At 42.0% G+C, this 144,179-nt stretch overlaps 1 protein-coding gene across 1 annotated transcript; it reads left to right on the top strand.

Annotated features, from left to right (window-relative positions):
• The first annotated feature begins 42,729 nt into the window (after positions 1–42,729).
• LOC146782774 (vomeronasal type-2 receptor 26-like) lies at positions 42,730–138,374 on the top strand. Its single transcript, XM_085637245.1, has 5 exons — positions 42,730–42,968; positions 50,162–50,453; positions 136,238–136,462; positions 137,229–137,352; positions 137,446–138,374. The coding sequence occupies exons 1-5, from the start codon at positions 42,730–42,732 to the stop codon at positions 138,372–138,374; spliced, it is 1,809 nt and encodes a 602-aa protein (XP_085493371.1).
• Positions 138,375–144,179: the final 5,805 nt, after the last annotated feature.

Raw genomic sequence — 144,179 nt, 5'->3', positions numbered from 1 at the left:
TAGGTTTGCTTGTCCGGTGGGGGCCGAGGGGGCGAGATTTTTAGTATTGAGGCATCGGGGGAGAGGAAAGAGTATTTCCTCTCCCCTGATGTCTCAATACAGGGCATTCCTGCTCCAAGATCGCGCACAGCGTCGCGATCGTGGAGCAGGGTTGCCCCACTAGACACCAGGGATGTGTTTTTTTTTATTTAGGAAGCGACCCCTTAGGCAAGGGTCGCTTCCTAGGGGTGCCAAATTGTTGGAAGTCTTTTCTGCCCCCCCCGGGGGCAGATCGGTCGTCTTTCTGCCCGTTTCTGCCCCCAGGGGGGGCAGAAAAGCCCACTAGACACCAGGATGTCTGTTATGTTATGTAGGAAGCGACCCCTTGGGCAAGGGTCACTTCCTTCGGGGGCAAAATAATTGGAAGACTTTTCTGCCCCCCCTGGGGGCCGATCGGTCTTCTTTCTGCCCGTCGGCAGAGAAGCCCACTAGACACCAGGGATGTCTTTTATGTTATGTAGGAAGTGACCCCTTGGGCAAGGGTCGCTTCCTAGGGTGGCAAAATATTTCGAAGACTTTTCTGCACCCCCTGGGGGCAGATCGGTCGTCTTTCTGCCCGTTTCTGCCCAGGGGGAACAGAAAAGCCCACTAGACACCAGGGATGTCTTCTTCGTTATGTAGGAAGCGGCCCCTTGGGCAAGGGTCGCTTCCTTGGGAGGCAAAATAATTAGAAGACTTTTCTGCCCCCCCCGGGAGCAGATCGGTCGTCTTTCTGCCCGTTTCTGCTCCCGGGGGGGGGGGGGCAGAAAAGCCCATTAGACACCAGGGATTTCTTTTTCTTTATGTAGGAAGCGACCCCTTGGGCAAGGGTCGCTTCCTTTGCGGCCTAATTATTTAGAAGACTTTTCTGCCCCCCCCCGGGGGCAGATCGGTCGTCTTTCTGTCCGTTTCTGCTCCCAGGGGAGGGGGCAGAAAAGCCCACTAGACACCAGGGATGTCTTCTTTTTTATTTAGGAAGCGACCCCTTGGCAAAAACTGTTTGCATTTGTGCTCGATGTGTATTTTGTTGTCTTGTGAGTAATTTGTTTTTTTTTTCTTCTTTCTAGTTGGATATCGTTGGTTTTTGCTGTGTCACTGCAAAGTAGGTTCTGGTGAGTGTAGCTGTCTCTTGTAATTGAATTCTATAGTTTTTGAGTACATTGATCATTGTGATAAAGGTACACATTTCTTTACTTACTTGGTTTGCACATTGTTGGTTGTTGTTGACTTGTTTGTGCAGTCTTCAATCTTAGTAAGTATAATGGCTAGCCGCAGGATTACTGCTCAGCAGGTTGTTGGTTTGCTGTTTGAGTCTTCCTCTGATATTGGTTCAGATACTGACTCTGCATCTGAGGGAGAGGAGGCAGGGGACGATTCTGGCAGTGAGTTGTCTCTCCGTATGGAGTCATCGGATGATGAAGATACTCTTAGTGCAGATGAAGTGCCTGTGTTAGAGGAGGAGACTGATGTGCCGATAGTGCAGCAAGAGGCTTCTGGGCTGCAGCCTGCGGCTGCAAGGCTTCCCGTTGGTATAGTGCGGCAAGAGGCATCTGGGCTGCAGGCTGGGGCTGCAAGGCTTCCCTTTGAAAGTGATGACCTCTGGGTTGCCCCTGGCATGGTGCAGCCGGCATTGCCAGAGTTTACTGGTGTTCCAGGGTCTAGAGTGAATACTGAGAACTTTTTGCCGGTCAATTTTTTTCAGTTGTTTATGGACGATGTGTTTTTTGCAGAGATTGTTGAGCAGACTAATTTGTATGCCGAACAGGTTTTGAGGGACAACAGTGCCAGTCTTAAGCCACACTCTAGAGCTACCCGGTGGACTCCCTCAAATGTTGAAGAGATGAAGAAGTTCTTGGGTTTAACTTTTTTGATGGGCTTGCTAAGGAAGCCATCAATGTCTTCATATTGGTCTAGCAGTCCCTTGATGGCAACGTCTATTTTTCCGGCAGTCATGAGTCGTGACAAGTATTTGCTTCTGCTTCGGATGATGCATTTTGTTGATAATGGTTTAGCGTTGCCACGAGATCACTCTGACTGTGACCGTCTTTTTAAGATTAGGCCTGTCCTTGATCACTTTGTTGATCGATTTTCTGAGATTTATGCCCCTGGGAAAGAAATTGCAGTGGATGAGTCTTTGGTGTTGTTCAAGGGCCTCTTGGTTTTTAGGCAATACATTCCTAGTAAGAGGGCACGCTATGGAATAAAGCTGTATATGCTGTGTGACAGTAGGACTGGATATGTCTCTAATTTCAGGGTGTACACCGGTAAGGAATCTAGGTTTAACCTCCCTGGTTGTCCGTCCACTTTTGGAGTGACTGAGAAAATTGTTTGGGAACTTGGAAGAGGATTTTTTAACAAAGGCCACTATTTATATGTAGATAACTTCTACACTGGTGTGCGGTTGTTCAGGGAATTGGCCAAAGTGGACACTCTTGCTTGTGGCACAATCCGCTCTAACCGTAAAGGTTTCCCGAAAGAACTTGTTTGTCAAAAGCTTGTGCGGGGACAGTGCAGTGCGTTGCGTTGCCAGGAGCTTCTTGCTGTGAAGTTTACAGACAGGAGAGATGTCTACATGCTGACTACCATCCATGATGAAAGCACTGCACCTGTGACTGTTTGGGGTCAGGTCGCTGAAGCGCGCAAACCTGTGTGCATTTAGACTATAATAGGCACATGGGTGGTGTTGACAGAGTAGATCAGAGGTTGGAACCTTACACTGCTCTTCGTAAGGCTTACATTTGGTACAAGAAGTTGGCTATCCATCTTTTCCACTTGGCAATGTTTAATGCTTTTGTTGTGTTCCAGGATTCTTGCCCTGAGTCAAAGATGACTTTTGCTAAGTTTCAGGAGTCTATAATAGGCAGCCTTGTTGTAGTGGAACAGGCAAGTGTTCCTAGAGTTGGAGTGGTGGAGGATGTTGCTAGATTGAAAGAACGCCACTTTCCAGATCACATTCCTCCCACACCCGCAAAAGATTTTCCCAGTAGGAGATGTAGAGTCTGTTGGCGAAGAGGTTCGCGGAAGGAGAGTCGTATGTACTGCCCCGACTGTCCTTCTCATCCTGCACTGTGTCTCCCTGCTTGTTTCAGAGCGTACCACACGCGAAAGAATTTTTGGGAGCATTCATGAGTGGTAAAGTGAACTGCCTGGTCTGTATTCTTTGGATAATTTGATTCTGTTTCAAGGTTGGTGTTAGTGCAATGTATTTAGTTGCTGATTTTCTGTTAGAAGATTTGTATCTGTTTGCAATTTGTTTGTGTTTTTATTTTTTTCTAAAAAAATCCTAAATGTGATGGCGGTGTGTGTAGGCTTGCGCTTGGCTGTTGGTGTGTGTGGACTGGCACTTGGTTGGTGGTGTGCGTGGAATGGTGCTTGGCTGGCGGTGTGCGTGGACTGGCGGTGTGCATGGACTGGCGGTGTGCGTGGACTGGTGCGTGGCTGGTGGTGTGCGTGGACTGGAGCTTGGCTGGCGGTGTGCGTGAAATGGTGCTTGGCTGGCGGTGTGCGTGGACTGGTACTTGGCTGGCGGTGTGCGTGGACTGGTGGTGTGTGCGGACTGGTGTTTGGCTGGTGGTGTCCGTGGACTGGAGCTTGGCTGGTGGTGTGCGTGGACTGGAGCTTGGCTGGCGGTGTGCATGGAATGGTGCTTGGCTGGTGGTGTCCGTGGACTGGAGCTTGGCTGGCGGTGTGGGTGGATTGGCGATTGGCTGCCGGTGTGCCTGGACTGGCGATTGGCTGGCGGTGTGCCTGGACTGGCGATTGGCTGGCGGTGTGCCTGGACTGGCGCTTGGCTAGCGGTGTGCGTGGACTGGCGCTTGGCTAGCGGTGTGTGTGGACTGGTGCTCGGCTGGCTGTGTGTGAGTACTGACTTTCTGCTGGTCACTACACACACTGCTAGCTGAGTGCCACTCCACGCAATCCATCAGCCTGTGTAGTTGCTGTGTCTGGATTGTGGGCGTGTGAAAGTGATGGGCCCTTGAATGGCGCTGTGTGCTGGTGTGAGTTTTGTTATGTGATGGGCCCGCGGCTGGCGGTGGGAATGGTTTTGTATGTCTCACACGTATGAAAGGTGTAAAGAGGTTGGTGCCTTGTCGTGGCTTTACAGCTCACGAGCTGTGAGTCAATGGTTCAGTTTCTCGCCCTTTCAATTGTTGCCAGTGCATTTCATTTCTGTGAAATCACTTGCTAATACAATTGTATCTACTGAACCATCACTCACCCTCGTGCCAAATCCAACCAGTATGTGTGTGTGCTTGCGGATTAGATGGCTGTGCAGTAATATTTGTCTTTCTGAAGCAGGGTGTACCTTGTCCCTTTTTGGTGAATTATGAAATGTGTTGCTTTTGTGCCTGGTGGTGCGAATGGTCTTGTTTGTATCACGTATGAAAGGTGTGTGAATGGCCTGTAAAGTGGTTGGTGCCTTGACGTGGCTTTACAGCTCACGAGCTGCGAGTCATTGGTTTGGTTTTTTGTGAATTTAATTATTGACAGTGCATTTCATTTTTGTTAAATCTCTTGTTAATAAAATTTAATACACTGAACCATGACTCTCCCTCGTGCCAAATCCAACCAGTATGTGTGTGTGTTTGAGGAATAGATGGTTGTGCAGGAATCTTTGTCTTTAGTTTCTCTGCCAAGGTACCCTTTCCATGCAAGAATAACCCACCAACTGTAGATATTGTCGAAAACCCATGGGAGTTTATGGTGATGTCTCTCTTGTGAATTCAAAATGTTTTTTTAACCCCAATGTCCTGTAAACCTCAAAATGTCTGCCACATATTCTTTGCAATATTATTCCAAAATTCTCACGCTGTAGGAACAATAGTTTATCTGGTTTTGCAAGGGGGGTCACTTTGGTTTTTGGCCTGGTGCTCGGCGGCCATCTAGGGAAACCTACCAAACCCATACATTTCTGAAAACTAGACACCCGGCGGCTTCCAGGGAGGTATGGCTTGCGTGGATCCCCCAACGTTTCCTTACCCATAATCCCCTGCAAACCTCAATTTTTGTTGAAAAATTCACTTTTTTCACACATTTTGGGGTGGGAAAGTTGTGGCATCACCGGGCTCACACAAATTTACCCCCACCCAGCGTTCCCCCAGGTCTCCCGGTAAAAATGGTGCCTCACTTGTGTGGGAGGCCCAAGTACCCGCGGCAGGCAAGGGCCCAAAACGTAGTGAGGCGACATCAAAATGGCCTATTGCAAAACCACCTGGTTTTGCAAGGGGGGTCTCTTTGGTTTTTGACCCGGTGCTCGGCGGCCATCTAGGGAAACCTACCAAACCCATGCATTTCTTAAAACTAGACACCCGGCAGCTTCCAGGGAGGTATGGCTTGCGTGGATCCCCCAACGTTTCCTTACCCAGAATCCCCTGCAAACCTCCATTTTTGCTGAAAAAATCACTTTTTTCACACATTTTGGGGTGGGAAAGTTGTGGCATCACCGGGCTCACACAAATTTACCACCACCCAGCGTTCCCCCAGGTCTCCCGGTAAAAATGGTGCCTCACTTGTGTGGGAGGCCCAAGTACCCGCGGCAGGCAATGTTGTAAATTGAAACCACGATGTGATTAAGCATTTACTAAAGACATGAATTCTCCTCCCTTACACATGTCTCTTTCGTTATGTTGACTGAAGTTTGGACTCCATTTTGTATTGTCATGTCTCCACATGCCCAACACGAGAAGAGTCCTATCTTCGTGTTAGTTGCTCTTGTAATCTGCCTAGTAACAGTCTATAAATAGTTCCTTTGTCCGCCTGGCGCATGCCCAGGCTTGACCACATCTGTTATCAGTTAGTCCTTGCTTGACCATGTTTTCGCGGGCTCAAGGAGTATGTCAGCTCCGCCCACATATTGATCTTGTATCGAAAATGTCCATAAAAGGTAACATTCCTTGCCTCATGTTGTATCCTCCCACTTATGAGCCCCTCTGTTGTGTATAAAAGGGGACCGTGTACGCAAGTTCTTTGTGCTACTCTATGCAATACTGAAGGGTATTGTATGGATTGTAGGACCACCCTTAAGGGTTAATAAATCTTGTCTTTGTACTTTGCAGTTTCCGTGCCAACTTCCTTATAGATTCCATTGCAGGAGAGCGAACCCTTGTGTCCTGCGGGCCTAGCTGGGGCCTGTATTCATCAATTGGCGCCCGTCACGTGGGGCTCATCGGCGACTCGGATGCTCGAAGGATTGGTTGCGACGAAGGTGAGGAATTTGGCCGGGGATGTGATCACTGCCAGAGGCACTTTAGTCCTGGCATCCCGAGGTTTTCCTTCCTTCCCTTCCGACCTGACCATCTGGGTGGCGCCGGTCCTCGACTGAGACCTCTTCTGTCGGTCCTGCCGTGACAGCCGTTTGGGCGAATTTTGGAGCTTGGCAGTTGGAATCTGGACTCTTGATTGGTAAGAACCGTTGTACGGTACTTGCTCCGAGTTTTTTAAGCCTGGTTTGGCTATTTGAGTTTGATTTGTGATGACCGGTCATATCTTGTATTGATTATTGTGAGAATATATGCGTTGCAACACATATAGGCAGGTAATGTGGAGATATTTCTCCGGAACTGTGTAACTTTGAACGGCACAGCGTTTAAGTGCCATTTTTTTGATAATACTGCATATTCTGCATTAATTTTGAGCATGCCTGCTTTTAGCGCACTCCGTAAGTGGTGCTGCTGCTTTGGAAACCGGTTAAACCTCGAGGAATCTGCTCCAGCTCCCCCAGAGGGGACTCCTAATAGGGATATGTATGTGAAGCATGGTCTTTCTTCCATAATGTACAGCACAGTATGGAGGAAATATACCAGAAAGGATCCTGAGTTACGGTGGCCGTTGTATGGGTCGTTTGATATGCGTAAGATTGAGTATGTGGAACAGTGTATGTGTAAGCGGCGTGCTCGTCAAGACATGTTTGAATGTGTGCGATTATGGGTGAAGGAAGTGCGTGAGCGAGAGAAACGTGAGAAAGCGCTGTTTGATAAAGAGCAACGAAAGAATGATCATGTGAGAGCGCAGGAAGCAAAGCGTCGGGAGGAAAGAGAACAGACGGAGAGGCAAGAGAAAGAGCGTAGGTTACAAGTCTCGGGTCAATATGCTGTTCGTCAGTCACTCTATCCTGTCCTTAATAATCATGACGATGATTTTTATTTATTAGATCGTTCTCCGCCTCCTTATGTCGGCGCGTCTGCCCCGAGGCCACAAGATTCTGGATCGGGTTCGGGTAAGGTAGACACGCGGTCCATGTTATCGGCTGACCGAATGGGTGAGCTTCGGCAAGTTTCCTATCGTGCACTTAAGGGCAAGTTATCCCTTGCTGAGTTGTTGGATTCTTGGGAGTTGTGGCAGGATAGAGAAAGGTTGTATTTTTTGGGCCACTTTTCTGAGGAAGTGATTGCTGCTTTCCGGAAATATTCCAGTGTCTTTGAACCTGACGATGTGGTATTAGATGCTAAAGCATTGCGTAATGGTGTTTTCTCTCCCTCTAAGGCGCCTGATGCGGTTCGGCAACTGTTTGCGTTGCGGGATGCGGCGAGGGACCTTAAAGAGAAAGCACGCCAACAAGCTGAGGAGGAGAAGCGGTCGGATTCGCGTACCGGAGATGGCCATTCATCCACCTCTCAGTCAGATAAGAGCGACCTAGTGCATGCTAAACCAATGCGAAAGGCGGCGCCTTTGTATGTTCCTCCTAAAGGAGCGGGGACTAGCTCGGATACTACCTCCGCCGATGCTAAGGGATATTTTGTGTATAATTGGGTTTATACTCCCTGGCACAGGGCTGACGTCATGGCGTTAAAGAATGCGTTGCCTGATCCCCGCAAGAATCCAGCGGCCTTTTACGAAGAAGTCGAGGGGGCCTTGAATTCTTGTACTATGACCTTAGCAGATATAGATTTGTTCTTTGGGCTTATTTTACCACCAGATATGTGGCGATCTGTGCGGAAGGTGGACGATGTTGCCGCTTTTAAGGCTCGGTGGTCTGAGCTTGAGGATGAGGATAGGGAGAGAAAGCCCGCGCAGAAACCACCTCAGATTATCTTAGATCTCCCTGCTGCTATTCTGGCTAAGTTGAAGACAATCATTCCCCCTAAAAAGATTGACTGGAATATGCTAGCCTCGTGCAAGCAGAAAGTCGATGAATCAGTTGCAGATTTCTTTACGCGTTTTGAGGAGACGTTTCATGATTTTAGTGGTCAGTCACTTACGGATGATACGGGTCGACACCTCTTTGCTGATAAATATGTGGCGAATTTATTACCGGCGATCGCAGCCCGCCTAAAAGCGAGTGAAAGTTCTTGGTCCACTGCGACCCCGACAGCCCTCCTGACTATAGCTCAGTACTATAAGCGCCAGGAGCAAGAAGCGAAGGGGCAGGAGGAGAAGAAATCGAAGGATTTGAAAACGAAGGTGATGTTAGCACAAGTATATGGTCCGCCCCGACGGGGTGTAAATAGAGGTAGGGGAGGATTTTATGGCCCTCCCTCGGGCCGATCTGATTTGAACAGGAATCAATGTGCGTATTGAAAGCAATCGGGACACTGGGCCAGAGATTGCCCGGCGTTGCATGCTTCGCGTCAGGGACACAATCAGGGTGGCCCGAGAGGTAGAGGGGGTTTCTCGAATTTTAGAGGGAATTCTAACGATCACGCTCGTTTTGACCCTGCCGGGCAGCAACGAGATAGGCCTAATGTTTTCGATCGACAAAACCAGTATCAAGTGTCGGGGATTGACCGTTCTGGGTACCATGATTCTCAGCATGCATAGGAATGCGTTGGATGGGGGTTAGAATCAGTTGAGGTGCCGGTTGATCAGAAGGGTCCTTACGTATCAGCTGAGGTTTTGGGTTCTACTGATCAGTTCCTAGTGGATACAGGAGCGACTCGTAGTGCGCTGTCTAAACAATTGGTTCCGAGGGCTCCCCCATCTGGCTTAATGGTTACATCGGTAGGGTTTGATGGTACACTCTCCCGAAGCCCTCTTTCGCGGCCCCTCACATTTCAGGTTGATTCTTTTTCTGCACCCTGTCCGTTTCTGCTTGCCCCGAACACGCCGGACAATATTATGGGCCTTGATATGTTGAAGCACTTCAGAGCTACGATCCGCTGCTCCCCTGCTGGAGTGCGGGTGATATTAAACGACAATTACCCCCTGTCTGAACGGATGTGTGTGGTTGCAGAAGATGCTGTGTTAGCTACCCTCCCTTGTGCTCTGTGGGCAACCTCGGATACTGATGTGGGACAGATGGTGATTCCGCCTGTTCACATTAGTGTCCAGGAGGTGGCGGTGCTACCACGCCTCCCACAGTATCGTATTTCGCAGGAGGGGGAAGAGGCTCTTATACAGATAGTGCAGGATTTGATTAAGGTGGGAGTGGTGGAAGAAGTTCCCTATAACGTCTGTAATAGCCCGATTTTACCCATTTTGAAAAAGGATACGGATGCCAAAGTCTATCGGTTTATAATTGACTTGAGAGAAGTGAACAAGATCGTGATACCTCAGTACCCAGTGGTTTCTGATATCACGACGTTGCTTACTTTGGTCCCGCCTACGGCGACCACGTTTTCAGTTATTGATTTGAAAAATGCCTTCTTTTCAATTCCTATTCATCCCGATAGTCGATACCTCTTTGGTTTCACTCTAAATAATAGGTCTTATCGATTTTGTAGAATCCCTCAGGGTTACACGGAAAGCCCTAGCATTTACAGTCAAGCTTTGAAAAGACAATTGGACTCCTTTGTTCTGCCTGAGGGCGTCGCCCTCATTCAATATGTCGATGACATCTTGCTGGCGGCCGACACTCCGGAGTTGTGTGAAACGAGTACAATCACAAAGTATCTCGGAAAAAGTTACAGTTCTGTAGACCAAAGGTGACTTATCTGGGTCACCTTTTGTCTAAGGAGGGGCGTGCAATCACACCAGATCGTGTCCAAGTAATTCTGGACACGCCGACGCCGTCCACGCAGAAGGACGTGCGTGCATTTTTGGGTCTCGTTTCGTTTTGTAGGCAATGGATACTAGGGTTTTCACACATAGCTAAGCCATTGTTAGCCCTTTTGACAAAAGTCACACCTATTCCGCTTCCTTGGACGAATGAGTGTGACACTGCCTTTCAGAAATTGCGACAGGCTCTCTGTTCAGCACCAGTGTTAGGGACTCCTGATTATACCAAACCTTTTTCGCTGTATGTGCATGAGAAAGATGGATGTGCATTATCAGTTTTAGTGCAGATGCACGGCGACAAGCAGCGCCCTTGTGCATATTTTTCGGCTGTACTTGATCCTGTTGCCCGAGCATTGCCTGGTTGTTTTCGCTCGGTTGCGGCGACAGCTGTGTCAATACGCCAAAGCGAGGGAATTGTGTTATCTAATAAGCTGTTGGTATTAGTCCCCCATGCTGTTGATGCCCTGCTTAATCAGACAAAGACGCAGCATTTGACCAGTGCCCGTTTAACGGGATATGAGCTGACGCTTTTGGCTCCTCATATTACGTTAAAGAGGTGCGTGACGTTAAATCCGGCCACATTGTTGCCATACCTTGAGACTCAGTCTGAAGCACGGAAAGCACATGATTGTATTCTTGTGACTGAGGAACAAACAAAGGGTCGTATTGATCTCCAGGATACGCCCTTTCCAGATGTAGATGGAGAACTGTGGGTGGACGGGTCCTGCCTGAAGCTACCAGATGGTACGACTTCAGCAGCGTATGCAATTACCACATTGCAAACAATAGTGGAGGCAGCACGCATACCACAGAAATCAGCTCAAGCAGCGGAACTGATAGCATTAACACGAGCATGTGAGCTCAGTACAGGATTGTGTGTGAATGTTTATACAGATAGCCGGTATGCCTTCGGAGTAGCGCACGATTTCGGCCTGCTCTGGAAGGAGAGAGGGTTTTTAACGTCACATGGAGTACAAATAATGCATGGGGAGTTAGTTCATAATCTTTTAACTGCATTGACATATCCGAAGAAAATTGCCATCATTAAATGTAGCGCCCATAGGAAAGTAGTCGATAAAGTTGGAGAAGGGAATGCGTTAGCAGACCGGGTGGCACGGGAGACTGCGATGCAGCCCGGTGCTACTGCCATGTATGTAGTGAAGTCGCAAGTAGAGAGATGGCATGATGCGAAGGAAGAAGTGAGAGAAATACAGAGGACCGCTTCTGATAAAGAACGGGAGCAATGGTCCAGTGAGGGAGAATTGGATGATGAGGGTTGCTGGAGAAATAAGCAGATGGATAGATGGAAATTACCCACGGCTTTTGTACAACCTATGGTTCAGATGGCACATGGGCTAGCACAAGTTGGAGCTTCCGCAATTGTAAAATTGCTTACCCAAGTCTGGGAGCATCCAGAGATTGCTAGCACGGCAAAGAGGGTGGTGCAGACCTGTATGATCTGCCTGAGGTACAACCCAGGAAAGGGTACTCGAACCCCAGCAGGAGGATTTGTAATACCTACTGCACCCTTTGAGGTTCTGCAGATGGATTACATCCAGCTTGAGCGCTGTAACAATTTGAAGTATGTTCTAGTAGTGGTTTGTGCCTTTAGCAAATGGGTTGAGGCATACCCTACGAAAGACAATACTGCAATGACTACCGCCAAGATGCTGTTGAAGGAGTACTTCCCTCGATATGGCGTTTGTAGACTTCTGTGGAGTGATAACGGACCCCACTTTATAGCGGATGTTATAAAGTATGTTTTGAAGGGTCTGGGCATCACCCAGAAGTTCCACGCAGTATTTCACCCTCAATCTGCAGGACTGGTCGAGAAGTATAATGGTACACTGAAGCTCAAGATCGCTAAAATCCAAGCTTCGACGTCTTTGACTTGGCCAGATGCTTTACCGCTGGCGTTATTGTCAATTAGGTCGGTACCGCACTCTCGAACCGTACGAGATTGTCTTTGGACGTCCAATGAATATTTGGGGTCCACCAAAACCTAAGACTGTGTATGATGTACCTTGTGTAATGATGAATGATTATCTGGCACAGTTAACGGATAACTTGGTTTCTATTCATCAACAGGTCCGGGAGGCGCTCCCTGATCGGTCCACCGGTGAAGGACATAGTCTCCGGCCTGGCGACTATGTCATGATAAAAATCTTTGACAGGACGAACAGCCTGGAGCCGAGATGGGTTGGTCCTGAGCAAGTCCTACTTGCAACGAGGACGGCTGTGCGAGTTTCCAACAGAAAGAATTGGATCCATTCCCTGCACTGCCGCAAAGTACCGCCCGGATTGGTGGAGCCTGCTGTATTGACCGATCAACGAGAGATTCTGACCACAGAGAAAGGCCGTGCTGTGGAATCGAACGACGCTGAGGAGCTCTTTCCGGACCACGCGACTCCTGGAGGAAAGCGATATCATCTGAGGCCAAGAAAGTGAATCCTTCAGTATCGGGACATGTTGTCAGAACGGCCCTTGGGTTAGTGAAACGGAGAGCCAATGAGGCAAGGGGGTGGATCAGCCCTGCATTAGTGTAGTGACACCCGTCTTGGCCCGTTGGTGAAGAAATCGACCGCTGCCTAAGGGGAAGAGTTCTGACAAACCTTTTAGTTTCAGGAAGATATTGATTCTTTATCTTGACATGGAGAAAAAGAAGATCCTTTGTGCAACAGGTTTTATGCTCACAGTAGCTATTGTTGGGATAACCACATGGTTTGTGGAGGATGTAACTCCTGCTCGAGAGTTACTTGTGTTGACCACTCCAGTGCCTGAGGAGCACTACTTCTATACCGTTCCGTATCAAGAATTGAAGCATCGTCAGTCTTATTTGAATAACACTTTCATCCAGATGTTGCATCATACCCACGTTGCCACGAATGCTACGAACTGTTGGATATGTGGTATGATGCCAGCTCATCAGAAGAAAGGAGGAACGCCATTCATACCTCTTCCTTTCTCTCATAATGGCTCTTGTAGAGCATGGTACACTTTGCTTTTTGCCACCCGGAAACCCACAGTGGGACGATTACTCTTCAGACTCAATAAAGAATGTCATCAGGATAAAGATGGATATCCGCAAGCGAATGGGACAATTTGGGAATGGGAAGAGTATCGACCAGACAATGAATCGATTCCTTATGTTTTCACGAACACCAGAGACACTGTGGGAAAAGACAGATTTGTGATTCAAGTGGCACAAGCTCAAGCGGACCTGTGTGTCCAGAGTGTGGGTTATATTCCTGTTGGTGTTAGTGATTGTATTACCATATTAAACATCGACGGGTTGAATAACAGTACCTTCTTAGCATCCCATAATACATACTTCGTATGCGGAAATAAAGGTTATTACCGTTTGCCAGCCGGTTGGTCCGGAGTATGTTATGTAGCATTTCTATTGCCTCCTGTATTTTTGGCACCTGCATCCTATCATAAGGATTTGAAGTTGTTAAATAATGTGACTGTAAATAGGTATAAACATACTCTATCAATTGATGACGTGGATCAGACTGACACCAGTCTGCAGCAGTACATTGATTTTAATTTAGGATTGTTTTTCTTCGTTGGAGCTGCCCTAAATAGTAGGAAAGTTCGAAGATTAACAAGAGTGGTAGAGGCTGTGACAAACCAAACCGCTGCTGCTCTTGGGAATCTTACGGAAGAATTGCAGATTACCAGAATTGTTGCATTCTGGGTAAGGAAACGTTGGGGGATCCACGCAAGCCATACCTCCCTGGAAGCCGCCGGGTGTCTAGTTTTCAGAAATGCATGGGTTTGGTAGGTTTCCCTAGATGGCCGCCGAGCACCGGGTCAAAAACCAAAGTGACCCCCCTTGCAAAACCAGGTGGTTTTGCGATAGGCCATTTTGATGTCGCCTCACTACGTTTTGGGCCCTTGCCTGCCGCGGGTACTTGGGCCTCCCACACAAGTGAGGCACCATTTTTACCGGGAGACCTGGGGGAACGCTGGGTGGTGGTAAATTTGTGTGAGCCCGGTGATGCCACAACTTTCCCACCCCAAAATGTGTGAAAAAAGTGATTTTTTCAGCAAAAATGTAGGTTTGCAGGGGATTCTGGGTAAGGAAACGTTGGGGGGTCCACGCAAGTCATACCTCCCTGCAAGCCACCGGGTGTCTAGTTTTCAGAAATGCGTGGGTTTGGTAGGTTTCCCTAGATGGCCGCCGAGCACCGGGTCAAAAACCAAAGTGACCCCCTTGCAAAACCAGGTGGTTTTGTGATAGGCCATTTTGATGTCGCCTCACTACGTTTTGGACCCTTGCCTGCCGCGGGTACTTGGGCCTCCCACACAAGTGAGGCACCATTTTTACCGGGAGACCTGGGGGAACGCTGGGTGGTGGTAAATTTGTGTGAGCCCGGTGATGCCACAACTTTCCCACCCCAAAATGTGTGAAAAAAGTGATTTTTTCAGCAAAAATTGAGGTTTGCAGGGGATTCTGGGTAAGGAAATGTTGGGGGATCCATGCAAGCCATACCTCCCTGGAAGCTAGTCTAGTTTTCAGAAATGCGTGGGTTTGGTATGTTTCCCTAGATGCCGGCAGAACTAGGGTTCAAAAACTACAGCTAGTCACTTTGCCAAAAAAGGGTCATTTTTCACTGCAAAATTGAGGTGTGACCACATTGCGTTTTGCGCCGTTTCCTGTCGCGGGCACTAGGCCAACCCGCACAAGTGAGGTACCATTTTTCGCGTAGGACTTTGGGGAACGCGGGGTGGGTGGAAATTTGTGGATCCACGCAGATTCCGGAACTTTCCAACCCAGAAATGTGGGGAAAATGTGTTTTTTTTGTCATTTTTTTACGTTTGCAAGGGATTCTGGGTAACAGACCATGGTGGGAGGCAGTCAAGTCACCCCATCCTGCATTCCCCTGGGTGTCTAGTTTTAAAAAATGTATAGGTTTGCTAGGTTTCCCCAGGTGCCGGCAGGGCTAGGGTTCAAAAACTACAGCTAGTCACTTTGCCAAAAAAGGATCATTTTTCACTGCAAAATTGAGGTGTGACCACGTTGCGTTTTGCGCCGTTTCCTGTCGCGGGCACTAGGCCGAACCGCACAAGTGAGATACCATTTTTCTCGTAGGAATTTGGGGAACGCGGGGTGGGTGGAAATTTGTGGATCCACGCAGATTCCAGAACTTTCCATCCCAGAAATGTGGGGAAAATGTGTTTTTTGTCATTTTGTTACATTTGCAAGGGATTCTGGGTAACAGACCATGGTGGGAGGCAGTCACGTCACCCCATCCTGGATTCCCCTGGGTGTCTAGTTTTCAAAAATGTATAGGTTTGCTAGGTTTCCCTAGGTGCCGGCAGGGCTAGGGTTCAAAAACTACAGCTAGTCACTTTGCCAAAAAAGGGTCATTTTTCACTGCAAAATTGAGGTGTGACCACGTTGCGTTTTGCGCCGTTTCCTGTCGCGGGCACTAGGCCGACCCGCACAAGTGAGGTACCATTTTTCTCGTAGGACTTTTGGGAACGCGGGGTGGGTGGAAATTTGTGGATCCACGCAGATTCCAGAACTTTCCAACCCAGAAATGTGGGGAAAATGTGTTTTTTTTGTCATTTTTTTACGTTTGCAAGGGATTCTGGGTAACAGACCTTCGTGGGAGGCAGTCAAGTCACCCCATCCTGGATTCCCCTGGGTGTCTAGTTTTCAAAAATGTATAGGTTTGCTAGGTTTCCCTAGGTGCCGGCAGGGCTAGGGTTCAAAAACTACAGCTAGTCACTTTGCCAAAAAAGAGTCATTTTTCACTGCAAAATTGAGGTGTGACCACGTTGCGTTTTGCGCCGTTTCCTGTCGCGGGCACTAGGCCGAACCGCACAAGTGAGGTACCATTTTTCTCGTAGGACTTTGGGGAACGTGGGGTGGGTGGAAATTTGTGGATCCACGCAGATTCCAGAACTTTCCATCCCAGAAATGTGGGGAAAATGTGTTTTTTGTCATTTTTTTACGTTTGCAAGGGATTCTGGGTAACAGACCATGGTGGGAGGCAGTCACGTCACCCCATCCTGGATTCCCCTGGGTGTCTAGTTTTCAAAAATGTATAGGTTTGCTAGGTTTCCCTAGGTGCCGGCAGGGCTAGGGTTCAAAAACTACAGCTAGTCACTTTGCCAAAAAAGAGTCATTTTTCACTGCAAAATTGAGGTGTGACCACGTTGCGTTTTGCGCCGTTTCCTGTCGCGGGCACTAGGCCGACCCGCACAAGTGAGGTACCATTTTTCTTGTAGGACTTTGGGGAACGCGGGGTGGGTGGGAATTTGTGGATCCACGCAGATTCCAGAACTTTCCATCACAGAAATGTGGGGAAAATGTGGTTTTTTTGTCATGTTTTTTACGTTTGCAAGGGATTCTGGGTAACAGACCATGGTGGGAGGCAGTCAAGTCACTCCATCCTGGATTCCCCTGGTTGCCTAGTTTTCAAAAATGTATAGGTTTGCTAGGTTTCCCTAGGTGCCGGCACGGCTAGGGTTAAAAAACTACAGCTAGTCACTTTGCCAAAAAAGGGTCATTTTTCACTGCAAAATTGAGGTGTGACCACGTTGCGTTTTGCGCCGTTTCCTGTCGCGGGCACTAGGCCGACCCGCACAAGTGAGGTACCATTTTTCTCGTAGTACTTTGGGGAACGCGGGGTGGGTGGAAATTTGTGGATCCACGCAGATTCCAGAACTTTCCATCCCAGAAATGTGGGGAAAATGTGTTTTTTTTGTAATTTTTTTACGTTTGCAAGGGATTCTGGGTAACAGACCATGGTGGGAGGCAGTCAAGTCACCCCATCCTGGATTCCCCTGCGTGTCTAGTTTTCAAAAATGTATAGGTTTGCTAGGTTTCCCTAGGTGCCGGCAGGGCTAGGGTTCAAAAACTACAGCTAGTCACTTTGCCAAAAAAGGGTCATTTTTCACTGCAAAATTGAGGTGTGACCACGTTGCGTTTTGCGCCGTTTCCTGTCCCGGGCACTAGGCCGACCCGCACAAGTGAGGTACCATTTTTCTCGTAGGACTTTGGGGAACGCGGGGTGAGTGGAAATTTGTGGATCCACGCAGATTCCAGAACTTTCCATCCCAGAAATGGGGGGAAAATGTGTTTTTTTTGTCATTTTTTTACGTTTGCAAGGGATTCTGGGTAACAGACCATGGTGGGAGGCAGTTAAGTCACCCCATCCTGGATTCCCCTGGGTGTCTAGTTTTCAAAAATGTATAGGTTTGCTGGGTTTCCCTAGGTGCCGGCAGGCCTAGGGTTCAAAAACTACAGCTAGTCACTTTGCCAAAAAAGGGTCATTTTTCACTGCAAAATTGAGGTGTGACCACGTTGCGTTTTGCGCCGTTTCTTGTCGCGGGCACTAGGCCGACCCGCACAAGTGAGGTACCATTTTTCTCGTAGGACTTTGGGGAATGCGGGGTGGGTGGAAATTTGTGGATCCACGCAGATTCCAGAACTTTCCAACCCTGAAATGTGGGGAAAATGTGTTTTTTTTGCCATTTTTTTACGTTTGCAAGGGATTCTGGGTAACAGACCATGGTGGGAGGCAGTCAAGTCACCCCATCCTAGATTCCCCTGGGTGTCTAGTTTTCAAAAATGTATAGGTTTGCTAGGTTACCGTGGGTGCCGGCAGGGCTAGGGTTAAAAAACGACAGCTAGTCACTTTGCCAAAAAAGGGTCATTTTTCACTGCAAAATTGAGGTGTGACCACGTTGCGTTTTGCGCCGTTTCCTGTCGCGGGCACTAGGCCGACCCGCACAAGTGAGGTACCATTTTTCTCGTAGGACTTTGGGGAACGCGGGGTGGGTGGAAATTTGTGGATCCACGCAGATTCCAGAACTTTCCATCCCAGAAATGTGGGGAAAATGTGTTTTTTTTTGTCATTTTTTTACGTTTGCAAGGGATTCTGGGTAACAGACCATGGTGGGAGGCAGTCAAGTCACCCCATCCTGGATTCCCCTGGGTGTCTCGTTTTCAAAAATGTATAGGTTTGCTAGGTTTCCCTAGGTGCCGGCAGGGCTAGGGTTCAAAAACTACAGCTAGTCACTTTGCCAAAAAAGGGTCATTTTTCACTGCAAAATTGAGGTGTGACCACGTTGTGTTTTGCGCCGTTTCCTGTCGCGGGCACTAGGCCGACCCGCACAAGTGAGGTACCATTTTTCTCGTAGGACTTTGGGGAACACGGGGTGGGTGGAAATTTGTGGATCCACGCAGATTCCAGAACTTTCCATCCCAGAAATGTGGGGAAAATGTGTTTTTTTGTCATTTTTTTACATTTGCAAGGGATTCTGGGTAACAGACCATGGTGGGAGGCAGTCAAGTCACCCCATCCTGGATTCCCCTGGGTGTCTAGTTTACAAAAATGTATAGGTTTGCTAGGTTTCCCTAGGTGCCGGCAGGGCTAGGGTTCAAAAACTACAGCTAGACTCTTCGCAAAAAAAGTGTACATTTTCAGTGTGAAAATGTGGTGCGTTCACCTTAGGTTTTGAGCCACTTCCTGTCGTGGGCACTATGCCTACCCACACAAGTGAGGTACCATTTTTATCGGGAGACTTAGGGTAGTTCAGATTTGTAAAGCAACTGTTATTACCTATTGATTTTTGATGCATTTCTCCCTTCCAAATGAAAGACATTGTGTAAAAAAAAAAGTCATTTTGAAAAATGACCAATAATTGTCATGCAAGTATGAGTATTCCCAATTTCGAAAATGTGCAAATATGCACTGTTTCTAAACTCTGTAATTTGTTCCCATTTCAGAAATACATAGGTGTCTTTCATACCGATTTTTCCATGTATACATTTTCCCACAATAATTGCTATATACCCGGAACAAAAAAAAAAAACATTACAAAATGCTGCTCAATTTTTTACTCTGGGTTCGTTGGGCTCTTGGTGAACCTACAAGTCCTATATATCCCCACAACCAGGAAGGTCCACCGGATGTAATGGTACATTGCTTTCAAAGAGATGTCATAATTCGAAGAAGTTACAGGTGAAAACGTTGACTCAAAAGGCTGCTTTTTTCAACAAATTTTTAATTTTTCCTATATTTACCTGTAAGTTTCTATAAAGAAACCTTGATGGATCTACACAAATGAACCCTTGCTGAATTCAGAATTTGGTCTACTTTTCAAAAATGTATAGCTTTCCAGGATCCATTATTGCTTTTCTACCCATTTCTACCATTATCTGGAAGGAGGTTCAAAGCACAAAAAATAGCAAAAATAGGGTATGTCCCAGAAAAATGTCAAAACTGTGTCAAAAATGTTGGATTTCTGACAAAAAACTGTCATTCCCTAAAAGCTGGAGAAATTGTGATTTCAGCCCCACAAACCCTTTTTTGATATCATTTGCAGAGAAAAACCCAGACGCTTTCATTTGCAGCCACTTTTCCCCATTTTTCACAAAAAAAACAAAATTCTGCTGTATTTTGGCTAATTTCTGGGAACCCTCTAGGAGAATCCACAAACCCTGGGTACCTTTAGAATCCCCATGATGTTGGAAGAAAAGGACGCAAATTTGGCGTGGATACCTAATGTGGTCAAAAAGTTACAGGGGCCTAAGCGCGCACTACCCCAAATAGCCCAAAAAAGGCTTAGCACAGGAGGGGAAAAGGCCTAGCAGCGAAGGGGTTAAAGACGCAAGGTCCAACCAGTCACTTTTGCTGGTAAATTCTTACAATAGGTTTTCCTCTCAACACCAGGACTCACCAACCATCGCACTGTTGGATCAATAACTTAATATAGAGAAGGCTTATCATTACCTAGTTGTAGCCGGGATTTTAACGTAACATTTGAGCCCCTTGAAGTTATTAAAAGCATCACAAATGAAGAAGACTCTGCATTGGGCATTCCATCGCTTAGTTATGGAAAACCAGCAATGCATGTCAAGGTAGGTCTTCAAGTAGCATCCTTTACTTACAAATATGGGCTGAGGGCCGTGAATTGTCGTTCTACCTCTGATCTTAATTTACATCATACATATAAGAGGGCAAATAGTAAAACTAAAATAGACCACAATGCACTCTCTTTGGAATTAAAAGATGTACCTTGTCTAGTCCAAAAATGTATGGGATGCAATTCCCTTAATTGTATCACCACTAGTAATAACAGGAAGAAGATTAAATGGCCACAAATTGTGGATAGCGAAGAGACTCTGGCACAAATATATACTATAGTTAGCAACACCTCGAAGACCCTAGATACTGCCCATATGGAGGAGCAAGCAAGGGTAGACATATTCAAATCCTTAGTCAGCAATATAAATAAGTTCTTCTACAAAGCACATACTGGGAAGGTGAAGACCATGAAAAAAACAAAAGGGTGGTTTAACGGTAATTGCAAATTAGCGTGACAAGCGTTGATGAGAGCAATTAAGAACGGACATGCCGACATTTTAGCTATGGAAAGGAAGGCCTGCAAAAATTTACAAAGCGAAGCACATTAGACCTGGCACACAGAGGTTTGGCAAGCTCTATTAGCTGCAGCACATACTGAAAAAGTAAGGAATTTTGGCATTTAATAGCGAAAGGGATGAAACACTAGGTGCTGGAATAAGACTTTCATAGTCTCCCACAGACTTGGGAAGACCACTTCTCTAATTTATATGTAGGGGTAGTTGATAATGGCATTATAACTATAGAGCCCTTAAAATTGGGAGAGGATAATGGTTGCTTATCCTTCACTATAGACAAAACATTGGAAGCAATCATGACTATACAGAGGGAGAAGGTTCCAGGTTTAGATCTAGTACCAGGTGACCTTTATTTATCAGAACCCCAAATATGGAGTGTTATTCTTAACTGTACATATAATGCAATGTTAAAACAGGCAGAGATACCAGACTCCTGGCTGGGTGCCGAGGTCGTCCCTATTCTTAAAAAGGGAGATAAAAGCGACCCGGCAAATTATAGGCCCATAAGCCTAATTGACATTGCACAAAAAATATTCGGTCACCATTTGTTAGTGAGAATAAATGACTGGATAAGAGAGTCACCACTGCAAGCAGGATTCAGAAGGAAGACAAGCACAGTAGATCAACTGCTTCTCTTCCTTCTGATACTTTGGAAATACGTAAAAATTGGGAGAGGCACCTTGTATGTGGTATTTGTTGATCTCCGTGCTGCCTTCGACATAGTACTCCAGTAAAAACTTTGGTCAGTACTGAACGAATTAGGAATTCCCATGAATCTCCTACAAATCCTCATAAGACTTCATACAAACAACTATGCCCACATCAGATGGGGGAAGGAAGGTGGCTTAACAAATCAGATTGGGGTGAAGCGGGGTGTGAGTCAAGGGTGTGTCTTAGAACCAACACTATTTAGTCTTTATATAAATGAATTGATCTCCACATTATCAGGCTGCAGGGGTGACCCTCCCAAGCTTGCAGGATAAGAGGTGCCTGCATTACTCTTTGCAGATGATACCCTGCTAATTTCGCACTCACCGATGCGACTCCAAAACTTAGTGGACAAGTTTGAGAATGCTTGCATAGACCTTGGATTGAAATGAATACCCCAAAAACTAAATTCATGGTTTTTAATCATCACTAGTCTTTTACTCGTAATAATAAATAGGGTCAAATGATACTTGAAGAGGTGAAGCTATTTGATTACTTAGGATTGCGACTTTCGAACACACTTTCATGGTCACCACAATTACTAACAAGCATTCACATAGCCAATAGGTCTCGCCTTTGGGACCTGCTGCATAAATAAATACTTATAAGTCCCAAAGGCGAGACCTATTGGCTATGCCAATGCTTGTTTATATTATATGAGTTCCGCTGGTCACTTCCCCTCTAGCTAATGTGGTTCTTGTATCTTTCGCTGCCATTGTAGCAACTTTGCCCCATGAAGAATTTGCATTGCAAATCTTACATACGGATGGGTCTTCTGGTAGCCGAGTCTTGGGGTTAATTAGCAACATTTTTGTAATTTAGCATTACTACATACCTGCGCCTGGTACACCACAGCTGCCCTTAATGATTTGAAGCAATCATAAATGAGGAAACTGAGCAATCATAAATGAGGAAATTGAGACTGTGATAGTAGGAATTCGAAAAGTCCCCTCACATGCTCTATTGCTCCAAGGTTGAGCAAGACTGTATGTCTGGCAATCTGGCAATATGTCCTCAGGAAGTGCACTGCACTGGGGCTACCACCCAAGGAACCAAGGGGATGCTTATTAACACATTAATGCCCAGGACATTATAGGGAGCCCCTCCTGGTGCCAAACCAAACCTCCCATCAAGAGGCCCACTGGTCACCTGAAGAATCCTGTGTGTGAGATGTTGGAGAGAGCAGTGCAGTTTCACCCGCCAGGGGATTCAATAAAATACCTGGAGGGTGAGTGCTGAGGGTGGGCCAGTCCTAGAGAAGCCTACGTACAGGGTGTGACTCTTTTAGAATCACTGATGGTGGGGCAAAATTAACAGATGTAAAACGTTCCCTCAGTCAGTCATGAATACCCATTTCCTAGAGAAACAGCAAGTACATGGAATTTATTCTGGTAATTCTAATATTTTTTCTTTATGCAGGTATTCTGCAGCAGACTGGACTATGGCAATGCCCTCTGCGCCGGAATCAACAGAACCCTGCTACACAAGCTCTAAACCATCCAGAACACCGCAGCCAGACTCATCCTTGGAACCCCACTACACGAGCACATAACCCAGCCTCTACAAGACCTCCACTGGCACCCAGTTGAGAAGAGAGTAACCTTCAAGCTACTCACCCATGCCTACAAATCCCTCCACAACATCGGACTCAAATACCTCAACAAGAGAGTCTCCTTCCACGTACCCAAAATGAACCTCTGCTCTGCCGACCTCGCCCTGGTAGAGACCCCCTGCATCTGCAGAACCAGAGCAGGGAGAAGAGCCATCTTGTACATTGCAGCAAAGACCTGGAACGAGCTCCCAGTCAACATCAGGTGCTCCCCCACTCTACACACCTTCAGGAAGAGCCTCATGACCTGGCTCTTCAACTGATTCGGAGCTGCAGCCCCCCAGCGGCTTGAGACCCTCACGGGTGTGTAGCGCACTTTATAAAACCCTGATTGATTGTTTGATTGATTGATGTGTATGGTTCTACACTTCAGAGCATATATACAAGAATCAGAATTACATGACAGGCCCGTATGGACATATGGTAGAAAGCCTGGTGTACATATATGGCCAATTGAGTCTTTGTATTTGGTAACCATGTTTCTGAAAAGTATGCCCTTTAAATTCCAATTTCTCCTGAAAAAGATATTTGGTTGTGTAAGCACACACTTTATTTCAGAATCTTAAGTATGGAGCACTTGCCAATGCTTGCTCAAAATGTCCCTTATGTTGTTAGCCTGTTTGCTGCAGGTTGTAATGATACAAACTTGTTCACCAGCATCAGATACCTCCCTCTTGATCTCATCTACATTGCTTACTGCTGTATTGAGTGTTTTGGCATCATATTGTAGCGGATGTTGACATGTCGTATAAGAGAATTTTCTAACAGGATGTAATTATGACTATATTTACAATTTTACCAACTACAGATGGATACGATGCGGATGTAGTTATTTTAATTTTTACATTAATTCTTATAGCGTTCTATTTTAAGTCCCACCTTCCATAATGTTCTATGCGATGGACTGGAAGTATTAGTGTTTGGTCATGTATGGTGCTGAACTTACTACTGTTCCTTTTTGGCAGTAGTAACTTACACAAAAAGTAAATGTGGTTGTAACCCCTGTTTCAGAGAGTGGAGGCATGTAAGTCTTCATGTTTGAATAGCATAACACTTGTAAGTGGTGAATATACAAAAGTAGTAAAGTTACTCTAAAGTGTAAGAGCAAACTTACAGATGTCATTTACTCACAATGGGAAGGTGACATTTTGAATAGCCCCAATAGTAGATAAAAGGATGTTGCAGGGCACAGTACAAGCTTTCCTGTCACTGTTGTATTTGTTGAAGAAGGAAGAAAAACTCTACTCCCAGATTGTTAGCGAATACTAAATGCACACCTATTAATCACATAATGCATATTCTTAACACACCTTTAAATGTATGTATATCATTTACTCTTGGTGTCTCATCATTGAATAGTTAATCAAAATATACAGTTGTAATTATTTCAGTGTACATTGTGTCACACTGTTATCTAAATCTATGGAAATAGGGTCCGTGGAGGGAAGTTGGATGTACTGTGGATTGGTACCTCTTGTGCAGTCTTACTTAAAGCCACTGACCTCCCAGGTCGGGTCTGACAAGGCATGCACTGGGGCAAACTATATAGAAACCATGCAGGCGGCTCTGGTGTAAAGTTCGAAACATAAATGATTTCACTTCAACTCATAACATGCAAGTAATGTTTTCACCACTTGTGAAAACTTGCATGTTGAAAGAATAATTGCCCTCACACTTCTAGGTACAATATGTATGCCTCCATGCAACTAAGAACATTATCAAGATGTTCAAATGTGCAAAGAGTGTAGTGAAATCAGCTTATATTCAACAGGTAAACATTGCCCCTGAAGCGTTAGGCAGGTAATGAAATTATAGGTGTGGAACAACATTACTTCTGGGCATTGCTATTATACTAAGATACTATTTGACTACATATGATCTGCAGAGGTGGTATCCTTACTCTAAATGGGATAAGCAATAGAAATTAGATCCAGATTGAATGCAAGGATTGTAATGCTTCTGTCATTACTAATAATCTGTAGCTGTTTCTGCTGACACATGTTTCGCTCAGGCTGTCCCAAGCTTTTTCAAGACTCCTCAAACTCAATGTACATTTGTGCTTCATTACATCAAAGTGACTGTGCCTAACTCAAAGAGCAAGTACTTTCCTTAATAATGGGGTAGTAACATAGTAGTATCCTTCACAGTATAACATCTTTGTGTAGGAGAAAAAGTAATATAAGCAGCATTTGGAATCCACTGGTTGTCTTTCACATTAATCTCATCTGTGCAGTAGTAGGGGTACATGAAGGCCTCCTGTGCATTGACCCATGCAATGGTATTTTCATTGTGATTGGACATGGCTTGCACTTGCACTCTGGCTGTGACAGCTGAATGACTTGGTTGCCCTGCTTCATAAGATACTTCCAGACCTAACTTTCAGCAAATGAAGAAGTTGCATCAGTAGAAGCCCTCCCACCCCCTTTGCTGGGCGTCTCTCTACAGTAATTCATTGTCATAATAACTCACATTTCTACTTTTTAACAGACTTCAATCTTATTCTCAGTCACACACATGCACACAGATGCAACAATAGACACACATATGGGCAATTAGTAACAGCTGCATACATTTCCATTTTAAAATGACAACTGTCTTAATTATGTTTATGACACACTTTGGACAGAATTAATGGACTGCCCTGTGAGCTCTTCCCACACACTGAGAGTGCCAAGTCCATCACCACTCATTTGAGGTTCTTGCCTTTGGGTAGCCTGTATTTACATACCATAAGTGGCATGCTTTCTATTGGCATCGTTGAATGTTAATAGTCATGTTTTATAAGGCAACACATATGTATTTGTCCAACATCTGTTACTTAAACGCCAGCATCTGTCTGGGTTTCATTTGCTGTTCTTGATTGTGATAAAGTATATTTGACAATCATGGACGACAAACGCCACAAACCACACACCACATATACTCAAGAAAGCAGGCAGCTCTGAGAATTACCCACACTATGTGATTCCCAGTAATCACCCTGTCTGGCATTAGTACGGTACCTGGTGGTGTGCCCAGGGTGATTTGTTGTTGCAGGGGAATGGTTATGCTGAGTCAGCCAAGCTTGCACAGGGCTAATCTTGTGCAGGGTCCACCTATGCACTGTCTGCACACTAGCTGTCCCCAGTGGCATAACGAAGGTTGAGGGGGCCTTCCTGCCATGTACACGAAGGGGCCCCCACTTCAGATTTAATCTGGACTTCTTGGACCCAAGCTTTGTGCTGAGTGGGCCCCCTATAGCTCGGGGGCACCCCCCGCGCCGCGGGGGCTGCGGGCTCCTGTGTTACGCCCCTGGCTGTCCCATTCCCTCCCACAGAATGAGCAAACACTCAAAGAACCGCTATTTAACATATGGTCAAGCATTGCTCATACTTTAATAAATACAAACTCTCAGCCTACCATCTTATTGCAACAATTCCTGACTGTTACAAGCAGTGCTCACCGTTTGTGGAACATCTTTAAAATATGAGAACACATCCACTGCAGGCAGCTGTAGTCTAGTCTCATTTAATAACGTTGCAATCTTCCACTTGCCTGTCCTTTCTACTGCTTTGAGGTCTCTATCTAAAATTGCTTGGTTAGGGGTTTGAAAGGCAGCAAAGAAGCCCTTTGCTTGTAGTTAGACAAATGAGGCTTGGAGTCCAGTGGCTAATGATCGTGTGCACCTGTGAAGTGTGTATCTGTGGAAGTGGAAGTACTTGATTGCCCTGCTTTGTCATCTGTTTTCTATTAGTCGCCATCCTAGGTGGCAGCCGTTATGCTTCAATGTATGATGCTAAGAAACACTTTATGTTGCCCTAGGATGGTGCTTGCTGTGCAATGAGGCATATCCTGGAATGCATGCACAGTATGCCTCCTACTGTCTATCTGAGAATGCATGCACAGTATGCCTCCTACTGTCTTGGAAATACAGGTATAGTATGCCTCCTACTATCTGGAAATACATGCACAGTATGCCTCCTACTATTTTTTTTTTTCATTTCAAAAGGATTTTATTATTTTAAAGAAGCAAATACGAAACATGAGACACAAGCAAAAGTGATACAATTGATATCAGACAGAGGCAATAGATACATTAAAATAAAATTAAATAATAGGAAATCAAATCATTGTCATTCATTAATCCGCAGATATCAGATAGATAAATTACTTAAGGAGGGACGAACCAAATTGATATCCGGCAAAGATACTTATCAAAAGTATCACCCTCAGATGGCAAAATAGGGATAAGAGGAAAGAAAAGAGAGGAAGAAAGAAAAGACGGAAAGAGAAGGAAAGAGATGAGGAAAGACAAAGAGAGACAGAGAGGAGAAAAGGAAGAGGAGAGGATTTCCAAAGGATTCACCCGACACACAAGACAACACTAACCAGACAAATCAAAGGGATATTGCTCCACCAGCCCCTCGGAGGCCAACTCCATGTACGAATCTAAGGCTTTCCAAACACCAGTAGATATAGAAGGGGATAGATGAGCATGGTCAACTGACGTATGAGCACTTCGTAGAAAGGAAACCCAAGCCCACCAAGTATGGTAAGAGACGGATGAAAAGGATTTCCACTCCATGAGAATTACTTTGACTGCAATAGTCAATAAGAGATCCAGCAACTGTAACTCCATGGGATCTAAAGGCAGAGGGACTGGGGCCGCCAACGGACCTAAAAGGATTAATGGAAAAGAAAGTTGGAATTTAATGTTAAAGATGAGCATGAGGTGTTTGTGAATTAAATCCCAAAAGGATTGCAGAAGGGAGCAATCAAGGAACATATGTTGAAAATCGCCTGGTAAAAGCCCACAACTCCAGCACAGATTGTCTTCTTTGAGATTTAGCGAGTACAAACGAGTGGGAGTCCAGTGAAGAAGATTAATAGAGAAAAACTTAGATTGCATTAAAGAGGGGGCGATTTTGTTACAAAGAGAAAATTTACCAATATCTTGCCAGGTATCAGAAGAGATATGATCGGTAACACTATGATCAAAATGATGTAACCATTTTTGCTGTGCGACAGATTGGGAAGGGAGTGTAGAGGACGATAAGAATTTGTAAATCCGAGACGCAACATGACCAGTCCTGATCCATAACTGAAAAAGCGTAATCATAGGGGAAGAAGGATGAAGGTGCATTTTAGCAAATGCAACCTTTATCTTAAGAAAAGTATAAAAGTCTAAATTAGATAAAGAAAATTGTTGAGCTAGGGATGAGAAAGGGGAAGGGTCATAGTTGGAATCATAGAGATGTTTAACAAGTGAGACACCTTTCCCAGCCCAGTAAGACATCAACTCTGGGTCAATATTCATTTTGATTTTAGAATTGCGCCAAATAGACGACCATCTAGTTTTATGCAGTGGAATTGCTACTCTCTTATCAACCTTGCGAACCGCAGCAATAGTATCTAAAATAATAGAACGAGAGAATGGAATAGAGAGGGTATTCGTGGTTAAAAAAGAGGCAGTCGGCAGTGGGGAGGCCAGTTCCTGTTCTATTGTCAACCATGCTGGGACATGAAGAGATGGAGAAGAAAACCAAAGGGCACCCTGGGACGCCAGAAAAGCCGTTTGATACTTCCCCCAATCAGGAAAATTACAGCCACCCATATCATAAGATTTCCGTAAAAATGTATAAGCAATCCTAGCCCTTCTGTCATTCCATAGAAATTTGGAAGTAATCAAGTCAAGTTCATGAAAGAAGGAATCAGAAAGCCTTACTGGAAGCATAGAGGAAGCAAAATTAATAATAGGAGTGATCATCATTTTAAGAGTCTGCAGTCGGCCCCACCAAGAAATATGCTTCGGAGACCAAGTTTCTAAAAGACGTCTCACCTTAAGAATAGTTTGGGATTCATTATAACGAGCCGTAGCATATAAGGTGGAACAAAAATAGATTCCCAGATATTTTAGCTGTTTAGATTGCCATTTGAATCCCGCCGAACCCATATGAGAAGAGAAACAGTAAGCATTTAAGGGAAACATCTCTGTCTTATCTTTGTTCAGAGTGTATCCTGAAACTTTTGAAAAAAGAGAAATCGTGTCCGAAATAGCAGGGATGGCCAGTGCAATATCATCAGAAAAAATGAGAACATCATCTGCATATGCAGCTGTTTTTATCTGATAAGACCCAAAAGAGAACCCCTTAATGTCTGGATGCGAGTCAAACATTCTGAGAAGAGGATCAATGGACAACAAAAATAAGAGAGGGGACAAAGGACACCCTTGTCTAGTGCCCTGACAAAGGATAAAAAAGGAAGACGTAGCACCATTCACCCGTATGTTAGCCCTAGGTCGGGAGTAAAGAGACATAACCATACGAATAAAGAAATCACCAAGGTTATGTGCACATAAAACAGCTCTTAAAAAAGGCCAAGAGACCTTATCAAAGGCCTTTTCAGCATCAAGGGCCAAGGCCGCCGCCGGAAGATTAGATCGCTTGGCGGCCCCAAGAATATGACAAAAAGTACGAATAGTATCACGTGCAAGACGCCCCTTTAGGAAACCTGTTTGGGAGGGATGAACCAATTGAGGAATAAAGGACTCTAAGCGTTTAGCTAAGATTTTAGCAAAGATCTTAGCTTCCATGTTAAGAAGGGAAATAGGACGAAAATTCTTGGGATCTGCATGATCTTTCCCTTCTTTGAGGATAACTACAATAGTAGCATCAGCCGCGGAACCAGACACAGAACCATCTTTAATAAAAGCATCAAAAACGGATTGAAGTTACGGGACAAGCACGGAAATAAAGGTTTTATAAAACGCAATAGGATATCCATCAGGACCAGGAGCTTTACTAGAACGAGTAGCTTTAATCGCGGAAATGATTTCGTCAGAAGTAATCGGACAATTCAATGAGTTATTATCTTACTCCGAAACAACTTTCAAAGGAACCGACTTCAAGAACTCCTGACATTGTTCAAAAGAAGCTTGAGCAGACGGGGTATATAAATTATTATAAAAATCGCGGAAGACCTCAAGAATTTCTACAGTTTGAAATTTTTTCATACCAAGCCGGTCAGTAATAGAAGAAATTTGGGAAGAATTACAAGAAGATTCCTGAAACTTTAAAGTGGCTGCAAGAATCTTGCCCGCACGATTTTTTAACAGCAATTTCTTAGATTTCTGAGCCTGAAGGCCAATATGAGCTCTCTTAGTGACTATAGTATTGTACGTATACTTTAAATTCTTAATAGATTGGAGGCAGGATTTATCCTTAGAATGTCGAAAAAGGGATTCCTGACGTTTAATCTCATCTGCTAAGTCCGTGAGTTCCTTTTTAATGGCTGCGTTTCTCCTTGACATACATTTAATGACCTGACCACGGAAAGTACATTTAAAAGAGTCCCAGAGAACAACAGGGGAACTGACTGACCCATCATTCTCAATAAAAAATGTCTCAATATCATTGGAAAACTCTCGCACCAAGGACTCATCATGTAAAATTTCTGTGTTTAGTCTCCACGAACGAGATCATGCCCTAGGGGCAAAGGACATAAGTGTAAAAGTCACTGCGGCATGGTCAGAAATTAAAATAGGGTGAATAAGCGGAGAAGAAGAAGATTGAACCAGAGAGGAGTGGACCAAAAGATAATCAATGCGTGAAAAGGACGAATGAGGGGAAGAAAAAAAGGAGAAGTCACTACCAGTGGGATTATGAAGACGCTAGACATCCTGAAGATGAATAAGAGAGCACATATTAATCATTTGATTATGTGCTTTAGGGGGACGAAAATTAAAGGCAGAATTCCTATCTAAGATGGGATCCATTGGCAAATTAAAGTCTCCACCTACAATAAGATTACCAGAGTGAGGTGTATCGTTTAGCTTTTCAGTGATCGCTTTCCAAAAGGCCGGGTCATCCTTGTTGGGGGCATAAATATTCATGACAAAGAGATCAGCATTACCATTGGACATCTTAGACAGCAACCACCGACCCTCTCTATCCTGCTCAGAGGAAACGATAGACAACCCAGAATGTTTAGAAACTAAGGTAATTACCCCATTTCTTTTACCACTAGCATCTGAACAAGCAACATCAAAGACCCACTCTTTCTTCAGAAACAACGCCTCCTTGGCAGAGATCTTTGTTTCCTGAAAAAGGACGAGATCCGAAGAAAGAGATTTACAGTAGTCCAAAATCTTTGACCTTTTAACTGGGTGATTTAACCCTTTAACATTAAGGGAAAGTATATTCAATCCAGACATAGAACCATTATCAGGAAAAAAAGACATTTCATATATGACAAATGAACTACAACATCCAGGAGAATCAACCAGCAGACATTAGAAACCAACACGAAACAAGATGAAACCAAAAAGGAAATCCGAAGAGAAAAAAGGAAAGAAGAGGAAAAAGAAAGCAAGAAAATACACAGAAAGAGAGAGAGAAGGGCCCATAAGGCAGGTCTGAAAAAGACCAAATTCATACAAGGGGGAACATGGGAAAAAGAGCAAGGGACCAACAAGAGGAATAAAAAACATCAGCATAAGTAACCCCAAAACAGTACATAGCTGATTATACGTGTTTAAAAGAAGAACTATCTAAAAAATAAGAACTGGAATTAATTATAGTATTTTGGAAACAGAGCGAAATGAAAGACTATAAAGGCAACACGTTTAACCAAGTTGATAAATAGGTACCAGCTAAAATGGATCATAGAAAACGGGAAGGGCAGGAAAAAGAGAAAAAAAAAACAAGTGCAAGCAATAAGAGCTGGTGGAAAGTGAGCTAAAAGTTAACATTACTATTAGGTAGAGCAAAACCAAAGCAGACATCATGAAGAGAAAAAGGAACAGAATGAAGAGAAAAGAAGAAATACATTCTAAAGCATACTATATGATACATTATGGGAAAAATAAGTGAAACATAATAGAAAACGGCATGTAGTAACTTCTCAAAATAACAATCAATGAAGCCCTATGGCAGATAAATAAGAGAACTAATACTATATATAAATATGTAAAATCTATAGATAAGCTTATATATAACTAACCATGAATAGATAAAACCAGATACACACAATTTGGCAAAAAGAGGTAAGCTTACCTAAGTAAGTGAACATGTAGGTAAAGAGGCATGAGACTATAAATTACAAAGCATCAATAAAACTCTGAACTATTCGAAAAAGATAATTAATCATACTAAATAAACAAACCACTCAGTGATAAATCAGTAAAATAGATATAACTAGTAACTATATAGACGAAACATATTGACTCTAATTATAGCCATAAATAAGCATCTGATAAACACCTATGATTCAAACATATTAACAATCCATACATCAACAGGTGAATAAAACAAAGGAAAAAACAATGGCCTACTCCATAAATACGAGACAACAAAAGACAACCATAAGGCAGAAAGACCAACCACAAAGAGATAGAAGAACCAAGTTTCACATCAAAATTCGGCGAAAATAAAGAAGTCATACAACGGGATAAGAAACGGACCAGGACCTAATACGTCGAGAGACAAACTGGGAAGGCAAGGAGTAAAAGGACGACACGCGAACAGGAGTGAAGTCAAACCATCAAGAGATGCTACCACAAAAAATTGGAAGGTTTATACAATAAAACTAGCAACAATAAAGACCATTACACCATAACGATAACAAGGGAGCACCAAAAGACGACAAAGAAACACCAAAACCAATGGACATAAAGACCACCGCGCAGATCTAAAAGCAATTAGACTTAATAGATCTGACAAAGAAGAAAACACATTGCAGTATGTATAACCGCATCAGGTGCCAGAAGAACCAGGAACATGTGAGGCCTCCGTTTGAAGTTCCATCTGATTATCCAAAAACGAGGCCAAATCAGCAGGTTCATCAAAGATTCTGACACGACCTTTGAAAGTAATGCGGAATTTTGAAGGTCCAGCAAAGGAGAAGGGGATATTCATCTCAGATAAACGCTTCCGAAGATTAAGAAAGCCCTTCCTCCTTATCACCGTGTCTCTGGCAAAGTCTTGAGAAATTGAAATACGATGGCCATTCCAAGAAACAGCTCTAACCTTCCGCATGTGAGCCAAAATCTGCTCAGTATGCTGATGACGCAGTGGCTTAAAAATTACCGCTCTTGGTTGCGTAGCAGACTTGGGGCGAAAGGTGGGAACAGGGTCTGCACGTTCCAGTTCAAAATCTCTTTGGAAAGAAATTTGTAGTGTAGAAGGAATCCATTGATAAAGGAACTCAATCATGGAAGATGAATCTTTCTCAACATCCTCCGGAAGACCAAAAATACGCAGATTAGATCTGCGATTACGATCCTCTTGTTCAGTGAGGTCTTTCCTCAATGCTGCCATGGAACGCTCCATCTGAGTGAGAGATCTAGAATGCTTTTGCATGGTATCCTCTGCGCCACTAATCCATGTTTCTGTACCTGAAACACGAAGGGAAAGGGCCTTGAAATCATTCCTGATGGCTAACACCTCCACCTGCAGTAAATCTGTGTTAGTCTTAGTAGACTGCGCAATTTCATAGACCTCATTAAGGCGCGTCAGTATGGACTCAAGAGTGGAATTAGTGTCTTTTGGAGCAGACTCAGGTGTAGGGGATACCTGTTTGGACCTCTTAAGGGATGCTTTAGAGTCCTTTACGTCTTTAGCAATCGGTGAAGGGCCCATAGTCGCAGCCATAGGGCACACCACCTCAACAGGAACAAAATACCCCCCTTCAGATAGAGTAAGGGCAGGAAATGCCAGGGGATGTAACACCCTTAATGTGCGATAAGAAAAACGAGCAGGAAGGGATAACGCACTTTCAGCAAAAAGAGCAGGACAATGATTATGGCAGGCGAACAAAGTCAGGAAAAAACCACCTCACAAAAAATATCATGTGCTGCAGGAACAAGTAGGCGCACACCGACCTCGAAAACAACCAAGAGCAAGCATAGAGCAAAGAAGCCTCACATAAGGAAGTGGCAGTGCGCCTGACGAGTGATATATTAGCAGAAACCTCAAAAAGTTCTCACAATGGGCAGCACTGCAATAGGCGGAAGGAAAAAATCAAAATAAGCACAGAAAAAGTGAAAAACGTCACCAGTTCTTGTATGACTCCATTCCTGACAGGATAGTCCCAGTAGCGTCGTCGTGATAGAGTAAAACTCCCTCAGTGAAGAAACAAAATGGCGGCCGCTCGTGAAACCATCGAGCGCCACCTCAAAATGCCGAAATATGGTCCCTGGCCGCTTCCCAACACCGGAAAACTCCCTCGTAGCACACACGGCAGTCTCACAGACAGGATATCATCCTCTGCGCTGAACGGGGCAGTCCGCAACGGCAGCAATATCTCCGTCGGCCCTCGCTCTTTACGGAGCTCAAGCGCGATCCGCCATTTCACAGCGGCGCGCAAGCCACGCCCCCCCTATGCCTCCTACTATTTGAGTACACATGCACAGTATGCCTCCTACTATCTGGGAATTCATGTGCAGTATGCCTCCTACTGTCTATCTGGAAATACAGGCACAATATACCTCCTACTATCTGGGAATACATGCACAGTATGCCTCCTACTTTCTGGGAATGCATGCACAGTATGCCTCCTACTATTTGGAAATGCATGCACAGTATGGTTTCTACTATCTGGGAATGCATGCACAATATGCTTTCCACTATCAGGGAATGCATGCACAGTATGCCTCCGACTATCTGGGTATGCATATACAGTACAGCTCTGTCTATCTGGGAATGCCTGCACAGTATTGGGCCTTCTATCTAGGTTTGCATGCACAGAACGCTTCTTACTATCTGGGGATGCATGCACAGTATGCCTCCGACTATCTGCATATGCATGCACAGTAATGCAAAAAGCCACATGTGCACTGTCTTTGAATCAAGCCATCCACGCGACCTTAATAATTATAGCAGCAACGTTATGACACAACAACAATGTTGTGGTCTCATACATTTGAAATATTATTTCATGTACCATACAAACACACAGAGAGTGACAATGGTGCTACATATAAGCTCTATACCTATAAAAGGAGAAACATGTAACTTAGAACATACGTGGCAAAGTTTGAAATTGCTCATATGCGGCAGCATCTAAAAGCCGTAAGAGAGTACGATCAATCAGCTACGAGCACTAAGCCCAGCTACCAACAACAACAAACAATACCACTAAACACTAGAAGATTATTCAACTACGAACGAACCGCTCATGAAACCTAGCAACCCCTTCATCTGGCAAAGACAAAGAAATTATCTTCTGATTTTCAGAACACATCAAACTCACACCAAAAATATCAGCCTTAACTAGCCTTCCTCTGACACACCTCATGCACAGACAGCAAACATGGAATTCCTTCTCCCACATCAGCAAAGGCAAATTGTCCATGGTTGTACACCACCTAAAACTCACCAACCACTACTTTGATATCCTATTCAACTCAAACATAAAAGTCAATTTTCACCTTCTTTACCATGCCTGGTGGGAGATAATCAACACTATCTTATCCAGGGAATGTTCCCAGATGTTTTAAAAATGTCAAGCTAACTCCCATTCCTAAAAGCTCAAAGATCGGTCAGAAACGACTTAAATCCTATCTCTAAAATGCCACGGCTTGCCACAGCAAGAAGATCTCCCAGCAGACCATCGCTCTGCCTTTCACACTGGCAGTGGTGTTGGAAGGACCACCCTATAAATGCTTCAGGATGTACACTACATTCGGCAACAGGACATTTCCTGCCCCCTTTTCCTTCTCAAACTCACAGTGGCTGGCTTTTGACTAATCAATCGCAACAGATTTATATCAACATTAAACCATGGGTTTTCGAGGGCAAGGGCTGTGCTGTTTTATATCCTTTATATCAAATTGTCAGGAGGTGCTAAAAATTGTGCAATTCATCCCTGAAATAGACTGGATACCATGCAGTGTTTACAGGGCTCAGTCCTATCACCCACACTTGTCAACACAAAGGGCTCTCTTCTACCAGGGAGCTGCTTCAATTCATCAACATGTGGATGACACAAACATCTACTTGACAACCTCTACCACAACATCACACTCATCCCTTGCTCGTGCTTGATACGCTTCAGACATGAATGTTGGACAACTTTATGATGTTAAGTTCACAAAAAAGTGGGTTCTGAATCACCACACCCTGACATAAAAAAACACTCTGTTATCACTCATTCATGAATGAACTAAAGGTAAATGGGTTTACCCTTACCATTGCTCCATCACTATGTTTTACTCCCAGATCAGGAACATAGCAGAAGCTGCCAATCAGCTCCTCACGTTCCTTAAAAAGGATCATGCATGTACTCATCCGTGACCACCTCTAAACTACAGCATACACACTTTTCATTTCTCACCTTGATTTTGGAGGCTGATAGCTTTGGTGTCCCAGTCAAATCCTAAAAAGGGCTTGAAATTGACCTAAATCTATCAACAAATGCAAGTGAGTCGATGTCTTTCCAAAAGACAGTTACTACACAAAAATAAGCATTGGCAAAGCTAAGAAGGCTTATAAATGAACTATTGACTTTGCAATGTGTTTTTGCCATGTTGTATTCCAGTGTGTCTACTGTTGAGCATGGCTAAACGTTAGTGGCGTGGAGTCTCCTAGAGTGGAGTGGGAGGAGTAGAGTGTCGTAGACTGGATTTGTTGGAGTAGAGTGTCGTAGAGTGGAATTAGGGGGGTAAGAGTGTTGTAGAGTTGAGTAGAGTTAAAGAAAATATGAGTGCAAAGTTAGAAAAGAGAGCTTGGCAAAATAAAAGAAAGTTAACTATAGAAAATAAATCTTTATTTTTCCTGCTGGGCACGATTTTGCAAGTCACACGCCGTCTGTTTGCAGGGTACTAAAAGCTAAAAAGAACAAAATAATACCTCATTCACGTCAAGAGCTGCGGACGGGCACTGATTACGCTGAATCAATCAGTGCGTGCGGAATGATGTTAGGCATGCCTTGACAAATTACGAGGCTGTAAAGAAGAGTGCCACGCAAGCCAACAAATGGTAAGCAACGGGCAGGCTCCAAGCCTTTATTGTTGGCATCATTGTCTCACAAGTGAGGTGCATGCTCCTGCGCATGCTCTTGCAGGCTCGACTCTAAAAAGTAGTAAGCCCAGAAATGTACATGACCGAACACTAATACATTAAAACCCTCCAATATGAAATACTGATAAATTAAATTATTTAAAATAGTTAGAAATATGAATAGATGCAAATATTATTAAAAATATAAATTTTATATATATGTAGTACGTTTATTATTTAGTTAAGTTATATTTTAATAACCTATTTTGGGTTAAAAAATTATGTGACAATACATTTTATTAAAAATAAATAAATTATAATCAATTTTATATATATATATATATATCAACAAAATCCTCAGTGTGTGTGCGCTCTCAGTAATCACGAACTCCGACACCATAAAATATCCACAAGATGTTTTATTCCACCAGACGCGTTTCGGCTTACTGCCAAGCCTTGATCACGTGGAAAAAGTGCACAAGTTGTCAGGCACAACATAAAGCATACAGAGTGTAGCGGAGCATATTTCAAAATACGTGGATAATTTTCTTAGGGAATATGTGACCAAGTTACCTAGCTACATCAGGGACACCAAAGACTTTCTGATTAAACTACAGGATGTTGATTTGGTGGAAGATTCACTACTTATCACGCTTGATGTACATTCCCTGTATACGATTATTGACCATGCACAGGGACTGAATGCTTGCAGCTACTATCTTGAGAACAGACAGGTCAGAAATCGGGAGCATAGTCAGATGATACTTGACATGATAACATTCTGTCTGACCAATAACATCTTTCTGTTCAATGGGGCTGTGTACAGACAGGTCACGTGTACAGCAATGGGTTCTTGCTTCGCTCCCAGTTTTGCGAATCTCTTTATGGGACACTGGGAGCAGGAGCTATTCGCTAATCCCGATCATATCAGATGTTTTGAGCATGTCACAACTTGGATGAGATTTATAGATGATCTGTTCATTATCTGGAAGGGCACTGAACAGGAAGCCAGAGATTTTATTGATTTTCTCAATATAAATGAATATAACATCATTCTCTCTGCAAGTATTAGCAGTACCTAGATGTAGGCCCCAGCATCAATAACAGAGTGATTCAAACTACTCTTTTCAGAAAAAGTACTGCTGGAAACAGCATTTTGCATGCCCTCAGCAGTCACCCAGAGGCCCTTAAATGGAGTATTCCTTATGGGGAACTGCTGAGGGCTAAGAGAAATTGTAATTCTGAAGAATCATTCCAAGCAGAAAGCAAGACCATGATGGAACGCTTTAAGATCAGGGGTTATCCCGATTGGGTATTGCGCAGGGCTAAAGAAAGAGCTGATGGTGTCACAAGAATTCAAACCATCTCTGACACCATCACTGAATGGGACATCAGCGCTGAGAATGAGACCAGAATCATTATGACGTACAATTCAGATTCTGCCAATATCAAACATATTTTGACTAAAAAATTGGATATTCTCAAAAGTGACAATATCATAGGTTCCACCCTTCCTGAGAGGCCGAGGATCACTTACAGACGGGGTAGAAACATCAGAGACCTTTTGGTCCATAGTGACATTACTGTACAGCCTGACAGATATGAACATGGGTTAAGTGGTTTCTTCCCCTGTGGCCATTGTAAGGCCTGCAGAAATAGCAAATTCTATAAAAAGGTAACATACAATAGTCAGTAGGGAGATTGCTCAGTTCCTTACATGTAGCTCTACATTTGTGATCTATGCTATTGTTTGTCCCTGTCGGCTTGGGTATATTGGCAGTACCACATGCATGGCCAAAAAACGTATCCTTGAACATAGCAGAGCGATTACCAACAATGATGAAAAATACCCTGTGGCACGTCATTTCTACAATGAACATTTTTCTAATGGTGCCTTACTAAGCTTTTTGGTCTTAGAACAAGTGGTCAGGAATCCTAGGGGAGGGAATAGGAATCTGAAACTCAGACAGAGAGAATCCAAACTGATTGTGGATTTCCAAACTAAATATCCGGGGGGTTTGAATTCGGATGAGGAACTGGCAGTTAATCTTAAAGAGGAGTAATAATACTATTATGCATGTTCCTCTTTTGTTTCCCTTTTTCCAAATCCCTATCATTTTCCACCCCTTCCCTCTCCCCCCCTTTTCCCCCCTCCCTTACCCCACAAACAAGGTGAATATGACCTTTTGAAGAAGCTGTAGTAACTAACTATGCTTTGCATAACCTTGTTTTATTATGTCGCCCTTACTGTATCTTTTTCCTTTTCTTTCGGTGGACTTGTAAGGACACACTGTATGCTTTATGTTGTGCCTGAAAACTTGTACACTTTTTCCACGTGATCAAGGCTTGGCAGTAAGCCGAAACGTGTCTGGTGGAATAAAACATCTTGTGGATATTTTATGGTGTCGGAGTTCGTGATTACTGAGAGCGCACACATGCTGAGGATTTTGTTGATTAAAGTGCCGGCGCGCCCCGCCGGTGCGTGCGCCACTACCTCACGGGTCCCGGGCAGTCGGAAGGAGCAACGAGTTGGAAGGATATATATATATATATATATATATATATATATATATATATATATATTCACTGAAAAAACCATAGGTTTCACACACGTTATAGTTACGAATTAGCATTTAAAAAACCTTGCAAATTCACTTAAAAAACCATAGGTTTCACACATGTTATAGTTAGCTGGACATTTCACTCGTAAAAAACCAATGAAATTCCCCCGTTATAGTTAGTGCAGGCAACTATAACTCACGCGACCGCAATTCTCTGCTGATGACGTCAGATATTACATCACTGTATTTAGACACTTATTTACTCATGTCTGCTTCCATTAATCTTTAGCTATACATATATTACAAATATTTATTTTTCAGAAAGACACATATGTCATCAGTGATGTAATATCTGACGTCATCAGCAGAGGATTGCGGTCGCGTGAGTTATAGTTGCCTGCACTAACTATAACGGGGTAATTTCATTAGTTTTTTACAAGTGAAATATCCAGCTAACTATAACATGTGTGAAACCTATGGTTTTTTAAGTGAATTTGCAAGGTTTTTTAAATACTAATTCGTAACTATAACGTGTGTGAAACCTATGGTTTTTTCAGTGAATTTGTATGGTTTTTTAAATGCTAAGTTATGTATTTATTATTTTTTTTTTTTTACAGGTTTATCACCGTGCGCGCACCGAGCACCCACGGTGCGCAGTGCGTGCCATGCGCGCAAGGTGCGCGCACCCCGCGATTTAAAAAAAAAAAGAAATTTGTTTTTTTACTCCCTTGGGGGTCCTTCTGTGACCCCCTGACTAAGGCTAGGGGGTCAGGAACTGTCCACCCTGCCTCCTTTTCACGTTCTCCACCTTTGTTTTTCACCCCCTCAGACTGCGAGAGCCAAAATGGCGGCCGACACTTCCTGGTTTCGAATGATTCGAATGTTTACCGACATCTAACAACCAATCAGAATTGCGCTCACGCACGGCAGGGTGCGCGCACAGTGCGCGCACGGTGCGCGCGTATAGATATGGATATGGTTTTAAATGCTATTTTCTCAGGAAATACTGAACAGATTTACACGAGACCTTCAAAAGGCACTTCCTTGACCTTATGGCTACCTCTTTGCCAAATTTCACGTAATTCTGTTCAGCCGTTCGGGCTGTACCTTCGACTAAAGGTCCTATGGAAAATGCATGGGGAAAATGCGTTTTGGGACCCCCCTTTTTCTCGGCCCCCGCTTGACGAATCACCCCGAGACTTTCAGGGTAGGAGCTGAACGGAGCGCCCCATTTGTTTTGAAAATTTCACGAGGATTCGTCAACCGGCGCCAAAGTTATTGAAAATAGAATTTTGAGATTTCCTATGGAAACTAGGTTGTAACTATAACTATCTACTGCCGACCGCCAGTAGATAATATATATCACGTTTACTAATTATGTATACACACAATACAGCATTTCTTTCTTTAGGTGGGAATTTATTTTTTGAATTTAAAATTCAGAAAAATAATTTTAATTTAATTTATTTTAATTAGTTAACATTTTATTTCAAAATTAATTTAATAGTGCTGTAGCGTTTTGTGTTTCACATTTAAAGTAAACATAAATTGACTTTATATTAACAAAAATAGGTTGAATATTTATTTTCGAATGAAAAACATTTTCAAAATGTTCCCATTGCTTTACTATAGGGAGACTCCACAGTCAGAGAGGAGATCTTTGACAGAAACATGGCTGACTACGACAACTCTGTCAACCCTGGTATTTTCTCTACATTCAGAGGCCGATTACGATGCGTCATGGAAATGCTCCGACCATTAGTTGGAGCCTTTTCGGTCCACATCTTGGTTTAATTTCTGACAGCTGCATTACAATGCTGGCGGTTGGAAATTAAATCGACCTGTCATTCCAGCTGGCTTCCAATGGGCTCAAGGAGCCCGTTGGCCAGTCAGAGGCCAGCCTGTAATCCCAAAGAGCAGCCTTTTCGCCCTGGGGATTATATTACTTGGTCTCCAGCAGCCTTACAATGTTCCGCTTTACGAGATCGAAAGCCTGTCGCAAAGCGAGTATGGGGGCCCCTAGCAGAGCCCCCTTGCCTCTGCGCTCTCCGGTTGGGGGCTCCTATGGTGCCCTGCTGTTCATCCCTGCACCCTGTGGCAGGCACCCTGAGGTTAACAACAAGAAATTTAAGATTGGGGGTCCAAGGGAAACATATTTAAAGACCCACAGGTTTTTAATCCCTTAATATCCACTTAGAAGTAACAACACAAAATAAACCTTGGGTCTATACGAAAAGAGCACTGTAAAGAATAATAAAGCAAGTTATAATCTCAAAAATTAAAGACAAATCCCATCAGACGCCGAAGTAGCATATATCATCATTTGGGATTCATTAACAGTTGCAATGACCTCCAACAAGTCAGGGCTGCACAATACTCACCAGTCTATCAAAGATGAAGTCTATGCTAGAGTATTTCTTTCATAACATGAATCCTTGTGATATAACAATGCAAATGTAATTGGTGGTGATGGATACAGTGCAGGTGAAAAAAGTGCAATTGTTAAAATTATCTACCGGGACAGAAACACCCTGAGGTACCTGTCACACGGTGCAGGGATGAGCACAGACTCCCATTCCTCTATGGGAGCTTGTTTTATGGCTTGTTTTATGGCCCTGACACGAGCTCCCATGAAGGAATCAGAGTATATGACCGAAAAGTGTTCGGTCACATCATGACCGGAGGTCGGTCGGTCCTATTTCTGAGACTGTGTCCGTCATCGTAAGAGGCCCCTCAGTCTCAAAATCGGTTGACTAAATGATCACAGGTCAAAGAAATTATGTGTGTGCAATAGTGACAGAACAGATTACAGACTCTGGGGGCTAATGCTGATTATCTGCTTGTCACCTCCCAGGCCACCAGTTCATGTCACGACTCCAGTTTGCTCAGTGAACACCTCTTCACAAACATCCAAGATTTCATGCTATTAAACACAATTACCACCATCCTCTGTGGACCCTCCAGTCTCTCTTGGAAGCACTGGAGGGTATAAAAGAGCGCAAGGCACCTTATAGAGAAACACAGTACCACAGTGAGGCAGAGCAGCTACACAGGATTAGGAAAATACCTTCTAGACTGTAGACATTTTAAGGGTGTGACAGCTCTGTATTGATAGCATGCAGCTTCCATATGACAGCCCCCCCACTGAAGAAAATATTATTTCTGCTACTAATCGATAAATACACATAAACTTACATATAAATACACTCATCCTAATACTAACCTATACACAGACAAAGGCATCCACTCACATACTTTTTATACTACCATACATTTGTGTTCATTTGTATGGTATAATTGCCTCTCGTTTGGTAATAAAATGGTATGAGAACTGCCAGGAGTTGGATGTGATGATGCAGTAACGTGAAATGAGCAGACAAACTGACATAGCAAGATGCAGAACTAGTACCCTCACCTTTAATGCCACAAACACACTTTAACGCAGCAGTGTTTTTTCATAAAAAAGCAATTAACGCAAAAGACAAGACACCTCTTCCCACAGGCAGAGATATGACATCGATGGCCTTCACCAACAGTCTTCTGGGCATTCGCGCAGTCGTGTACCTCCTCTTGTGCTGCTTGATGCCAGTGTCTGCTGCCCACAGCACGGTGCCCGGGTGCCAGCTCAAGAGAGACAACGCGAGTGGATTTTCAAGAAGTGGAGACATCTTGATAGGTGGGATTTTGCGCCTCCACTTTTCTGTGGTGCAGAAAGAGATCACCTTCCAAGAAGAACCCGAGCCAGCCCAGTGCCAGAGGTAAGTCCATTACTACTCACTAGTGAAGGAACTGTTTACATACTTGTTACAACTTAACACCGGAAGCCCTAGAGCCCTCAGTGTTCTGATGAATAGCAAGAGTGACAGCAGCAATGTAAGTTGGTGGTGCATGGACCTAGTACTGTGTATGGTCAGCTGTAGTGAATGTAAAACAGCACTGTGGACGACTGGCTCGAGAACTCAGCCACAATAGCCCTTAGTTATAAAGGCTGCTGATGTAAAAGTCACTTAGGACAGCATGTATGTTAAATCTGCAATTAAATATGCATATGTATTCCTTGGTATTTTTCCTCTGTTATTATTTTTTGATGTCGAGGTGTGATACTCTATCATGTTGTATTTTATTACTATTTAAATATTCCTAGTGTTTCACATTATAAAATGTAATATTTCTGCTTCTCTAATACAATTGAAATAAAGCTAAGAAGACACCCACGCCTCAAGATGGTTCCGTCCAGTTGTACTGTAAGGCTGTATAGTCCATAACTAGTCAGTGCCATTACAACTCATAGCATTACTTCTTTGTTCATAAACCCATTTTATTGGCACTATTTAGTCTGCGAGAATGTGTGTTGCTCGAACACTGCGCTTGCGCAAGAATGCGTCATCTGGTTTGGTCGGTTTGTTTATGTGAAAACATCATCACTTTTCGTGCAGGCAGCCAGTGCACACCTGTGAGGATGTTTGTTAAAGGCAGTAGCACAGTGGCAGCGTTTCTTTCCTACACTGGCGCCTTATTCACGTCGTGTCCTGTATGCTGGGCCTGTATGCTTTCTGCAGGGAATCTATAGCGCAGTGTGAAATCCATAAACTCTGGGGGAACCAGGGGTTAGTGAGGTCTCTATACAGGGTACTCAAATTAGTATATCAGCAAAAATTAAAACATGATATTAATTTAAATAGACAACATTGCTATCACCGGTACGTGCAGAAAGCTGCCACAGGAAGCACGGCTCCAGCTATATGTATGGTTTGATTGCAGGTTATTACCTATTTAGAAGTGGACTCTTGTGTAAGAAAAGCAAGACAAAACAAGAAATGCCAGGCATAATTTTATCATGCAGTCACGTATGCAATATAGCGTGTTGCTGAGGTTTACTGGCTTGTGTTCGAAATAAAATATTTCCCTCCAATGCTTGAAGCTAGCCTTAATAGCAACATAGGGCTAGTTTAAGCACAAGAAATAGAAACAAGCATTGGCAGAGCGAATAGTTACACCTCTGAGAAATCTATAGGTTTTGCTGATGTATTTTTCAACATGTTGCACAGTAGCGTGTAACATGACTTAAAAGAAAAAGAACAAGCATTGGCATAGCCAATAGGTCTCGCTTTTGGGTCCTTATAAGTATTTAGTTATGCAACTGTGGCATGGCTAAACACTTATAAGGTTCCAAAAGCGAGACCCATTGGCTATGCCAATGCTAGTTTTTTGTTTGTTGTGTCTCCATGGGGAGAACATTTTCCACCATGGAGAAACCCCCTCTCTTACAGCATCACAGTGTTGGGGTGTTCCATTCCTTCAACCACCCTGGAAGAAAAGTTACAACAGACCGTTGCTGACGTCAATCTCTACTCTTTAAGAGGGGGGAAGGGGCTGGAAAGGAGTTTGAATGTCAACAAACTCACATGTTATCGGCCGTTCCCGCACTTCAAGGCAAACACGTATAGAAGCGCACACTCCTCACCACCTGCGTGGGATTATCTACTGTGTAAATGTATGCATTCATTCCATACATTTATGCAGAAGTGAAAACATTTACACCTGGACAGCTCTCAGGCACATGTGAAGCCCGCTCTGGCCATGAAAGGCTGCAGATGGCTTTGTGAAGTGGGCTCTGTGTGTGCTGGCTGCAGTAAACATATTGAAACAAGAGTTTAATCTTTACTGAGTGTTTGCCGTGCACAAGGGAGGAAGGGTGCTATGTTTGAGATCCGGGTGTTTTCTGATAACAGCAAGGATGTGATAACAAGCAGGAAGTGGGATAAGGGAGGGGGTGGCAAATGGTGTGCACCTTCGCGGCCGCTTTGATGTTCTCAGTGGCCGCGCGGCTCACTGAGAACATCAAAGCGCCGCGAAATGATCACGCAGGCTGCCAAATGGTGCGCGCGCCCGGCGCACATGCACTGTAGTTGGCGGGCGCACATGCACTGTAGTTGGCGGCCTGAAAGCACTGGTTTGCACTTCCAAATCCCCCTTTTACAAAAGCTCTCGCGAGAGCAGCGCTAAAGCGCTGGCTCAGGCGAGACCTAAAAACCATGACGCTGTCAACACCGGTCGCGTCAAGCTTTTTTAGGTCTCGCATAGCAGGCGCTGCTTGGAAAAAGACCCTTAGCCGTCGATGCAGTTTTTGCCCTAAAACGTGCACACGTTGCATTGCCTTCAATGGCAACGCGTGCACGTCTGGCGATTGCCTTGCGGGAGGGAGCTTGACACCATATGTTTGTAATTAACTTACAAACACATGGTGCCCTTGGCTCGCTCCCGCAAGGGACACGCTATGTGTGCTCTGGCACTGCCCCCCCCCACACCTCCCACTTGTAGTGTGAGGCGCGCGCTTGTTTTTCTTTACTTTCGGTATATTATCGCGGCACCCGCGCTTTACTTTTAATGTTATAAGTAAAGCGCGGGTGCCGCAATTATACCAAAAGCAAAGAAATAAAAAAAACATCTATTTCTTTTCTTTTGGTATAATCGCGGCACCCGCGCTTTACTTATAACTTTAAAAGTAAAGCGCGGGTGCCGCGATTATACCAAAAGTAAAGAAATAGAAACAAACACATATTTCTTTACTTTTGCTATAATCGTGGCACCCGCGCTTTTCTTTGATCAAAAGTAAAGCGTGGGTGCCGCGATTATAGCAAAAGTAAAGAAATAGATGTTTGGTTCTATTTCTTTACTTTTTTTAAAAATGCACTGTAATTTTAAATGTAATCCTTGCTCTGAAGCGAAAGCCAACCCAGGGCAAGCAATCACTTAAAAAATGTACTCTTCGGGGATTGTTGTCAATGAGGCAGAAGAGAAAGTATATGAAGGGCATCTAGTCACCCCAAACATGTACCGTTCTGTGATGGTTATCGCTAAGGCAGAAGAGAAAGCCAACTCAAAACATGCAGTGATCGAAAGATGTATAACCTTTATGTATATACCAGGTCGACATGAAAGCCAATTCAGAACACACGCCAACCCTAAAATGCACGCTCATGTCGTGTTCACACATGGTGCAGAAACAAATAAATCTACCCTGAATATGCAATCATCCTAGAAATGCACTGCCAAGTCATTTTTACTGGGTGCAGAAGAGGGAGCATACCCAGGGCATGCAATCATCTCACCTATATGCTATTCTGTGATGTTTATAGCGGAGATAGAAGAGAGAGCCAGCTCAGAATATGAGTGATTCTAAAAGCATACAGTCCTTTTATGCCTAAAACAGGTCAGGCATGAAAGTTAATCAACAGCAATCCTACCAAAAATACAGAGCAAAGTCATTTTTACACCTGGGAAAGAAGAGAATATATACCCAGAAGCCACAACCACCCAGAAATGTAATGTTCTTTAATTGATACCACTGTCGCTGAAGAGAATATCTATGCACAACATCAAATCACTCTAAAAATGTACTGTAGAGTCCTGCTATATTTACATCTCCACAGAAAATACAATTTACCCCAAGCAAGCAATCACTTCTACAAGCATTAGCATAGCCAATAGGTCTAGCTTTTGGGACCTTATGAGTATTTATTTATGCAGCACAATATCCTTGGTGCAACAACATCAACTGTTGCATGGCTAAACAATTATAAGATCCCAAAAGCAAGACCTATTGGCTATGCCAATACTTGTTTAACTTTAAGCCAAGTTAGACAACACAGCAGCTCAGGATGCTGAGCAACAGTATAAAAATACATTGACAAAACCAATAGATTTCGCCGAGGTAAACGCTAATATCTTCACCAGTGCTGTTTTTAGGTCTCGGCTAGACCACGCATGTGCTGTCTCGAAGTAACGTCTTGTGTTATATCTGTGGGCTTACAGGCCCCCATGTCCTATCTATGGAAACATTCTGCATTGCCCTCATTTTCTTTGATGCCATTCATCATTGCATGCAGACTTCATGCCCTCTTCTTGTGTTTGGCGCTCCCATTGCACATGGGCCAAGTATATGTCTCCTTACACTGCTCCCAGCTTGCAGAGCTATTTTTTTCTTTGTTTTTAAGCACTCCATAGGAGTTCTTGTGTTTTCAAACTGTCTCCTTTGTACACATACATACATACCACAAAAATGAATGCACATATACATAAACAAATGCATTTCTTAAAAAGTTGTTGAAACACTTGCTAATTTTTTTTGCACGATCCAATGGTATTGAAGCACTCTGAGTGCTTTAAGTGCTCACCAGTTACATTACACATTCATTTTTGTCCCTGATTCTGCTTCAATAAAAGTTTTATTTTCCCCTTTGATGCTTGCTCATCTCCCCGTCCCTTCCAGCTTCCCTGCTTGACCCGTCGTCGCTGCTGCTTTCTTTTTTAGCAGAATCTGATGGTTTTGGAGCGCTTGTTCCATCCTTCCTCTTGCCATAGTGCTATCACCAGACAATGGTATTCAAGCTCTTTCAGTGCTCACCAGTTACATTATACAATCATGCATTGTGTCCTAGGCGGGGGAATCATAAGGGATTTGCCCAGAATCACAAACTGTTCAGCCAGTTCCCGTGTCAGAAGCTTTGGCCGTTACACCACATCTTTGCTTCACTTCAGAGCTCCTCAACTGTTTCTCACTGTCCCTTCCACATTTTTTCAGCAGGACCGTGTCAACACCGAACAAACATTGGCAAAGGCAATAGATCTCGGCAATGCCCGAGCTATTAACCTTGTCAATGTGCATGTCTTTTAGGCATGTTGTCTAGCAGCGCATCTGCTGTTAATCATAGCTGAAAGTAACTGAAAAAAGTGCTATGATGCAGCCAGCACAGTCCACGTAATAGCGATTTTTTGTATTAGTAGGGGCTGGATAATTACTCAACATAGCTGGGTAAGAGACTCAGTGTTGGTTCAACATCCTGTGATTCTGGGCATTCAGTAACTTTGAGGCATGCTGAATATCAGACATGCTGCTAGACAAGATGGCAACATTCACGCTGACAATGCGAATGGAATAGCTCTGGTATTTGTGTGACGCTTGGAGTTTTCACAAACCCTATAACTTCAGTGATGTAACATCGATGGCAGCATTCTGTCTCTGAAAATTGTTACAGCACATCTGTTGGAGTGTGCCATTAGTAGCCATTCAGAGCCAGAAAATACGGTAGACACCCACACGTGCACTAGTAAAGATCAGAATTGTGTCTTATCTTTGGAAATATGACACAATTGTGCTCTCTCCCATTCACACACTTCAATTGCTTTGTTGCATTGCATCAAATTTTAGTAAATATGCAATTCTAGGATTTTTCCGACTTCAGAGAGAGGTGGCCAAAATATTTTAGGAAGTAAGCCTTTTCCATCTATCCACCTAGGATCTGGAACAACATCCCCAAGTCCATCAGGATCGAGCTAACGCTACTTCAATTTAAGAACGTATTGAAGGCACTCCTCTCTAAAGAACACTACATCACAATGCATTAACCATCCACAACACAGCTACCGCTCATACCACTCTTGACTTTATGCTTGTCTTTGACCCAGTAAAGTGCTTTACTACTTTTTGGCTAGGTTTACCCCATAGAAATACCCTATACGTAGATACATAAATACACACTTTGAAGATAATATACTACAATAATGGTAATAGGGGCATGTAATATCTAGCCTTAGCCATATTGTACATACAGCAATAATATGTTTTAAACAGTACATATCTGGAGCCATGCTGAACAGTGAGCTAAGTGAACACAGAAGGCTTGGGTCTGTGCACTATCTGGACTAGACCACTCTTACTAACCGACACGGTGTCCAGATAGGTCGTTTTTTTTATTACAGTGAGCTAAAGCATAGAGCACAAAAGTATTCTGGTGATTTAAGGCTTATAAAATCAGAGATACAATCTGGTTCAAAGTGGGGCTCCACAAGGGTAAATCTGAGTTGTGTGTGCGATTAATATATGTAGATGAGGATGATAGGGTCACCCCAGAAAATCTACTGTGAAAAGATATAGTTAACGGGTTAGATACATGGAAGTTGGTGAGATCTATAACAGTAATCATCAATGGGAGTTTGTTGCATACATACTTGACACAGTGCCCCTAGGTTAAGCTTGATTGCTTTTGTGCTAAGCTACCAGAAAGTTAAGCACAGGTTAATTTAGTGAGTTTTGTAATTCACCCTGGCAAGGATTGTGGTTGTTGCTTGAGAAGGGTATCACCCCCTTCAACCAATAAACCAATTTCTTACACCTGTCCACACTCTGTGGCTATGGCAAAAATCGGCCTCAGAGCAGGGCATACAAAACAGGCAGAGCCCGACCGGTTGCAGAAGTGGGAGCTTGGCTGATCCTCTAATTGTTGTCCACTCGGATCAACTCACACCGCACAGAATCCTCAGGGAATAGCCTTGAGACAAGCCCTCTTGATCAGTCGCAAAGTCGATCACTGAAAACCAGGTATGGGGATCCCACCATCCATGCAATCTTTGCTGTGAGGCTCTGCACTGAAGCCAGTAGTTTGGGGGTAGATACTGAAGATAATTATCAGATAGAAGGGAACTCTGTACCAGAGCCCTCTGCTTACAATTTTGCCTTGATGATGTCCTTAGCCATTCCCTTAACTGCTTCACTAAAAAGATAGCTTCTGAGGGTGCTACTGTCTACAGATGGAGAGTAGGCACCATGGGCCAAATACAAAAGAGAGCATCATGCATGAATCAGCATGACAATCTATCAATTAGAGTAACCAGTGAGGGCAAGTTTTTTTGGTTGTGAAAAAAATATGACAGCTCCTTTTGTCTATGGTAAATAACATACATTCAAGAAAAATTGTGAGCAAAGTTCTGTATGCTGCTGGAGCAGAATGAACAGTAATCATCCTTACCAGGCTGCTTTACTCTATGATATATATTGATATTGTAAACAAGGCTATGGTATTGGAGTTACAAATTATTTCAACAATGGCCTTTTCTTTGGTAAGTTGGCATTTCACATTTGCTAGTAAACACATGCCTCTGCATATTCCAGGTTTGGACTCCAGTATTACCAGATGGTGCAGGCTATGCTGTTTGCTATTGAAGAGATTAACAGCAACCCAAACCTTTTACCCAACATTACCCTGGGATTCAAGATGTATGACACCTGTGCGATGATCCAGCGATCACTTAAAGGGTCTCTATGGATTCTATCAGGACAAGAGGAATCGATTCCAAACTTTCAGTGCCGGGGGAGTTCACCACCCGCAGTTATCATTGGAGAGTCCAGTTCCACACACTCAATTAGTGTTGCTCACATACTGGGTCTATACAGATATCCACAGGTAAGACATTGACATTATTACACATCATTTAAACTGATTCATTATGGAGTGCAGTTATATCTTAACAATAGTAGTGCTTCTATGGAAAAAGAACAGGGTATACGATACACTAATTTTCAAGACATGATTAAACAATGAGATTCTGAGGTCCAGGTGGCTCAACGTTCTAATCCTAGAACACGTAGAGCACATAGATGCAAGAAACATATTCTATTTGTGCTTGTTCCACACTCTGGGTCCTGAGGCAGAAACATGAATTCTGTACAGCGTGTAGCAGACAGAGACACACTATGCATGCTTTGAGGCCTTTAGTAAACACACAAATGTAGTAGCAGCCCTGCATGTCCTGTATCACTGCAAGAAAATACACTGGCATGCATAATTAGCTGCTCCTATTCATTGCTCGTGGTGCTTTGCTCTCACTGCACCATGTGAAATGCTTGCACTAGTCTTATTGACCACATCTTTTAGTGTGCCCCAGGCAGTGTGAGCAAAGTCCAGAAAAGAGGTGACTGTGGTTTCCCTGGAAACAGCACTGGGCCCAGGTTTTACAATGTATCTCTTTCTTGCAATCTGGTCCTCTGTGCTGTGTCGTGCAGTGCACTGCAGGATGTCAGGAGCATGCTATATCTAGTACAGACAGGATGGTGCTGTGCAACCCCAGAAAGATCACTGTGGCTTACAAGCAACACACAGCTGGTCCTCTGAGCAGCATGGAGGACTCAGAAAGTCAGCTTGCTAAGAGGACCAGTTTGGAGGTGAGCACTGCACCCAGGACCAGAGTCTTGCCAAGTACCCAGCGAGGCACTGGCAAGTTCGAGGCACTCGGAGCTCTGCTCAGTCCTCTCTCCAGGTCTGGTGAAACTTTCTGACTGAGAAGAGCAATCATGCAGCAGACGTTTGGCTGGGGCTCCCAAACAGCAGCAGGCACTCAGTTAGCCAGTGCAGTTTAACATTGACTGCAACCCATTGAGGGAATCCATTTCAGCAATGCAGGCCGAGTCCCTGTTTACATTGCACCCTTTGATCCTGTGTTTCTGTAGTTTGTTGCATATTGTGAACTGAGTCTGGATAAGTTGAGGTTATTGACTAGTTAGGAAGACGGGGCACAACTGAGAGCTCTGGAGTTGACGTTGAAAGCAATTATAGTTTCTCACTGTGGCAGTGGGTGGTGAAGGTGTTCAGACTTCATCCTCATCCAGTCCTTGGCCTCTCTGCAGAGAACACAGATCGATGGTCATATATGTGCTTATTAATCATAATTAATATTTTACATTACAATGTTTAAAACAGTTACACAGGTGTCAAACATATACAGAGCAAAGGAAAACAAAATGGTGTGTTTACAGGTGAGAAGAAAGTATGGGTGTGAATGTGGTGAAAGATGCATAATACAAGTAAGTACGAAAGGAGAGAGTGAAATGACAATGATGAGGAAGAAGGAGATGATGTGATATATATGAAGAATGAAGATGTCAGAAAGATGTGAGTAAAAGGAAGTGAAGGGATAACAGTTAGAGACAGCATTGGAAAGGTGTGTGAAGGGGAGAATTTTAGTGATTGACACACCATGAAGACTAATAATAAATCCACAAACCTTACTAATGATAAATTCACAGTCTAAAATGTTCAGAGTTTAAAAATGTTCAATTCTATTTATACACAATAAAATTATTTTTGCTCATTTACTGCTAACAGACAATGACAACAGAAATAGGTTGGTCTTGTTCATTGTATGTTATATGGATGTTACTTGTTGTTCATTGTATTATTTGTCTGGATGCAATAACATAAAATTCCCAGGGAGTCACACAAGGTCTGGCAATCACTTGGATTGATATTTTCCCTGTATGCTGCAGACTGGGAGGCTGCATTCAAAGCAGGATGGCTGCAATGACCCACTTACCCTCCCCCCATGTGGGGTTGGTTTGTATAGTTTTTTCAGGGCTGCTTTTGGTTTCCAATTGTTCACTTACAGCAAACTTTCTAAATGTTATGTCGTGACCATGCAAAGCACAGGCAAGATAAAGACCTGAAACACACAATATGTAGCCACCCAATCTGTATAAAGTGCTTCAGTGCGTACAGCCATCCTTGGCGTGACGGTCTTCCTTTTGGCATGTTGGGTGTAGGTGACAGTGTACCGGATCACATTGTCCAGAAAGACATTAAGCACACCTCAGGTCCCCTCATTGAGTGCCACCTCTAGACATGATCTTCCCTCGCTCAGAACAGAACTGAGACAATGAAGGGCACATAAACAAAAAAACACTTACTATTAGCAGTCACAAAATTGGAGCAATGTATAGGGCCAGAGGAGTTGTGTCTCGACCCCACACCTTCTGACTTACATCTGATGAAGCAGAACATCAGGACAGCAGCATTGTTCCGCACGAAAGCCCCTTTCAGGGCACTATGCACCATTTGTGTTCAAATAGTACAGTTCCCCAGCTGCTGAGAAAGTGCATGAGCTACATACTCCGGGATCCTGGCTACTTCTACCTACCACATAAATTACAACTTATGTGACCTAACTTTCCACTCCCTTTCATTGGGCTAGCTCTATTTGCAGTGAATAAAGGCAAAAAACAAAGGCATGATCATGATCATTCTGAGGTAAAATCAGAAGTGCAAAAAAGAAAAACAACTAGACAGCAAGCCATCTACATCTATGCATCCAGGAGCTGGAGGGACATTCCCGTATCTATCAGAACTGCCCGAACCCTGCTCCAATTTAGGAAAGAGCTGAAGACGCATCTCTTTTAATAGCTGTACGCCCTGATGAATTAACAGTCCTCTTTTACTCTAAGAACCTAGCAACCCCTTCAATTACACATTGATAGTGTCCTTGTCTTTAACTGCTTGGAGCGAAGATAGGGTGAGGTAGGTAAGCAAAGGTTAATTTATGGTGTGCATCTGACTTACCCTGACATGGATTGTGATTCCTGCTTTGATAGGGTGCATATCTCTGCCAACCAGAACCCAGCTTCTAACAGAAGACATGCTAATTGACCATTAGAAATCACAATCCTTCTTGAAGTAGCAAGGAAGTCCAAAAAATAAAGTAAGCTTCATTTTTAAAGTTTCAGAACTACTATATGAACAACTAAAAGACACATTTATGGCCACATGATTATGTAAACCAATAAACATATACTATAGAAATACAATATATAAAGATAAATAAATCACATTAAATCTGTTTGACACTCACTAGTTATAGTTAGAATTCCCAAAGATAGAAATTCCTTGGATATTTGCTCACTAATAACTTTCGACCCATTTAATGAATTACCAGAAAAATTTCCAGACTTTGGCATTTTCTACATTTTGAAACAATGTACATTTTTGTGGTGAATCCTTACAAGGGGGAAAAGATAAAAAGGGAACACAAAACACGTTTTTCCACCAATGCATTTTCCATAGAGTATTGTGTTTGACGTAGCTTGAAAATGGCTCAATGGATTTATAATATTTTTTTCAGGATTATACATTATGTTGCAGAGATTAGGCTTTTTGGGTACTGCAGTTAAGTAGGGTAAGTATGTTTAAGTTATAAGGTACTTAAAATTAGTGATATCTGTCACCGTAGTACTTTTGTGGAATTTCACAAAATTTTGTGAAACTTCCATGATACATGGCTGAAAAATTATTTAAAAATAAAGAAAAACATTGAAATAGATTTCCCTACCTAGTACGACTTTAATAAAATGGTAATTGATAGGGACTTACTCCTTACCTATATCTAAGGCCCTAAACATTGAACACAGCCAAAGTGTGATAAAAACAATGTGGCTGCCTCTTCATTCTCTACTAACAGCCAATACTCAAATATATACTGGCTTGTCATTGCCGTATACCAAAGTATACTGCAAAGTTATCAAGGTATAACACGGCCCAATATATACCTAGGATCTCTTGCAGATTGCAGAACTCTGGCATGGTGTTGCATGGGCATAGCCATACTTAAGTCAAATTTACAAAGCAACTCGGGCCACGATGGATGCCCCTACATTGATTGGTAAATCTGGAGAAATGCAAGGCAGTGCAATTGGCTGTTTTGCATTACTCTGCATGCCATAATATACACTGTTGCTAAATTTCACACACATCCAAATGCCACACTACTGTAGCCACTCCATTATATGCTATTTCACTCTACACCTCTCCTGTGTAACAGACTTCACTCGATGTCACTCCACTCTACACTATTGCATTGTACACAATGCCACTGTATGTCACTCCCCTCTACAACACTCAGTGCATGCTATTGCACTGAATGCCACTCAACTATATGCTACTCAACTCTACACAACTCCTGTGTATGGCACTCCACCCTACATCACTTCTTACTTTCTTATTCAATTTGACGCCACTCCAAAGTACACCACTCCACTGTATGCTAATATACTCTATCACATGCCACTGTACTCCACTTCAGTCTGCACTACTCCATTATATGCCACTCCCTGTACCCTACTCCACTACACACTATTACACTCTACACCATTCAACTGTACAACACTCCAGTCTATGCCACTACACTCTATGTTATTACACTGTACAAAACTCTACTCTATGGCAGTCCACTGTACACTATTACACTGTATACAACTCCACTCTACACCTGTTTAGTGTACACCACTCCGCTGTATGTCACTCCACTACATGCTACTTCAGAGTATGCTATTCCATTCTACACCATTCCACTGTATGCCACTCCACTCTATGCTATTCCACTCCATGCCACTCCAGTGTGTGTCACTCTACTCCACACCACTCCAGTGTATGCTACTCCACTCTACCCTACTCCATTTGACGTTATTCCATTGGACGCTACACCGCTGTATGGTATTATACTCTACCCTATTCCAGTGTACGATACTCCAGTCTGCACCACTTCACTGGACACCACTGCACTGCAGACTGCACCACTATAAGCTTTTCCAGTCTATGCCACTGCACAGTGCAGCACTCTACCCTATGCTACTCTACTTCATGCCATTCCAATATAAGATAATCCACTCTACTCCAATGTACACCTCTCCACTCTACTCTATGCCACTCCATTCTACACTAGTCCGTTGGATGCCACTCCACTCTACTCCACACCATTATATGCTATTTCACACTATCCCAGTCCACTGTACACAACTCCAGTCTACACCATTCCACTGTACGCCACTCCACTCTATGCTATTCTACTCTACACTATTCCACTTGTGCAATATTGCATTGTTCTTTATGCCACTCCTCTATATGCTACTCCTCTCTACACCACTCCACTACATGACACTCGCGCCCACTCTGTATACCTCCACTCTATAATAGTCAACCACACTTCATGGTACTCTACGGCATTCTACTCTACTCTATCACTGTACATTCCACTCTCCAATTCTATACTCCACTCCATGCCCATACACTCCAATGTACAATACTGTATTCTACAAAACAACACTTTTCTATATGACATAGTACTCCACTCTACTGTACGAGACACCGCTCCAATTTATAACAACTTACTACCAATGCTATGCCTGTACACAGCACTCTATGCCACTATACCCTATGACACACCAATGCACTCTGTTGTACTTTACTTCACACTACATTACACCACTCCACTCGACATCTATATAACAATCCACTCTACGCAGCTTCACGCACTACTGGCCACTATATGAGCTCCACTCTACAACACTCTACCACACTGAATGCCGCTCTCTGACACTTTACTCCTGTCTATATCCCTCCACTCCACTGAACCATACTGTACGCCACTGTGATACTCTAGTCCACTATATGACACTGTACACAAATCTTTGTATGCCACTGCTCTATGCCACTATACCATCTAGAAAAATCCTGGCCTAAATCCCAGCTGGAAACAGAAAAACTTAAATTTAAACCGGCCCTCAATACTAATCATAAGAGTCTTAAAAGGGCCCATTAAGATCATGTTTTAACTAAACTCAAACAGGCAGGAAATTCGGCAAAGGATCTCTACAAAATTTTGAATTCTTTACCAAGCCAACAGCATGCGCACATCTGATCACTCCCTCCCAGGGACTGTGTGACAGTATTGCCATATACTTCGACTATATAATCAACCAGATTTATCAACAATTCCCTCACATCATTTCCCAGGTGCCACTTACTATATCCGATTTAGCACCGCTAACAGGCTCAAATTAAGGTTTGACACATTTTAAGGATATTGAGGTCTCTAAAGTGGAAGCTATGTTAAAAAAGACAAAATCACGATCTCCTTTGGAAATAATGCCCACCCGCAAATTTGCTCTCCTCGCCCCTCTTCTGGCTGCCCCAATTGCTGAGATCTTAAATTCATCGTTGAGTGAAGGCAGTGTGCCTTTAGAATGAAAAGTTGCCCAAGTACTACCTATCAAGAAGAAAGATCAGGTACCGGCTAAAGTGCTCTCCAATTACCGTCCCATTTCACTCCTCCCGCTTATGGGCAAATTGGCGGAGAGCTATATTAATACCCAATTAATGGACTATCTTGAGGCCAACGGTATCCTTGATACTTCAGTCGGGGTTTAGATCTAACTACTCCACCGAGACAACTCTCATCGGGGTCACAAATTATATTAAAATGGCCGTGGATGATAACAAAGGAGTGATGTTGGTTTTGTTGGATCTAACAGCAGCCTTCGACACGGTCTCTCATCAGAAACTGATATTTTGACTAAGAGAGGCCGGTCAGCAGGGGGTAGCTCTCGATTGGTTGGTCAGCTTTCTCGATCACCGTACACAAACCATCAATCTAGGCCCTTTTCGATCCCAAACTATGAATCTTATCAAGGAGGTGCCCCAGGGTTCCTGTCCGAGCCCTACTTTATCTATCATCTATGTGGCCCCCCTTGCTAAATTCATCCGACCGTACGGCTTTACGCCGTTCTCTTAAGCTGACGACACACAATTACTCCTATCCTTTGATAAGGATATGGAGTTCGTCAATCAGCGCTTTGCTAATGGCATGTCTGCCATAGCAGAATGGATGACTGAACACTTTCTGCAGTTAAATGCGGCCAAAACTGAAATCCTGCAGTTTGGTGCTGCACTAACTTCCTGGTCCCCTGACTGGTGGCCGACAGTGATAGGCCCTGCCCCTTTACCAACTTCGGTGGCAAAAAATCTGGGGTGCGGTTGGATGCACAGTTATCGATGAAGGATCAAGTTATGACCACTACCGGGACCTGCTATCACACCTTGAGCCTGCTCCGCAAAGTGTTCATGTAGCTTCCCCAAACTGTACGCAGGACCTTAATTCAGGCTTTGATTATAGGTTGCCTGGACTATTGTAATGCTTTATTGGCATCGACAAACAAGTCTTCTCTTAGCAGACTGCAGATCGTCTAGAATGTGACTGCACGCCTAGCTCTTAACAAGCCACCCCACACCTCCCCCGGGCCATTATTGAAAACTCTCCATTAGCTTCCAGTATGCCAGAGAATAAAGTTTAAGCTCTGTTGATTTGTGCACAGAGCTCTCTATGGTACTAGCCCGAGTTATATGGCGGTCAAGTTCAAATTGTACTGCCCGAACCGGTGTCTCAGATCGGATGGCAAAAAGTTGTTACTGGTCTTTCGTTTTGAGAAAAAATGATCTGAAGGCAAACCAGTCTTCCCAGCTTCAGAAAACTTCTGAAGACGGCATTATTCAAGGCTCGAGCTATGGGAATCTGTGCCTGGCTGACCAGTTTCTATGTTAGCGCGGAGATCACCCTTCGGGGGTGATTCCAGCGCTCTATAAATTCCCTACATACATACATCCACTGTACCACACTCTACAACAGTGTGCAGTACTGTACATCACTCCAAAAATCAATTTTACTGCATGCCACTCTACTCTACTGTAGTCTACATCACTGTCCAATACTGTACGACACCCCACTACACTCTAATGTACAACACAGCACTTCAGTTTATGACACTTTACTCAACTTTATGCAATACCACTTCACTCTACTGCACTCCTTGCCACTATAGTCTATGACACACCACTCCACTCTATGATACTTTTTGCCACTCTACAGTAACCCCTCCAATATACTCTACTATTCTCCACTCTACTATACTTTATCCCTCTCTATGCCACTGTACTATGCTCCGATCTATGCCACTCCACTATCCGACACTGTACTCCACTGTATGGAACTCCACTCTACAAACCTGGGCTACACCCAATGCCACTTTACTCCACTCTATGCCCAACCACTCTACGCCATTGTACTACACTGTATAACACTGGATGACATGCCACTCCATTTTTCTCTACGATATGCCACTCCACTAGATGACATGGCACTCCACTCTACGACACTCTCCTCCACTGCACTCTACGACACTCCACTTGATGATATTCCACTCTATGACATTCTACTTCTCCCTACTCCACTCTAAAACACTCTAATCCACTCTATGGCAGTCTACAACATCCTACTCTATGGTTAACACGCCATTCCACTGTACAACTAGCTGCTCCAGTTTACGATACTTGACTCCACTATATAAGACACCATGCCACTACACTATATATTATACTTGACTACACTGTATGATACACTACTACACTCTACTCTGTGCTACTCAAGTCTAATCTCCAACACTCCACTCTATGACAATAGATTCTACAACACTTTCCTTTCCTTCACTGTACTGTATGACACACCACATAACAACTCTCCACTTGTGACACTGGACTGTATGATTCAATACACATTTTTACTACAAATTAATGAAAACCATTGAAATACAATGGAAAAAAACAAAGGTTAAAGCTTAGGTATAGTTAGGAAAACTTATTTTTCCTATACAAACCAAGATTAAACTACACAAACTTTAAAAATTGTGCAGTTATAACCAATGTTCCCTCTAAATATTTTCCTCTGTGTGCGGCAGTGTAGGGTCTCTGTGCGCTGCAGTCATGGCTATGTGCGCCAGGAACCACACCGCGCGTGTGTGCAGTGCCAAATATCACTACAAACGTTTGCTTAAAACCCTAGCAGCCCAGCTCTGTTAAGAAGAGACATTTTATTCTTCTGTCTGATGTAACATTTCCTATACATTGATTTACACACTATGATTCAGTGTCTCTGAGTAATGTGTATTCGATGTAAAGTGCTTAACACCTTACACTGGTATGAGTCGCTTTTAAACAAAATAAATATGAAAGAGAGAGGGGTTACGGAGACTTGATGGTCACTAGTAAAGGTTGGTAATTAGAGTATCCATGGTGAAGGTGGTCATTGGGGCGCCAACAAACATTGTCACATCTGGCGCCACCAGCACTAAAGCTGGCCCTGGTCGAATGGCACTAATAATTACAGTGAAATTATGAAAACATCCCACATTGCAATTTAAAACCTTGGCAGCCATGTTGCTGCATTTCTTTTCTTAATACGGTTGGGCTGCGGGGGGATTGTGTGCATTTGTTAAGGTTTTCGTGTTAAATGCAGCTCATGATGGGTGCTGTGATTAACATGAAAACTTTACCAAATGCACAGGGACATCTTAAGGATTTTGAGTGCCAGGGCCAAACTTATTTCCGGGGCCCCTGATTAGAACAGCTTTGGATTTATGATTCAATTTCAGCTTTTTCATGTCCTTTTTGGCCAGGTCACCCACACTGCAGAGGCACACTGGTCCAAATTCTAAATGTGCTTCCATGTAATATTCAGGGATAGTGGTATGTGGTTTCAAAATTGTAACATAGCCTGAAGGAAAAGGAGAGGAAAATAGTGAGAAATCGGATTTAGTGGCAGAGAAAGGAGGAGAGAGGAACAAAGTAAAAAAAAAAGTCAGGGCGCAAAGGAGAGAAATGGGGAAGTGGTAATGGAGAAATTGGTAAGAGAGGGACAGAAAGAGAAAGGCAGCCAGAGGCTTTGGAGACCTGGGAGGGAGAAAGGAGAATGGGAAACGGGTAAGAGAGAAAGCAAAGAACAGGCAGTGAGAGGTTAAAGGAGACAAGAATGTGATGGGGAAAAGGGCAAAGATGGTAAACGTGGAGCGGGACTGATATTAGGAAGAAAAAGAAGAGAAGGAGACGGCGAGAGCAGCTAGGGAGTGGAAGAAAAAAGGACAAAAGATATATCAGAGAAGACAGTGAGTGTGGTATGGCAATGCTTCAGAAGTAGCATCTCTGCATATCGACATTGGGGGGTTTTGTAAGGAGCCTTTTTCACCATCTTGTCATTTCTAAACGCTTGCTCTATGTAACCGTGCTCACCTGAACGAACTAAGAAGGGTGGAAGGCTGGTTAGGCCTTTCCAAGATTTTTAATCTTGCCAAGATGCAGGTCTGAGCAGATGGCAGCTGCAAGTGTGTTAATGACAGATCCATCTGTCGGGAGTATTCTCTTCACTAACACTTGCTTCCCTTCTCTTTTTGAAACTCAGGGGCAGCAACATTGTCGTGGTGTCACCAGGGCTTTAAGTGGAAGCTTTTTCAATATTATATGAAAGCCATAGTTGCTGCTTATTTATCTCATGCAACTGACAAAGCCAATAGTCCGACTTGTTGTAGGTATGATGTTACTTGTTGTATCATATATCTGGATGCAATGACAGAAACAGGAAAATACCAGTTGGGGGGCACACTATGCCAAGCACAGAAAAGTTTAAAAAGTCACACAATCACCCCGCAGCCCAGCTCTATTAAGAAGAGAAATACAGCAAGTCTACAAACACGGTGTGTGCTTTACATGCCATGTTTGTAGAGTTTCTGCATTCCTTTTCTTAAAGGAGCGTAGCTGCAGGGTGATTATGTGTCTTTGTTAAAGTTTTCCGGTTAATCGTAGCGCCCGTCTGGAGCGGCAATTAACAAGAAAACTTTCAGATGAAGTGAAACGGGATGACTAGGAGTGGGCAGTGCGCTTGGAGGCTTTTATAGGTGAGAAAAGTGATCACTGAACTGCTGTGCAACTTTCAAATCCTTGAAAAAATGCAAACTTAGACCAACATTACAACGCTGACAAGAGATCTGTGAAAACCTGCACCATCACTGCACTAGTACATCACCCAGTCCCGTGGAATGCTTAGGTCACAGCTCATCATGCATAAACAACACACTCTTTCTAGATGTCAGCTTCTCAAGACAATAATTGAACAATAATTAAGACCCTAAAAAAGACTCTGCTCTTCCACTGCTCAAGACTGCAGTTACCATCATCAGTGTCTCACTGGGTCAAGGTTCATCTTGTCTATTCTTCAGACTTGCCATAATGAGCACCTACATTACAAAAAGAGAGAAATACCACATTACATTTCCCCTTTCTTCCTTCCTCTGACCCCATTAAACCTGGAAAGAATAATCACCCTACAATTTGAACAATATTTAGAAGCAAGCCAACTGTTGCATTCCCATTGGTCACTTTTCTGTCCCAACCACTGTACGGAAGGTACACTACTAGATGTATGGCACGCTCCTAACACAAGACAGTCTGCTTAACCTGATGAACTTCAGAGCTGAGTTTTGTACAGAAGATCACCCCCTTTCGCCCTAATATATGCAAGTACAAAAAAGCGAATCTCATGAACAGTCAAACTGCTTCTTGTTAAAATGTCATATGTTTATCCACTTTGTTTCATGGGTTTCCACAACCGGACCCCTGCCATGGGTGGGCTCTATAGAGTGTTTCCCAATGAGCTTCTGACATCACGGTCTCTATGCAGTGCGCGCTCCATGGCGCCTGGGTGGGCTCTCTGGATTACTTGACATGAAGCATTTACAAAGGATGCCTGTGTCCAGTGCATTCCAGCGAGGTAATCCTCTGGAGCTGCTGGGTGAACTCTACAGAGCGTTTACCAGTGCTGGCATGGGTGGCTGTCCTGCAGCTTCCTGGTCGACCCTATGAAGCATTGGCCATAGAGAAAAATACTTACATCTCTCTGGTACTGCTAGTTTTAGGGATAACTATCTGAATATGACTTGCAGGACAGGGGTATTAGGCCACAGCCTCTTCTATGTGCTATTCGCTGCATTCATTCTCTCTTTCATTTGCAGGCTGTCTAGCTTTCCTTTGCTGCCTACATGCCTGTTTGTGACCTTACGGTTCTCACTGCCTCCAGCCACAACATATATGTGGGCTGCTCCAAGGTCACTCCTAGGTTGACCCTGTAGAGCATTTCCCATGGCTGCCTGTAAACAGTGCATTCCTAGAGGTGGCCCCTCCACTGCTGTTTGATGGACTCCCTAAAGCATTCTCTTTGGTAGCCTGTAATCTGTGCATGCCTGTGGGTTTCTCCTATGCCGTGCAATCCATCCAAGACGCGGACCTCCTCACTACCAAGGACGGCAGGTATGACCCAATCACAATTATATGTCAATCTAATTCCTTCCACTCCAGGCATAAACACAAGTAAACGGTCCCCTAATCAATGTGCAGGACGCCAGAACACTTCCCACAGAGGCCAGTCTCATACACCACTCCTTTCCAACCACAATACATTTCTGTAAAGCACATGCCTTCTGTCCCTCACTGTTATTCACTGCGCTACTTGGTACGGAGCAGCCATCGATGTTAGGATCAGAGCCTCACTTTGCTCAGTCACAGCTGACACCAAAATCCTTCCCATGTAAGTCACGCTACAGCTCAACACTCTTCCAATCCATTCCATAAGGTGGAGGCTGCCACCCATCCATTAATGCGCTTCGGAGCCTCATCAGCTTTATGAAGCACTAAAAAAATGCAGGCAACATCCGATACAATCACTATGTCAAGTGCGCCATCATTAGCTCCTATAAAGCATCACTACATTAAATACACCATCATTAGATCCAGCGCACCATTGGTTGCTCCAGTCAATCTTCACTATCTTAAGTGCACCATTATTAGTTGGAATGCACCATTATTAGCTCCAGTGCACCATCAATTGCTCCAGTACCTCATCCCTGCGTTAAGTGCACCATCATTACTTTCAGTGCACCCTAAGCCATGATGTTACTTGTTGTATCATACAGCTGGATGCAATAACAGAAACAGGAAAATAAAAGTAGGGTGGCACACTATGCCAAGCACAGAAAAGTGTAAATCACCCCACAGCTGCGCTCTATTAAGAGAAATTCAGCAAGGCTACCAAAACGACGTGTGCTTTTCATGCCGTGTTTGTAGAGTTGCTGCAATTCTTTTTGTAACAGAGCTGGGCTGCGGGGTGATTGTGGGCCTTTGTTAAAGATTTCAGGTTAATCACAATGCCCGTCTGGAGCTGCAATTAACCTGAAAACTTTAACAAAGTCACACAATCACCCCGCAGCCCAGCTCTGTTAAGAAGAGAAATTCAGCAAGTCTACAAACACGACGTGTGCTTTTCACACCGTGTTTGTAGACTTGCTGACTTTCTTTTCATAATAGAGCGCAGCTGGAGGGTGATGGGCAGATTGTGTGCTTTTGTTAAAGTATTCATGTTAATTGCAGCTTGTGATGGCGCTGCAATTAACATAAATACTTAAACAAAAGCACACAGTATGCACCGAAGCCGGGCTCTACATGGAAGAAACACCCGGTTTTCACGCCGCTCGCTTTTTAAAAGCAGCGGCGCGAATGTTCTTCTTTGATGTGCTGTGTGTGTGTGCGTGCTCCACACACAGCACTGCGCGCTTCTTGTAACGGAGGTGCGCGCGTGCCCAGGAGCGCACGTTACTGGGAACAGTGGTTATAACTTTCATTTACAATTTATCCAAGTAGTAGACCTCATTGCACGTTCTTTTCAGCTCACTTACCAGATAACTAAGCCTGGGCAAAGCACTACGCTACGCTCGCGTAGTTTGCGAAGTTCGCGCTACTTCGCACTACGCGAATTGCACGTAGCACAGTGCGAACACACGTAGCGTAGTGTTGCGTAGTGCTGCGGTCATTTTTTGCTTGCTCGCGGTCCTCAACGTCAAGTTGGCGACCGCGAGCAAGCAAAATGACATCCCGGCGAGACTTTTTCCTTGTTCGCGATCAGCAACATCAAGTTGGCGATCGCGAGCATGGAAAATAAACCTCCCGGCGAGATTCCCAACGCGAGGAGGTCAGGTTTATCATTGCGAGTGGTCGCGTATGCTCGCGACCGCTCGCGATGAGAAACTACCAGTTCGCGTTGAGAAAGCTGCCGCTCGAGTAAAAATCTACTTGAGCAGCAGATAACTACAGCTCGCACTGTTCAAGATGCCATTTTCAATGATTGCACAGTGCCGGTTGCTAGTCCGCACTGTGCAATCATTGAAAACGACATCTGGCACAGTGCGAACAAGGTACTACGCAGTTCGCGAAGTGCTACGCGTAGCTTCGCAAAGTGCTACTTCACGAACTACGCCCAGGGTTACAGATAACACTAACTATAGCTTGCCTGCCACTCTACCATGCACTGTGTTTTCATTAATAATAATACTCCACTGTACACCACTAAACTGTACGAGACTCTCTGTCTCTCTACTGCATGACTCTACACTTGACAACACCTAACTATATAACACTCTACTGTACTGAACTCTACATTGTACAACACTCTGCTGCTCTCGATGCCACTCTACTCCAACACACTCAATTTATGACACGTCAGTTGACATCACTTCACTGTACTACACTCAGCCCTACTGTTCGACACTCCACTACACCGTAAAACATGCCACTCCACTGTGTAACACTTTACTCCACTGTACACTACTTCACTCTACTCTACTCAACTTCACTCTATTCCACTGTACAATACTATACTCTACAACACTAGACTCCATGGCACTCTCCCTCCCCTTGTTAAAAAATAAACACCATTAACATACAATGAAAAAAACAAAGGTTAAGGATAATTTATAGTTAGAAATACATTATGTATTTATTCTATACATGTGTAGGGCTTTTGTGCGTGAGGCAGGCAGTTCTGAAGCTGGCACGCAGTTCAACTGGGAGCCATTTTAGTTCTCTGAGTGCTGGTAAAATGTGATCATATTTTTTAATTCCAGTCACAATTCTGGCTGCTGCTTTGAGTGTTGTTTTGAGGGGAGCTAGGTGGGATTTTGTTGTACCAGTGAGGGTTGCATTCCCATAGACAAGTCTGGATAGTACCAGTGATTGGGTGGCTTGTTTGAGATCTTTGGTAGGGATGAATGGTTTCATTTTGTTGAGTAGCTTCAGATTGAGGAAGGCACTCTTGGCGGAGTTTTTGATGTGTTTGGCCATGTCGAGTTTTGGGTCTAGGGCGATTCCTAGTGATTTTACGGAGTTTGCCAGAGTAAGGTTCCCGTTGAGAGCATCCATCACATTTAGCCATTCTGCATTTATCGGGTTCTCTTCTTTGTTGGAGATGAGGAGGATCTCGGTTTTGTCTTGATTGAGTTTTAAGTGATTTAGAGACAGCCAATGTTGGATTTCTTTTATAGTGTCAATTAGTCTGTGGATATCATCTAAGGAGGAGGTTTCTAGATAGATCTAGGTATCATCCGCATATAGGTGGAAAGGGATGTTGGCATTTTTAAGAATGGTGGTGAGGGGTTCCATGTATATGTTGAACAGTTGTGGTGAGAGCACTGAGCCTTGGGGGGACACCTCTGCTGACGAGGTGTAGGTCGGAAGTAAAGTTTTTGATTTTTGTTAGGGGTGGGCGGAATTTGCGTAGTCGCACTATGCAAAACTCAGCAAAATGGTAAAAGATCTCTGCGAACACGCAGAAATTCCACGAACACGTGGAATTACTTGTTCGCGATGCTTTTTTCCTGTTCGCGATGGTTATTTGAGTGCTCGGGGGGAAATATCTTGCGAACACACATTTTGAGAACACGAACAAGCAAAAAAGGACGCGGAACGCAGCATTTTGGCCAATTGCGCGTTCTCCGCAGAACGCAAAATTACCGAATTTCTGCAAATTCCGTGAGCGGAACGGAATTTACCGCCCAGGCCTAATTTTTATCCTTTGCGAGCGGCTGTGTAAGAAGGAGGAGAACCAGCGTAGGACCACATCATCAGCACCTACCCTTTCTTGTAGAGCCTTGATGAGTAGTTGGTGATCAACCGTGTCAAAGGCTGACGATAGGTCCAGGGGAATGAGTAGGCAGCATTAATCGGTATCAAGGGATTTGTGGATATCGTGTGTGATGTTGAGGATCGTGGTCTTGGTGCTATAGTCTTTTCTAAACCCCAATTGGTGGGGGTCCAGAAAGTTGATGTTGTCCATGTGCTGAGTCATTTAAAAGAAGATTAATTTTTCAAGGATTTTGGATAGGAGGGGGAGATTGGAGACAGGTCGGAAGTTATTCAGGTCCTTGGAGTCAAGGCCTGTTTTTTTTAGTAGTAGCATGACTTGGCCAACTTTGAGGCATTCAGGTATGATGCAGGTTTCCAGGGAGCTGTTTATGATTCTGCACCAGAAAGGGGCTATGGAGAGTTTCCGTTTTTTTGTCAGTGTGGTGGGTATAGGGTCAAGGACGTGGGAGGTGGGTTTGGAGGTGGATATCAGCTTGGCTTCCGGGATGGGGTCGAAGGACTTCCATGTTTCATGGGGTGCGTGCACGTGCTGTCTTTTGTCACTTGGGGCAAGCTTTTGAAGACGGGGTTGGCGTTGATGTCTAGTGAGAGCTCAATCTTGGTGATTTTTTTCTTCATAGAAGTCGGTGAAGTTTTCGCACAATTGTTTGGAGGCCTGCATTGAGGATTCGAGAGACTTGGAGGTTTGTTGCTTGATGATTATAAACAGTCCGTTGGGCCTATTTTTTGCGTTGTCCAGGCCAGAGCAGAAAAAGGTGGATTTCTTAATGCTGATGTGTTTTTTGTACTTCCTTCGGGCTGCTTTGAGTTGTTCGAGTAGGCTTGTGGAGGGGTTGCTCCTCCATAGTCTTTCCGTAGCTCTAAGGATCGAGATGGTATGTTCCTGTTTTTTTTTTAAGTTTCAGTGGGGCTACTTGGTCTAGAATGGATGTCAAGGTTGTGTAATGGGCACTGAGTTCGGTGGTGGATAGATCAACCACGGAGGAGGTGAGTAGAGAGTTGACCCTTTCTGCAAGGTCAGTCATGTTGATCTGAGTGAGGTTTCTGGTCCATTTGGGAGGGTCTTGGGTGGGGGGTTGTAGAGTGATCGGTTGAGTGAGGTGGAAGAGGATTAAGTGATGATCTGACAAATCCATGGGCAGGGTGTGGTTTATCGTGATTGTGTCGTGTTCGGCGATAATGGCATCTTGGATTGCTCCTTTGTTGTGAGTTTCCTACTTGCAGTGTTGAGTAAGGTTGTTGTTGTGTAGCAGCTCGTTCAGGTTCTGGATTAGCAGGTTGTTTTCTTCATTCCAGTGTATGTTCAGGTCACCCAGAATTAAATTGTTTGCATCTCGGAGAGATCAGTGGGCAATCAGGTCAGACAGGTGTTCAGTGAATGTGGTGGTGTTGCCTGGGGGGTGGTAGATAAGGTGGCAGATTAGAGTTTTGTTGTTGCTAGTGTTAATGTTGACGGATAGGCATTCAAAGGGGTTGTAGTTGAAGGAGTCTGTTTCCGTCACGGAAATATTGTTTTTGTGGATGATTGCTATGCCTCCTCCTCTTTGGTCTTTTCTATCTTTGTTGGTGATTGTAAAGCCTGGGGGGACAAGAGTATCCAGAAAAGGAAGGGAGGAATCATTTCGCCAGGTTTCAGTGATGAATGCTATGTCTATGTCGTCAGTGAGGATGGATTCTGCCAGCTCTGTGGCGTGCTTGGTGGCTGATCTGCTTTTTACAAGCATGGAGTTGGTGGGAGTCGTCTGTTTTGGGTCTCTTCGCACTTGAGGCTGTGGGTATGATAGTGCAGGTGGCCGGAGGTCTGGGGGATTTTGGAAGGGCCTGGTGTTTGCCTAGTCCGGTGATCACCTGGATTTTGGATTGGAGGGTGACAGTAATGGGATTGTTGTACGAGGAGGCGAGGTCTGCCGCTTCACTCTCAGACATTGCATCTCTGGTTCTTTAGGGTCTCTGTGTCTGCTTGGAGAGGGGGGTTGAGATCCATCTCTGGTGGGGGACCTTTAAGGGCCTTTGTTGAGTATAGGTAAGGAGGGCGGGAATACACGGAGGTTTATGGGGCACGGCGTGACTGGATAGGATTTCGTTAAAACCATGGATTATAGTTGCTATCTGAGTTTCAAGCAGGGTGAGTCGCTGCCCAGTCTCTAAGTCGGTGTGGGTGTTCTGGGCAGGTATGTTAGATCTGGGGGGAGAGTCTTATGTTGTCGGGTTGATTTTTTGTGGGTGTGTTGACTGTGTGGGTTCTGGGCGGGGCTGTGAGTGCAGGGTGGCTAGGGTTGTGCTGGGGTGTCGGTGTTTTATTGCATGTGGGTTTGGGGAGGTGGTTGGGAGTCAGAGATTGCATGTTGAAGTCGTTTGAGGTGGGTTGAGGGGGATGGAGGGAAGGTGGCAGGTGGGGTGAATGCCGGGGGGAAGTCATGGGGTCTTGTTCTCTCTTTTAGTGGTGAGGGTGAGGTCGTGTGGCGAAGGGCGGGTGTAGTTACTAGGGAGCACTGGGGTGGTGGGTGAGTTCTGGTGGCAGGTCCGGTTCTTCGGGGGGAGGAGTAGGAGCGAGAAGGGGAGGAGGGCGTGAGAGGGGGCAGTCTGGAGGGATGGGAAGAGGGCATCAAAGGACTCCAGATTGTCATTGTTGGCTTGTATCAGGGCTGTGCCGTTGGAGTAGATGGTCACAGTGGTGTTACCAGTACGCCTAGTGCGGTTAGGAGCTGATAGTGTCAGTTTGCAGCTATGTGTATGTTGCTTGTTTTGGAGATATTGAGCTGCGATCTGAGGATGGAGGTCCATATTTCAGGCCTTTTGGTGTTAAAAATGAGTTCCATTTTTACCTGTCTTTTGGAGGAGCAGTGGTAGATATCTGCGAAAAGTGATCAGGATGTTGTCTGATCAGTTTTTACTTGATGTTTTTTTTTTGCTTTGGGTGAGAGGTTAGGCTGGAAACTGATCGAGAAGGAGTTCCGGCAGTGCGGTTTAAAGTGCTTTGCAGAAAAGGGGATGGTATGGGCTGACGTGGCGGAAGGCGTTTGTCTAGGTTGGACGGGGGCGAGCTCCCTTTAGGAAAGGAGGGAAAGTGTTTCCAGAGCCGTCCTTAATCAGAGATTTGTGCTGTTTTTTTCTTTGGCTAATTGTAGAGAGCAGACTCGGGGGTGCTGGCGGATTGAGGAGAGGGCGGTGGAGATTGTTGGGATCACTACTGTGTGCAAAAGGTTAGATATTCACTTGTGTGCGGAGTTAGATGGTGTAAGTTATGTGCCTTAGGCGGCCAACTTAAGGTCAGGCACACTGGGGAGGGGGACTGCTAGCCAGGAGGGTGCGTGGGCTACGTCTCGTTGACTCATCCATACAGGCAGTCACACACATATTCACCCACACACACAGACAACAATAAAAGTAGTCAGGCAACCATTCAATCACCCATAGCCATTCACGTATACACTAACACACTCATACATCCACTTGGACATCAACTGACAGATATATACACACATTCACCCAACCAATCACTCACCCTTACATTCACTGAGACACATAATCATTCACTTATACAGTCAGTGACACACCCACTCAGTCATCCATACAGTCACTCATACACCTACTGATTTACCAATACACCTTGGTATATATATTTAACACTCATACAAATTTTAAAAACACTCACAGCCACTGGATGATGTAATCACTGATGTCATCAATGATGTCATTTGAGATGTCATCAGTAATGTCACTGACCATGTCATAAGTGATGCAATATGTGAGGTCATAAGCAGTGTATTGCTGGAGCCCGAGTTATAGTTGACTCAGGTAACTATAACAGCTGAATTTCTCTGTATTTGTATGTGTAAAATCTGACCCTAAATATACCATCCCTGTAACCTTTTTTTTAAGTGAATATATATATGGGTCATGTCAACAACCCTGCAAGGGCCGGAACGCGTAATGGCTGACTGAAGATAAAAAAACAGATTTGCACATCTGCTGCGGTACATACCAGGAAATGGCGGGCAAGTAGCGGAGTACTTGGAGATGTATACATATATATATATTCACTGAAAAAACCATAGGTTTCACACACGTTATAGTTAGGAATTAGCATTTAAAAAACCTTGCAAATTCAGTGAAAAAACCATAGGTTTCACACACGTTATAGTTAGCTGGACATTTCACTCGTAAAAAACCAATGAAATTTCCCCGTTATAGTTAGTTAAGCTAACTATACCTCGCGCGCCCGCAATGCACTGCTGATGACGTCACATATTACATCACTCATGACATGGTCAGTGACATCACTCATGACATCACTGATGACATCTCAAATGACATCACTGATGACATCACTGATGACATCATCCAGTGAATGTGTGTTTTTCTGAAAATTAAATATGTTTTATATATGTATATCTCAAGGTCGATGGAAGAATAAATGAGTATCTAAGTGTCTAAATGGATGATTTGTTTTTGAAAAATTGATTGTATTACTGACTGATTAAGTGTATCTTATTGAATACATGGCTAAGTGAGTAATGTTTAAATGTGTAAATACCTGTATCAGTCTCTCACTTTGTGTATAAGTGGCTGCATGGGTTGGTGAGCAGCTACATGAGTGTCTATATAGGTTATTAGTTGTTTTTTGAGTATCAGTATGAGTGTCTGAGTGTCTGTATGGTTCAGTGGGGGGTATTACGTAGTGCATAAGTGCATGAATGAGTGACTCACTGTTTGTATGTGTTGAAGACAGCATATGTACAGGACTGTATGGGTGGAAGAGTGTGTGTATGGGTGTGTTAGTGAGTGAATGGCTGTCTCAATAGTGTCTTTATGAGTAACTACATATGATATAAACTAGTGTATGTGACTATTGGTGTATATAAGTGAGTATATGTGAGAGTGAGAGATTGGAAGAGTTCCTGTATGAATAAGTATGTGTTTCTATAAGTGATTGTTTAAAAGACTAAGTATGTGTAAGTTTCCATAGAAGTAAGTGTGGTGGTGTGTGTATAACTGTATATGCAAATAAATGTATGTTTGATTCTTTATTAGCATGAGTAACTATGTGTGTGAGTAACTCTATGGATGAGAGGCATTGTGTTACAGGATGTATAGGTGTATGAGTACATATGATGTGTGAGTACACGAATGAGTGACTGTACAGGACTGTTGGTGAATGAGTGGATGTTTATGTGGATCTTAGAATTATTGAAGAGGTTGTTGTAATTGGTATTAGTATGTCCATTTTTTTGAAAATTTCAGTCTCTATTTTTGAATGTGTGTATCAAAGGTTATATTAGGGTGAGAGGAGGTCTGCCACACTATCACATGGATGATGTCATCAGTAATGTCATCAGTGATGTCATTTGAGATGTCATCAGTGATGTCATGAGTGATGTCACTGACCATGTCATGAGTGATGTAATATGTGACGTCATCAGCAGTGCATTGCGGGCGCGCGAGTTATAGTTAGCTTAACTAACTATAACGGGGAAATTTCATTGGTTTTTTACGAGTGAAATGTCCAGCTAACTATAACGTGTGTGAAACCTATGGTTTTTTCACTGAATTTGCAAGGTTTTTTAAATGCTAATTCCTAACTATAACGTGTGTGAAACCTATGGTTTTTCAGTGAATTTGCAAGGTTTTTTAAATGCTAATTCCTAACTATAACATGTGTGAAACCTATGGTTTTTTCAGTGAATTTGCAAGGTTTTTTAAATGCTAATTTCTAACTATAACGTGTGTGAAACCCATGGTTTTTTCAGTGAATTTGTATTGTTTTTTAAATGCTAATTCTTACCTATAACATATGTGATTCCCATATTTTTTTTTATTGATTTTGTATGATTTTTTTATTATAAAGTCTTATATTAAATGTGTTTTTTTTTTAAAAAAACAAGTTTTTTTTTTAACTTTTTATTCTCTTAAAACACTATGTTTTTAAAAAAAAAATCTGCAATATATCAAGTTTTCTCTTTTTTTTTTTTACCAAACAGGTAAGATATATTAGTATAACATAGAAAATATTTTTTTTTTTTTTTTTTTTTTTTTTAGTGCGCGTACGGTAAGCGTACGGTAAGCGTACGGTTTACGCAATGTCCGTAATTTATCTACTCTGTTTGCATATAGTTACGCAATTTGCGTAGCCGCGCGTACTGCGCGTGGGGCGCGTAGGCGTGTACGCTACACGCGCACGTTACGCGGAACTGTTGTGGAGTGACTGTTTTGCGCACGCGCGCGAGCGCGTGTCTTTTTTACGCGCATGCGTACTTTTACCGTAAGCGCACCGTAAGCGTAACGTACGCGCACGGTGGGTCATGTGATCATGAAACACAACTTTTGATTGGATGAAACTACTTTCAGTTCTAGAACTCTCCTACACCACACCCATTCCCCTCATTTCTGCTTGTGATCCCTTAGGAGAAGGAGCTGACTTGTCTTTGTGATACGATGGCAGACCAGCACTCTTCTACTGAGAGTGAGGCTAGCAGCACCACCATCAGGCAGAGAAAGAGGAAACAGAAGAGCTCTTTCATATGGGAGTATTTCAGTTTTCCAGAGGGTGAGAAAAAAGTCAATGCTGCCTTGGTGACTTGCAAGCTGTGCCAGCGTGTACTTTCGCGAGGTAATCCCAACAAGAAGTATTCCTTCGGGAATCACACTATGTTGAGACACCTTCACGACGTACACCCTAGGACACATGCTAGACATACTAGGGGCAACCCTAGAGTAAGTCAACCAAGCACATCCACAGCAGCTCAGCCGAGTTCTTCTTCGGAAACTCCGCAGAGCCCTTCATCTGTGGGGGCACATTCACCTTTTTCTGATCCTGTGGAAACGAACCCTCGGTTTGGTAGGGTTACTATGCGGTGTTCATTTTGCCATGATCTAATTGTTCATAGGGAGACCAGTGTTTCCCTCATTAACAACAAAATAGACCAGCACAAATGTCCAACCAGCTAATGTTCCCATACTTCCTTTCCTCTGTCCCTGCATGAACACAACGGCTCTTTTAAGAGCCAACCTTACCTCTCAACCTTTTTTTATTTTTTCTTTAAAACTTTTTTTTTTTTTTACCGTACGCGTATTTTTTTTTTTTTTTTAAAACACTAAAAATCAATTACCACATCTCAAGATCCTTGAGGAATTAATAACTAAATACTAAAAATCTTTTTGAGATAAAGTGGAAGAAAGAGACCTTCTAATTTCTCAGTTACCTGACCCACCCAACAATTTAATTTTTAATTAAAATGTAATTGAAATTACTTGAAAAAATGGTTGTTTTTTTTTGAAAATTTTCTTTCACAATCTGAAAAAAAAGAAAAAAGTATTAATATTTAATAAATCAATATATAACACAGTACACGTATTTACATATTTTTCCCAAAAAATGTTTTGCCTTTTTTTTGCTGTTTTCAGAATATATTGCATTTCACTATAAATTGTGAAAGCAATTGCATTCATCATTTAACAGTGGGCAAAAAAAAATAACAATCTCAAAGATTGTTTTAAAAAAGCCCACAATCTCTTTTTACTTAAACATAACATTATAGAAATGCATAATATTCTAAAAAAATATCATCTAATATCAATACTTATTTCTTTAAAATACCGTCTGACATTTTTGTTTCAGAAGTATAATCACAAAAATATATCTCAAATAACTCCACAATACATCTGGTTCCATTTCCTTTAGGCCAAATAGTAATTTTAAAATTCTTTTTTGATTAAATTTCCAATGGTAATCCAATAAAATTCTAAAGTTTAAATTGTACAGATCTCACCGATTCTCTGTAACATTTTGGTTTCCGAAAGATTAATTAATAATTAAATAAGTCCACAATACAATTGTTTACCTTTCCTCATGGCCAAATAGTAATTTTAAAAATCTTTTTGGAATAAATTTCCAATGGATATCCAAAAACATTCAAAAATATAAATTGTGCAGATGTTATCGATTTTGTCTAAATTTTTGGTTTTCCAAAGTTTCATTAAAAATTTAAAAAGTCCACATTGCAATTGGTTACCTTTCCATTAGGCCAAATGATAATTTGAAAAATCATTTTTTTTGAAAATTCCAATGGTAATCCAATAAAATGGTAAAATTGTTTTGTACAGATCTTGCCAAGTCTCTCTAAAATTGAGGTTTCAGGAAGATTAGATAGGAATTTGCTAAATCAAAAGGCAAACGTTGTTTGAAAATCAATTGGGAATCATTACACAGTGTCCAGCCTTTTTCACATTTAAGATAAACTGTGTAATGTCCAGAAGTAACAGTAGGTCCTTCATGGAAAATTATTGCAACTGTTACAAAAGTTTTTCCTGAAATTGATAATTGCTGTCCTGTAAACTTCTTTATTAAAGTATCCAATTTTGAACCATCGGCTTTACATCGTTGCATCATTAAAATTACATATTGTCCGTATTCCTTTAAAATTAACGTTGAAAACCTTTTCCGATTGACACTCACCGCATTCCATGTTATGATTAGCATCTTTAACTAATTTAGCAAAAGTGACTGTTTTACTTTCTGGCAATGTTAAATAAATAAACCTTTCAGAATCAACATTAGAGCCACATGTATTGTAACAGTTTTCACAACTATGTTCCCATTTATAAGAGACACCAAACATATTTTCAATGGGAACCCCTTCTTCTTCCAGTACCTGAAGAAAAAACATCAAGAATTCCTGTGCGTCTTGCAGTACATTTTGAGAAAACTGTGTTCGTCCTGAACATACATCTAAAAGTTTTCTAATTTCAGTAGCACTTTCTATTTGAGTTTTATCATTACTCAGCTTTTGAAAAAGGAGACTCAACTCAGAACAGAATCTTTTTCTCTGATTTACTATTATCTGCTCTTGCACACTTTCCAGATAAAATGCAACATTGAGCACTACATTAGCGTAGCAGTTGACACCAGAGCTATTTTCAAAATGACATCCTACAACCTCTTCTTCATTTTCCTTTTTCTTTTTGCTTGCAATTACATCACTCCTCTTTTTTTTCCTCCTCTCTACATCTTCATTACAGATATTCTCATTTCTCCTTTTACGAGAAACTACACGTTTCTCCAACACAGGATACTGACCTAAATGAGGAGCATAGGTTCTTCTTAATCTATTATACTCCTTTACACAATTTGTATCAGCACTAACATTTGAGTCATCAAAGTCTATCATGAATAAACCAGATAATGTTTTCACTCGTGACAAAGCTACATAAGCCATACCTTCTTTGAACACAGTTGAACCAATGTTCACAAAAGCACAATCTACAGTCAATCCTTGAGACTTGTGAATAGTTACAGCATATGCTAGAGAAAACGGAAACTGCTTCCTACGTACATATAAGTCTTTCACAAGCATGAAACGAACTGAACAACGACAAATGTCTTTAACTTCTTCTATCTGATCAAATTTTATTTTTAAACATTCAATTCCATCTTTTTTCTGATAATTAATAAAACCCACAACTCTTCCCATAGCTCCATTAACTAAACCTTTTTCAACATCCAAATTTCTCCTTAAAAATACTCTACAGTTCATGCAAACATATAGATTTTTTTCTAATCCAGCTGTTTTGGAAATGTTCTTCTCTAGTGAATCCAATTTATTTTTCAGTGTGCCTGTTAATGTGATAGTAATTCTTCCATCCTCAATTTTGTCCACTGCTTCCAATTTCCTGATATCTTCCTTTTCCAATTTTAAAAGCTCCTCATTGAATATTGAGCATTCACGTAGAGTTGGCATTAAGCAGATGACACTTTTCTTTTCTGCAATGTTCTTGTATATCTTCTCTGCAACTATTTCTTCCTTTGGAAATAAATTATGTAGCAGCCGACTCTGTAATGCTTTTTTGCCAACTTCTGTGAGTAGTCCAATTCTGATATCTTTCAGAATACTTCCATATTCTTCATCGTTTGCTTGCCTCATATTAGTAGTAAGTTCCTTGTACTCAAAGAAGGACCAAATATTTGCATTACCGATGCTTCCCAATGACTTCTTTGTGTCTTCATGTGTCACAGTATTAAACACTGGTTGTCCTTTAACTGGAGTAAGTTGTAGAAGATCCCCAAAAACTATGACATGTTTTCCACCAAATAACACGTCATAGTCTGTCCTTAGAATTTGCTGCATTCTTAAATGCACAAAGGCAAGCATTAAGTTTGATACCATGCTCACCTCATCAATAATGAGAACTTGCATCTTCTTCAATACTCTTGAAACTTCCAAGCATGCTTCTCCAGTTAGCTTGTTGTATTGTATTTTGTTCTCATGCTCCACTGGTAACATTAGCAAACGATGTAAGGTGATTCCTTTTATGTTATATGCTGCTAACCCAGTTGGAGCAGTAACCACACAAGACAAAGTAGAATCCGTTTTTTGCTGTAGGTAGCTTCTGATGACTTTTATTAGGAAACTTTTTCCAGTTCCAGCTTGTCCGCTTACATACATCCTGATTGGATGAAATGATGTGCATGAGCACTCTTTTTTTTCATGTAGAAATCCATGATCAATTTTGCTTCTGATCTCTTCATAAATTTGTTGCTGCTCTTCATTCAGTTGTCTTTCCAAATTTTGTAAGTCTATAAATTCTTCTTGAGCTTGATTCATAGCCGTTTCCACTTCATTCATGGCTATTGATGCTTCATTTTCAACGATTGGTTGTCCTAGGGGATCTTGACTGAGTGTTCCTGAACTTTGGCTGTCTTGAGAACTGTCTCTAGCTACTTCAGCTGCAATTGTAGTTTCCTGTTCAATTTCTTCATTTAACATTTGCAGATAAGTTGAGAATGTACTGCATTGTATGCTGTCTTTGCAAGCATTAAAAGAATCTTCATAGCTTTGAAATTCTCCCAGTAGTTCATCCTCTGTACGCCATGCTTTAAACAGCTGTAAAAGAGCCAAGTAGTAAAATTCCTTTTTGTCAGTAGTGTCACAACTCAGCTTCCTGTGATTTATCAAACTTCCTTTTGTTTGCTTCACCAAACATCCTTCCTCACCAATGACTTTATATTTTCCATTGTTGATGTCTTCTGCAGCTTTCCGTGAATAAATGTAGTTCTGCAGCACTTCATAGAGACACATGTTCTCCAGATGATGACTTCTTTTTGGATAATATGTGTCCAACATGTTTGATTTCAAAATATCTGTACTTTCTGGGTCATTCTCGGCCAAATATTCAATTTCTCCAACAGATTTCAGTACCCGATTTCTCATTGCTGCAAGGCCTAAACTTGCCCAAATTATTCTTCTTGATTTCGATTAGAGACTTGCAGAAGATAACCTATCTGAACATTCGTAGGATCCAATTTCTCGATGCGATAACATCTTTAAACTGAAACTGTACAGCTTCTTACTGACAGTCTTCTTGTGAGAAATCTCTTCCCACATTTCTTTCAATTCAGTTTTTTCAGATTTAGTAATGTAAGACGTTACATATCGAGCAACAGCAATGGAATTGTCAGCTACATACTGTATATCCATGTTAGCATTCCACATGGATAAAATGACTGGGTTGTAGTCATTTATATTTTTTGATTCTTCTTTTCTTTTTAGGTTGTAGGTATTCTTAGGTGATTTTCTTGTGATAGTATGTCTCACAGATGACATAAAACTGTTTACTCTTCCATTTGAAAGAACAGGTCTAGGAAATCCAAATCGACATTTAGTGTAGTATTTATCTTTGCTCTTGTATTTCCGTCGACAGTATTTTCCACACCGATGACTTTGGTAACGTAAAACTTGCTCCTTTAACTTTTTCTCTTCTGTGCTTTTTGGTATAGCACATGTTGCATATTCTTCAATGTAAGATAACACTGCTTCATCAGTATCTGTTCCAAACTTTGGGGCATCCTTGATCCACAACAGCATATGAATATGAGGAGCACCTCTTGCCTAGTACTCTTTTCTCCAAAAGAAATCCACTACTTCTCCAAGAGGTGGATTTTTTTTATTGCAGATGAAGGACATCATAGCCTCAAATCTATGATTGAAATATCTGCAAACATTAACCGGATCCAATGAGCACAGTTCTCCTGCTGTCTTGTATTCGATGTTTTTAATGTTTGAATTTGCCTCTCGTAGAAAATCCAGTAAATCATCCCAAGCGTACTCAGCACAGCTTAGGGTAAGGAACCATGTTGGTGTTCCTAAATTCCGTAACATGCATTTTAATTCACCATGGCGGTACCAATATTCATTTGTCCCACGCTGACAAGCCATCAGATTGATCAGTTGTGTTTCCAAATGATCATCGCGGTGCTGCACTTTCTCCATAAAATCCTTAGCAGACACATTTTGTAAATGTACTCCACTTTTTAAAATGTGATTTACTGCATAAGATAGTGCAGACAAGTCGCTTTCAAATAAAAGATGGAACAAATAAGGAATACTTTGTCGAAATCTGGGATCTTCTGCATATAGTCTTGTAGTCCGATACTCAGAAGCTGGAATCTGTTCTGGACGTTCATCGTATCGTCCTCCTTTTCCTTTAGGAAACAGCTGGGGAAAACATCGAGCTTCCAAGCTCTCCTCCCATACACTCACGGGAGTTCCTTTTGCTTTCTTCATCTGAAACAGATCAATATTGTCTCCCATAACTTCTTTTGAATGTAGAGGATGTATGCTAAAATGTTCATAAATTTCTTCTTCCTTTGACTTGTCCACTTTTTCAATTTGTCCAGTTGGTGTTTCTGTGTCTTCTTGTAAATCTTCTTCTTCTATATAAATTGATTCATACCATTTGTTATGCCTTTTCAAATACAAATTTGCTCTTTGTACTTTCCGTACATCTACCAGCTCCTGCCAAATCTTCTTATTCTTTGTAGGTACACCATTAACCAGAATAACTAATGGTTCAGTTTCCAAAGTATCTGCATCAATAGTTTCCATATTTTTTTTCAAATCCAAGGGCAAATACACCACTCTACCTTTTAAACCTCTCAGTAAATCTGAAGGAGGTAATTTACCAGTTTTGGGCTCCATACGTACTATGGTCTGGAACGGATGAACACATTGAATAAGTATAGACTCATATGTATTTAATTCAGAAAGTTCGGCAGGAATAACATCCAATTCTAAATTATTATGTACAGCTCTGGTTGGCATTCTATTTTCCTCTAACTTGTTGTAACAGTATTTACAAATACGCTGATCTTCACCCAATTCAAAACAATTTTCAAGAAATATATATGTGGCAAAATCCTTCCACTTATAATTATCTTCATTTTCACTCTTTCTGTAGAGATCAACATTCCTAGTTTGTTTTCTATAATGAGTTCTGCGGCAACAAATACAAGTTATATTTGGTCTTTCATTGGAGATTATTGCAAATTTTGTTATGTGATCATTAAATGATTTACTTACAGAGGGTTCTACATTCTCTTCCACTTCTTCCTCATTTACTGTGTCCTTTTCTGCACTGTCTTGTTCAGGACCAAAGTAACAAAACTGAATTTCATCAATAACCTTCTCTACATCTGATACCGATCCACGGAACAGAGCCCTATTCAATTCATCTAACTTTATTGCTGGACTTTTAGCAAAATACAACCGTCTCACAAACTTTCTCATTTCAGTATGATGAACAGCCAGCATCCTAAAATGATGGAAAACACTAGTACACACTTTTCTAGATAGACAAGCCAGAGAATGACACTGCAAACCAGTATTCTCTCTCACTCTGCATGGATCTAGACTTTGAAGCACCTTAATCTTCTGTTTTACACTTTTTTTACTATATTCTCTTAGAAACTCACAAAATTTATCAATAGATTCCTGACGCACAGTGCAAATACTACTACAATTCCAAGTGTACACTGGGGCTTTAGGACGTCTCCCCATAGCCTCATCCGCCATCACTTGTACCTCATCTCTTGGAACCATTATCTCCTTCTCCATTATGCAACCATTTTTCACTTCATAAGCACGACCTCTGGTGTCAACTGCATGCAGCAAACTATTACTTTGAAAATAACTCTCTTCATTAAAAAAAGGTTCACTACTTGAACTATGCATCCATTCTCCTAAAAACACTTTACAAAAGTTTGTTCTTTTCACTACTCTTTTCCTTTTGCTTTGTGATTTCAGTACATTAACCATTTTATCTAATGTACACATCCTATTCAAAATTAAAATGAATAGTTTCCTTTTTAATTCTAATGCCTTTGCTGCAATGGCTTCAATTTCTTTTTTTCTCTTGTAATATTTTGCCTTTTTCTTATATTTCTTCACATCCTTTATCAAATTGGACATAACTCTTCTCTGAAACATTTTTCTACGTATCTCTTTAAACGCAGTTTTTCTGTTTAAGTTAATCTTTGTTATTGCAGAAGGTATATTTGCATTAACTAAATTCTCAATTTTTTCCTGTTCTTTTCTATTGAAAACATTCTTTCCAGTACAGACATTTTGTACATTTTTCCTTTTTTTGAAGATGTTCTTTAAAAAATCTTTTGTCTGCTTACCAGAAGACTTTCTCTTTTTCCCAACATGAGCATCTCCAACTAACTGAGGTCCTCCAGTTGTCTTCAAATATAGTTTTTTTTGTGGTTTTTCCTTACTCTGGATTTTGTAGGCATCTTAAATTTTGTTCACTGCTCTTCAGCAATACCTGAAAAAAACTAAAAAAAAATTCCTTTTTTATATTTAAATATTTTACTACATTTTTTATGATCTTTTCAAATCTTAAAATACTAAGTACCCCTTTCCTAGAAGTGAAAATCACAATAACACCTTCACAAATTAAATATCTAAAAACAATACCTGTGTGCACACAGAGTCATGCTTTGAAATTAGGCAGAAAATGAAATTTCTTTGCCAATTGGAAAGCACACATTCTACTACGTTTTTGGCAAGTGATAAGTACTTTTACAGTCTGACACATTTTGAATCCACTTTTCAGATTCTGATAAAAGCACATGTCCAAACTGCTTTTTGAGACCAGCTCCATGTGTAACCTGGGTGACTGACTACACTCCAGCAAGGGCAACCAGCCTTAGTGATGCTGAATGTATTTGCATTACTGACTGCAACCTCAAACCCAACTCGGTTGTGAATACTGTGCATGATTCCACAGGCTAAGCAGCTGGGTGTGTGCTAAGAGTCTGCTTCTGCATAAAAAAATAGCTCCCCCTTTCCATCTAATGCAAATGTAAAATCACCAGAGCAATACCAAACAGATTTCTGAGACCAGCAACATGTGTAACCTGGGTGACTGACTACACTCCAGCAAGGGCAACCAGCCTTACTGATGCTCAATGTATTTGCATTACTGACTGCAACCTCAAACCCTAAAAGTATTCCTCATTTATACCACTACACCTTAATTTATGGTGAAAACATAGTCCATATTATTTTACATGTTTGTATTTGCATCACTAAGTGCAACCTCAAACCCCACTCGGTTGTGAATACTGTGCATAATTCCACAGGATAAGCAGCTGGGTGTGTGCTAAGAGTCTGCTTCTGCATAAAAAAATAGCTCCCCCTTTCCTACTAATGCAACTGTAAAATTACCAGAGTAGTACGCAATAAATCTCTGCCTGTAATTCCTCTTTGCACACAGAGTCATGTTTTCATATTAGTCTGAAAACGTAATTTTTATGCCAATTTGAAACCACACTTACTACTCTTTTTTTTGGCAAGTGATAAATACTTTTACAGTCTGACACATTTTAAATCCACTTTTCAGATTCTTAAAAAAGCACATGTCCAAACTGCTTTTTCAGACCAGCAACATGTGTAACCTGGGTGACTGAGTACACTCCAGCAAGGGCAACCAGCCTTAGTGATGCTGAATGTATTTGCATTACTGACTGCAATCTCAAACCCCACTCGGTTGTGAATACTGTGCATGATTCCACAGGATAAGCAGCTGGCTGTGTGCTAAGAGTCTGCTTCTGCACAAAAAAATAGCTCCCCCTTTACATCTAATGCAAATGTAAAATCACCAGAGCAATACGCAATAAATCTCTGCCTGTAATTCCTCTTTGCACACAGAGTCATGTTTTCATATTAGTCAAAAAACAAAATTTCTTTGCCAATTTGAAAGCACACTTACTACTCTTTTTTTTGGCAAATGATAAGTACTTTTACAGTCTGACACATTATGAATCCACTTTTTAGATTCTTAAAAAAGCACATGTCCAAACAACATTTTCGGACCAGCAACATGTGTAACCTGGGTGACTGAGTACACCCCAGCAAGGGCAACCAGCCTTAGTGAAGCTGAATGTATTTGCATTACTGACTGCAACCTCAAACCCCACTCGGTTGTGAATACTGTGCATGATTCCACAGGATAAGCAGCTGGTTGTGTGCTAAGAGTCTGCTTCTGCATAAAAAAATAACACCCCCTTTCCATCTAATGCAAATGTAAAATCACCAGAGCAATACCAAACAGCTTTCTGAGACCAGCAACATGTCTAACCTGGGTGACTGACTACACTCCAGCAAGGGCAACCAGCATTAGTGATGCTGAATGTATTTGCATTACTAAGTGCAACCTCAAACCCCACTCGGTTGTGAATACTGTGCATGATTCCACAGGATAAGCAGCTGGGTGTGTGCTAAAAGTCTGCTTCTGCATAAAAAAATAGCTCCCCCTTTACATCTAATGCAAATGTTAAATCACCAGAGCATAACGCAATAAATCTCTGCCTGTAATTCCTCTTTGCACACAGAGTCATGTTTTCATATTAGTCTGAAAACGTAATTTCTTTGCCAATTTGAAACCACACTTACTACTCTTTTTTTTGGCAAGTGATAAATACTTTTACAGTCTGACACATTTTAAATCCACTTTTCAGATTCTTAAAAAAGCACATGTCCAAACTGCTTTTTAAGACCAGCAACATGTGTAACCTGGGTGACTGACTACACTCCAGCAAGGGCAACCAGCCTTAGTGATGCTGAATGTATTTGCATTACTAAGTGCAACCTCAAACCCCACTCGGTTGTGAATACTGTGCATGATTCCACAGGATAAGCAGCTGGGTGTGTGCTAAAAGTCTGCTTCTGCATAAAAAAATAGCTCCCCCTTTACATCTAATGCAAATGTTAAATCACCAGAGCATAACGCAATAAATCTCTGCCTGTAATTCCTCTTTGCACACAGAGTCATGTTTTCATATTAGTCTGAAAACGTAATTTCTTTGCCAATTTGAAACCACACTTACTACTCTTTTTTTTGGCAAGCGATAAGTACTTTTACAGACTGACACATTATGAATCCACTTTTCAGATTCTTAAAAAAGCACATGTCCAAACAACATTTTCAGACCAGCAACATGTGTAACCTGGGTGACTGACTACACTCCAGCAAGGGCAACCAGCCTTAGTGATGCTGAATGTATTTGCATTACTGACTGAAACCTCAAACCCCACTCGGTTGTGAATACTATGCATGATTCCACAGGATATGCAGCTGGCTGTGTGCTAAGAGTCTGCTTCTGCAGAAAAAAATACCTCCCCCTTTCCATCTAATGCAAATGTAAAATCACCAGAGCAATACCAAACAGCTTTCTGAGACCAGCAACATGTGTAGCCTGGGTGACTGACTACACTCCAGCAAGGGCAACCAGCCTTACTGATGCTGAATGTATTTGCATTACTGAGTGCAACCTCAAACCCTTAAAGTATTCCTTATTTATACCAGTACACCTTAATTTATTGTGAAAACATAGTCCATATTATTTTACATGTTCCTCACATTTAAATTTCTCCCAAAACATAAAATGATAAACACAACTTCAACAAAAGGAATTCCAATTCTATTATTCATTTCTTAATTTACCATATACATCCCCTCTCAAACTCTTAACTCACCTTTAAAATTAGTTAGCTGTGAAAGAAATGTGGCACTCAAACAGCAGATTATCAGAGCCAGGATCTCTGTTCTGTACACCTCTCTCCTCTCAGCAGAACCAGATAATGGCAATGTTTCCCTCTTTTTTTCCACACATATACATGTTAATTTCAAATCTCAGTGCTTCCCCCTTTTTTTCAAATGTAATCACACATTTCTATTGGTTGAAAACCAACCCTTTTCCAAAAGTACCCTTCCCCCAACTTGACTTCAGCCTAGTACCCTTCCCCCAACTTGACTTCTGCCTGCTACCATAGCAACAGCTCTTGAAACACTGCTGTTTAGAGTTAGGTCAGAAGTTCACCACACAATGTTTCATTTCCAAAGAGCAGGAGTGCTTGACTTTTCAAACCTAACAGCAAATCCATAGTACTGTTCTTTGGTAACACATTTTTCTGTACCAATACAAAACATGCTTCTATAAATTTACACATACAGCCTAGTTTTTATTGTAGAATGGTATGAAACAGCCAATCAGTTTAAAAAATAAATAAATATGTATGCCTCCATTTCCAAACTGTCTTTCATTTATTTTTACCATTCTACTGAATTACACCTCCTGAGTGCATCCAGTTCTCCTTTGAAGATGTTCACAGTGTGGATTGTAGGGCACAGCTATGTCTTCTGGAGTGAAAAGTATGCAGAGAAAACAGGTATGGTGAGAGACCTTGCTTTGCCAAATGTAGACATTAAATGGATTGGTCAGAGAGGGTTAAAGTGGCACCAATTGATGCCATTGGTGAAATCCTTCATGCAAATCCAACACCCTGACCTCATAATAGTGCACTGTGGTGGCAATGACCTAGGCACTTTGACTGGGGTAGGTCTGGAAATGCTTATGAAGGAGACCTTTGCACAACTGTTTTCACTTTTCCCTAAAACTGCCTTTGTGTTTTCTAACATATGCCAAAGGCAAAAATGGAACTGGTCCAATCATTTCTGTCCACAGATTGACAAAGCAAGAAAGCACGTCAACAAATCTGTTTCTGCTTTCCTCCGAGACTATGGTATGGGTTCCATTTACCACAACAACTTGCGTTACGACATGCAAGACATTTATAGAGGAGATGGTGTACACTTCAATGATGAAGGGAACAGAGTCTTCCTCTTGAACCTTAGACTCTGCATCGGTACTTACTTGTAGGTACCACTAAAAAATCACTTCATAAACACAACGGCTCTTACCGTAAGCTTACCGTACGCGTACCCCGCGATTTTTTTTTAAATTAATAAATTAATAAATTTTTTTTTGTTCTTTTCTGTCCTTCTTTGACCCCCTTTTAAATGTTATGGGGTCTGTAACTCTATTCCTTGCCCCCTTTTCAAGTTATCACCCTTTTTTTTCTGAGTGAAACACACAAAATGGCGGCCGCCGCTTCCTGGTTTCGACCGATTCGAATGTTTACTAAGATCTAAGAGCCAATCAGAATCGCGGTCGCGCACGTCACCGTACGCGTACGGTAAGCGCACCGTAAGCGCACCGTAAGCTGGCTCAGATATATATATTGATTTAAAGGCTATTTTCTCAGAATCTACTGAACAGATTTACACCAAACCTACAAAAGGCACTTCCTTGACCTGAGGACTACCTCTCTGCCAAATTTCATTTAACTCTGTTCAGCCGTTCGGGCTGTAGCTGTGTCTAAAGGTCCTATGGAAAAATGCATGGGAAAAACGCGTTTTGGGACCCCCCTTTTATCTCAGCCCCCGCTTGACGAATCCCCCCGAGACTTTCAGGGTAGGAGCGGAGCGTAGCACCCCACCTATTTTGAAAAGTTTGCGAGGATTCGTCGACGGGCGCCAAAGTTATTCAAAATAGAATGTTGCGGTTTTCCTATGGTAAGAGGGTCCTAACTATAACTACCTACTGGCGACCGGCAGTAGGTAATATGTATATATATATAACTATATGCTATAACTATGCTATAACAACCATACTCAATAGGCTTTTCACTATGTCTATTCTTTCCCTTTTTTTGTTGGTTACCATGACAATCATTTAGAAAAAGTGTAAACCTTAAGACTATTTAAACATGTTAATTACATTATGAACTGGATGCAGTGAACAAGGCGGCTGTGCCCGTCGAAACGCGTCTGTGCCTTAAACGTTGGAATAAAGCCTTTTCTTTGCTGAAACTACTCACGGAGTCGGTGCCTGTTTGTTTGGACGCTGTCAGGCTGGTATCATATATATATATATGTATATATATATATTCACTGAAAAAACCATGGGTTTCACACACGTTATAGTTAGGAATTAGCATTTAAAAAACCTTGCAAATTCACTGAAAAAACCATGGGTTTCACACACGTTATAGTTAGGAATTAGCATTTAAAAAACCTTAGAAATTCAGTGAAAAAACCATAGGTTTCACACACGTTATAGTTAGGAATTAGCATTTAAAAAACCTTAGAAATTCAGTGAAAAAACCATAGGTTTCACACATGTTATAGTTAGCTGGACATTTTACTCGTAAAAAACCAATGAAATTCCCCCGTTATAGTTAGTTCAGCTAACTATAACTCGCGCGCCCGCAATGCACTGCTGATGACGTCACATATTACATCACTCATGACATGGTCAGTGACATCACTCATGACATCACTGATGACATCTCAAATGACATCACTGATGACCTCACTGATAACATCATCCAGTGAATGTGTGTTTTTCTGAAAATTAAATATGTTTTATATATGTATATCTCAAGGTCGATGGAAGAATAAATGGGTATATTACTGTCTAAATGGATGATTTCTTTTTGAAAAATTGATTGTGTAACTGACTGATTAAGTGTATCATAGTGAATACATGGCTTAGTGAGTAATGTTTAAATATATAAATATCTGTATCAGTCTCTCACTTTGTGTATAAGTGGCTGCATGGGTTGGAGAGTAGCTACATGGGTGTCTATATAGGTTATTAGTTGGTTTTTTGAGTATCAGTATGAGTGTCTGCATGGTTCGGTGGGGGGTATGACGTAGTGCATAGGTGCATGAATGAGTGACTCACTGTTTGTATGTGTTGAACAGAGCATGTGTGCAGGACTGCATGGGTGGATGAGTGTGTGTATGGGTGTGTTAGTGAGTGAATGACTGTCTCAATAGTGTCTTTATGAGTAACTACATATGTTTAAAACTAGTATATGTGACTATTGGTTTATATATGTGAGTATATGTGAGAGTGAGAGATTGAAAGAGTTCCTGTATGAATAAGTATGTATTTCTATAAGTAATTGTTTAAAAGACTAAGTATGTGTAAGTTTCCGTAGAAGTAAGTGTGGTGGTGTGTGTATAACTGTATATGCAAGTAAATGTATGTTTGATTCTTTATTAGCATGAGTGACTATGTGTGTGAGTAGCTCTATGGATGAGTGGCATTGTGTAACAGGATGTATAGGTGTATGAGTACATATGATAAGTGAGTACATGTATGAGTGACTGTATTGGACTGTTGGTGAATGAGTGGATGTGTATGTGGATCTTAGAATTACTGAAGAGGTTGTTGTAACTGTTATTGGTATGTCCATTGTTTTGTAAATTTTAGTCTCTATTTTTGAATGTGTGTATCAAAGGTTTTATTAGGGGAAGAGGAGGTCTGCCACTCTATCACAAGGATGATGTCATCAGTGAGGTCATCAGTGATGTCATTTGAGATGTCATCAGTGATGTCATGAGTGATGTCACTGACCATGTCATGAGTGATGTAATATGTGACGTCATCAGCAGTGCATTGCGGGCGCGCGAGTTATAGTTAGCTGAACTAACTATAACGGGGGAATTTCATTGGTTTTTTACGAGTAAAATGTCCAGCTAACTATAACATGTGTGAAACCTATGGTTTTTTCACTGAATTTCTAAGGTTTTTTAAATGCTAATTCCTAACTATAACGTGTGTGAAACCTATGGTTTTTTCACTGAATTTCTAAGGTTTTTTATATGCTAATTCCTAACTATAACGTGTGTGAAACCCATGGTTTTTTCAGTGAATTTGCAAGGTTTTTTAAATGCTAATTCCTAACTATAACGTGTGTGAAACCCATGGTTTTTTCAGTGAATTTGCAAGGTTTTTTAAATGCTAATTCCTAACTATAACGTGTGTGAAACCCATGGTTTTTTCAGTGAATTTGCAAGGTTTTTTAAATGCTAATTTTTTTTTTTTCTTCTATTTTTTCTAACATATTTTTATTTTAATTTTCTTACCTTTTATAAAGACTATGATTAAATTTTTAAAATTCTTTAATATGTTTTTTTTATATATTTTTTTAAATAAACATGTAAAATTTATTTGCAGTACTTTTTTTCTATTTTTTTTTTTATTTTTTTAGTACGCGTACCGTAAGCTCACGGTAAGCGTACGGTTTACGCAACGTCCGTAATTTTCCTACGCTGCTTGCGTATAGTTACGCAATTTGCGTAGCCGTGCGTACTCCGCGTGGGACGCGTACGCGTGTACGCTACACGCGCACGTTACGCGGAAGTGCCGGGAGTGACTGTTATGCGCATGCGCGCAAGCGCGTGTCTTTTTTACGCGCATGCGCACTATTGCCGTAAGCGTACCGTAAGCGTACCGTAAGCGTACGGTAGGTCATGTGATCATGAAACACAACTTTTGATTGGTTGAAACTACTTTCAGTTCTAGAACTCTCCTACACCACACCCATTCCCCTCATTTCTGCTTGTGATCCCTTGGGAGAAGGAGCTGGTTTGTCTTTGGGATACGATGGCAGAACAGCAGAGCTCTTCTGAGAGTGAGGCTAGCACTAGCAGCACTGTCTTGAGGCAGAGATCGAGGAAACAAAAGCCCTCTTATGTATGGGATTATTTTACTTTTCCTGAAGGCCAGCAAAAGGTAAATGCTCCCTTAGTGACTTGTAAGCTGTGTAAGCGTGTACTTTCTAGAGGTAATCCTAACAGGAAGTATTCCTTTGGGAATCACACCATGAAGAGACACCTCCAGGATGTACACAGAAGGACACATGGTCATCTTTTTGGAGGTAACTCTTCAGAAAGACAAGCCAGTACATCCACAGCAGCTCAGCCTGGACCATCATCTGCAGGGCTGACTCCTTCTTCTGCAGGTCAGGTGAGCCCTTCATCTGTGGGGGGAGCATCTCCTTTTGCTGGCCCTCTGGAAATTAACCCTCGGTTTGCGAGGGTTGAAGTACGGTGCGCCACTTGTCACGATCTAATTACTTATAGGGAGACCAGTGTTTCCCTGGTGAACAGTAAAATAGATCAGCACACTTGTCGTACCGTCTAATATTCCCAATCTTTCTTTCCTCTGTCCCTGCATGAACACAACGGCTCTTTTAAGAGCCAACCTTATCTTTCATCTTTTTTTTATATATGTTTTTAAAAACTTTTTTTTTATTTTTTTTTACCGTACGCGTACTTTTTTTTTTTTTTTTTTTAAAAACACTAAAAATCAATAAACACATTACAAGGTCCTTGAGAGACTACAATTATTATAATTGACTTACCATACTCACTGAAAAAATATTTATTCATTTGTTTTTTTAAAAAATAGTTTTAAAAATGTTTGTAGTTTTCGAAAATTTTCTATATCTATCTGGAAAAAAAGAAAAAAGTATTAATATTTTTAAAACATTTTATAATACAGTACACATATTTACATTTTTTTCCCAAAAATATTTTTGCCTTATTTTTGCTGTTTTCAGAATATATTGCATTTCACTATAAATTGTGAAAGCAATTGCATTCATCATTTTACAGCGGGCAAAAAAAAATAACAATCACAAAGATTGTATTAAAAAAGCCCTGATTCTTTTTTTACTTAAACTTAACATTATAGAAATGCATAATATTCTAAAAAAATATACATCTAATACCAATACTTATTTCTTTAAAATACCGTCTGATATGTTTGTTTCAGAAGTATAATCACAATATTATATCTCAAATAACTCCAAAATACATCTGATTTCATTTCCTTTAGACCAAATAGTAATTTTAAATTTTTTTTTGGAATAAATTTCCAACGGTAATCCAATAAAATTCTAAAGTTTAATTTGTCCAGATCTCACCGATTCTCTGTAACATTTTGGTTCACGAAAATTTTTTGAATAATTTATTAAGTCCACAATAGAATTGGTTACTTTCCCGCATGGCCAAATAGTAATTTTTTAAATCATTTTTGAAAAAATTTCCAATGGCAGTCCAATAACATTCCAAAATTTAAAATGTGCAGAAGTTACCGATAATCTCTAAATTATTGGTTTTTCAAAGTTTCATTAAAAATTTAAAAAGTCCACATTACAATTGGTTATCTTTCCATTAGGCCAAATGATAATTTAAAAAATCTTTTTTCTACAAAATTGCAGTGGTAATCCCGTAAAATGGTAAAATTATTTTGTCGAGATCTTGCCAAATCTGTCTAAAATTTAGGTTTCAGGAAGATTAGATAGGAATTTGCTAAATCAAAAGGCAAACGTTGTTTGAAAATCAATTGGGAATCATTACACAGTGTCCAGCCTTTTTCACATTTAAGATAAACTGTGTAATGTCCAGAAGTAACAGTAGGTCCATCATGGAAAATTATTGCAACAGTTACAAAAGTTTTTCCTGAAATTGATAATTGCTGTCCTGTAAACTTCTTTATTAAAGTATCCAATTTTGAACCATCAGCTCTACATCGTTGCATCATTAAAATTACATACTGTCCGTATTCCTTTAAAATTAATGTTGAAAACATGTCAGAATTACACTCACTACATTTCATGCTATGATTAGCATCTTTAACTAATTTTGCAAAAGTGACTGTTTTACTCTCTGGCAATGTCAAATAAATAAATCTTTCATTATCAACAATAGAGCCACATATATTATAACAATTATCACAACTATGTTCCCATTTATAAGAGAGACCAAAAAAAATGTCAATGGGAACTCCTTCTTCTTCCACTACCTGAAGAAAATACATCAAAAATTCATGTGCATCTTGCTGTTCATTTTGAGAAAACTGTGTTCGTCCTGAACATACATCTAAAAGTTTTCTAATTTCAGTAGCACTTTCTATTTGAGTTTTATCTTTACTCAGCTTTTGAAAAAGGAGACTCAGCTCTGAACAGAATCTTTTTCCCTGATTTACTATTATCTGCTCTTGCAAACTTTTCAGATAAAATGCAACATTCAGCACTACATTTGCGTAGCAGTTGACACCAGAGCTATTTTCAAAATGACATCCTACAACCTGTTCTTCATTTTCCTTTTTCTTTTTGCTTGCAATTACATCACTCCTCTTTTTTTTCCTCTTCTCTACATCTTCATTACAGATATTCTCATTTTTTCTTTTACGAGAAACTACACGTTTCTCCAACACAGGATACTGACCTAAATGAGGAGCATAGGTTCTTCTTAATCTATTATACTCCTTTACACAGTTTGTATCAGCACTAACTTTTGAGTCATCAAAGTCTATCATGAATAAACCTGATAATGTTTTCACTCGTGACAAAGCTACATATGCCATACCTTCTTTGAACACAGTTGAACCAATGTTCACAAATGCACAATCTACAGTCAATCCTTGAGACTTGTGAATAGTTACAGCATATGCTAGAGAAAACGGAAACTGCTTCCTACGTACATATAAGTCTTTCACAAGCATAAAACGTACTGTACAACGACAAATATCTTTAACTTCTTCTATCTGATCAAATTTTATTTTTAAACATTCAACTCCTTCTTTTTCTGGTAATTAATAAAACCCACAACTCTTCCCATCGCTCCATTAACTAAACCTTTTTCAACATCCAAATTTCTCCTTAAAAATACTCTACAGTTCATGCAAACATATAGATTTTTTTCTAATCCAGCTGTTTTGGAGATGTTCTTCTCTAGTGAGTCCAATTTATTTTTCAGTTTGCCTGTTACTGTGACACTAATTCTTCCATCCTCAATTTTGTCCACTGCTTCCAATTTCCTGATCTCTTCCTTTTCCAATTTCAAAAGCTCCTCATTGAATATTGAGCATTCACGTAGAGTTGGCATTAAGCAGATGACACTTTTGTTTTCTGCAATGTTCTTGTATATCTTCTCTGCAACTATTTCTTCCTTTGGAAATAAATTATGTAGCAGCCGACTCTGTAATGTTTTTTTGCCAACTTCTGTGAGTAGTCCAATCCTGATATCTTTCAGAATACTTCCATATTCTTCATCGTTTGCTTGCCTCATATTAGTAGTAAGTTCCTTGTACTCAAAGAAGGACCAAATATTTGTATTTCCGATGCTTCCCAATGACTTCTTCGTGTCTTCATGTGTGACAGTATTAAACACTGGTTGTCCTTTAACTGGAGTAAGTTGCAAAAGATCTCCAAAAACTATGACGTGTTTTCCACCAAATAACATGTCATAGTCTGTCTTCAAAATTTGCTGCATTCTTAAATGCACAAAGGCAAGCATTAAGTTTGATACCATGCTCACCTCATCAATAATGAGAACTTGCATCTTCTTCAATACTCTTGAAACTTCCAAGGATGCTTCTCCAGTTAGCTTGTTGAATTGTATTTTGTTCTCATGCTCCACTGGTAACATTAGCAAACGATGTAAAGTGATTCCTTTTATGTTATATGCTGCTAACCCAGTTGGAGCAGTAACCACACAAGACAAAGTAGAATCCGTTTTTTGCTTTAGGTAGCTTCTGATGACTTTTATTAGGAAACTTTTTCCAGTTCCAGCTTGTCCGCTTACATACATCCTGATTGGATGAAATGATGTGCATGAGCACTCTTTTTTTTCATGTAGAAATCCGTGATCAATTTTGTTTTTGATCTCTTCATAAATTTGTTGCTGCTCTTGATTCAGTTGTCTTTCCAAATTTTCTAAGTCTATAAATTCTTCTTGAGCTTGATTCATAGCCGTTTCCACTTCATTCATGGCTATTGATGCTTCATTTTCAATGATTGGTTGTCCTAGGGGATCTTGACTGAGTGTTCCTGAACTTTGGCTGTCCTGAGAACTATCTCTAGCGATTTCTGCTGCAATTGTAGTTTCCTGATCAATTTCTTCATTTAACATTTGCAGATAAGTTGAGAATGTACTGCATTGTATGCTGTCTTTGCAAGCATTAAAAGAATCTTCATAGCTCTGGAATTCTCCCAGTAGTTCATCCTCTGTACGCCATGGTTTAAACAACTGTAAAAGAGCCAAGTAGTAAAATTCCTTCTTGTCAGTAGTGTCGCAACTCAGCTTCCGGTGATTTATCAAACTTCCTTTTGTTTGCTTCACCAAACATCCTTCTTCACCAACGACTTTATATTTTCCAGTATTGATGTCTTCTGTGGCTTTCCGTGAATAAATGTAGTTCTGCAGCACTTCATAGAGACACATGTTCTCCAGATGTTGACTTCTCTTGGGATAATATGTGTCCAACATGTTTGTTTTCAAAATATCTGTACTTTCTGGGTCATTCTCGGCCAAATATTCAATTTCTCCTACAGATTTCAGTACCCGATTTCTCATTGCTGCAAGGCCTAAACTTGCCCAAATTATTCTTCTTGACTTCGAGGAGAGACTTGCAGAAGATAACCTATCTGAACATTCGTAGGATCCAATTTCTCGATGCGATAACATCTTCAAACTGAAACTGTACAGCTTCTTACTGACAGTCTTCTCGTGAGAAATCTCTTCCCACATTTCCTTCAATTCTGTTTTTTCTGATTTCGTAATGTAAGACGTTACATATCGGGCAACAGCAATGGAATTGTCAGCTACATACTGTATATCCATGTTAGCGTTCCACATAGATAAAATGACTGGGTTGTAGTCATTTATATTTTTTGATTCTTCTTTTCTTTTTAGGTTGTAGGTATTCTTAGGTGATTTTCTTGTGATAGTATGTCTCACAGCTGACATAAAACTGTTGACTCTTCCATTTGAAAGAACAGGTCTAGGAAATCCAAATCGACATTTAGTGTAGTATTTTTCTTTGCTCTTGTATTTCCGTCGACAGTATTTTCCACACCGATGACTTTGGAAACGTAAAACTTGCTCCTTTAACTTGTTCTCTTCTGTGCTTTTTGGTATAGCACATGTTGCATATTCTTCAATGTAAGATAACACTGCTTCATCAGCATCTGTTCCAAACTTTGGGGCATCCTTGATCCACAACAGCATATGAATATGAGGAGCACCTCTTGCCTGGTACTCTTTTCTCCAAAAGAAATCCACTACTTCTCCAAGGGGTGGATTTTTTTTATTGCAGATGAAGGACATCATAGCCTCAAATCTATGATTGAAATATCTGCAAACATTAACCGGATCCAATGAGCACAGTTCTCCTGCTGTCTTGTATTCGATGTTTTTAATGTTTGAATTGGCCTCTCGTAGAAAATCCAGTAAATCATCCCAAGCGTACTCGGCACAGCTTAGGGTAAGGAACCATGTTGGTGTTCCTAAATTCCGTAACATGCATTTTAGTTCACCATGGCGTCGGTACCAATATTCATTTGTCCCACGCTGACAAGCCATCAGATTGATCAGTTGTGTTTCCAAATGATCATCTCGGTGCTGCACTTTCTCCATAAAATCCTTAGCAGACACATTTTGTAAATGTACTCCACTTTTTAAAATGTGATTTACTGCATAAGACAGTGCAGACAAGTTGCTTTCAAATAAAAGATGGAACAAATAAGGAATACTTTGTTGAAATCTGGGATCTTCAGCATATAGTCTTGTAGTCCGATACTCAGAAGCTGGAATCTGTTCTGGACGTTCATCGCATCGTCCTCCTTTTCCTTTAGGAAACAGCTGGGGAAAACATCGAGCTTCCAAGCTCTCCTCCCATACACTCACGGGAGTTCCTTTTGCTTTCTTCATCTGAAAGAGATCAATATTGTCTCCCATAACTTCTTTCGAATGAAGAGGATGTATGCTAAAATGTTCATAAATTTCTTCTTCCTTTGACTTGTCCACTTTTTCAATTTGTCCAGTTGGTATTTCTGTGTCTTCTTGTAAATCTTCTTCTTCTTCTTCTTCTTCTATATAAATTGATTCATACCATTTGTTATTTTTTTTCAAATACAAATTTGCTCTTTGTACTTTCCGCACATCTACCAGCTCCTGCCAAATCTTCTTATTCTTTGTAGGTACACCATTAACCAGAATAATTAATGGTTCAGTTTCCAAAGTATCCGCATCAATAGTTTCCATATTTTTTTTCAAATCCATGGGCAAATACACCACTCTACCTTTTAAACCTCTCAGTAAATCTGAAGGAGGTAATTTACCAGTTTTGGGCTCCATACGTACTATGGTCTGGAACGGATGAACACATTGAATGAGTATAGACTCATATGTATTTAATTCAGAAAGTTCAGCAGGAATAGCATCCAATTCTAAATTATTATGTACAGCTCTGGTCGGCATTCTATTTTCCTCTAACTTGTTGTAACAGTATTTACAAATACGCTGATCTTCACCCAATTCAAAACAATTTTCTAGAAATATATATGTGGCAAAATCCTTCCACTTATAATTATCTTCATTTTCACTCTTTCTGTAGAGATCAACATTCCTAGTTTGTTTTCTATAATGAGTTCTGCGGCAACAAATACAAGTAAAATTTGGTCTTTCATTAGAGACTATTGCAAATTTTGTTATGTGATCATTAAATGTGTTACTTACAGAGGGTTCTACATTCTCTTCCACTTCTTCCTCATTTACTGTGTCCTTCTCTGCACTGTTTTGTTCAGGACCAAAGTAACAAAACTGAATTTCATCAACAACCTTCTCTACATCTGATACTGTTCCTCGGAACAGAGCCCTATTCAATTCATTTAACTTTATTGCTGGACTTTTGGCAAAATACAACCGTCTCACAAACTTTCTCATTTCAGTATGATGAACAGCCAGCATCCTAAAATGATGGAAAACACTATTGCACACTTTTCTAGATAGACAAGCCAGAGAATGACCCTGCAAACCAGTATTCTCTCTCACTCTGCATGGATCCAGACTTTGAAGCACCTTAATCTTCTGTTTTACACTTTTTTTACTATATTCTCTTAGAAACTCTCGAAATTTGTCAATAGATTCCTGACGCACAGTGCAAATACTACTACAATTCCAAGTGTACACTGGGGCTTTAGGACGTCTCCCCATTGCCTCATCTGCCATCACTTGTACCTCATCTCTTGGAACCATTATCTCCTTCTCCATTATGCAACCATTTGTTACTTCGTATGAACGACTTCTGGTGTCAACTGCATGCGGCAAACTATTACTTTGAAAATAGCTCTCTTCATTAAAAAAAGGTTCACTACTTGAACTATGCATCCACTTTCCTAAAAACACTTTACAAAAGTTTGTTCTGTTCACTACTCTTTTCCTTTTGCTATGTGATTTCAGTACATTAACCATTTTGTCTAATGTACGCATCCTATTCAAAATTAATATGAATAGTTTCCTTTTTAATTCTAATGCCTTTGCTGCAATGGCTTCAATTTCTTTTTTTCTCTTGTAATATTTTGCCTTTTGCTTATATTTCTTCACATCCTTTATCAAATTGGACATAACTCTTCTCTGAAACATTTTTCTACGTATCTCTTTAAACGCTGTTTTTCTGTTTATGTAAATCTTTTCAGTTGCAGAAGGTATATTTGCATTAACTAAATTCTCAATTTTTTCCTGTTCTGTTCGTTTCGTAACATTCTTTCCAGTACAGACATTTTGTACATTTTTCCTTGTTTTGAATATATTTTTTAGAAATTGTTTTTTCTGCTTACCAGAAGATTTTTTCTTTTTCCCAACATGAGCATCTTCTACTAACTTTGGTCCTCCAGTTGTCTTCAAATATAGTTTTTTTTTTAGCGTTTTTTGAACTCTGGATTTTGTAGGCATCTTAAATTTTGTTCACTGCTCTTCAGCAATACCTGAAAAAAACTAAAAAGAAATTCCTTTATTGTATTTAAATATATTACTACATTTCTTTTCACAATAGTCACAAAACGAAATTTCTATGCCAATTTGAATGCACACTAACTGCTCTTTTTTTTGGGCAAGTGAAAATCACTTTTACAAACTGTCACATTATGAAACCACTTTTCAGATTTTTTAAAAAGCCCATGTCCAGACTGCTACACTACAGCAAGGGCAACCAGCCTTAGTGATGCTGAATGTATTTGCATTACAGACTGAAACCTGAAAACCCCACTCGCTTGTAAATACTGTGCATGATTATACATGGCAAGCACATGGGTGTGTGCTAAGAGTCTGCTTCTTCCCCCAAAAATTCGCTCCCCCTTTCCATCTAATGCAACTGTGAAATCACCAGAGCAATACGCAATAAATCTCTGCCTATAATTCCTCTCTGCACACAGAGTCATGTTTTCACATTAGTCCCAAAACGAAATTTCTTTGCCAATTTGAAAGCACACTTACTGCTCTTTTTTTTTCGGGGCAAGTGAAAATCACTTTTACAGACTGACACATTATGAAACCACTTTTTTTGATTTATTTAAATGCACATGTCCAAACTGTTTTTTCAGACCACCACCATGTGTATTCTCGGTGACTGCCTACACTCCAGCAAGGGCAACCAGCCTTAGTGATGCTGAATGTATTTGCATTACAGACTGTAACCTGAAAACCCCACTCGCTTGTAAATACTGTGCATGATTATACATGGCAAGCACATGGGTGTGTGCTAAGAGTCTGCTTCTTCCCCCAAAAATTCGCTCCCCCTTTCCATCTAATGCAACTGTGAAATCACCAGAGCAATACGCAATAAATCTCTGCCTATAATTCCTCTCTGCACACAGAGTCATGTTTTCACATTAGTCCCAAAACGAAATTTCTTTGCCAATTTGAAAGCACACTTACTGCTCTTTTTTTTTCGGGGCAAGTGAAAATCACTTTTACAGACTGACACATTATGAAACCACTTTTTTTGATTTATTTAAATGCACATGTCCAAACTGTTTTTTCAGACCACCACCATGTGTATTCTCGGTGACTGCCTACACTCCAGCAAGGGCAACCAGCCTTAGTGATGCTGAATGTATTTGCATTACAGACTGAAACCTGAAAACCCCACTCGCTTGTAAATACTGTGCATGATTATACATGGCAAGCACATGGGTGTGTGCTAAGAGTCTGCTTCTTCCCCCAAAAATTCGCTCCCCCTTTCCATCTAATGCAACTGTGAAATCACCAGAGCAATACGCAATAAATCTCTGCCTATAATTCCTCTCTGCACACAGAGTCATGTTTTCACATTAGTCCCAAAACGAAATTTCTTTGCCAATTTGAAAGCACACTTACTGCTCTTTTTTTTTTTGGGGCAAGTGAAAATCACTTTTACAGACTGACACATTATGAAACCACTTTTTTTGATTTATTTAAATGCACATGTCCAAACTGTTTTTTCAGACCACCACCATGTGTATTCTCGGTGACTGCCTACACTCCAGCAAGGGCAACCAGCCTTAGTGATGCTGAATGTATTTGCATTACAGACTGAAACCTGAAAACCCCACTCGCTTGTAAATACTGTGCATGATTATACATGGCAAGCACATGGGTGTGTGCTAAGAGTCTGCTTCTTCCCCTAAAAATTCGCTCCCCCTTTCCATCTAATGCAACTGTGAAATCACCAGAGCAATACGCAATAAATCTCTGCCTATAATTCCTCTCTGCACACAGAGTCATGTTTTCACATTAGTCCCAAAACGAAATTTCTTTGCCAATTTGAAAGCACACTTACTGCTCTTTTTTTTTTCGGGGCAAGTGAAAATCACTTTTACAGACTGACACATTATGAAACCACTTTTTTTGATTTATTTAAATGCACATGTCCAAACTGTTTTTTCAGACCACCACCATGTGTATTCTCGGTGACTGCCTACACTCCAGCAAGGGCAACCAGCCTTAGTGATGCTGAATGTATTTGCATTACAGACTGAAACCTGAAAACCCCACTCGCTTGTAAATACTGTGCATGATTATACATGGCAAGCACATGGGTGTGTGCTAAGAGTCTGCTTCTTCCCCCAAAAATTCGCTCCCCCTTTCCATCTAATGCAACTGTGAAATCACCAGAGCAATACGCAATAAATCTCTGCCTATAAATCCTCTCTGCACACAGAGTCATGTTTTCACATTAGTCCCAAAACGAAATTTCTTTGCCAATTTGAAAGCACACTTACTGCTCTTTTTTTTTTCGGGGCAAGTGAAAATCACTTTTACAGACTGACACATTATGAAACCACTTTTTTTGATTTATTTAAATGCACATGTCCAAACTGTTTTTTCAGACCACCACCATGTGTATTCTCGGTGACTGCCTACACTCCAGCAAGGGCAACCAGCCTTAGTGATGCTGAATGTATTTGCATTACAGACTGAAACCTGAAAACCCCACTCGCTTGTAAATACTGTGCATGATTATACATGGCAAGCACATGGGTGTGTGCTAAGAGTCTGCTTCTTCCCCAAAAAATTCGCTCCCCCTTTCCATCTAATGCAACTGTGAAATCACCAGAGCAATACGCAATAAATCTCTGCCTATAATTCCTCTCTGCACACAGAGTCATGTTTTCACATTAGTCCCAAAACGAAATTTCTTTGCCAATTTGAAAGCACACTTACTGCTCTTTTTTTTTTCGGGGCAAGTGAAAATCACTTTTACAGACTGACACATTATGAAACCACTTTTTTTGATTTATTTAAATGCACATGTCCAAACTGTTTTTTCAGACCACCACCATGTGTATTCTCGGTGACTGCCTACACTCCAGCAAGGGCAACCAGCCTTAGTGATGCTGAATGTATTTGCATTACAGACTGAAACCTGAAAACCCCACTCGCTTGTAAATACTGTGCATGATTATACATGGCAAGCACATGGGTGTGTGCTAAGAGTCTGCTTCTTCCCCCAAAAATTCGCTCCCCCTTTCCATCTAATGCAACTGTGAAATCACCAGAGCAATACGCAATAAATCTCTGCCTATAATTCCTCTCTGCACACAGAGTCATGTTTTCACATTAGTCCCAAAACGAAATTTCTTTGCCAATTTGAAAGCACACTTACTGCTCTTTTTTTTTTCGGGGCAAGTCAAAATCACTTTTACAGACTGACACATTATGAAACCACTTTTTTTGATTTATTTAAATGCACATGTCCAAACTGTTTTTTCAGACCACCACCATGTGTATTCTCGGTGACTGCCTACACTCCAGCAAGGGCAACCAGCCTTAGTGATGCTGAATGTATTTGCGTTACTGAGTCCAACCTCAAACCCTTAAACTATTCTTTTTTTTTCCAGTACACCTTAATTTATTGTGAAAACATACTCCATATTATTTTACATGTTCCTCACATTTAAATTTCTCCCAAAACAGAAAATGATAAACGCAACTACAACAAAAACAATTTCCATTTCTATTATTCATTTCTTAAGTTACCACATACATCCCCTCTCAAACTGTAAACTCACCTTTAAAATTAGTTAGTTGTGAAAGAAATGTGACACTCAAACAGCAGATTATCAGAGCCAGGATCTCTGTTGTGTTCACCTCTCTCCTCTCAGCAGAACCAGATAATGGCAAACTTTCCCTCTATTTTTCCACACATATACATGTAAGTTTCAAATCTCAGTGCTTCCCCCTTTTTTTCAAATGTAATCACACATTTCTTTTGGTTGAAAACCAACCCTTTTCCAAAAGTACCCTTCCCCCAACTTGACTTCTGCCTAGTACCCTTCCCCCAACTTGACTTCTACCTGCTACCATAGCAACAGCTCATGGAACACTGCTGTGTTGAGTTAGGTCAGAAGTTCGCCAAACAATGTTTCAATTCCACAGAGCAAGAGTGCTTGACTTTTCAAACCTAACAGCAAATCCATAGTACTGTTCTTTGGTTACACATTTTTTTGTACCAATACAAAACATGCTTCTATTAATTTACACATACAGCCTAGTTTTTATTCTAGAATGGTATGAAACAGCCAATCAGTTCTTTTTGTTTTGAAAAAAATATGTATGCCTCCATTTCCAAACTGTCTTTCTTTTCATATTGCCATTCTACTGAAAGACACCTCCTGAGTGCATCCAGATCTCCTTTGAAGATGTTCACAGTGTGGATTGTAGGGCACAGCTATGTCTTCTGGAGTGAAAAGTTTGCAGAGAAAACAGATATGGTGAGAGACCTTGCTTTGCCAAATGTAGACATTAAATGGATTGGTCAGAGAGGGTTAAAGTGGCACCAATTGATGCCATTGGTGAAATCCTTCATGCAAATCCAACACCCTGACCTCATAATAGTGCACTGTGGTGGCAATGACCTAGGCACTTTGACTGGGGTAGGTCTGGAAATGCTTATGAAGGACACCTTTGCACAACTGTTTTCACGTTTCCTTAAAACTGCCTTTGTGTTTTCCAACATATGCCAAAGGCAAAAATGGAACTGGTCCAATCATTTCTGTCCACAGATCGACAAAGCAAGAAAGCACGTCAACAAATCTGTTTCTGCTTTCCTCCGTGACTATGGTATGGGTGCCATTTACCACAACAACTTGCGTTATGACATGCAAGACATTTATAGAGGAGATGGTGTGCACTTCAATGATGAAGGGAACAGAGTCTTCCTTTTGAACCTTAGACTCTGCATCGGTACTTACTTGTAGGTACCACTAAAAAAATGACTTCATAAACACAACAGCTCTTTTTAGAGCTCCCTAATATCTAAACTCTTAAATCTGCTTTTCATTTATTTATTTTTATTTTTTTACCGTACGCTTACCGTAAGCTTACCGTACGCGTACCCCGTGATTTTTTTAAAAATCAATAAATGTTTTTTTTGTACTTTTCTGTCCTTCTTTGACCCCCTTACAAATGTTAGGGGGTCTGTAACTCTCCTCATTGCCCCCTTTTCTTGTTTTCACTCTTTTTTTTCAGAGTGAAATACACAAAATGGCGGCCGCCGCTTCCTGGTTTCGGCCGATTCGAATGTTTACTAAGATCTAAGAGCCAATCCGAATCGCGCTCGCGCACGCCACCGTACGCTTACGGTAAGCGTACGGTAAGCGTACCGTAAGCGGGCTCAGATATATATATTGATTTAAAGGCTATTTTCTCAGAATCTACTGAACAGATTTACACCAAACCTACAAAAGGCACTTCCTTGACCTAGGGAATACCTCTCTGCCAAATTTCGAGTAATTCTGTTCAGCCGTTCGGGCTGTAGCTCGTTCTAAAGGTCCTATGGAAAAATGCATGGGAAAAACGCGTTTTGGGACCCCCCTTTTATCTCAGCCCCCGCTTGACGGATCCCCCCGAGACTTTCAGGGTAGGAGCGGAGCGTAGCGCCCCACCTATTTTGAGAAATTCGCGAGGATTCATCGACCGGCGCCAAAGTTATTCAAAATAGAATGTTGAGGTTTTCCTATGGAAAAGGGGTCCTAACTATAACTACCTACTGGCGACCGCCAGTAGGTAATATATATATATATATATATATATATATATATATATATATATATATATATACTGGCGGTCGCCAGTAGATAGTTATAGTTAGGATCGTGTTTCCATAGGAAATCCGCAACATTCTATTTGGAATAACTTTGGCGCCGATTGACGAATACTCGTGAAATTTTCCAAATAGGTGGGGCGCTCTGCTCCGCTCCTTCCCTAAAAGTCTCGGGGGGATTCGTTAAGAGCACCGTGTGCCCAAAGCGCGCGCAGCGCGCACGGTGAAAAACCTTAAAAAAATAAATAAATACATAACTCAGCATTTAACCCCTTCAGTGCCACGCCCTTTCCCCCTCCTGTGCCGGGTGTTACATTAGCAGGCGGGGTTCATGACGAGATAGTCTCGTCATGGGCACAGAAGAGGTTAAAAAACCGTACAAATTCACTTAAAAAACCATAGGTTTCACACACGTTATAGTTAGGAATTAGCATTTAAAAAACCTTGCAAATTCACTTAAAAAATCATAGGTTTCACACTTGTTATAGTTAGCTGGACATTTCACTTGTGAAAAACCATTGAAATTCCCCCGTTATAGTTAGTGCAGGCAACTATAACTCACGCGACCGTAATCCTCTGCTGATGACGTCAGATATAACTAGGGGTGGGCGGAATTTGCGGAATTGCGTTACGCAAATCTCCATGAAACGGTAAAAAATCTCCGCGAACACGTAAAAATTCCGCGAACACGCGGAATTGCTTGCTCGCGATGCTTTTTTCCTGTTCACAATTGCTGTTTGCGTGCTCGGGGAGAAATATCTCGCGAACACGCATTTTGAGATCGCGAACAAGCAAAAATTTCGCGAAATCGCGGAAAGCAGTCTTTTTAGCAATTTCGCGTTCTCCGCGGACCGCAAAATTACGCAAATTCCGCAAATTCCGCGAGCGGAACGGAATTTACCGCCCAGGCCTTGATATTACATCACTGATGACATATGTGTCTTTCTGAAAAAAAAATATTTGTAATATATGTATAGCTAAAAATTAATGGAAGAAGACATGGGTAAATAAGTGTCTAAATACAGTGATGTAATATCTGACGTCATCAGCAGAGGATTGCGGTCGCGTGAGTTATAGTTGCCTGCACTAACTATAACGGGGGAAGAAATATATATGTATATCTATATCTATATTCACTGAAAAAACCATAGGTTTCACACACGTTATAGTTAGGAATTAGCATTTAAAAAACCTTGCAAATTCACTGAAAAAACCATAGGTTTCACACATGTTATAGTTAGCGGAAATTTTACTGATAAAAAACCAATGAAATTCCCCCGTTATAGTTAGTGCAGGCAACTATAACTCACGCGACCGCAATCCTCTGCTGATGCTAATACTGTATTTAGACACTTATTTGCCCATGTCTTCTTCCATACATTTTTAGCTATACATATATTACAAATATTTTTTTTTCATAAAGACACATATATCATCAGCAGAAGATTGCGGTCGCGTGAGTTATAGTTGCCACTTTACGCAGTTAGTGCCGTGCACGCACGGTGGGCACGCGGTGCGATGACAAAGCAAGAAAGCACGTCAACAAATCTGTTTCTGCTTTCCTCCGTGACTATGGTATGGGTGCCATTTACCACAACAACTTGCGTTATGACATGCAAGACATTTATAGAGGAGATGGTGTGCACTTCAATGATGAAGGGAACAGAGTCTTCCTCTTGAACCTTAGACTCTGCATACTTACTGTACTTACTTGTAGGTACCACTAAAAAATCATTTCATAAACACAACGGCTCTTTTTAGAGCCCCCTAATATCTAAACACTTAAATCTGATTTTCATTTCTTTTTTTTTTTTTTCCTACCGTACGCTTACCGTAAGCTTACCGTACGCGTACCCCGTGATTTTTTTTAAAATCAATAAATGTTTTCTTTGTACTTTTCTGTCCTTCTTTGACCCCCTTACAAATGTTAGGGGGTCTGTAACTCTCCTCATTGCCCCCTTTCCTTGTTTTCACTCTTTTTTTTCAGAGTGAAATACACAAAATGGCGGCCGCCGCTTCCTGGTTTCGGCCGATTCGAATGTTTACTAAGATCTAAGAGCCAATCAGAATCGCGCTCGCGCACGCCACCGTACGCTTACCGTAAGCGTACGGTAAGCGTACCGTAAGCGGGCTCAGATATATATATTGATTTAAAGGCTATTTTCTCAGAATCTACTGAACAGATTTACACCAAACCTACAAAAGGCACTTCCTTGACCTAGGGACTACCTCTCTGCCAAATTTTGAGTAATTCTGTTCAGCCGTTCGGGCTGTAGCTCGTTCTAAAGGTCCTATGGAAAAATGCATGGGAAAAACGCGTTTTGGGACCCCCCTTTTATCTCAGCCCCCGCTTGACGGATCCCCCTGAGACTTTCAGGGTAGGAGCGGAGCATAGCGCCCCACCTATTTTGAGAAATTCGCGAGGATTCGTCGACCGGCGCCAAAGTTATTCAAAATAGAATGTTGAGGTTTTCCTATGGAAAAGGGGTCCTAACTATAACTACCTACTGGCGACCGCCAGTAGGTAATATATATATACATATGTATACATATATATATATATATATTTATTCACTGAAAAAAACATAGGTTTAATGAACATTATAATTAGAAATTATCATTTAAAAAACCTTTGAAATTCACTAAAAAAACATAGGTTTCAGGGACGTTATAGTTACAAATTAACATTTTAAAAGCCTTTGAAGTTCACTGAAAAAAACATAGGTTTCAGGGATGTTATAGTTACAAATTAGCATTTAAAAAACCTTTGAAATTTACTGAAAAAACCATAGGTTTCAGGGACATTATAGTTAGTTGCACATTTCACTCGTAGAAAACCATAGAAATTTGGCCGTTATAGTTAGTTGAGCTAACTACAACTCACGCCCCTGCAATGCACTGCAGACGACGTCACATATTACATAATTCATGACATGGTCAGTGACATTACTGATGACATCACTGATGGCATCTCAAATGGCACAACTGATGACATCATTGATGACATCATCCAGTGACTGTGTGTTTTTGTAAAGTTTAAATATGTTTCATAAATATATTGGCCAAGGTATATTGAAGAATGAGTGGGTGTATAAGTGTATGGATGGAAGATTTAGTAGGTATAAGTGAGTGATTAAATGTGTCTTACTGAATTAACGGGTTAGTGACTAAACTGTGTGAATGTCTGTAGCAGTCTGTCTATTGCTGTGTAAACTTCTGCATTGGTTGATGAGTAGCTACATGAGTGTCTATATGGGTTATTGATTGGTTGGCTGAGTATTTGTATGGGTGTCTGAGTGTGTGCATGGGTGGGTGCGAGGTGTGTGACTTTGTGCATAGATGTGTGAGTTCTTTATCCACTGGGTATATGGGTTCAGGCCTGCATGTAGAAACAGCTGTATGGGTGGGTGAGTGTGTGTATGGGTATGTTGGTGAGTGAATGGATATCTCAGTGCTACATGTCCAAGTAACTACATATGTAAAATGCAGTGCATGAGAGAGTTGGAGTATATAAATGACTATACGTGAGAGTCAGTGATTGTAAGAGTGCTGTACGGATATGTGTGTACTTGTATAAGTAATTGTATAAGAGAGTAAGTATATGTTAGTATCAATATGAATAAGTGAGGCTGTGTATAACTGTTCAGCTGAGTGAATAGAAGTGTTATTGATTCTGTGCATGACTGACTAGATGTGTGAGTAACTCTGGATGAGTGAGGTGTGTGAGTGTTTGTATAGGTGTATGAGTGCCTATAATAGTGTTGTATTGATGAGTCACTGCATGTATGATTGACTGTATGGGTGAATGAGTGGAAGTGTGTGCAGACCTAGGAATCAGTGCGGGTGTACGTAGTAACTGGTATTGCTGTCTCTATTGTTTCGAAAATGGTAGTCTATATTTTAGAGTGGGTGTATCAAAGGTTTTATTAAGGTATGAGGAGGTGCATCAGATTTTCACGTGGATGATGTCATCAGTGATGTCACCAGTGATGAAATTTGAGATGTCATTAGTGATGTCATCAGGGATGTCACTGACCATGTCATGAATGATGAAATATGTGACATCATCAGCAGTGCATTGCGGGGGCGTGAGTTATAGTTAGCTCAACTAACTATAACAAACGAATATCTATGGTTTTATACGAGTGAAATGTGCAACTAACTATAATGTCCCTGAAACCTATAGTTTTTTCAGTGAATTTTAAAGGTTTTTTTAAATGCTTATTTGCAACTATAACGTTCCTGAAACCTATGGTTTTTTCAGTGAATTTCAAAGGTTTCTAAAATGATAATTTGTAACTATAACGTCCCTGAAACCTATGGTTTTTCATTGAATTTCAAAGGTTTCTAAAATGATTATTTGTAAGTATAACGTCCCTGAAACCTATGGTTTTTCATTGAATTTTAAAGGTTTTTTTAAATTCCAATTTCTTATTATAATGTTCATTAAACCTAGGGTTTGTCAGTGATTTTAAATTATCATTCCATTCTGAACCTGGTGAAAACAGCCGATATCGCCAGTTTTCCGGACAATAGTTTCCGCAAAAATAAATCGCCACAAATGAGAGCAACAACTAATGCTGATAATAATAATAAAACAGGCGATAAGCTGCGTGAGCAGTAGGAATGTAACATCTGCCTTTTACTGGTGTAAAGTAGGACTACTACCTATAGTGTGAAAGGGAGTCCAGCCCAGAATCACATCTGACGACCAACTCATGTCATAGAGCTACTGATCATGCACCTCCCACACTCAAGAAGGCCACAAAAACGCACAGCCAACACCCTCAGAACCTCCCCCCGGACCACCCCAGCATTTCCACTGAGGCAGTGCACAACAGGACAGCGAACCTTCTAAAAACAGCATGGCCCGCAGCTACACAATAGCTGAATGTTGCTAGATGTGGGAACCAAACATGTGGGAAGGACGCAAGTCACCCACCAATAATAATGCATACAATACCAAGTGTAGCGGTCATATGCTGGACAGACCTCACTAGGCAGAGCACAAACTTCTACATGTGTACATATACTGCTAGTGCTTGTAGTGTTGTGGGCAGTGCACCCAAACATGTTACCTCAGGCAGTGGGGAAGATCTTGGTCATGTACCTGTGTCGCCGTCCCCTGTAAGCAGAAGCGCCGTGGGCTTGTCCAATGTACGCCACTCCAGTGTAGAAGTGTGAATAAATAGGCCGGGGCTCTGGGCGTGGTTCACTTGTGTGAAAGCCAAAGCGTCTCTAAGAGCGGCAGCCCTCGCCCTGCCATGTGGCTGCTGCCATGACTGTGAGCCTCCTCGACACAGGCCCCCTGCGAACACAGCGGCACAGCACAGCAGAGTTATGTCTGTACACACTACTGCCTTCGATCTACACTTTGGACAGCAGGACTCACAATTCATATGGAGTCATCATTGCACGCTGCGTACACGATGAGTACCAGAGGTACCACTAACTCAGTTCACCACAAGTCAATGCACGTGTCCCTATTAAGGCAGAAATCATTACACTCAAGACATTGCTACCGGTGCGGCCTGCCCGGACCACGCATCATCGCAGGGTGCGCACACGGTGAGTGCTTAAGGCGCCGCTAACTCAGTGCACCACAAATCACCCCCACGTGGCCTTACTGAGGCAGAATTAATTGGACAAAAGACATTGCTACCAGTGCGGCCCGCCCAGACCACACATCATCGCACGGTGCACACACGCTGGTTGCTTCAGGTGCCACTAACTCGCTGCACCACAAGTCATCGCCATGTAGCCTAATTAAGGCAGAATTCATTAGACAAAGACATTGCTACCAGTGCGGCCAACCCGGACCACGCATCATCGCAGGCTCCGCACACGCTGAATACTTCTGTTACCACTAACTGTGCAGCTCAACTCAACGCCAAGTGGCTGTGGGCCCTTGCTGACCGCTGCCTCGGGGCTACCCTGCGGTCAGTACAGCTCACAATTAAAATTGAGTCTTGATTCATTAATTACAGAGTCCAGTAGGCAACTAACTACAACGTCCCTGAAACTTACACAATATCCTTTTAGTATCCTTGCTTCAAGAACTTTTTTGATATCAATTATAGCTTTAGTACAATGACCTAATTCATCTTGAAAGTCCAAAGGAACACTGGATGGCAGTCTACACTGCGGCCAGCAGAGCTCACAGTTCGAATTCAGTCTTGATTCATTAATTTCAGAGTCCAGTAGGCAACTAACTATACCATCCCTGAAACCTACACATTTCAACAATGTATTCCATACATATTTCATCTTTTGTTACCTACACTGCGATCAGCAGAGCTTACAATTTACATTGAGAAATGATTTATTAATTACAGACAGAATTGTACTCTATATCCTTGGATTTTGTCAAGAGGAAGTGACAAAAAGCATTCCTCAATGTCTGTGCTGACTGCTGCCTTCCATCTAAATTGCGGACTGCAGGGCTCACAATTCAGATAGAGTCGCAATTGCAGATGACGCAGTCCAGTAGGCAAGAGACATTGCTCCCAGTGCGGCCCGCCCGGACCATGCATCATCACTGGCTGCGCACACGCTGAATGCTTCTAATGCCCCTATCTCAATGCAGCACAACTCATGGACCCTTTATGATACAATATTTTGTGTATAATTTCACATCTGGTGCCCCTACCTCAGTGTACCACAAGTCATGGACCTTTACGATAGAATCTTTTGTGTATTATTTCACATCTGGTGCCCCTACCTTAGTGCAGCACAAATCATGGACCCCTTATGATTGAATCACTGTGTCTGATCCAATGATTACTGTTGTACTTGGTGCCAGCACCTACCATTCCCGGAGGGCTGGCTTACACTCACCCCACACGTATCCAGCACAGACGTCACTGGACATGTTACCCTGGTAATAAAAAGGAGTCAAGCGCACGTGCCCGTACCCAGTTCCACTATCAATCTGTGTCCGTGTATTCACTATGTATACAACATGCTACCCCTGGGCCCTACCACATTATATTGTGCTCTGGACAGCGTATGCAACCAACTTACCTTTGACAGAGGGAGAAAACCTTGGTTTTGTAACTTTGTCTCGGTCATTGTACAAGTACGTACGTAGAGAATGGATGATTAGAGTACTGCAAGGAGAGTGTATAGTGAATGTATAAGTGCGTGGGGATTGGCGGAGTGATTGTATAAGTACATATGTTGGCGCAGCCAAACTCCGACAATGAGGTTGTCTCTAAATGGCTGTCTTCCATGTCCCAAAAACTGAAATTTGGGCTTTGCATGGCCCTGTATTGCTACAGCTGCAATACGGGTGTAGGAAGAAGGGGCCGTGAGGCCTTGAAATGCGTCGGCAGAGAGAAATGAAAAGCGGAGCAGAGAGGAATGCTGCGTGATTAAGCTGGAGGGCAGGGCACTATCATGTGCCTTTCAATGCTACAGGGCAGTTTGCGGTTCCATATCTCTACACGGCAGCCTGGCCATGGAAAGTGCACCATCAGCAGCAGGAGGGAATCACACACCTGCTGAGTGAGGCCAGCGCCTCGAACGAATCGAAGCTGAAATTGGCACAGTGCTCTATACACCTAATGAGCATGATCTTAGGCTCCGCTACCTACTCAAGGATACAACGGACATTTATAATTTTTAAACACGCGGACGAACTTACTCAAAGAGAATAATTATTTTCATTCACGGACTCCATGTCCCATAAATCACCGGGGACAAAGCACTCAGCATTCGCCCCCTGGTGGGCCATGGAAATAAATAAAATGCCGGAAATAGTCATGAAAGCCTCGAGTGTGATGTTTAATTGCCCAGGAAGAAGGGTCCGTCAGCCCTTGAAACGCATCGGCAGAGAGAAATGAAAAGCGGAGCAGAGAGGAATGCTGCATGATTAAGCGGGAGGGCAGGGCACTGTCATGTGCCTTTCAATGCTACAGGACAGTTTGTGGTTCCATATCTCTACATGGCAGCCTGGCCGTGGAAAGTGCACCATCAGCAGCAGGGGTGAATCACACACCTGCTGAGTGAGGCCAGCGCCTCGAACTAATCGAAGCTGAAATTGGCACAGTGCTCTATATGCCTAATGAGCAAGATCTTAGGCTCCGCTCCCTACTCAAGGATACAACGGACATTTATAATTTTTAAACACATGCACAAACTTACTCAAAGAAAATAATTGCTTTCATTCACGGACTCCATGTCCCATAAATCACCGGGGACAAAGCACTCAGCATCCACCCCCTGGTGGGCCATGGAAATAAATAAAATTCCGGAATTAGTCATGAAAGCCTCGAGTGTAATGTTTAATTGCCCAGGAAGAAGGGGCCGTCAAGCTTGAAACGCATTGGCAGAGAGAAATGAAAAGAGGAGCAGAGAGGAATGCTGCGTGATTAAGCTGGAGGGCAGGGCACTGTCGTGTGCCTTTCAATGCTACAGGGCAGTTGGCGGTTCCATATATTTATATATATATATATATTTTCATAGCAATGACTCACGTTTTGTGGCATTCGGCGCTCTTGGCGGTGCGAACAGCGTGGAGACGGCAGAGTCAGCCGTTATAAATATCAGACAAATTCCTTTTCAGGATAAATCCACACGCACTCCCTGGTGTAGTGTTATTTCCAAGTCAGTTAAATCATATCCATAGCATGGCAAGCAGGTTACAAACACAACGCGTTTCAGTCTACTTAGACCTTGTTCACGGGTAAAAGACATTTTTTTCATTCTTTTTTATATACCGGTCACATGATGTTACATCACATCCTGCTTTGCATTATGGTCCTTGTAGTGCACCAACCATATAAGGATTATATTAAACTTCCATATCCAGTGTCAATGTTAGTTCTCATTAACATTTTGTGTGTGTTTTTATCACAGAGTTATTTCTTGTCCTTGGGGGAACATTAGGTATATGTATACATATATATTATATATATCAACATCACAATTTTATCAAAGTGACTTACACAAGGTCAATTTTGTAACTCTTATTTGGTTTTACGTAATTCTTTTGCCCGCTAGTGGGCTATGAATTATACCTCCAATTGTTATTGTTATACCCTCCGGTGGGTGATACTCAGTCAAACAAAGTCCCCCATGGATTACTCTGCGATAACAATCCTAATTGTACGTGAAGCGTGTTTAAAAATTTGCATAATTATACACAAATAATATTGCGATATCCTTTGTCCTGTCTGGATATCGAGAGGCCACAAATAGTAATGTTAATTAGACTGTGGTACATTATATCCCATGGCTTGAACCTTAGTGTCACCAATAGTCTGTTTTTCTGCTTTATAAATGGGAATGCATCTCCTCGTCCTTATTCAATCCATACGGAGCCAGAGTTCTGAAAGAAAGAATGTGGCGTGACTAAATGCAGAACTGCTCAAATTTAAACAAGATCTGGAACATCAAATTGAAAAACATGAAGAAGCAGTACAACTGCGTAAACAGAGTAAATTCCAAAGGGATAAAGAAGATTACGCGGAAGGACGTATCTTCAATTATGCAAGAAAATACGACATCCTGAAACAATAGGATAAACTGGATTTGGTGACAAATACATCCAGCAAAACAAAAATATGTCAAGAACAAGAGGAATCTCAGGAACTTGAAGTCATTAACCTCTCTAAAAAAAACGATAAAAGAAATGGAATGTCAAATTCTAAAAAGAGGACTCTCTTTTTGTCCTACGAATGAAATAGATGTGCCACAAACAAGAATTGATATATACAAATATATCAGAAAATTAAAACTTGCTAAAACTTTCGATGAAAATCCTAAAATGACAGAAAATAAAAAACAATCAGAGTCACCAACAATGGAGCTTAAAGCAGCAGATGCCCACCGAAAAAGGTCTCTTGTTCCCCAGAGCTTCTGTGGACAAGTGTGCTGAAACGCTGCATAGCAGGTGCGCTGCGCTTGTATTTTAATTCCCTATTTTGTATTTGAGTTCTGATTTAGTTTAGTATCCCCTGCTTTTATTACTTCTATTGTCAGGCTGTTTCCCTCTTACCTGCACTATAATTCTGTGAATCACCGCTGTTTTGGCGGGTCCGGTTCCTGGGGTCCCAATAGGTCAAAAGTGGCCGCCATTTTGGATTGGTCATGGTGGCGGTTTGGGTGCCGCCATTTTGTGTGGTCTAGTTGTGCTGGACATGCGCGGGCAGTCTATTTTATCCAGTCCTTCAAGCGCGCAGCGGTAACGTGCAGCGGGCACGCCGTGTCGCGCCTGAGTCAAGCCAGAGTCCTGCCCGTCTGCGCCCGTCAGCGCTAAGGAGGCGCGAGGCTCGGGGCTATTCTGTGTGCGGGTGGGAATCCCTTGTGATGCGCGATGACTTCGGTACGTCGGTACACTAGGAATGAGCTATTGACTATTGAACAGTCGGTCTATGTCTGCACCCGTGAGCCTGTTAGCCCTCTCTGTGGCAAGTATATCTGTGCTTGCGGGATGTGGTCATTGGAGGCCCCCACTTTAATCTCATCCCTGATGGAGGCTAGGCCTGCTAAGCTCTCTCACAATCGGCCGTCGGTCACACAAATGTTTTCCTTCTGGAGCCATAACGTCAGATCCCTGGTGAGACATCACTCTGAAATTTATGAGATCTTACGGGATGAGACGCCGGATGTGCTTTTCATGACGGAAACCTGGTTACAGGATGTGGACACGGCTGTTGTGAATCTTGCTCTTCCCCCAGACTATTCTATTTACATGCATAATCGACCTTCTAGGGGTGGTGGCATTGCGATGGCTGTAAAGTCCTGCTACCCTTGCGATTGGAGGGTAGTTACGCTCCCAGGATGTGAGAGTGCGTTTTTTCGTATTTCTATTACTCATAAGTTTTCCTTTTCAGGCCTTCTAATTTACCGGCCTCCTGGTTGCGATATTGCGTTTAGAAAGGCTCTTCCGGATTGTGTGAGTACTATGGCATTGGGATGTGCTAATTTTAACATTCTTGGAGATCTTAATCTCCATTTTGATTCTGACCATTCCCCGGCCATTAGTGGCATTCTGGCCGACTTAGAGGCTCTTCAGATTACTCAACTGGTGATTTCCTCCACTCATGTGGGGGGTCACATTCTGGACCCTGTATTCACTAATCTGTTGGGGATTAAGGTGGCTATGCCATGTCCAGTGGCGTGGTCTAACCATTTCTTGGTCAAATCTTCCTGTTTGATTAACGGACATCCGTTTACATCTCCTGATAGAGTGCTGTTCAAACGTCATTGGAAGAAACTTAAATTGGAGGACTTTCACCGGCTGCTGGAGGTCAATCCTATGGGTTCCTTCTCTAATGTTGAGACAGGATATGACCTCTTTTGTGACTGGGTATCCCAGGCTCTGGATGTTTTGATTCCTATAGTATCTACAAAATGCCGCCCTAGAGCACATAGTCCATGGTATGATAGTTCTTTGGTACTGTTAAAAAAAGCCTGTAAACAGGCAGAAAGAGATTGGCAAAAATCTTACGAGCCTAAGAAAAAATCTCTGTATTTGGCTAAAGTTAAATACTATCACAGAGCTGTGTGTAGAACACGTGCGGCTTTTTACGCACAGGAATTTAAAACTAGCCTCAATCCGTCTAAATTAATTTTTAAGGTCCTAAAGGACCTGACGGCTACAAGAGCTATTGTGACGGAGATTTGTTCGGTGGCTCATTGTGAGGACTTGGCCACTTTCTTTCTTGAAAAAGTTCAGGCTATTTATCGTACCTTTCCATCTACAGGAGTAGCAGCCGAATCTTCTGGCCGTATATTGACGGTTGGTGAGTCTCTAGCCTCATTTCCTAGTCTGTCGATGGAGACTTTTCTGAGGCTGGTTGGTAGGATAAAATCTGGCTCTCCTGGGGATCCTATGAAGCCAGCTCAGTTCAGAGATTCTGCTGCTATTTGTCACCTTATAAATCTGTCTCTTGCTTCAGGTGTTGTTCCAACTAAATGGAAACAAGCCGTTGTAACACCGATTTTGAAAAAATCTACGCTGGATCCTTTAAAACTCGAGAGCTATCGTCCGATTTCCCTCCTCCCCTGGGTCGCGAAGTTAGTTGAGTCCCATGTGAACGGGGTGTTGTCTGAACATCTTGCTGAGAATGGCATTCTGGATTCTTCCCAGAATGGCTTCCGTGCTGGTCATAGCACTGAGACAGCTTTGCTCTCAATGACGGAACATCTCCGCTCCGGTCTCGATTCTGGTCAGACTGCGGCACTGATATTACTTGATCTTAGTGCCGCGTGTGATACGGTTTCGCATGGGATCCTTCTTCAGAGGCTACGGGAGGCAGGTGTTACGGACACTGCTCTCGATTGGTTCCGTTCATTCCTTACTGAACGATCGTTTAAGGTGTCAATCCCACCGTTTGAGTCCAAGTCCTACCCACTGGATCTGGGTGTTCCTCAGGGATCTGCGTTGAGTCCCACATTATTTAATCTTTATGTGAGACCGCTAGCTGCGGTCGTCAAACAGTGGGGCATAACCATGTTCTCCTATGCTGACGACACGCAGCTGGCGGTTGTACTCAACGGAGATGCCGACCTGGATGCCCCCAGATTCCGGGATGGTCTGTTGGAGGTAGCTAGCTGGATGAATACCAACTGTCTCCAGTTAAATGCCCAAAAAACGGAGGTTATGATCGTTGGTAAGCGAGCAGATCTTTGGGGTGACATGTGGTGGCCTCCTGAATTGGGTATTACTCCTATCCCAGTTTCAGAGGTAAAAAACTTGGGGGTCTGGCTGGACCCAGTTTTAGGTTATAACATTCACACTAAAAAAGTGGCGGCTACTTGCTTCGGCATCTTACGTGGGCTGAGGCCTATCCTGCAATTTTTTGACGCTCCGACTAGACAGCTAGTCATACAGGCGTCCATCTTATCTCGGCTTGATTATGCCAGCTTGCTCCTGTTGGGGGCCAATCAGGCTGAGATTGTTCGGATGCAACGTATTCAGAACACCGCAGCCAGAGCACTGGTAGGTTTACCGAGGTTCTGCTCTGCGGAAAGTACTATCCGTTCTTTGCACTGGCTACCGATAGCACAGAGGATTTCTTTTAAGACTCTGTGTCTTTCCTTCAAGATTCTCAAGTGGGCCTCCCCCCGATTCTTGCCAATCTTTTGGTACCTTATGTGCCTGTGCGTGCCTTAAGATCTTCAGGCCAAAATCTTGTGGTGGTTCCACGGTTTAGGCTTTCTAGAGCTGGGGGACGGTCTTTCCGGGTACTAGCTGCTGGATTTTGGAATACACTCCCCCCTAACATTCACGAAATTGATTAACTTTTTAAGTTTAGGAGGGCTATTAAAACACATCTGTTTCCCCATGTAGCTTAGTTTTCCGTCTGTGTCCCACTGGCTGTACAGAATGTTGTAGTGCTGTGACCTTTTTTAAGCGCCGGGACGCCCCTTGGCTGGGGCATCTGTGCGCTATAGAAGAGACTGTAACATAACATAACATAACATTTTATCACGTTGATGGAATTAGACAAAGACAACAGCAAACTATTGAATGATTTGGAGGTATACAGCACACAATTGGGGGAAGGTAGTAGTGGAAAGAAATCCAAATCTAAATATAACCCACAATTTCCAACCGGAAACAAAATAGAAATATTCCACGAAGCAGTGGTTAAAGATCTATACCAGTTGAATAACAAAAAACACAGATATAATATAACGCTGGAAGAACGCAAGGCCTTGCAAAAATTGAAATCAGATGATGAGATCGTAATCAAGATTGCCGACAAAGGCGGAAATATTATAATACAGGATAAAAATCTCTATGTAGAAGAAGCCCATGCACATCTTAACAACACAAATCACTATGAAAGACTGAAAGAGAACCCCACGACATACATCTAACATGATTTGGACACAAAATTGAAGGAATGGAGGGAGAAAAAACTAATAGATCAAGATGAATTCAAATATCTTTCAACAGAAAATCCAATTGTGGCAACGATCTACGTTCTCCCCAAAATCCACAAGAATCCCACGAAACCACCAGGGAGACCAATTGTATCTGCCAAAGGATCGCTACTGGAACCAATTGCGAATTTCGTGGATACATTTTTGTTCCCATATGTCAAAGAATTAACATCATATCTACGAGATACCAAAGACCCATTAAGAATACTACAAGACGTTGAATGGGAACCGACATACAAATTGATAACAATGGATGTTATCTCTTTGTACACCAAAATCAACAATAAAATTGGACTAACAGCATGCAAATATTTCCTAAAAGAACGGAATATTCACTATACACATCATAACACAATGATAGGAGATATGATTGAGTTATGTCTTACTAAAAACGTATTCATGTTTGGAGAAGAAATATACCTACAAAAGGATGGCACTGCAATGGGTTTTTCCTTCAGTCCAAGCTATGCATGCCTCACAATGGGCTGGTGGGAACAAAAAGTGGCTTGGGAGACTAAAAATGATTAATATGTGGAGCGAATAGTATCTTGGATGAGATACATAGACGATCTCTTCATAATTTGGAATGGGTCAGAGGAAGAGTTCGACTCATACTTCAATATCCTAAACAACACAGACACCAATCTACACTTTACGTACAGCATCAGTAACAACAGAAGAGTGTTCCTGGACACAGAGATTTATATCAAGGATGCAAAAATACACACCACATTACATCGCAAAAGTACAGGTAGCAATGCGACATTACATGCGGAGAGCTTCCATCAATCATCTTTAATAAGAAACATCCCCTACGCGGAGCTACTGAGAATACGTTGTATGTGCTCAGAAGAAAATGAATGGAAAAAACACAGTCAACAATCCATACTGAGATTCAGAAAACGCAAATATAACACAAGAATATTGGCAGACTGTCTAAAAAGAACTGAAAAGCAAAACAGAGAAGACATCATTAAGGATAAAAATTCAAGCAAAAAACAAGAGGAAAATGCAATCCGGTTGATCACGACATTATCTACGCAATCCAAACAAATTGAACAAATCTTACGGAGACACTGTAACATACTGACCTTAGATCCCACGATGGCCAAAATAGTGGGAAATCACCCTAAAATTACATACAGGAGAGCAAAGAATCTAAAGGACGAATTGGTCCACAGTCACTTTGAAACAACAAAAAAACAACAAACCTGGTTGCAACTAAAAGGTTTTTACAAGTGCTCTACGTGCAAAGTATGCCAAATCGCACAAAATATGAAAGAGATCACAATGGCTAACCAAAAGAAATGGATAATCAATCAAATGATCAACTGTAAAAGCCAATACGTGATCTATATCATCGAATGTCGGTGCAAACTGAAATACGTGGGGAGCACAGTCTGTGAACTTAAAAAACGTATTCTAGAACACGTAAGGGCAACAATCAACAAGGACCGCAGCTATGCTGTTGCGGAACACATGGAAAGATACCATGCAAGTGACTGGAAGAAACTGAGTTTTTATGCTGTTGAAATGGTCGGTTGCCATGTGAGAGGTGGCAATCGGGAAAAGACTCTCAGGCAGAAGGAATCACGCCACATTCTTTCTTTCAGAACTCTGGTTCCGTATGGATTGAATAAGGACTAAGCCTGGGCAAAGCACTACGCTACGCTTGCGTAGTTTGCGAAGTTCACGCTACATCGCACTACACGAACTGCACGTAGCACAGTGCGAACACGAGTAGCGTAGTGTTGCGTAGTGCTGCGGTAATTTTTTGCTTGTTCGCGGTCCTCAACGTCAAGTTGGCAACCGCGAGGAAGCAAAATGACATCCCGGCGAGACTTTTTCCTTGTTCGCGATCAGCAACTTCAAGTTGGCGATCGCGAGCATGGAAAATAAACCTCCCGGCGAGATTTCCAACGTGAGGAGGTCAGGTTTCTCATTGCGAGTGGTCGCGTATGCTCGCGACCGCTCGCGATGAGAAACTACCAGTTCGCGTTGAGAAAGCTGAAGCTCGAGAAAAAATCTACTCGAGCAGCAGAAAACTACAGCTCGCACTGTGCAAGATGCCATTTTCAATGATTGCACAGTGCCGGTTGCTTGTCCGCACTGTGCAATCATTGAAAACGACATCTGGCACAGTGCGAACAAGGTACTACGCAGTTCGCAAAGTGCTACGCGTAGCTCGCGTAGTGCGAACTTCACTTTGCGTAGCTTCACGAAGTGCTACTTCGCGAACTACGCCCAGGCCTAGGACGAGGAGATGCATTCCCATTTATAAAGCAGAAAAACAGACTATTGGTGACACTAAGGTTCAAGCCATGGGATATAATGTACCACAGTCTAATTAACATTACTATTTGTGGCCTCTCGATATCCAGACAGGACAAAGGATATCGCAATATTATTTGTGTATAATTATGCAAATTTTTAAACACACTTCACGTACAATTAGGATTGTTATCGCAGAGTAATCCATGGGGGAATTTGTTTGACTGAGTATCACCCACCGGAGGGTATAACAATAACAATTGGAGGTATAATTCATAGCCCACTAGCGGGCAAAAGAATTACGTAAAACCAAATAAGAGTTACAAAATTGACCTTGTGTAAGTCACTTTGATAAAATTGTGATGTTGATATATATAATATATATTTATACATATACCTAATGTTCCCCCAAGGACAAGAAATAACTCTGTGATAAAAACACACACAAAATGTTAATGAGAGCTAACATTGACACTGGATATGAAAGTTTAATATAATCCTTATATGGTTGGTGCACTACAAGGACCATAATGCAAAGCAGGATGTGATGTAACATCATGTGACCGGTATATAAAAAAGAATGAAAAAAATGTCTTTTACCCGTGAACAAGGTCTAAGTAGACTGAAACGCGTTGGGTTTGTAACCTGCTTGCCATGCTATGGATATGATTAAACTGACTTGGAAATAACACTACACCAGGGAGTGCGTGTGGATTTATCCTGAAAAGGAATTTGTCTGATATATATATATATATATTCACTTAAAAAACCATAGGTTTCACACATGTTATAGTTAGCTGGACATTTCACTCGTAAAAAACCATTGAAATTCCTTCGTTATAGTTAGTTCAGATAACTATAACTCGCGCGCCCGCAATCCACTGCGTGAGTTATAGCTATCTGAACTAACTGTAACGGTGGAATTTCTATGGTTTTTTACTAGTGAAATGTCCAGCTAACTATAACATGTGTGAAACCTATGGTTTTTTAAGTGAATTTGCAAGGTTTTTTAAATGCTAATTCCGAACTATAACGTGTGTGAAACCTATGGTTTTTTAAGTGAATTTGTAAGGTTTTTTAAATGCTAAGTTATGTATGTATTATTATATTTTTTATATATTTATTTTACAATAAACTACCTATGTATATAGTTATAGATTGACTGTATCCTGTAATATGGAATGGCTCGTTTAGAATGTTTTTTGTTTTTTTTAAGGTTTTTCACCGTGCGCGCACGGTGCGCGCACGGTGCGCGCACACCGCGATTTTTGGAAAAAAAAATAAAATGTTTTTTTCATCCTTCGGGGTCTTTCAGGGACCCCCTGACAAAGGCTAGGGGGTCAGGAACTCTCTACCCTGCCCCCTTTTCACGTTCTCCACCTTTCTTTTTCACTGTCACACACAAAACACACAAAATGGCGGCCAACACTTCCTGATTTCGACCGATTCGAATGTTGACTGACATGTAACCACCAATCAGAATTACGCTCGCGCACATTAGGGAGAGGTAACAAAGTTAAGTCCTCAAACTATGGAGTCCTGTGTAATGTTTCTTCAATTCATGATCATAGCAAAATAACTCAACACAGAAGAAGGTCTTCATGTATTTTTTGGAACTATGAAGATGAACTACCACATTATGTTGATTGAATTTAAGACAGTGAAATGTATTGAGTGATTATTTTGAAATGAAGAAATGTTCCATCTATGCAGTATCGATTGTCTATCGAAGTTTACTTATCTCAAATTGTTTTACTGGTTATTGCTTCATATGTATGTGTTTATGATGAAATTTTAGGATGCACTCCTGTCTGGGTTTTACATTATATTGTAATGCTGCACTATAGGTAAAATGGTACATATGAATGTGTTAGAAAAAAAATGGCTGCTGTAATGCTCTTTAGAAGAGCTGACTGAAATGGCTCAGATGATATGGAACAATTTGAACTCTTGCACTATCAGTAGTTTCTAATTTTTCCTTGCAGCTGACTTTAATTTTACCACTTGCTTTTGTGTTTTTTTATGTAGGGTATCTAGTTCAAGTACAGGTTTAGAACACAGCTCATGTTTGAGAATGTTTGCATTTGAATTAACCTTGTACTAAAAGGTGTCTTTTTTTTGGGGGGGGAAGGTCAGTTATTATTCAACAAGTCCACTACTAAGTGACCGGAACCAATTCCCTTCCTTTTTCCGCACCATCCCCAGTGATGACGTCCAATCCAGGGGACTTGCCCAATTACTAACACATTTTGGATGGACTTGGGTGGGCATTGTAGCCTCAGAAGACAGCTATGGACAGCTGGGGAGTCAAATAGTGCAAAAGGAGATAACCAAGAATGGGGCTTGTGTGGCATTCACTGAGAACATTCTTTTAAGCAGAGTGGACAAAAATGTTTTTCATATTGCTCAAGTTATCAAAAAATCAGCAGCCACTGCCATTGTTATCTTTTCCTCTACTGCATACCTGATTCCTCTCTTAGATGAGATGGTGAGGCAAAATGTAACTGGGAAGACCTGGATTGCCAGTGAAGGCTGGTCAACAGCTTTCCTCTTCCCATTTGAGAAATACTCAGAAATCCTGGCCAGCACTATAGGATTTGCAATATCCAGTGGCGAGATGGTGGGTTTTCAAGAGTACTTCAAGAGAATCCACCCTTCTAAAGCTCCAGATGATATCTTTGTGAGAAGGTTCTGGGAAGAAGCCTTTGGTTGTCAGTGGTTAGATGAGAACACACTCCTGATGAAAGACAATACAACCAAGAAATGCACAGGGGATGAGAAACTAGAAAGTCTTCCAATCAGCAGCAACATGGACTTTAGAGGCACCTACAATATCTACAAAGCGGTTTATGCCACAGCACTGGCTTTAAAGGATCTGACTATGTGCATAAAGGGTGTCGGGCCTTTCATTCAAGAGACCTGTGCAGATGTATCATATTTCCAACCGTGGCAGGTAGGTTTTCACCTTAAAGGCATATTATAAGCACATCTCATTTTTATATGTTGAAGAGAAGAGGGTATAGCACAGATAGTTTAACCACAGATATGTAACCTTGTATTAGTTACAAATATGGGAACACAGTGCTTTGTGTGTGACCAAGCCCCCAGTGAGTACCCAAATATTAAGATAAAAGAGAAGCAGGAAACATTTCCACAATGACATTGGAACATCAATATAAAACCTTTAGTTACCATACTTTTACATTCAGATGCTGGGCTTGCATTAACAGCACTTCGAAGAAAGCCGTTGTAAAAATCACTTTTGCTAACTTCACATTTCAGCATTTTAACCTGACTACCAACGGGGCCAAGGACGGCTACCCACTGCACTGCTTGACTGTAACCTAATTTCATGCACTTTTAGGCTGATTGGCAGGTGCTGTTTCAGAAGCTCAGCCACAGGAAATGATGGCCTGTTGAATTCACTTCAATATTTGCATACAGTCCGTGTAAGTTAAGAAACATAATATTTATGCATTTTCACCCAGCTCTGGGCAGTCTTAATGGCCATAAAATATCTGGTCACTAAAATATCTCACAATAAATACACTGAAAGTAATTAAAGTCCCTTCACTGGTTAGCTCTCTATCCATTATGCCGCTGAGAAATTAGGGCAGGGTAACTCCGCTATGAGCAGTTCATTGCTCTTATGAAAGATGCTTACTGCCATATCCCTATTACCTGTGAAGAACACATGTGGCTTGGTTAGTCTGGGATCAGGCAACCAGAAATTGCATAGACTTTAATAGACTTGGCATCTTTTGGCGTGTTTCCCCTGTATTTTTGCTTTCTGAAGCATAGTCAGTCCCTAGTATAGTACACTATGTGTGCCCATGGCCTGTAAATCATATGCTGCTATTGGGCCTGCAGCACAGGTTGTGTCACCCACACAAGCAGACCTTGAAAGGGGACTCAGACCTTTCACTGCAGTGTCTGTGTGCAGTCTACTACTGCCATGTCGACTTGCAATTGCACCCACTTGCCAGGCTCTAACCTTCCCTTTTCTTACATGTGAGTCACCCTTAAGGTATTCCCAACCTACCCCTTGTGGGCAGGGTGCAGTGAATTTGAAAGGTAGGACATGCCCTGATATATGTGGCATGGCCTGATGGTTAAATACTGCCAATTTCGTTTTTCACTGTTGAAAGGCTATCTGACCCATAGGAAAGCATGGGAGTTAATTTATAACATCTTATTAATATAACTTCCCATTGGCACCAGATAGGAAAATAAAGTTTAGTATGCCTGAACTCAGGATACTCAGGACGTTCAGGTTCATCTTTAAGTTAAGGTGATTTTTACATTCTGTGTTTGAAAATGCCACTTTTAGAAAGTAGATATTTGCTTGCTTAGCCATCTCCATCTGCCTCTGCTAGGATGTGCATTGACTGTCGGGCTTTGGAGTTACAGGGGCTGGGGAGGAGCAGTGGCTCCAGAGAGTCTGATGAGTCAGGGCTGGGCTGAATAGACCTGGGCTGCATTTAGAGTAGGGGGACGAGGTTTCCTTTCATCTGAATGGGCCTGGTCTGACTTCCACAATGCTGTCTCCACCTCCAGCCAGGAGGCTGGGCCAGGGAGGACAGAACTGGTTTGGACTAAGCACAGACACTCTCTGCCTGAGATAACAAAGGAATGTTGGGTATAAGTACTGGGGCCCAGACCCCAGAACTTTAGAACTCACTTGAATCTAGGAACATTGCCAAGAAGATCTGGAAGAGCTGCCAGGAGGAGTACTGCCCCTTTGCTGTTTTGTTGCTTTGTAGGGTTAGCCTGCACTTGCTGCTTCTGTCTTTGGCAGTAAAAGCCCTGGACTGAACTTTCTTTACTTTTGCTGAGTATCTCCAAGGGCTTGAATCAGAGCTTGTTTCCTGTTCTGAAGTCTCAGGGACTGCAAAGACTTCACCAACCTCTGGTTACCGCTTCTAGAACCACTGTTCTAGTCGCCTCAGAGATTGGAAATGCAACCGACTCTGTCGGTGGCTCTGTGATGACGAAGAACGCTGACACCACTGAGCCGCTGATTGCACCGTGACCTGTGGGCACCACACTCCGTACCGCCTCGTTTCACTTCAGCATCCTGGTGTCACCAACACCGTCGCTGCTGCTGACTTTGACACCCGTGACCGCATCATGGTTGGGGCACTGCTCGTAAGTTTCACGATGCACTGCCTCGTCCCACACAGCAGTCTGCGGTGACCAATGCCAACTTCCGCTAACCAGCTCTGTCATTTGCGCCACAACCTGCCAGCTTATATTGCTTTATAAACTGTAGTATTTGGAAGAAACCAGCTGGATGTATATGTATAAGGGTATCTGTAAAGGACAACCTGGATGGAGAGCAAAGGAGCGCTGAAAATGGACTTGAGCCAAAGCATACCATAGGTGTCCTTTACAAGGAGGAAGAATATTTGAGTGAAGATATTCCTATTTAGAGCGAGTGTGTTCTAGAAAAAAAGGTAGGTGTCTAGAAAAATAGGTAGATCTTCATATTGATTCTAAGTCCCAAGCTCTCACAAATTTTGAGAATGCATACTGGGATTTATTTTCATTTCATAGAGCTTTTCTATCTGTTCTTTTTAATTGTCCTCCTTTCTCTTTCAATATCTAAGCAATAAGTATATTTTAATTTATCTTTAAACATCAGCCCTAGTATATCAAACTTCTGTTTTCTACATACTGACTTTGGAATTTCGTTCTGTTAAAAATGAGAGCCACTACACTGTAAAAGGTGAGATAAGTAAAACATTGAAAATAGAAGATGATATTCAAGTTGCAATGGGTGGAATGCCAGGATCCAGATGATGTTATTTTGACGGTCAATAATGTATATTTATTTATGGTGTAGCATGTAGAAGACCAAGGGAAAGGAAAAACACTTCACAGAGTTTCTGATATATGAACAAAAGAAGATATTTACATAGTATAAAAATAAGATAAGATACAAATATATAAATCTAGAAGGTTCAATGTATTTACAATCTGAAATAGAGAAGTCAAAATTATGATGGGCATTGGTGCATCTGTCAGTAATCATGAAGGGGATGATGAGAGATATTTAACAAAGTCCTACACTCACATTCCTCCAGAATCAATGTATCAGACACACAGGCCGGCGCTGCATTGCTTGTCTCTTCCCAGAGGAACTACTCCCTCTGTGTGTATGATACCTTGGTGCCTCTATCCATGGTTATATGAACATTCTTTTCTATCAATTACATTGTTTGCAAACTACATTAGGACCATTTAGGACATGATCTATTCACCAAAGCAAGTCCAGTTCACAGGTGTTTGATACCAAGTTTCAGTTGCGAAGACAGGCATTTAGTTAAGTAAGCAAACACAACGAGATGATGGACGGTGCGCTGAAACTTTTCAGACACTCACCCCCAGTCACAGAACTGGGTAGAATCCATCATCATTCTTCGGCTCAATTCGCCACCCCAGTTCAGACACAGCTATATGCAAATCAGTCCTGACCCTGTGCCTCATGGAAACAGTCCAACACGAAGACCTGGCTTTGCAGTTGGGGCTGGATTGTTTCCATGAGGCACAGGAACAAGACTGATTTGCATATAGCTGGGTCTGAACTGAGGTGGCGAAGTGAGCTAAAGAACGATGATGGATTCAACCCAGATCTGTGACTGGGGTGAGTGTCTGAAAAGTTTCAGCGCTCCGTCCATCATCTCCTTGTGTTTGCTTAAGTAGTTAAGTAAGACAATATTGCTGGAATAATATTTTTTTTCATTTTGCTATTAAAGATTTAAAAGAACAGGTTTGTCCTTTTAATGGGTGGAACTGAATACCACCGGTTTGGTGTCTATCCAGTTTGGTTACAAACATGTTTTCTTTCTTCAGACAATGAATTCCAACGGAAATCTTTGCAATATGTATTTTTCAGAGTCCACCTGAGACAACAAGTTGGCTAGAGAAATAATTCAGTGTCTTAGAGTGGAGAGATTTATGCAGGTACATTTTAAAGAGGATTGTCTGTCAGAATATCTAGGAAAAAAATATAGTGTGACCAATATATCGAGGACAAAAATACTGAGAAGGTAAGCACAAATAGGTAAGTAAAGATTTGCATTCTCACGTTCACATCTATGCTTCTTGAAGAGATATATGTATATATCTCTAAGGTACATAAATCTGAAGTTAAGCATGGTAAAACATTGCTTAACTATAGGAATGTACCTTTACGATATTCTTGTCCTCGAAATTCTCATATTCTTTCTATGATATTTGGCCACACAATAATTATTTCGATTTCACTTTTCAAGATACTTCTCACTTTGATTGTGAAACATTTTAAAGAGATATGGGCATGTGTGATGTGGCCAAACTCTTTGGGGCATATTATCAAGAAACAGTGTTAAAAGTATCGCCGCTTTAGCGGCAGAAAACTGCAGTTAAAGCGTCGATAATGGGCTTGATAATATGCCGCAGAGAATTCCAATAGAAGCCCATGTTGACACCAGGACATGGGCTTCTATGGGAATTCTCAAGGGCATATTATCAAGCACATTATCACCGCTTTAGCAGCAGTTTTCTGCCGCGAAAGCGGCGATAATTTTAACGCAGTGCTTGATAATATGCCCCTAAGTGCCTTAAACTAGCCCCACAGCTACATGGAGAGCAGCTTTCATTGCAGCTGTAGTATACCAGTAACAAGGAATGTTAAGTGCCTAATCGAGAGAAGTCTAGGGATTGGACAACGTGGTTAGTGTTTGGCAGGCAGAAGGGTTTTGATTTTTTGAATAATTCTTATTTGTTAGTAGGCACCTTACAATAGGGTTGATGTGGGTTTAAAAACTGACAAACCTGTCTAATCGGATATCCAGGAATTTTCCATAATGGATGATGGAGAGCTGAACATTTAGGATATTGAGTGCGTTTTGCCAAGATTGCCCTGGTCTTGAGCAGTTAGGTGGTGAAATTAGTGGCAGTGAAATTTCTGAAGGATTCAGTTTGAGATAGTGGTTCTTCATCCAAGAATCGCAGTTCTCAAGTGAAACATCCAGTCTTTTGGAGAGATACTCTCAAAGACAGCTGTGTTTCATCTAAACTGCTGTGATAGGAGAGTCTGGAGCTTTACCAAACCATCAAACGGCTCCATTCTGAAGAGGTTATAGTACATTAGGATACCCATTGTCGGAGAAAAGTGAGGCTGAACTCTGATTCAGGACTTTTATGGATTGATAGAGGTTGTACACATATGATCAGCACCTTTTTAATACTACTTCTCTGAGACCCATCCTGTCATCAAGAATCTTAAGGTGAGAGGGATTGTTAATTGTGTTGAGTATCAGTGAAAAAAAAGGGGGTCATCATTAACAGTTTAAAGCATAGTGATCTAAGTGCCTCAACCTGTCCTGAACCTGACTGGAAATCATCAAGAAGATTGTTATAGGCAATTAAGAAATTTAGTTGGGTTTTAACCTCTTCTGTGCCCATGACGAGATAGTCTCGTCATGGAGCACGGTCGCGCTGTGCCCATGACGAGACTATCTCGTCATGAAACCCGCCCACTAAGAAAACGCCCGGCACAGGAGGGGGAAAGGGCGTGGCACAGAAGGGGTTAATGTAGTTTTCAGTAGCTTGGCCAGGAAGAGAAGGATTGATAGTGGTTGATAATTGTTCAACTGTTCAAGGTCTATTGTTGACTTTTTTGGAGGTTGATGGCTTGACCATCGTATAGGTAATTTGGGGTGATGCCTTGTGATACTGATGTATGAATTCAATTTATTCAGAATGGTGTTAAGAAGGGGCTAATCTCTTTGAATTTGCAGGAAGGAATGGGGTCTGTAAGGAAGGTACAAGTTTGCATTTTGCTGTTGTTTTGCACAGCTCAGGTTGTGTGGTTTCTCTGCATTCATACAAGGTGATTACAGATTTCTGGGTCAAAGCCATATTAATGGGCAGGGCTGGTGTCAGTGCCAGTTAAAATTTGATTTTGTTGATTTTGTTCTTTGAAAAAGAGTGCAACATTTTTGGAGTTCATTTCAGGATTAGTGTTGGGTAGAGGGTTCAGTATATGATTTGAAAACTGTCTGATGACATCAGGAAGTTGTTTAGAATAATCATCTCTCTTATCTTATTTAGAATGTGTTAGCATCAAATATGAGACTATGTTATACTTTTTGTTTCATCATGTAATGTAATGAACCAAGTAAAGGCCTATAGGCTTTATCCAATATTTTCTAATCAGATTTTGAAGTAGAGTACATTGAGAAAAGAATAATAATTTTTTATTGTCATACTACAGACATTAACACTTGTTTCAAGTTGTTGTGGACAGGGTGTGGTGTTTACTACACCTTGTTAATAACATTACACTCTTAATTGCTTTTACTTGAATGGAGTATTTCATGCAGAACTAAGATTTATTTTATACACCAAATTCAGCATTTTTGCCCTTCTCCCTGGAGTTTGTTGGGTTTACATGCTGAAATCTATCAGGCAAAAACAGTAAGGATGCGAAATTTTTCACTCAACTCAGAATTTGTATGCATGTGCAAACTGCTGTTTGTACATGGACCGCAATTTAAGTACTAGCTTGTTACCAGGGCCATACAGTAGTGACTTCAGTGATTTCTTGTACCTCCTGATAATTGAAGTGAGTTTGAAAAATAGGGAGTATACATCAATCTCTAAATCAAGTAGTATTTATTTAGCTTGGCTACTCACTCCAGTGGGAACCCAGGTGCTGTGCTGCCAGGTGTCAGTTGAACTGCCAACTCTTGAGGCTCTTCCTGAAATGGTTCAGCAAGGGCAAGGTGCGGAGGTGGAGAGGGAGGGTTTCCAGGCTCTGGCAGCAAGGTCCGAGTGACCGTGGGCTCCTGTAAAGCATTTCCTCACAAGGCATTTTCGCAATCCCTTATCCATTGGATGGTGGGTCCCCTGAAGACTTTCTGATCAAACCAAAGGGCTCCCCTGATTGCTCCTGGTCTGCCCTCACTCACCCTTGCTGGGTGAGTCCCTCAGACCTTGCTGGTCTGCACCGCTCACTTTCTTCACTTTCCACAATACTTGCTGTTGCCAAGGCTTGTTGGCTCCAATCTGGTTTCCGACACCTCAGTAAGCTGCAGACTTTATGGGACACTCCGAATCCAGCTCCTGGTTGTCCTCAACACCTCCTGGACCTCGTGGCTGAAGAGTCAAAACACCCTTGATCACCTGAAATCACCCCACTTCCGTGGGCATCCATCTTCCTGGCCCGGGTCACTGGCAAGTGACTGTGAACACTGTACCTTCTGCTTTCAGGCCTTTTTCATCTTGAATCCAGCCTTGGATTCCACCGGACACTTCTTCAGTCTTCACAAGCAGCAAAACTTCTTCGGCTTCCATAGAAAACGACGACGCGACCCGACACCAAAAGACACCTATGCACCCGGCTTCCCTGGGTGAGGTAACTCGTGCACTCCAGTGCTCTAGTGGGTGTTGGCCCTCGAACTACTTACCTTGTAAGTGACTTGCTTGTAGACTTCCTAGAAGTACCCTTAAACTTTAAAAATCCAACCGCGACTTGCTCCATTGAAATCAATAGGGAACCTATGGCTGTGTTCTCACACTGTACGTGTCTCCCGTGGGTCTTGGCTGGATTCGTGAAGCCCCAGCGATTCTACAGGCCCTAGGCCTTGTCCCCTTGCAAGTCGACTTTCCTAAACCTCTTTTTTAGTATATGGTCTGGTACTCCCCTAGGGCCCCAGCCATATTTGTGCTTAACTTATTGTGAAACGTTGATATTTGAATGTGTTCCTGACTTCTAATCTCATAAAGAGATTAGTAGAGTGTGTCTAGAAATAAATACATATATATTTGATATATATACCTGTGTGGTTACCTTTCATTTGGTAATTCAAGAGATTATAATGTAAAACAAGCTGCTTTACATTCCTCTGAGACTTAGTCTGAAGGCTGCTCTCCACAGCTACCACTAGGATAGCTTTCTTTAAAAGGTTGTCTTAAACCTATCTACCATAAGAGTCGAATTGGACTGGTGCAAGGTGGCCACTATAACTAGTGACCAGCATATGCCAGGCCAACTTCTCACACCCCTCTTATTCCTATCTTGGCCCATTCTTATGGAATTCTCTCCCCATAGCGATTCGTAAAGAAACACTACATACGAATTTCCGTAAGCTACTAAAAACCTGGTTGTTTAATCAATAATCCCTCACTTCTTTCTGTTCCTTCAGGTCTGCGCTGGGAAACCCTTTTTGGGTAGCTGTGTGCATTATAAAATTATTTTAACATAACATAACATAACATCCTCCTCAATGTGCGCTCCCTGCACAGACATGCAATCGAAATCTGGGACCTCCTCAACACTCTCTTTCCAGCCATCTCCTTCTTCATGGAAAGCTGGACCAGCCCCACCTCTGCCTGACATCGCTACCGCCATCCCTGACGAATACAAGATCCAGAGGACCACCCCAACCACCCAGGAGGATTCGCCATCGCACACAAGAACTCCCTTTGTCTTACCACCTCCAGCATGAACGACTCCTCGTCCCCCACGGATCACCTCAATTTCCAGAGTTAGACCAGCCCGAGAACGACCCTATTGAGAAACCTCGCCTTCAGACCTCGAACCACATTCACCACAACCATGACAGACCTCATCGCACCCCACGCAATCACTTCCATGGACTACATACTGCTCGGGGACCTAAACTTCCACCTCAACACCCCTAGCGACCCCAACTCTTCGGCCCTCTGGGACAACATTGCCACCATCGGACTGAAACAGCTCGTCACCACCCCACCCACAAGGCAGGACACACTCTTGACCCCATTTCCACAGGAGGTAACAACATCCACTTCAGCCACACCATGCAACCCCATGGACTGACCACCACTGCATACATTTTCTTTCGTCCAAACCACTGCTCACAAACCTACACCATGCCCTCCACAAAGGAACTGGAGCAAGATCACTAAGGAGCACCTCAACTCCACCCTCAACTACAATCCTCCTCCCACCTCGACCAACACCAACTCTGCAGCCAAAGAACTACACAGATGGAGAAACAGCAAAACAGTGGAAGATAGGACCACCTACAAGAATGCCATGACTGAATACCACCAACTCATCAGATCCAGTTAAAGGACCTTCATCCAGAACAAAATCATTGCTAACTCCAGTAACTTAAAGGAAGTCTTTAGCATCATTCAGGAATTCAAAAAACCCTTCAGCTAAGCCTAAGATGTCACGCCCTCCCAGGACGTTTGCAACAAACTCGGCTCCTACCTCCATCTGAAAATCCATCTACCACAACTTCAACGAACAGACACCAGACACAGAAACCACTCCTTCCTCCAGCAATGACAGCCAGCCTACCATCTCTGCCTGGACACCGGTCTCCCCCAAAGGTACCTCCACGACCATGAAAAGTATTCACTCTGGAGCCCCGTGGACCCATGCCCGCTGCACATCTTCCATAGAGCCGCCTCCACCATAGCACCCGAGCTACGATGCACCATCAATGCTGCCTTTGAATCCAGCACATTCCCTGACAACTGGAAATGCGCAGAAGTCAAGCCCCTCCTGAAGTAACCCTCCACAGACCAGATGGACCTCAAAATCTACCGACCCATAACTTTCCCCCCCTTCGCAGCCAAAGTCACTGAGAAGATCGTCAACATCCAGCCAACAAACTTTATGGAAGAGAACTCCATGCTCGGCCCTTCCCTATCCAGATTCCGCATCAACTACAGCATCAAGACTGCCCTCCTCGCTGCAACAGATGAAATCCGCGCACTCCTCGACCAAGACCACACCACGGCCCTCATCCTACTAGATCTCTCTGCAGCCTTTGACACCGCCTCCCACAGTCAGACTCCATGACGCCGGCATACAGGGACCCACCCTCCACTGGCTCCACTCCTTCCTCACCGTCAGAACCCAAAGAATCAGACTCCCGCCCTTCCTCTCCAAACCCAAAGAGATCGACTGTGGAGTACCCCAAGGATCATCTCTCAACCCCAAACGCTTCAACATCTACATGGCCCCCCTCGTCTCTATCGTCAGACAGCATGGACTCAGCATAGTAACCTATGCCAACAACACCCAGCTCAACCTCTCCCTCACAAAGTATACCCACAACCACCAGACTCAGCTTCCAGGAATGAATATGAGACGCTGCATCCTGGTTGAGCAGCAGCTGCCTGAATCTCCACTTGGAGAAGACAGAAGTCCTTGTCCTCGGACCCACCCCCTCAGCATGGAACAACACTTGGTGGCCTGCCAACCTCGGCAAAACTCCCACTCCCTCAGACCATGGCTGAAACCTTGGCATCATACTCAACTCCTCCCTCACCATGACCCAACAGATCAATGCCGTCGCCTCCACCTGCTTCAACACCCTCCGCATCCTTCACAAGACCTTCAAATGGATTCCCCTGAATCCAGAAAGAGCATCACCCACTCACTCACAACAAGCAGACTAGATTATGGAAAAGCCCTCTACACCGGAATCAACAAATCCCTGCTCTGCAAATTCCAGTCCATCAAGAACACCACAGCCAGACTCGTCCTCAGTATCCCACAACATCAATACATTACCCTACACCTGCGAGGCCTCTACTTTCTCCCCGTCGAGAAGAGAGTAACCTTCAAGCTCACCAATGCCTACAAATCCCTCCACAACACCCAACCCCAATACCTCAACAAAAAAGTGTCCTTCCATGTACCAACGAGAAACCTCAGTTCTGCTGACCTCGCCCTCGCCGAAACCTCATGCATCTGCAGAGCGCGTGGAAGAGCCTCCTTCAACATCATGGCAAAGACCTGGAATGGGCCCGATCGACATCAGACGCACCCCCGCTCTGCACACCTTAAGGAAGTTTCTCAAGACCTGGCTCTTCAGCTGACTCAGAGCTGCACCCCCCAGTGCCTTGAGACCCTCATGGGTGAGTAGCGTGCTTCACAATTCCCTGATGATTGATTGTGGTGGGAGACGATGTCGAAAGCTGCAGAGAGATCAAGGAGGATGAGGGTGGCTGGTTCTCTTCTGTCAAATAGGGATCAGATGTCATCTGTTGCTGCGATCAGCACTCTATCGATGCTGTACTTAGCTCTGAAGCCTGATTAAGAGGGGTCCAGCAGTTTTATTCCTTCAAGATGTTCTGTGTGCTGTAGGTTGATGGCCTTATCCAGGACTTTGGTGGGAAACGGGAGGAGAGTTTATCGAGGAGGGATGTGACCTCTGTGTGTTTCCATCTGGAAAGATGGTTATCGCTGTGGAGGCATTGAGGATGGTGGTGAGCTGGTAGCTGATCTCGTTACTACCAAGGTTGAAGAGTAGGTGAGGGCATGAGGCGGTTAGTGCTCCTGAGTGGAAAGAGTTCATCAGGGTGACCGTTGTTGGTGTGCTGAGTTGTTCCCGTGTCATGAGTGGATGGTTGGTGATCGAGGTTTTTGGGTTGCAGAAGAGGTTGGAGGGTTGGGGATTGAAGTTTTGGTAGATAGTTGCTATCTTGTTGTAGAAGTGGTCGGTAAGGGAGTTGCGGAGTTGTGAGAGAGGGATTGAGTTTTCGGTGGCTATGGGGAAGTTAAACTCTCTGATGTTGGCAAAGGGTTCCTTGGTTTGGCTTGTGCGTGCATGTCAGGGAATCCTTTTTTGTGGCTTTTAGCTGGCAGTGGTAATGGTTGAGGGCTACTTTCAAGGTGGCTCATTCGGTGTTGTTCTTGCTGGTTTGCCATCTTCTTTCCAGTTTTTTACACTTGCATTTTGATTTGCAGAATTCTGCCATGTACAAACTGGCTTGCTTGGTGGGTCAGTGAGTTTTGGCTGGTTTGGTGGGGGCAACTTGGTTAACAGATCTGGTGATTCAGGCATTGACATTTTCTACTGTCTGGTTCAGGTTGGTGGTGATGCTGGGCTGAGAGGTGCTCAGGGTGTCTGTCCATTGCTGCTTTGTTACCTTTGTCCAGCTGCGGTAGGGGGTACTGTGTCAGTTGGGGGTGGTACGCTGCGGGCATGTGAGGGTGAAGTGTGAGATGGAGTGGTCCATCCAGGTGAGTTCTGAGGTATGGCTGTATCTTATTCTGCTGCTGGACATGAGGATAGGGTATAGGGTGTCTCCTGGTCTTTGTATAATGTCGGTAAACATCTGCTTGAGCCCGATATGGTCTAGTCTTTCCAGGAGGTCAGTTGTGTTGGTGTCAGTGGGGACGTCCAGGTGGAAGTTGAGGTCCCTGAAGCGAGGGTGCCTTTGATGGTGGATTTGGCATCTGCGTGGATCTGGAAGTTCATGTATTCCATATAGTTGTCATGGTGTCGGCTTTGGTGATGGTGCAGGTGATTGCTTTCCTGGGCACAATGGCGATGCCTCCACTGTGTCTGTTGGTGCAGTCTTGGTGTTTCATCTTGTAGCGGCTGAGAGTTGCCATGGCGATGTCTGGGGCAGATGCAGAGGTGAACCAGGTCTCAGTAATGAAGGTCACCTCGGGCGATGGTAGTGATGGTCTCCCTGATTTCAGAGGCATGTTTGCAGAGTGATCTGGCATTGATCAGGAGGCAGTTGAGTTGGTCAGCTGGGATCTCAGCATCTTGGTTTAGTGTGGCATTGTTTGATGGGGTGGTTCGTGTTGTAGGGATGGCGGTGAAATGGCAGTAGATGCAGAAGAAAGGTCCCACTGTGGAGCGTGGTGTTGGAAGGCAGCAGTTGTTGTTGCATGCAGGGTCCAAGGCATGGAGCTCTGCAGCAGAATAACTGTGGTCAAGGGACAGTAGGTGCAGACGGGCTTGCTTTTGGTGCGCAAGCGCTGCAGCCTCCATTAAGTAGCCCTTGGATCTGGGAGGGCTGTTCGGGAGGCAGGAGGGCCAGAGGCTTGGGTGGTGGGAAACCAGCAAAAATGGAGAGGACCAGTTGTGAGCAAGTACGGTGGTAGAAAAAACAAAACACAGTATATGCACATGAATTCTACAAAAACACCAAAAGTTTTGTAAGACACCCAAAAGTAATTGTCAAATGATGTGCAGAACAGATAATTAGGGGGAGACTGGGGCTCAATCTGTGGGGCAAGCAACTGGAGGACTGGGAGCAGCACCACTGAGCTACTGCAGCAGGGAGCACAGAAGGGAGACCAGGACCAAGTCAAGTGGTCAAGCGCTATTCACTGAAGCCGTGCTGCGGCCTCCATTAAGTAGCCCTAGGATGTGGGAGGTCTGTCTGACTGGCAGGAGGGTAGGAGGCTTGGGCTATGGGAAAAATTACAAAATCTGTGTCGACCAGTTGTGAGCAAGTACAGCAGTAGAAAAAAACAAAACACAGTATATGCACACAAATTCTATAAAAACACCCAAAAGTATCAAACAATCCCCCAGAAGTAATTCACAATTACCCAAAAGTGTTTTAGAATAACTCAAAACTATTTTAAACAACCTACAAGTAATTTTCAAACACTTAGCTAACAGACAACTGTGGGGTGGATCAGAGCTCAAACTGTGGGCCAAGTAGCTGAACAGATGGGAGCAGTGCCTTGGAGCTGCTGCAGTGGGAAGCCGAGAAGGGCAACCAAGACCAAGCCACGTGGTTGAGGGCTACATGCCACATGCCATGAGTAGCGTCACTAACAAGACAGAAAATCCTAAAGTGCATACTGGCTGAGATGGGGAGCCAGCACACATCATACACTATGTGGTTGACATGGTGGCATTTACAGCTGATTGTAGAGCTACTTTAGACAGAGAAAATGATGACTGGTGGACTCAAGGAATCTGTCAGATGGAGTTTTTGCAGGTGAGAATCTTTAAAATATTAGCAAACCAAGAGGCTTAATTACCCTTGGTGAGCAGTCCTTCATTGCACTATAGGTCTCTGTGTCTTCAGAGTCATGGTGGCTCCTCTGAACTCTGCATTGGCAGTTTATATTTTGTCGAGCCCTCGCCCTGCCTATGCTCTTGTGGCACATGAGAGCTACTGAATAACGGATCACCTGGTCCTTCTGCTGTTTTGTGGAGCCTTGGTGGCCAGGCTGCAACTATATGTGTAAAATCTGTGCTTGCTGCATCACATTCCCCATACATATGAAAGGTGTATTTTTTGTTTTTAATCAGGGCTGTGAGTTTTCTATGTTTACCTTTCTTAATATGCCATGTGGGAGGTGTCATGTACATTTTGGAAATGTTGTAAAGCTATACTATTCTTATGCATTCACATTTCTTATGAAGATTTCTATCATAGAACTAGAAGAATGGTGGTTCAAAAGTGCTCCCTTAATATGGCAAGATATGCAGAGGAAGTTGCTGAACCTGCTTAAAACCCCCTTTATTCCCAGCTCCTTTACTACATCAAGAAGGTGAGGTTGAGAGGAGAAGACACAGAAGCATTCTTTGATGAACATGGCAACCCTCCAGCAAGGTATGATATTGTAAACTGGCAGCAGGATCCCAAAGGGGCCGTCAGACACGTGAACGTGGGTAGCTATGACTCCAGCACACATACAAGGAAAACATTTATGATCAATGCCAGCACTGTTCAATGGAACACAAAGCACACACAGGTAAGAATCAGAAAATTTCAAATGAAAATTTGTCACAGCTCTTTAATTTTATCATATTTGTTATCACCCATGTCTAAAGATTAATATGCTACTTTCCCCCACAATGATGTTGTGGTCCCTGAATAATACACACATCAGGATGTTTATTAGAGGTTGGGGTGGGAGAGATCTATATAATGTTCACATGCAGAGAATAAACTTTGCAGCTGGTCCCCTGGTTGTTTCATGAAGTGCACTCCAAGAGGGAAAACCATGATCATTGGTGTATGTTGGCCATGCAGTTAAGTCTGCAATACCAGCATTTCTGCTGTCCGTACAAATAGACACCAAGTGAGCATATTTGGATGCCTATTTCATTATAGACAATTGGACCTACTTGAATAGACTAAGGACGGATGGATGCAAAAAAGTAACATTAGTATTTGTGAGAGAGATTCTATTCAGATCATTACCGGAGGGCACAAGTGAGTCTTAGCAGATTTGTCCTGCTTTGTTCTAAAAAACTCACAGTATCAACATCAGTGTCCTCTTCTGCAATAGACCATCAACCAGCATGATTTGCAATACATTTTTCTCATTATGAGAAAAGAAAATAAGTATATTCTTCAGTTTAATACCAGAGACTCACATTCTGCCCACAAGACTCATCCTTTTGTAGAAACTCTTTTTTGAGCAGATCTCTGTTTTGCTGCAATGCCAATATTGCTCACTGCTTTAGCCAATCATATTTATTATGGTTAAACATTGTCCTGTTATCTCCTTCTAGGTTCCTGTCTCAGTGTGCTCACCCAGCTGTCCAAAAGGATTCAGAAAAGCAATCAAACCAGGATGGCCAGTTTGTTGTTTTCAATGCTTCCCATGCAGATTAGGGGAGATATCAAACCAAACAGGTATGACGCCAAGCACAAGGGTGCCCTCCAGTTAAAATTTTATATTTGTGAAGGAAATAACTCTTATGAACTTCTTCATGTTTCCTTGTCTAGATTCCAGTGAATGCTTTAAATGCCCCTGGGATCAGTGGTCCAATGATGATAGAGATCGATGCATTCCAAAGAATACAGACTTCCTTTCCTATGAGGATGCCTTTGGAGCTATTTTGGCAGCAAGCAGCATTTTATCTTCAGTGATTCCTATTATCATTATGGTACTCTTTTTTTGCTACAGGAACACACCCATCGTGAAAGCAAACAATACAAACCTCAGCTTCTTCCTTCTAATGTCCCTCACCTTGTGCTTTTTCTGCCCACTGACTTTCATTGGTTGCCCCACAGAACAGAAATGCCTCCTGAGGCAGGCAGCCTTTGGCATTACCTTTGCACTTTGTGTCTCTTGCATTTTGGCCAAAACATTCATGGTGGTAATTGCCTTCAAAGCCACCAAACCAAACAGTAACTTAAGAAGATGGGTTGGCCCTCAACTATTGTATATAATCATCATTCCTGGTACTCTCGTTCAGATAGTTCTATGTGTCCTTTGGTTGGTTTTTGCTCCCCCCTTCTCAGAATATAACATTCAAATTCATCCTGGGCTGATAATAGTTGAGTGCAATGAAGGATCTCCCATTGCTTTCTGGTGCATGCTGGGATATCTTGGTTTTCTAGCCACTATCAGTTTCATTGTGGCCTTCTTAGCTAGAAAGCTGCCTGACAGCTTCAACGAAGCCAAATTCATCACCTTCAGCATGCTCGCTTTCCTTAGCGTATGGCTTTCATTTATTCCAGCCTATCTCAGCACTAGAGGCAAGTACATGGTGGCAATGGAGATATTCGCTATCTTGTCTTCCAGCTTATCCTTGGTTTCCTGCTTATTCTTCCCCAAATGCTACATCATCTTATTTAGATCTGAGATAAATACAAAGGAATATCTGATGGGGCGGGATGCAGGCCAGACTGAGAAGGTGAAAAGGATGTAAAGCAGGAAGCGTAAACAATTGATTCTCCAAAATAAAGGAATCTATTTTAAATGTGATTGATCTAGGAAGTATGACATGCACAAATTAAACAACTATGGCCTGGGAAGGAAGTTTGGAAGATAAAGAAGTTCAGCAGAGTCACTGGTCCCCATCTATGTTTCAGACATAGCCTCTGTAGCCAACTGGCAGAGTTTGACTCTTGAATTCACAACATGTTCTGATTGGTCCAGACCCACTTGAACTGACAGTAGCCAAATGAAAGACTCTCTCAATAATGTTGATAGCGCAAATTGAGGCCAAAATGTAATAATATGCTTCACCTTTGCAATTACCATCAATTACAGGTTCAAGTCCCATTCCTGCGCTAGTTTCTCTTTGCTTAAGGTGATGGATCGTTCCCACCATATTTTTTTATTCAAAGAGCTATTTCGACATTGCAAGCAAATTTGAAATACAATTTCAAGTTCAGTTGATTATTAGAGTTTGAATATCATTTAAAAGCTTTATTCTCATTAAGAGATTAGCAATTATCTTGTTATTCTTTTTCGGAATCAGTAAATCTTTTAAGAAGTTTGCAGAAATCAAATACAATTTTTGGTTAGAATCAAATAGTCAAATAAAACCTTAGGCGGATTCTGAAAAGGAATAACATCCTAGTCTAAAAGAGCTGACCAGAATTTCAGAGTCTCAGTAAATCCTGTAAGTGACCATACAGTTGCAGTAGTAATCTGTAAAACTAAAGCATCAAAATGAAGTAAGGATGAACAGAATCAGCAGTAGCCACAGCATCAGTCCAGTGTGAGACGGTAGGCAGGATGTGAAGAAAAAGCACTGAAACAAACTAGGAACATGCACTAATATCAAAGACTTGAATATGTATTGCTGACATTGTAGCAGGCTTCTTCTGCTCTGGACCAATTGTAAGGCTGCTCTCCTCTATTAGCACGTTCAGCTGTTCTTTTTCCACAAAAATACATGCAAATTGCAAAGGTTTATCACAAGTTACCTACAGACATTCTTACATTGTTAAGTTCTGGAAACATGAGTTCAGTTCCAATAAGCAGTTCCAATAAGCATCAAAAGCAGGTTGGCCTTCTAAAATATTAAATGTTTCTCTGCATACACAATGAACTATTCTAAATAAGAGAACCATCAATTTGCAAACTTCTGTTTAGTAATTCCTCTCATTAATACAAACAAGAAATATTGTTTTAAACGTGCTATTCTATTTAGGCATTATGTGAAATAGGGTGCAAATCGAGAGTTAATAATTTCAAACAATATGTTGCTTGGTAAAATAATACATTGATTAAAACCAGTTATGACCAACATTTCCAAGCATGTCACATTAAGGTGAGACTTCTACATTATATTTGTACACAGTTCAGCAATATTCGGTTCTAGTTAAAGGAAGCTTGCCTCTTAGTATTGCTATGGCTTATGCACATAGCTATGACTGCCTGTTGCAGTTTGCACATTCTAAGGGCCTTATTAATGAGAAGTGATGTATCGCTGCGTGAAAACAGCAATGCGTCATTTCTCAATGCGCCCTCCTTGCGACATGATGGATGCGTCATATTTAATGTATGATGCATCATTTTGCAAGGAATGACATATTCATCAATATTACTGAGTATTCTGTCGGCACAAAACTGACGCATTGCTTGAGTTGTGTCAGAAGCGTGACGCGACTCCAGCATTGTTCCATTCACATGGGGCAAGACCCATGGGAAAGGGCCTGTGTCAGTCTTATGCATGCCATGCATATGATATTGATGCAATAGCGTCCTAGATGTGGCGCACTGAAATCTTATAGATTTCAATGCGCAACTTCTATGAGGCTTGGATGTGGGGGAATGCCCACTCTGCATATATTATACCTGATGCAGGTATAATGTGGCACAGGGGTTTACAAAGTGATGCAGCTCCCTAGATGTGTCACTTTGTAAGTAGGGTGTAACATGGTTCATTTTTTAGGTCACAGGTGCGTCACAAAAAGTGATGCTCCAGAGGCGTAAAAGTGACGCAAGGCCTCATAAATAAGGCTCACAATGTGTGTCATTTCTGCTTTGAATTTTACATTAATCATGCACATTTTAAACTTTTAATCTAGATAATTTGCATTTTAATTAGTCAACCTTATCAGTCCCCCATCTGATGGTTATCTTAACCATCACATCATCTTGGCTTTACTTCTGAGTTTTACTCCAAGGTCACTTTCATCATCTGCTGAATCCTATTGTTTTCGCTTTAAACTCTAGAATTATAATGACTTACAGTAGTCATCATTTATGAGGGTATTAAATCTAATTCTTTTTAAAATCTCGTATTTCTTTTACTGCTGTTTCTCTTCTGTAACTAAAGTCTGCAGCCTTTAATTAAAGCAAATAGGCATAACAAACTAATCCCTGTTATTAGTATTTTTTTATTTAAAAAAAAAGTTTTTTATTGAAGTCCCAAAAAAATTGCAATATATTAAATACATTAAAGCCAATACATCCATAAAAAGAGAATACCTTTAGGCATGATATTAAGTTTCCAAAAGTTAATAAATAATACATAGCACACTAGAAAATCAGGGACAGATATGAAACAAAACAATAGACAAAATAATTTTTTAACCACATACATAAGACAGTGGCCCCTCCTGATCTTAATCAAAATAAGTAGCCCAGATTTTTTTGAACTTCCTAAGACTCCCCACACATAGTACGCCACCTTTGCAATAAAAGTGATCTAGCTACAGCCATTGTAATGTATAATATTTTAACCAATTGGTCAGGAAGGAGAAGATCTGGATCAAAACCAATAATAATTAACAAATCATTCGCTACTAATTAAATACAACATTCAGTTTCCAAATAAGAGAAAATGTCCTCCCAGAACTTCTGAATCCTAGGGCAATGCAACATAATATGTGACCAATTCGCTGAAAGATGGTTAATACAGTGAAAGCAGTGTACTGAATGATTGGCATACATTTTCGAGATAGCAAAAGGGGTTCTATAAAGTTGCCATTTACAAAAAAACAGCGTCCTTCGCCAATTCGCACCTCTTAGCGTGCTGAAATTAAGTTTATTAATAACTGACCACGAGTTGGCAGAAATGTCAAGGTCTTCATGATCCATCCATTTTTTGATTGCCTTCTGTCAAAGATCCAGGCCCCTAACTAAAGCTAAACGCTTTTTCCATACCCCAGGTTTCCTGCCAGATGCATCTTCTAAAAGTTCATTAACTATCTGGTGTTGATCGGCTATTTGAGAAACATCTAGTTCGGCAAGAAATTTGTGGAAGATGTTATATGACCCCAAAAGAATAAAATCATTAACAATCAATTGCGACATTTGGGTCATAGTTAGCCATCTTCCATTTCTCAGAAAATCTGAGACTTTGCGGAATCCTACCGAGGCCCATTTTAAAATGAGTTCTGAGGACAGTGTAATCCCTGCTAATGGTAAAATGCCAGATAGTAGCTTGGCTTAATTAATTACAGGGATGGAACATCTTTTATAGAGCACCTGTCCTTTTTTAAAAAGCCAATGAAGACACTTATAACGAACCAGGTTAGGGGATTTGAAAATTAACAGAGGGGAATGGATCTGGCTTTCCTTACAATAAATCCATAAACTATTAGTAAAAAAGGTTTGACTGTAATTGAGGTTTGAATCTAGATAGATACTGTGCAAAATAAGCATAATAATAATCCCTGAGATTAGGGAGAGCTAGAGCTCCCTTTTCCAATTCTTCATATAAAGTGCTAAGTGTGATACGTGATGATTTTTTTGCCCAAAGAAAGGCTGTAAACATTGACTCTACTTGGGTAAAAAAGGATCCCGATAAAATACATGGGATGGTTGAAAACAGAAAATTAAACAAAGGAAGAATAGACATTTTAATCAAGGCCACCCGACCCAGGATGGATACAGGGAGAGAGTTCCAACATGAAAACAAGGCCTGAGCTTTTCGAAGAAGTGGTTCAAAATTCAGGTGATATAGGTCGCCAACACTTTCAGAAAAATATACCCCAAGGTATCTCTTAGGTTTGGTGTTAACGCAAGAAAGAATATCGGGGTGCAGAGCCAAACTTGCTCATCCACATTGTAAAATTTTGGTTTTCCTTTTATTAATGCGATACCCGCCTAAAGCCTCAAAATCCACAAAGACCTGAAAAACGTTAGCCTGAACCTCTATATCAGGCTTGATAATAAGCACGATATCTTCGGCGTATAATTTCAGTTTCGCCAAAGATGGAATTGGGGGACGAATATCGGCACAGTTCCTTATTGCTTTCGCCAACAGTTCGATAAAGAAAGCAAATAAGACAGGCGTTGTGCCCAGTTTTACTTTGACCAGCCCGGCCACCGACGTATTGATAATTACCTTGGCTTCAGCGTTAATATATAGATTATGGATCAGGGCCGTAATCTTTGAGGAAATACCAAAGTGACCTAAAATCACAAACAATGTCTCCCACACAACAAGGTCAAAAGCCTTCTCGGCTTCTAGTAGAAGGACTAACGCGGGTATCGTCTGTGTGTTGAAATAGTCCAACGCCTCAGTTAAATAATGTGTATTGGTGGATAACTGCCCACCAGCAATAAAACCATTCTGATCAGAATGGATCAATTGCGCCGCCTGTTGATTAAACCGAAGTGATAACAATTTGGTGACAATGTTATAGTCTGAGTTTAACAACGTTATCGGATGATAGGAGTTCGGATCCTCGCTGTTCTTACCTTTTTTCAGGAAACTAACTATGTTGCCTTGTCTAAAAGACTCTGGTATTTCCCCCCCTCCAGCATTGAGTTTACTAAACGAAGAAAAAAATCTGCAACTGAACTAAAAAAGACTTTAACAAATTCAGGCGGAAACCCATCCTGGCCACAGGCCTTGCCATTTGGCAATTTTTTAATGACTCCCTCCAGCTATTCCATAGTGAAGGGGCTGGCCATAGAAATATTTTCCAATACCGAGAGTATCGGTAATCCATTCTTCTGCAAAAATTCTTCTAACACGGTCCTATCCACAGTCTGTTGTTGGCCGTAAATGGACTCATAATGCTGAAGCATTATTTCCCCAATTTTAACTGGGTCGTCTGGACGCGAGGCGATTAAGGGGCATTTAAGGCGGCCTGTTCCCTAGCCTGCCAAGCTAAAAACCTGCCCGTAAAATTACTTTCCTCATATGTTGTAGGCGGTATTGTTGAAAGGAGGCTTCACTCTGAGTATAATAATTGGCACTGAGTTTGCACTTAGCCTGATCCAGCTAGCGCTGGTTAAACACAGAGGGGTTATTAAGAAAAGCAGAATGGGACACTTGGATCTTCTGCTCCAAGATTCTCTTATCTTCCCTAACTTTTTTTTACAATTTCTGCATCTTTTCCAATAAATAACCCCCGGACAAAGGCCTTAAGTGTGTCGCAGACCACGCTTAGGGGTGCAGACTCACTATTTCGTAATACAAATGTCTTAATCTCTGTCCCAATAAAGCCCACCCAGTCCTCTTCATTAAAGTATTGTCTGTTCAACGACCATCTTTTAGGGAACCTAACTCAATTTCCTAATTGTACCTCAAGCACCAACATAGCATGATCAGAGAATCCCTTATATAGGAATCTCTGCTGGCAGAAACACAGTCTCAGAGAAACCCCAAAAAAATCAATGCGTGACGAAGTACAGAATCTACCTGACCAACAAGTATACGCTATTTTGGTTGGAAAGGCTGTATGCCATGGATCCTGTAGGTACAGAGTTACTCCATACTGTTGCAAGGTTTTTAAGACTTTAGGTTTCAGCTGCTTTTTAG

Source organism: Triturus cristatus, chromosome 12 (assembly GCF_964204655.1).
Source record: "Triturus cristatus chromosome 12, aTriCri1.1, whole genome shotgun sequence".
Lineage (NCBI taxonomy): Eukaryota > Metazoa > Chordata > Amphibia > Caudata > Salamandridae > Triturus > Triturus cristatus.
The sequence above is the reverse complement of the archived record's forward strand: the minus strand, read 5'-3'. Positions and strand labels throughout refer to the sequence as shown.

Bases quoted from the DNA above. Each gene is read 5' to 3' on its own strand.
- LOC146782774 (XM_085637245.1), top strand. From the start codon at position 42,730: ATGGCCTTCACCAACAGTCTTCTGGGCATTCGCGCAGTCGTGTACCTC. The intron at 136,463-137,228 runs GTAAGAATCAGA...ATCTCCTTCTAG, and splicing joins GGAACACAAAGCACACACAG to GTTCCTGTCTCAGTGTGCTC. The intron at 137,353-137,445 runs GTATGACGCCAA...TTCCTTGTCTAG, and splicing joins GGAGATATCAAACCAAACAG to ATTCCAGTGAATGCTTTAAA.